Genomic DNA, 144,179 nt, shown 5'->3' with positions numbered 1-144,179 from the left:
CCCATGGGATTACACATATTATTTTGAAGCAGGAAGCATACACAGTTCTCTGGGGATGGGTCCCAACTTCCACCAAGGGCAGCACAACTTTCTTCCTTTGTCCAGCTATTACAGGTGTTAAGGGAGCCTAGAAATTGATGGGAAGAGTTGTAAGTTACTTCTGAGCATATCTAATTACCAGGTAAATTACAGAGTCACTTTCTCACTTTAGACTGAGGCTCCTTAGCGCTATTTGAATGTTGTTTAGGGACTGCAGTTCTGAAAGCAATCAATGCTTTTGAACTCTACCTCCTTCGCTCTCACTAACCAGGAGTACCTATGTCCTTAGGGCTAGTGTGGTGGCCTGCGAATTTGAAACAGAAATCTTAGAGGGATTCTGCATACATAGCTAAGCATGATTTGAAAACAGGTGTTGTCCTCCATGTTCACGGGATGCTTGTGTCTCCTGTGCAGGGGCTCCTGGTCTTGAGATGATCCCCTGTAACTCCAAAGGCAAACTCCTTGACCTTACTCATCAAACAGAGATTTGACCATTTTCTGGACCACTGCTGAAACTGCTAGCAATTTGGATGACATATTAGTGAGAAGAGGGTCTGATATCTGCTCCATCTGAGAACACACAGGTATCCATCTACTAGAAACCAGCACAATTACTCCCATGCAGCTCCTTAACTAGGAGAGAAGAAGACAAGGAATCCAACAAGAGAAACGCACACATTCCTGCTGCCTCTGCCTTAACATTCTTTTTTCTTTTGAGACAGAGTCTCACTCTATTGCCTAGGCTGGAGTGCAGTGGCGTGTCTCAGCTTACTTAAACTTCTGTCCCTGGGGCTCAAGCGATTCTCCTGCCTCAGCCTCCCAAGTAGCTGGGATTACAGGTACCTGCTACCATGCCTGGCTAATTTTTGTATTTTTAGTAGAGACAGAGTTTTACCATGTTGGCCAGGTTGGTCTCGAACTCCTGACCTCAAGTGATTACCTGCCTCATCCTCCCAAAGTGCTGAGATTACATGTGTGAGCCACTGTGCCCAGATAGCCTTAAGTCTTCTGTCCCCTGCTCAAGGGCCATGCTTCGTATCGTGTCTACAGGGCCATTAAACTCTCTATATGGAGATAACAAACCTCCACCATCACCAGTGGATTCAACGGATATGACTTGGTCCTGGTGCTAAACATCATGGTGAGAAGAAAATCTGAGAAATCCTGATTGGCATCATAGGCAGAGATCATATACCTGACTAAAACAATTTAAATCATTGAGGCTATGCTACCTCACCCTCTCCCCTACAGACACATCACTAAAGTAGTCACTCTTCAGAGAAAATGTCCAGTGCAGCTCTATGCACTACTGGTTAATAATCATGTTGTATGAAAAGCCTCAGCATTGCTCTGCTGTGCCACACCAGTGGGTCAGCACTCCCCCACCTCCAGTGAACATAAAGCAGGCTCGCAGTCCAGTTGTCCCAATTCCATTCAGCCCTAATCATACCCCAGTCAGGATGTGGCTCCAGGGAGCTATACATCAAACCAGTAACAGTTAGGATGTCTACTTAAGCCACAGGATCCACAGGTTTGAAAGAAGACGTTATGCAGATGCATACAACCATGTATATTTTCGTTTTTTAAAATAGCAGGTTTAGGCCAGGCGCCGTGGCTCATGCCTGTAATCCCAGGACTGTAGGAGGCTGAGGCAGGCAGATCACCTGAGGTCAGGAGTTCGAGACCAGCCTGGCCAACATGGTGAAACCCTGTCTCTACTAAAAATACAAAAATTAGCTGGGCATGGTGGCTGGCACCTGTATCCCAGCTACTCAGGAGTCTAAGGCAGGAGAATCACATAAACCCAGGAGGCAGAGGTTGCAGTGAGCTGAGATCGTACCATTGCACTCCAGCCTGGGGGACCCCAAGAGCGAAAGTCCGTCTCAAAAAAAAAAAAAAAAAAAGTAGGTTTACAGGTAGCATTATTACAATATCCAGTTATATACAGGCATTACATGATAGAAGGACCATCTCTTTAAAGACGTGGTTCTGTATGTTTTTGAAAAGTATCTGATATATATATTATATATATATAATTTTTTTTTTTAGAGTGTCACTCTCTCACCCGGGTTGAAGTGCAGTGGTACGATCTCAGCTCGTTGCAACCCCTGCCTCCCAGGCTCAAGCAATCTTCCTGCCTCACCTGCAGGAGGTGGAGGTGTGAGGATCACTTGAGCCCAGGAGTTTGTGACCAGCCTGACCAATATAGGGAAACTCCGTCTCTACAAAAAAAAAATTTTTAATTAGCCAGATGTGGTAGCACACATCTGTGGTACCAGCTACTTGAGCGGCTAAGGTGGAGGATTGCTTGCGCCCAGGAGGTCAAGCCTGCAGTGAGCCGTGATCGCACTACTGCACTCCAACCTGGGTGATAGAGTGAGAGAACCCTGTCTCAAAAAAAAAAAAAAAAAAATTCTAATTCATTAGATCTTAACATCTGGAATATCTTGAAAATGAAATTTTCTCTTGTGAAATGCAAAAATCTAAAAAAAAGAAACAGGCTTTTTGTATATAAATGTTTTTATAAAAAACTTCAGAGGTTTTATTAAACTAAAAACACCACTAATTGAAAATCAAAGGCAATCTATAAAACCTATTATTTTGTTGTGTTCTTCTCATATTATAGACATATTCAAGTCTGTTAGCCTTTAATTACATACAGGTCAGAAATGCTCACTTGAGCCTGATCTTGATTAAGGATACCATATGAATGCGGAAGCCTTTAATATTTGATCCATAGCTTTAAAATATGTATTATTACACAGGGTATGTTTATTGCCTATCTTTTTTTTGAGACAGTCTTGTTCTGTCACCCAGCTGGAGCGCAGTGGTGCAATCTCGGCTCACTGCAGACTCTGCCTCCTGGTTCAAGAGATTCTCCTGCCTCAGCCTCCTGAGTAGCTGGGATTACAGGCATGTGCCACCACCACTAATTTTTGTATTTTTAGTAGAGATGGGGTTTCGCTGTTTGGCCAGGCTGGTCTCGAACTCCTAATCTTAGGTGATCCATCCACCTCGGCCTCCCAAAGTGCTGGGATTACAGGCATGAGTCACCGTGCTCTGCCCTATTTATTACCTATCTATATATTTACTTATTTATTTTTGATTCTTAAAGTATGACAACTGAAGGTCAGGGCCAGCTTGCTTTCTTTGTCCAAGACAAAAGGCATAAACCTGGCCTCCTGCATCAGTGCTCCATATGATATTTCAGCAGTGAGTACCACCACCAGGTCCTGGAGAGCAGCTGCTCTTGGCTTCTAGGTCCACAGCTGACAGAGGAAAGCAGCTGAAAGAAGTATTACATCGGTTTTCAGAATCAGTCCTCAGGAAGGTTTGATGCCTGGGCCAACAAACATGAAAATGCATGCATGTAGGGTAAGGAGAAAACACTCTTCTCATCTAGTTCAATGATGGTCACTAGAATGATGTCACACTGTGTGTAGCCACAATTTAAATACTCTAGGCTGTGTTCAAAGCTGCCCAGGACTTTATCAGTGAATGCCGCCTCATCTGAAATTATGCTCTGCCTGAGACATACAGCCCAAGGACACACACTTTCACATAGGAGTGAACAGAAAAAGTTCTGAAGCACCTAATTAAACTTACAACAGCAGCCTGGATAATAATTGTGGGCAAGTTACCTCTAGCATCTCCATTTTATTCTATGTATAATGGGATTAAGATCATCTCACTTGTCAAGTTCTTAAAAGAGCTGAATTAAATGACAACACATATATTAGAATATAAAATGTCAATAGCAGGCCGGGCGTGGTGGCTCACACCTGTAATCCCAGCACTTTGGGAGGCCTAGGTGGACAGATCGCTTGAAGTCAGGAGTTCGAGACCAGCCTGGCCAACGTGGTGAAAACCTATCTCTACTAAAAATACAAAGATTAGCCAGGTGTGGTGGCACACACATGTAGTCCCAGCTACTCAGGAGGCTGAGGCAGGAGAATCGTCTGAACCTGGGAGGTGGAGGCTGTAGTGATCCGAGATCATGCCATTGCAGTCCAGCCTGGGCAACAGAGTAAGACTCTTGTCACAAAATAGTAATAAAATGTCAATACTACATAAACGAACGCTGCTCCTAAACAGCAACCGAAGAACGCCGTGAAGTTGCTTCTAAGCTTCACAGTCATCATGCAGCTGGAACACAGTGTAAGCAGCCTGTACTGCAAGGGAATTCGGAGAGAAAAGGCAAGAAACAACCACATCACAAAACAAGTAAACAAAAGCCTTCTACCTATAAAAACTGATCAACTTTTCAGATAATCACTTCCCACTCCCCTTGAGATGCTAATGTCTGGGGTAGAAAAATATGTCTTTAGGATATTGCTGCTAGTAGTGGAGATTTGGTCAACTCTCTGTTGCTTGCATTCTAGCATTATGGGTTTTTTGCCCATTTTTATTATATCATTACACATGCTTTTTCAAACCACACTGTTATCTGCTATGCTCCCCCCAGAGAGTACTGCTCTCTTTTCCCATCTTCTACTACCCTCCAAATGAGAGTTGCTGACACCAGCTACCTTGCAGGAATGATTAAAGCAGATTACAAACGTAAAGTAGCCAGCACAGTGCCTGATCAATAAACATTATTATGAGAGGAAGCAAGGGAAAAGTTGGAAAAAATAATAAAGTGAATAAAATTGCTGCCATAAAACATGTGTTTTTCAAGCTTGAAATCCTCAAGGTACCCCTAATGCTACCCAAGGAAAACAGCTGCAGCAAATTCTCTGACAACTTTGATGAGTGAATAATGCCTTTTATTTGTTGTAGTAAATATTTCTTACTGAGATCTCGAAGTAAGGGGCAACTTCTCTGTGGACGTGATACACACTGACTTTTTTTTTTTTTTTTTTTTTTTTTTGAGACAGAGTCTCTCTCTGTCACCCAGGCTGGAGTGCAGTGGGACAATCTGGGCTCACAGCAACCTCCGCCTGAGTAGCTGGGATTACAGGTGTGCACTACCACACCCGGCTAATTTTTGTAGTTTTAGGAGAGATGGGGTTTCACCATGTTGGCCAGGCTGGTCTTGAACTCTTGACCTCATGATCCACCTTCCTCAGTCTCCCAAGTGCTGGGATTACAGGCATGAGCCACCACACTCGGCCTGATGTTTTTCTAAAAGTAGGTATATCTATTACGTATCAATTAAAAAATTAGAGGCCGGGCGCGGTGGCTCAAGCCTGTAATCCCAGCACTTTGGGAGGCCGAGACGGGCGGATCACGAGGTCAGGAGATCGAGACCATCCTGGCGAACACGGTGAAACCCCGTCTCTACTAAAAAAATACAAAAAAAAACTAGCCGGGCGAGGTGGCGGGCGCCTGTAGTCCCAGCTACTCCAGAGGCTGAGGCAGGAGAATGGCGGGAACCCGGGAGGCGGAGCTTGCAGTGAGCTGAGATCCGGCCACAGCACTCCAGCCTGGGTGACAGAGCAAGACTCCGTCTCAAAAAAAAAAAAAAAAAAAAAAAAAAATTAGGTTTCATTTAAAAAAGCTAAAAAACTTTAAAAAACCATGATTTTTTACTTTATATTAAAGAAAAATTTAAATATACACAAAAACAAAGATATGTATAATCAAATACCATGTGCCCACTTCCCAGTTTTAATAAAAGTTGATAAAAATCAACTTTTTTTGACTTAAAGCTAATAAAATTATAAGTAAGACTTATTCATCTATACATGTGTATTTTGTCCTCCTCCCCCACACTGGAATATCTTAAACACATGAATGATTATTTCTTAAAACGAATTTTACCTTGATAAAAGTCACAGAAAAATTTTCTCATTAGTATCAGAGATAACTGGAGGAAGTCAAAGTTGAAATAAAGCTCTTTAATGAATGGACTCCGGAAGGTGGGCATGGGCAGACATCAGAAGGAAAAATGTTGCTATCTTACAGTTATAATGTTTTCAGGGATGTGTGTAATTGTTTACTTGTGAAATCACATACATATAGACTTTCTATTATGCCGTGTAGCATCCTCTATTTATATCATTCTGTTTTGTTCAGGTACAAAGAGTAAAAGTATATATTTCTAGAACGAATATGTATTATGTAAAGATGAATTTTAACTTTTAAAAAGAAGACAACATAGCTCTGTAAAAATGGAACCACAAAACAATAATGCTGACTCGCATGGCATAAAATTCTGTGTGTGTGTGTGTGTGTGTGTGTGTTTAAAATACAAGACAGTAACATACAAAGTGGGAGGGAATAAATGAATTAAAAGTAGCGATTTTTTCAGGAAGTTTTAAACTTTTAGGTTCCGGGGGATATGTGCAGGTTTGTTATATAAGTAAACTCATGTCACACGGGTTTGGGGTACAGATTATTTCATCACCCAGGTAATAAGCATAGTACCCTATAGACATTTTCCCTGATCCTTTTTTTTTCTCCCACCCTCGGCCCTCAAGTAGGCCCCAGTGTGTGTTGTTCCCTTCTTTGCATCCATGTGTTCTCATCATTTAGCTCCCACTTATAAGTGAGAACATGCGGTATTTGGTTTTCTGTTCCTGTGTTAGTTTGCTAAGAATAATGGTCTCCATGTCCATCCATGTTGCTGCAGAAGACATGATCTCATTCTTGTTTCTGGTTGCATAGTATTCCAGGGTGTATATGTACCACATATACGTTTTTAAAAGCCAGTCTACCATTGATGAGCATTTAGGCTAATTCCATGTCTTTGCTATTGTGAACAGTGCTACAATGAACATACGCATGCAAGTGTCTTTATGGTAGAATGATGTGTATTCCTTTGGGTATATACCCAGTAGTGGGATTGCCGGGTGAATGGAAATGCTGTTTTTAGGTCTTTGGGGAAGCATCACACTGTTTTCCACACTGGCTGAACTAATTTACGCTCCTACCAGCAGTGTATAAGTGTTTCATTTTCTCCACAGCCTCGCCAGCGTCTGTTATTTTTGAATTTTTTGATCATAACCATTCTGACTGGTGTCAGATTGTATATCACTGTGGGCTTTTTTGTTTTGGTTTTTTGTGTGTGTGTTTTTTTTTTTAAATAAAAGTTTATGCTTAAATGTACAACAGTTCCAAGACAACACTTCATTTCAGCTATAGGTGGCAAAAGACGTTATGGCAGGGAATAGATATGTTTAAATACAAATGAAATCAAGGGTCACCGTCTCCTCAGGCACAAGGAACAGTTTACTTTTTGCCAGATTTCGTAATTCCACATCTGGCCAAGAGCCCCTTCCCTGCAGCCTGCACTTTTAGCTCCTTGAGTTTCTTCTACTCCTCTTTTGGTTTCTGCTTGAAAGCCTTATCTTCCTCGTCCATCTCCTTGGCCTGCTTCTTGGACTTTTCAAAGGCTTCTTCTTGCCATCTTTGTGGCCAGACATGGCACCTGCTGCCCCTTACCCCCTCTCGCTGTGGTTTTGATTTATAGTTCTCTAATGATCAGTGATGTTGAGCTTTTTTTAATATGCTTGTTGGCCTCATGTGTTTTTTCTTTTGAAAAGTGTCTGTTCATGTCCTTTGCCCACTTTGTAATGGGGTTTTTTGGTTTTTGCTTGTAAATTTCAGTTCTTTATAGATTCTGGATATTGGACGATTGTCAGAAGCATAGTTTGAAAATATTGACTCTTATTCTGTAGGTTGTCTGTTTATTGATAGCTTCTTTTGCTGTGCAGAAGCTCTTTAGTTTAATTAGTTCCCATTTGTCAATTTTTAGCAATTATTACTGAGCTTTGTTAAGGCAAGGGGCATGTTGCAATCTCTAAAGCAGACACTGAAAGGAGACAAAATAGGAAAAACTCCCAAACAATTGAGAAAATAAAAGGAATAATATAAAATATCCAACTGTTCTAAAAAAAAAAAGCAAAAATGAATCAAGTATATATGGGAAAATAAAAATATAATAAGACAATAGATATAAACCTAAAATATCAGCAATTATGTTAAAGCATTTACAAAATTTATATTGTCACATTGGATATTTCAAAAACAACTATCTGCTATTTACATATGTGTAGCAATATTAAACATAAGAAAACAGGAGGCTTGAAAGGAGAAGAGTGAAAACACTAACAATGATAAGAAAAAAGAAAAATGGCGTAGCTACACCAGTATCATACAAGCTAGTCATTAAGATAAAAGCTTTATGAGAATTAAGAGGAGCACTTCATAATGACATTAATTCATTTGTAATTATAAAATTCGAAATGTATAGTCATATAAGAAAGGATTGATTCATCTGGAATTATAAAATTCTCAATTTACAAACATCAATATAAATAAAGAAGAACTATAAAAAGAAATAGACAAACCTATAATCATAATGGAAAATTTCAGTGCCTATCTTCTACTAGCTAATAAAACCAATGCATGAAAAATCAGTATGAATAGATTTTTTTAAAACATGGCTAACAAACTTGACTCTTATGAACATATGTAGAAAATTTCACCCAAAAGAATTAAAATACGTAATGTTCCCAAACATGTAATGCAAGTGTTAACCAATTCCAAAGGGTTGAAATCAGACCTACCGTGTGCTTTGACTACAGTGCAATTAAACTAGAAACCAATAGCAAAAAGAGGACTAAAGCTTTCTCAATATTTGTAAATTTAGAAAGACACTGATAACTAAGCCAAGGATCAAAGAAGAAACCATGATAAAAATAGAAAATATTTTGAAAGCATAACAAAATGTAACATATCAGATTTTTGGGAGATAGCCCAAGCAATACTTACAGGAATAATTTATATGCATTTATATGAATTTTAAGCATATATAAGAAAAGTAGAAAGGGTGAAAAATAGCGATCTCAAAATATCTAGCTCGAGAAATTAATTAAAAATTTGTGAATTAAACCCAAGGAATTTTAAAAGAAGAATGAATGAAAAGAATAAAGCTAGTGGAAATTATGAAAAAGAAAACAACAACATTAAAATTTGTTTTTTTAAAGACTAGTAAAATGGATAAACCCTGGCGAGACTGACCAAAAGACAGATACAGAGAGCAAGCACACAAAGACCAACAATATAGGATTGAAAAGAGGAATATTGTCATAGACTCAGAAGCAGTAAAAAAGACAATTACACCATATTATGACCAGTATTATGGCAATAAATTTGAAAATTTTGGCAAACTTAACACATTTCTGAAAAAAATACAATGCATAAAATTGTCAGAAGAAAAATAGAAATTTAAAATAATCCTGAAACTATTAAAGGAATTGAATCTATAATTTTAAAATTCCATACAAAGAGAACATCTGGCTTAGATGGTGAATTCTGGTGAATGCTGGTGAATTCTACTAAATATTTTTTTAAACTTTTATAAACTTTTCAAGAGAGTAGAAAAAGTAAGAACTCTTCTCCTAACTTCTTTCATGAAGTTAATCTAATGTTGGTATACAAACTTGATAAGGACATTCTAGAAAGAAAAATTACAGAACAATCACTCCTGAAAACTGAAACAAGCACTCCTGAAACCTGAAAAAAATAACACTTAAACATTTATTTAACCAGTCTTTAGATTTGCCAGCAACTTCTAAAAAAGATAGTAGCCCACAACCAAGATGAATTTGTTCTAGGAATTTGAGGTAAACTTACTATTCAAATATCACTGGACGTTTGATAAAATGTCATAGAATTTTGCACAAGCGTGTGTTTAAAAAAATGAGTGCATGTAAAAACTGGTGAAATGTTCTAGAGGGAAGTAGAATGCAGGATTCACATATGGCAGAAAGTGGAAAGGCCGAGAAAGAAAGCTCGCTCTTGAAAGCTCTATGTGCAACAGCATTAATCCTTTCATAGAGAGCCTTCATGACCTAAACACGTCTTATTAGGCCCTACCTCCCATTACTGTTGCATGGGAGATTGTTTCAACGTGAATTTGGGAAGGGGCATTCAAATAATAGCATTATTTAAAATACTGTTAAGATATAAAACTATTCTTGTTTATTATGTATTGACCTCACATTCAACAACCTTGCTAATTACACTGATTAATTCCAATAATTTGTAGATTAAATGGATAAAAGAAAGCCAAATGTTATTCATCAAGAAAATGGGAGAATGACCCCCAAAGGTATTTGGAGATCTTCAAGGCTGCCCCTCTAATCACAGGCCCAGAGCTTTAGGGCCTTGTGGACAGAATGGTTTTGGATGATGGGCCCAGGGTACCCTCCACGGGCTGCTCTTTATCAGGGTTGTCTCTGGACTCTGACCCATCCATTCTAATGCAACTCTCCTTGGCCACACCTAGTCTTCCAGAAGGCAGATTGTAAACCTTCGAGGCATCTCTGTGGTTCTAATTCTGCAGGCTCACATAGTGTCAGAGCTGAGGAGGCATGACTTTCTTCAACTAGACTTCAAAGGATGTTATGGCAAGTCATGGGGCCCAGGCAGAGACTTGTCACAGGGGTGGAGACACCACAGAGACTTCACTAAGGTAATGCCTAGTGAAGCAATGGAAATAGGGACCCTCCACCCCGCCCAGGGACCCTGAAAGTATAGAGCCACCTGTATACATTGCCAGCCTGGGAGAGCACAGGCATGAGACTCCAACTCATGAGAGATGCTGTGTGGGCTGAGCCCAGCAAAGTCATAGGGGCAGGGTTGTCTGAGACCTTGGGATCCCAACCCAAGTGTGTCTGAAAGGCAGGCCATAGAGTCAAGATTTTTTTCCAAGCCTTAAGATGTAAGGCCCTGTTGGCTTTGGGACTTGAAACCTGTCACCCCTTTCTTCTTGCCTATTCCTCCCTTTTAGAATGGGAATGTCTATCCTGTGCCTGTCCCACCACTGTATTCTGGAAACATATAAATAGTTTAATTTCACAGGTTTATTGTGGGAAGGGATTTGTCTCAGGATGAATCATGCGTCAGTCTCACCCGTATCTTCCATTCTGTAAGGGAACACAGAAAATGATGAACCATTAATCTAGGATGTTTCTTCTGACTCCTCAGGCTGTTTATCTCTAATGGCCTTTAAGACACTACGTGGGTCAGGAACTTCTTCTGCCATCTTCTTCTGAATGTCTGCCTACAAACTCCTAATTCTGCAAATTTTCTTCCATTTAGATGGGACTCTGGACTTTGGACTTACTGGAGCTATTGAGAAAAAATTAATGTATTTTATATGTGAGAAGGACATGAGTTTTGGGGACCAAAGGCAGAATGCTGTGGTTTAAAATGGTTTGAATGTTTGTCCCCTCCCCCAACTGATGTTGAAACTTACAATGCAAACAGTATTGAGAGGTGGAGCTTGATGGGAGGTGTTTACATCATGATGGCAGAGCCCTCATGAATGGATTAATGCAATTGTAAAAAGGGCTTTCAAGAGTGGGCTCTCTCTTGGTCCTTTTCACCTTCACCACATGAGGATTCAGTGTTCTTCTCCCCTCTGGGGGACACAGCATGCAAGGTGCATGTCGGAAGAAGAGAATGACCTCACCAGGTATCATACCTGCTGGTGCACTGGCCTTAGACTTCCCAGTCCTCAGGACTATGAGCCAATACATTTCTGTTTATGAATTACTCCATCTGTGTTATTCTGTTATAGCAGCACAAAATAGACTAAGACAAAAATTAATTTAAAACAGACTACTTATAATAGTCTGTTATTATACATGAGATGTTTATGCAGAAAATGAGTAGACATTATTTAGACACATTTTAAAAGTCCTAAATAAATGAAGATTAGATAGAAATTAATGAAAACATGTCATTTATTCCTAAATTCATCAATATGTTCAATGAAATCCCCATCTAAATCCCAACACTTTTTGAGTCAAAATTGATGAGTTAATTTTAACATGCATATTAAAATGCAAATAGTAAAAAATATTAAGAGTCTTAGAGAAGAACAATGGGGAGAATTGCTCTGCTAGATAACATGATTTATTTAGCTCTAGAAATCAAGATTGAAAAATAGGCTAAGGAAATAATAGCTCAGAAATGACCCATTCATGTGGACACCAAATTCATGACAAATATGACACTGCAAAGCAGTGAAAAGAGTTTCTTTTTAAAAATGAAGCAATCTATAGCTCCAACCATAAGCAAAAATGAATCCTGGGTGAATTGTAGACCTAAAAGTAAAAGGTAAAACAATAAAGCTTCCAATAAACAGCAATACAGAAAATCTTCATGACATTGGGCTATAAGAAAATTTGTACACAAAATGTACTAATAGTATGTATAAGACACAAAAGGCAGTAATTATTTTAAAAAGACTGATACATTGGAATACTAAAGAAATGCTGAGTTTCAAATATAGGGAGCAAAATAGCTGAACAGGCCCTCTGTCAATCATCCCCCCGACAGGAACATCAAATGGAACAACTATCCTTGCAAGAAGGCACCTTCAAAAGAGCTAAAGAAATCAGGTGAGGTATCACAGATAAAAAATATGGTTTTATCATAATAACAAGAAAAGATGCACAGTGAAGAAGGTAAGAAGGATAATCACTCATTGCCTAAAGCATCTCTCCTCAATCCCAGGCACCATAGAGAGGAGAGAGACAGTTCCTGCTTGGGGAAGGGAATGGGAAGTGAGTATGGGAATTTGTATTGGAAGTTAGAGTCAGGCCTGCCACAGCACAACACAGCACAGGCAGAGCCCCCACAGTGCCTGATTCCAAACCCAGGGAGGGAGAATGTAGGCCTTCTCTGGGACAGAGGAGAATCCACTGCCCCAACTGGAGGAAATCAAGTCCTGGTGAACACTGGCTGACTGAAGCAGAGACATTTAATAAAATACAACATCCCTTCATGGCAAAATCTCTCAACAAACTGGATGTGGAAGGAAAATATCTCACAACGATGAAGGCTATTTATGACAACCCGCAGCTAACATCAAAACCAAATGGAGAAAAATTAAAGCCTATCCCCTAAGATCTGGAACGAGACAAGTATACCCACTTTCACCACTTTTACACATATTAATAGTACTAGAAGTTGTAGCCAGTGTAATCAGACAAGAGAAAGAAAGAAAGGGCATCTCAGTTGGAAAGAAAGAAGTCAGACTATCCTTGTTTGCAGATCAGATGGTGTTATATTTAGAAAAACATAAGGACTCCACAAAAAGATGTTCAAATTGATAAAGTCACTCAAGTTGCAAGATGCAAAATCAACATTTAAAAATCCATAGAATCTCTATTTTTTTTCTATTTCTGTGAAGAATGTCATTGTTATTTTGATAGGGATTGCACTGAATCTGTACTTAGCCAATAGCCAATTGCAAAGAATCTTAAAAAGAAATTTAAAAAGCAATTCCATTGAATCCTACTGAATAGCTACTTTCTAAATTTTTAGGTACAAATTTAACCAAAGAAATGAAAAATCTCCACAAGGAAAATATAAAACATTGATGAAGGAAACTGAAGAGGACACAAAAAATGGAAAGATATCCCATGCTCATGGATTTGAAAAATTAATATTCTTAAAATGGCCATACTACTCAAAGTAAGTACAGATTCAATGCAATTCCTATCAAAATACCAATGACATTCTTCACAGAAATAGAAAAAAATTCTAAAATTTGTATGGAACTACAAAAAACCCTGAATAGCTAAAGCAATCTAGAACAGAAAGAATAAAACTAGAAGTATATTATCTGTCTCAAATTATACTATAAAACTATAGCAACCAAATCAGCATGGTATTGGCATAAGAACAGACACATAGACTAATGGAGCAGAACATAGAACCCGGAAATAAATCCACTACTCCCAGCCACCTCATTTTTAAAAACTGATACATTATGATAACATATATTTGTGAGGTATAATTTGATGTTTCAATATATATGTGTTGTATAATGATCAAATAAGGATATTTAGTCTTACCATTTCCTCATGCATTTATTATTTCTTTAAAGTAAGAACATTCAATAAGCCTCTCTTCTAGCTGTTTTATACTATAATATATCTTAATGTAAGTTGTCACCATATTCTGCAGTGGAACTCAAACTTATTTTATGAGGCCAGCATTATTCTAATATCAAAGTCAAATAAGGGCACTGCAAGAAAATAAAATTATAGGCAAGCATTCCTAATGAACATAGATTCAAATATCCTCAAAAAAATACTGGAGCAGAGCAGGTGCTCAATAGATCTTTGTTTCTCCTTCCCAAATCCAGGCTTCATGCCTGCTTGCCTTTGCTCAGTCTGTACTTTCGGACTGCAAAAAATATTTCTCAACCCCTCAGACCCTAGTCAAATAGCATCCCCCTTGCCAAAATTCATTTTCCCTTCATCTAAGTGTGAAATCCAACTCTAGCACTAATTTTCCTAACTCAACACTACCCTAATGTCAGAATCAAGTCCACTCATGAAGCCCACCCAGGCTTGGTCCAGAGCCTTGCAACTGGCGGTCCTCAATGACTTTTGGGGCTTCAGTGAGTTCCCTTTGGCTCCCCCAATTCTCCTTCTTCCTTGCTTATCTACATACCATGTCTTTCATGCCTCAGTACTTTTCTTTAAATCTTACCTGACCCCTATTGCATAGAACACTCCCTCCTCTGACTTCTTACTATGCCCACCCTCGGCCTCGTCTGTAATTTGGGCCATTAGTTATTGTTGCCTTGTGACATCTCCTCTATTATTCTTTGTATATCTTGTAAAGTTGCTTAAGATGTAATCTTCCCAGACTGCAAAATATTGGAAGCAGGCAGAAACAGTGCCTTCCTTGTATTTCTGTGTGTCCTTCATGAGGCTAAACACAATGCCGTGCATATCAGTGCAAAATAAATATTTGCTTTGATTGGGTTTGTGATAGCACATGTGTAGATCTATCCCTAGGGCCCTGGCACTCTGATTGACTGAAGAAGTATGCTTCATGCTCTGATTCTCTCTCCCACGCCTCTGAAACTTGAGCCCTTACAGACATTTCAGAATGCATGTACGATTTTTCTGGGGTCTGCAGACTCCAGCAGGGACCGCTAGTCATGCACCAAAATCATTTCTGCCCTTATTTCTGTGCACATTTCAATATGCCCATGTCTTAGCCTTCTGCTGTAGCGCGTCACTGACACTGAGACAACTGCAAAAAGGTGAAAGTGATGCCTGCCACTTCCAGGCTGGTGCTTCAAAACCCAGGTTCTCAAGAGGATGTTTGAGTCGCCATAGAAAATGCTCCAAAATTTCAATTCTACCTCAGACCAGTTCCCTACAATTAGGTATTTCATTCTTTGTCTCTCTTCCCTATCTACGTTTTCACCTTATCTGCTGCTACTATCAAACGCATGATTATGTAGTATTACCACATTGAGGATTTAAAGAGTGTCCTGGGACTAGGTGTGCCAAACAACTAAGGCTCAGTCCCCGCCATGGAGATTTTCCCAGTGTTTTTGGCAAGGAACACACAGCAAATATCAGGCAAATACTGTGCAATAGATGGAGAGACGTAAGAGCAAATTGACCAAGAGAGAGTGAGGAAGAGGACGAGAGAAGGCTGGGCACACAGTGGAATACAGAGGGATAGATTTTGACTAATTAAAGGCCCCCAGGAACAAGAAGGAAACGTTGAAAATGTTGAGGAAAGGTGTTCTATAAAGAAGGATTTGTAGTGTTTGGAGGATAACATTGAGATGTTTAGTGAGGTGGAAGTGTAAGGTGAAAAGAGAAGTCTAGAGTCGTAAGTGGTGATAGATTTGAAAAGCTTGTAAGCTAAACTCTAGAATTTGAACAAAGAGGAAACTCTGAATGGAGCCCGTAGAAGTGTCTATTCAAAACTCGGCATTCCTTCTCCTAACACCCAGCTGTTAGGGAAACTGGTCACAGTCCTGATATTTTATTTACTCCTTCCTCTCTCAAAGGAATATGACTCAATTGTCCACATTGTGGATTTACTGAAAGCCTTACAATTCTATTCATCTGTCACTTAAATAGAAAGAACAGTGATAATTTTTACCAGGAAAACTTGATTCATTAGCTTTTCAGTTACAGCTGACATCTCACTGAGCACTGCAATTCTCTGCTGTCTACAAATCCTAGTCAAAGTAGCAAAACTTCCAGCGAAGACCCAGAAATAGAACCTCAGTCCAGGTTCTGTGAGTGAAGAGATATCGTCTCTTTCGTTACCAAGTTGATACTAACTCAGCCCAGAAATAAAATAGTATATATCAAAGCCACACATTTTAATATACAGGAAAATCCACACTAAACTTTTATTCTCTTTTGACTTATGTTCAGTAGCTTAATATTCTGAAGACCAGCTTGACCAGAAGGAATGCTGTCCCAGAAGTCACCACTGATTATTTTCTATCAAGTAGCTACAAATCCAGGCAAATATGCAAAACAGGTGTTAAGCAGAGGTTCCTAAAAACATACAGTGTGAGTTCTTGCATCTCCTGTTCTTAAGTTTGCCTCTGGTGGTTTTATTTCTTCCCTGCAGTATCAACTAGTACTTGCCATTTCCCATCTCCCTCCCCCTGTCCCATGACTCCACTCGTGTGACCTAATAATGCCTTTTAGTTGCATTAGATTAATTGCACCATTTGTTAGAAAATCCAGGGAGGATGTAAGAAGAGAGAAAGTTAATAGCTGACTCACGTGTTTCTCACTGAATCTTAATCCCATGTGTTCAATACTGCGAAAATCAAAGGCTAAGATAACCTCAAAACTGGAAGGGTCCTTAAGGTGATATTAAATAAAAGGTGCTCAAAGTCACTCAGCTAATTAGAAACATCCATCTTCTAAGCTGCCTTTTGGATTCTCCTGGACAACGATACACATGTTGATAAAGTTGCAACCTCAGTAATCTAAAACTTAAAACTAAGACTTCTATTCATCTGATTCCAGCTAAGGAAAATGATGACCAAATCTGAAAGGTCGATATAAACATTATTGTTTGGCTTTAGGACAGTGGAATACAAATGTCTTTCCTCCCACTGCATTTATTATTAACACATATATCCTCATTTCTAAAATGAGGTAAAAACACTAACCCATTATTATATACAATGGAATTTCTTGTAATACCTAATAGTATTCATGGGTAATGACAATGACACCAAATAAATATAAGCTGGGAATTCAGGACTTAAAAAATAAAGCAATTTTCTCATTATTCTTATGTCAGAAGCAACTGTGTATAAATTGTACAATTTTTAAACACAAAATTTTAGGATTTAGAAGATAAGTCTGACTAATGCTCCTATAACAATATAAATAAAGCTTCGTGTTAATATCAAAGATCAAATCTGAGTTAATTCATTATGTATTCCAAAACCTATTCAACATCTTTTAATATTTACTATTCTTGGAATATGGTGAGATAGGTAAAAGAGGGAACAAGAAAAGATACTGTAATTCTGAGTGTTAATTCTTATTCATTGGGAAGAGACAGATGAGGAAGGAATAAATGAAACTGTCTGTTGATATAATCTTACATATAGAAAACCCTAAAGATTTCACCAAAAAAAAAACTGTTAAAAGTGATCAATTCAATAAGGTGTAAGTTATAAAATCAACATGCAAAAGTCAGTAATGTTTCTATACACTAACAACAAATTATCTGGAAAGGAAATTTTAAAAATAATCTCATTTACAATAGCATCAGAAAAAAATACTTAAGAATAAATTTAACCAAGGAGGTGAATGATCTCTGCACTAAAAGCTATAAAACATTGATTAAAGAAATTGAAGATGACACAATAAATGGAAGGATATTCTGTGTTTATGGATTGAAAAAATTAGAATTGTTAAAATGTCCATAATACCCAAAGCAATGATTTACAGACTCAGTACAACCCCTTTTAAAATTCCAATGTTACTTTTTATAAAAATAGAAAAAAAATCCTAACATTCATATGGAACCACAAAGACCCTGAATAGCCAAAACAATCTTGAGCAAAAAGAACAAAGTAGAAGGCATCACACTTCCTGATTTCAAAAATATTATGAATCTGTTGTTCAAAAAAAAAAAAAAAAACCAGCATGGCGCTGGCATAAAAACAGACACCTCAACCAATGAAACACAATAGAATGCCCAGAAATAACCCCAAGTATTTATGGTCAATTGATATTTGACACATGTACCAAGAACACAAAATTGGGAAAAAAGTCATTTTAATAAATGGCATTCTTCTGCATGTGGATATACTTATCTCACACTCACATGCAAAAGTCAACTCAAAATGAATAAAATGCTTAAAAATAAGACCTGAAACTGTGACACTACTGGAAGAAAATTGGGGATACTCTCCATGACATTGGTGTAGGCAAGATTTCTTGGATAGGACTCCAAAAGCACAGGCCACAAGAGCAAAAGTGGGCAAATTGGGATCACTTTCAACTCAAAAGCTTCTGCACAGCAAAAGAAACAATTAACAGAAGTAACAGACAACACACGGATGGGGAGAAAATATTCACAAACCATACATATATAAGGAACTCAAACAACTCAATAGCAAGAAAACAAAAAACATGATTAAAAATGCATAAAGGATCTGAACAAGAATTTCCCAAAAGAACAGAAAGGAATGGCTAACAGATACATGAAAAAAATTCTCAGCATCTTTAATCATCAAGGAAATGTAAATTTAAACCACAATGAGATATTGTCTCACACCTGTTAAAATGGCTATTATCCAAAAGAGGAATGATAAGTGTTGGCAAGGATCTGGAGAATAGGAAACCCTTGTAAGCTGTTGGGAACATAAATTAGTACAATCATTTTGGAAAAACGTATGAAGTTTCCTCAAAAAAACTAAAAATAGAATTACCATATGACCCAGCAATTCTACCCTGGATATATATTTAAAGGAATTGAAGTTGGTATGTTGAAGAGATGTCTGTGCTCTCATGTTCATTTCAGCATTATTCAGAATAGCTAAGATGTGGAAGCAACTTAAGTGTCCATCAATGGTAGTATGAATAAAGAAAACATACTATATTACACAATGGAATACTATATAGCCCTGAAAAAGAAGGAAATTTTGTGATTTGTGACAACATAGATGGAGCTGGAGGACATTGTGCTAAGTGAAATAAGCCAGGCATGGAAACCCAAATACTGTATCATCTTACTTGTTTATGGAATCAAAAGAAAATCTTGCTCTCATAGAAACAAAAAGTATAGAGGTGATTACCAGCAGCTAGGGGAGAGGAGGGATGGGGAAAGGAAAGATGTTGTTCAAAGGGTACAAAGTCTCTGTTAGACTGGAGGAATAAGATTTAGGGATTGATTGCACTGCATTTTGGCCATAATTAATAATAATGTATATTTCATAATTTCTAAAAAGAATAGATTTTTAACATTCTCATCACACCAAAAAAATTAGTAAGGTGATGGATATGTTAATTACCTTGATTGACTCTTTCTACGATGTATATGTAGATCAAAACATCACACTGTATCCCATAAATGTGAACTATTGTCAATTATAAATAAATATTTAAGAAAACTAAAACTTACTCTGTACAGAAAAATGAATCATAAATATAATGCAGAAATATTGAACTTAATAAAAGCAGGCAGCAGGAATATAAGAAGGTCAGTGTAGCTCTGCACATACTTGTTCTGAGATTCTGTTGCCCAAAGGTGTGAGGAGACCATAAACCCCTTGAGGACTGTGTATGTTTTTCCCCATTCTTCTTAGTGCTATATAAGCATGAGAGTTAGCATTTGGGAGGTAGAAGGGTTGTAGAGATAACCCTTTTTGTAAAAGATGGGGCTTAGGCATGTGTGCTGAGGTTTACCCAGAGTTACAGAGCTAAGAAAAACCCTGGGTTTCCCAACTCCTTATCTGATGCTTGCTATTCTCTTGCTTGCTACCTCTGCTTCACAAATAAATAAATATTATTATTACAGGAAAAAACTGTAATAACCGCCCTCCAAAGCTGGGTTCTCCAGGGCATAAGGACTCCTCTGGATTTGCAATTATTTGTTAAGTTGAAGGTCCATTATGATGGAGAAAATGTAATACTTTTCTGTATGTGTTTTTAATGGGATTTGACCTGTGGTGCCTTCCTCTGAGAACTTAAGAATTTTCCAGCCATCCTTGAATATCTTTATGAAGGTAGCTAGAAAACAGTAGGAACTTTACAGAGGAGGAAACCAAGGGGTAAGGTGACTTCTGGAAGGGATATCAGTGAATGAGTGGAAAGCTAAAATAATGATGCGTTTAATCTTCATCAGCAAGGGCAGGGACTGAATGTGTCCAGAGGAAATACGGCTTGCTGAGAATGTTCTAATCAATCATGGTGGATGTAGGTCCAGTCACTGAACAGCCTTACCTCACAGCTTTTCCCTCACCCTGGGAAACAGACATTCCTGTGGCTTATCTAGTCATACACTTGCTCAGATATTGACAGCAATTTATTTTATTGCAAAATGTTCAGTTTCTTCTAATCATCTTTTTCTCTCTTCTTAGTGACCCCAGGGCACTAGTGAGCCATTCATCACACACAGAACCACACAAGGATGACTCACACATATATCAACAAGCTCTGTCTCTGTTTCTTACTTTATCCATCTCAATAGAGTGTCTTGAGATACTCTTAGTTAGATTAAAAGTGGATGTGAAAGGCGAGTCTGTCTATTCACTCCTTTACGTAACTGCAATGAAACTATAACTGTAATATGGGGTGCATATTGTTTGATTTTTTTAAATGGCAATAACATTGTTTCAAGGCTATCCTCTGATGTTATGGGGTAGTTGAGAATATTTGCTTGTTACAAGGAACCACCGATTAGGGAACAGGCATTGGATTAGGATGAGAGATATATATATATATAAAATATATTTTTAATATATAAATATATATTTTATTTATATATAAAAATACATATTTTATATATATTTGTATATATAGATTTTATATGTATATATTATATATAATATATACATTTTATATGTATATAATATATACATATATAAATATATAAATATACATTATACATATAAATATATATATACATATTTTATATATATATATTTTTGAGACAAAGTCTCGCTCTGTTGCCCAGGCTGGAGTGCAGTGGCACGATCTTGGCTCACTGCAAGTTCCGTTTCCTGGGTTCACACCATTCTCCTGCCTCAGCCTCCCGAGTAGCTGGGACTACAGGTGCCCGCCACCACACCCAGCTAACTTTTTGTTTTGTGTTTTTAGTAGAGACGGGGTTTCATTGTGTTAGCCAGGATGGTCTCGATCTCTTGACCTCATGATCCGCCTGCCTAGGCCTCCCAGAGTGCTGGGATTACAGGCGTGAGCCACTGTGCCCAGCCAGATGCTATATTTTTTAATAATCACAACAAATCCATGAGGTACATAATCTTACACCCATTCTATTGGTGAAAAAACAAGACTGTACAACAAGAAAGTGTCAGAACTGAGATGTGGAACGTGCACTCTCCACTACCCACACTGGGCTCCCCAGCATTGGTAAGAGATGAGACTATTTTCTGTGCCTCAGTGTTATAATGTTGGCCATCTGCAATTGTCATCCCAGTTATTAGAAAGCCCTTTATGTGTCTCTGGGGCTGAATGTAGGTGCACAGCACAAGCACATGAGTATCCACAACAGCCTTGCTTTTCCTCTGTGCAGTGATATGTTGGAGGTTTTTAATAAACAGGATGATAAGAGAACATTCATTTCATGAGGTGGAAAACAAGAGGGACCTATTATAGAAGACAGATGGCAAGAATGAAAATGCCAGATAGTATGATCTCGTTTGAGGAACCAGACCCCCTGATTCTAAAGTTCAAGTTGCAGCTGCACCCACGTGCCTTGACTGCAATAAGGATCGAAGAAATGTGATGTATTTCTTCCTCATATACTGTGCTGTGCACATGAGTGTGTGTGTGTGCGCATCTCTGTGTGCACGTGTGCTCTAACAGGGCACAGCCAGGAGAGCCCAGTCAGAGAAATCTACAGCAGCAGTAGTACTGTTCTCTGCCTGACAATAAAACGCCATGGAAGACTCGCCCCTGAAGACAGGTCCCGGGCTCCCCGTGAGAACGGACTGAGGATGATAAAATGTGTGCATCTAGCCTCACATGCTTTTGTTCTTCCACAGGGGCACTGCTCAGAGGTACTTTTCAGATACAACAGCTCATTTTGGAACGTCTCCCTGGCAGGTGACCTTGAAGCTTCTACTCAGGTTCTTTGGGGGTATAATTTGCTCCATCTAGAAATACAATTAAATTGAAGTCAACTTCTCAAATATTTATTAAACAGTAATTATGTGCACAGCAGTGTATTAAATACAAACCGTGAAAGACGTAGAGGTTAATAAGCTATACTCTTTCAAGGAGGTAATTTTATAAGATATAAGAATTAAGATATTTATCTGAATAATGATAATAAAAGGCTGAGTGTTAAGAGTCCTATTTTACCACTGAGATGAGTCAAGGTATTGATAGAATTTTAACCACCAGAGTAAAGCGTGTTCTGCACAGAGAAACAGCATGGGCACAGGCTAGGGGAAATAGCGTGTAGTCGTTTTGAGTGGTACATGGATTGCATGAGGGAGAATAAATGACAAGCCTGGCTGCAGGGACAAATTGGGATATATGGTGGACAGGGATGGAGAGAGAATCATCCCAGCTGGTGATCAGAAGGTCGCTGGTGACTTTCCCAGCAGGTGTTTTGAAGAAGCGGCGTGATCAGAAGTCAGTTTGAAAAGCTGTAGTTGAGGAAAGTGTCATGTCCGGAGGTAGAAGCAGTTAAATGTCAACCAGTCTTACAAAGCATGTGGAGCTTGAAAGTTTCTATTGTAACAGCATATACTGCCTGCTGTTTTCTTTTTCTAGTGTTTGGCAGAAGACCCATTAACATAAAGCATTAACTCTTGATTAGCTAATGGAGAATCTTATACATCGACACAAGGTTGATAATTCTGACACTACACTTACGCAATTACAGTTTTCACTGTTGTGCTTAGAGGTAGTAGAGCAGCAGAATTAAGTAAATTTCAGTGTTTTAAATGACAATTAGAAGACAAAAGAAGAATTTCGTAAGGTGTTAGTCTGTTTACTGAAAGAGAGTGAGTTAGACTGGAATTCAATAGGCTTTCCATAGCATGTGGAACATGCAAGAAAAGTTCTTTTCCCAAAACTACCTCAGAGAAGATCACCACCAATTTGGCAGCCTCTGCTACCACTTCTAAATAATTAGGGTATGGCTTAGCTACTGGGTCTAATCGCAGGCTATAAGTTAATGCTGTTTCAGTCCCTAAAGGAAATACTTCTTGTTGCATTTATAGCTCAGAATGTTCCACAATGTTTCTAAATAAACTCTGCAATCTGGAACTGGTTTGTCCTTTTGTCTGCAGAATTGGGTAATAGACCAATCAAGTGTTTTTGTTTGTTTTTTGTTTTTTTTTTTTCTGGGTGGTTTTTTTGTTTGGTTTGTGCAGAAATACCTTAGCTATTAGGAATTAAATGTAAGAGGTTTTCAACAATTCCTCCTAGCTCTTTCTGGCAAAAAGGTAATTGAGCAAAAAGGTTAACAGATTCAGAAACTTGAGGTTAAAAACATGTAGGAAGAAAATCGCGTTAATTCAAACTCCACCCCTCTTTCTTCATGTCCTTAGTCTGTTGCTTAAGCTTTTTGCAAATAATCTTTTAAGGAGGCAATTTGGATTAATTTAGTCTTTTGTGTGACTCCAGGTACCAATTACAAAATACATCCCAGTATTTTGGAGGGGAGGTTCTGATCTCTGTTTTTTCTAGGCATGCCTCGCAAGTAAACAATTCCGTCCAAATTAAATGTCAGCGTTGTGGCCACGTTAATTCTAGGTTACCTGTAGAAAGGCTAACTCTACCTATGTACAGGGCCCAGTTCAGTTCTGTCTGACCCAGGCAGACCAAGGCCTCCCTGTAGGACTGGGTCCTGTTTCTGTCATGATTCTCAAATGCTCTCTCAAGCACAAAACCGTGGATTCAAAAGCCAAAAAGATCAAAATTACCTACCCTAAGGCCCTTAACTGGATCCAGTCTAGTTAACTGTTGAATCCAATTTGATTTTGAACCCTGTTCAGACTCTAACTTAATCAGATACCTGGCCTCTTAACGGAATCCAATTCAGTAGGACAGGAGGAAAAAAAAAAAAGGAGAGAGAGAAAAAGGAAGAAAGGTTGTTCAGATAAACTTGGAGAGCTCAGAACACAAAATAAGTGGAACTCAGAATCCCAGAGAGAGGCTCACCCAGCAGTTCAGGCCCAGAAAAGAGATCCCTGGGTTCAATGGGCCCTGGAGGGCACTTGCATGATTGCTTTCTGTTCCTGGGGTGGTCACTGGAAGGGTCAGATCCTGTCAACTGGATCAATCTGTTAAAGAAAAACCCAAGTTAAATTAACAAACTTTATTTGAGCAAGAAAAGGATTCTAGAACCAAGCACCCTCTACACTGAAGATGGTTCAGAATGTCCCCACCTCCGATGAGGTGAGCTACATTTATAACCAGAAAACAAGAAATGACATACAGAGACTACCTGATTCGTGCAGTTTGGCCTAGGCTTTATTTGAGCAGAATTTGTTAGTTTTCAGCCTGGGATCACTTGGTTACAAGGGTAAACTTCTAGTTTAGGTTACAACTTGTTCCTACATCAACTAAGGTACAGTTCACAAAGTAAGGCGACCAACTGGGGACAAACCTTATTACCCAAATACAAAAGACACTCTGAACCAAACTTAATCTAACGCTGTATTTAACACACTGAAGACATCAGCAAGGAAAAAGAAAAAACCAATACTTTAACTGATGTGGTAGTGTACACCCATAGTCCCAGCTGCTCCAGAGGCTGAGGCAGGAGGATCGCTTGAGCCCAGGAGTTCAAGGCTGCAGTCAGTTAGCTATGTATGCAACACTGTACTCCAGCCTGGGCCACAGAGCAAGACACTGTCTCTAAAAACTGAAAAAATTTAAAAATGTATTCCTCCTGTCTAATTGAGGCTTTGTACCCTTTGACCACCATCTTCCCATTCCCCCCACATCCGCTGCTAGCCTCTTTTGATCACCATTCTATTCTGTTTCTTTGGTGTTGTTTTAAATTCTACAGATAAGTGAGAATTTGCTATTTGTCTTTCTGTTTCTGGCTTATTTCACCTAGTGTTCTCCAGTTCCATCTATGTCATCACGGCCTTTCTTTTTTAAGGCTCAATAATATTCCATTCTATCTATATACCACATTTTCTTTAACTATTTTTATCTGCTGATGGACATTTAGGTTGATGACATAACTTGGTGAATGTGAACAGTGCTCCAATGAACTTGGCAGTGGTAGACATCTCTTTGATAAACTGATTTTAATCTTTTGGGTAAATACCCAGTAGCAAGATTAGTGGATCAAATACTAGTTCAATTTTTAGTTGTGTATGTTTTTTTAGGAAACTCCATATAATTTTCCATAATGCCTGTATTAATTTCCATTTCCCCCAACAGTATGCAAAGGTTCCCTCTTCTCCACTTCTTCATCAACACTTATCTTTCATCTTTTTTATAATAGTGATTCTGACAAGTATGAGGTGCTTTCTTCTTGTGGTTTTAATTTGCATCTTAATAATTAGTGATGTTGAGCATTATTTTGTATATCTTTTGGCCATTTTGTGTCTTCTTTTGAGAAATGTATATTCAGGTTCCTTGCTCATTTTTAAATTGGATTTTTTGTTTTCTTTCTATAGAGTTGCTTTACTTCCTTATATAATTTGGATATTAACTTCTATCAGATTTTTGGCTTACAAATATTTTCTGCCAGTTCATAGCTTGTTGCTTCACCCTGTTGTTTCCTTTGTTGTGCAAAAGATTTTTAGTTTGATGTAATCTTATTTGTCTACATTTGCTTTTGTTGCCTGTGCTTTTGAGGTCAAAACTAAAAAATCATTGCCTGGACCAATGTCATGTAATTTCCCCCCTATGTTTTCTTCTGGAGGTTTTATAGTTTTAGTCTTATGTTTCAGTGTTGAATCTATTTTGAGTTTATTTTTATATACAGCATGAGATAAGGGTCCAGTTTCATTCCTCTCCATATGCATATCCAGTTTTCCTAACACTACTGATTGAAGAGATTGTCCTTTACCCACTGTGTGTGTGTGTTTGTATGTGTTTGTGTGTGTATATATATGTGTGTGTGTATATATATATAAAAAATATATATATACGTGTGTGTGTTTTTGTGTGTGTGTGTGTGTATATATATATATTTGAGATAGGATCTCACTCTGTTGCCCAGACTGGAGTGCAGTGGTGCAATCTTGGCTCACTGCAGCCTCTGCCTCCCAGATTCAAGTGATTCTCCTGCCTCAGCCACCCAAGTAGATGGTATTACAGGCATGCACCACCATGCCCGGATAATTTTTGTATTTTTAGTAGAGACAGGGTTTTGCCATGTTGCCTAGGCTGGTCTTGAACTCCTGAGCTCAAGCAATCTGCCCACCTTAGCCTCCCAAAGTACTGGGATTAAAGGCATGAGCCATCATGCCCAGCCAACATGTTGTATATTCTTGGCACATTTGTTGAAAATCAATTAACAGTACATGTGAGAGTTCATTTCTGGGCTTTTCCTTCTATTCCATTGGTCAATGAGTCTATTTTTATGACAGTGCAATGCTGTTTTAATTACCACTGCTTTGTAGTAGGATTTTAACTCAGGTAGTGTCATACCTCCAGCTTTGTTTCTTTTGTTCATGACTACCCTGGCTATTGATGGTTTTTTGTGGTTCCATATAAATTTGAGGATGGTTAAGCATAGCATGTTGACTCACATCTGTAATCCCAGCATTTTGGGGGGCCAAGACAGGAGAATTGCTTTACCCCTGAAGTTCAAGACCAGCCCAGCAACAAAATAAAACCCTATCACTACAAACAACAACAAAAAATTAGCCAGGCATGGTGGTCCATGCCTGTAGTCTCAGCTACTCAGGAGTCTGAGGCAGGAGGATCACTCAAGCCCAGAAGCTCAAGGTTATGATGAACTGTGATCATGCCACTGCGCTCCAGCCTGGGCAATAGAGCAAGACCCTATCAATTAAAAAAAAAATTAGGATTTTTGACCAGGCGCTGTGGCTCACGCCTGTAATCCCAGCACTTTGGGAGGCTGAGGCAGGCAGATCACAAGGTCAGGAGATCGAGACCATCCTGGCTAACATGGTGAAATCCCGTCTCTACTAAAAATACAAAAAATTAGCCAGGCGTGGTGGCAGGCGACTGTAGTCCCAGCTACTCGGAAGGCTGAGGCAGGAGAATGGCGTGAACCTGGGAAGTGGAGCTTGAAGTGAGCAGAGGTCGCACCACTGCACTCCAGCCCGGGTGACAAAGCGAGATTCCTTCTCAAAAAGATAAAAAAAGAAAAAGGATTTTTAAAAATTCATTTGAAAAATGACATTGGACTGTTGTTAGTGATTGAATTGAATCCATAGATTACTTTGGGTAGTATGAACATTTGAACAATATTTTTTCATGGACTGGCTTGTCTTCTAATCCATGAAGACAAAATATCTTTTCATTTATTTATGCCTTCTTGAATTTCTTTCACTAAAATTTTATAGTTCTCAGTGTACATGTTTTTATCTCCTTTGTTAAATTTATTCCTAAGCAGTTTTTATAGCTATCATAAATATGATTGTTCTTTTGATTTCTTTTTCGGAAAATTCATTGTTACTGTATAAGAACGCTAGTGATTTGTTGTGTTGATTTTGTGTCCTGCCACTTTACTGGATTTGTTTATTAGATCTAATATTTTTTGTGACATCTTTAGGGTTTTGTATGTATAAGAGAATGTAGCTTCAAACAGAAATGACTTCACTCCTTCCCTTCTGCTTTGAATGCCTTTTATTTCGTTTTCTATTCTAATTACTCTGGCTAGGACTTCCATTACTATGTTGAATACAAGTGATGAGAGTGGACATTATTCTCTTGTTCCAGATCTTAAAGGAGTTTCAATGTTTTGCCATTGAGTTTAATGTTAGCTGCGAGTCTATAATATATTGCCTTTATTGTGTTGAGGCACATACCTTCTACTCCTAATTTGTTGAGAGTTTTTATTATAAAAGGATATTGAATTTTTTAAAGCTTCTGTGTCTAATGAGATGATCTGTGGTTTTTGTGCTTGACTCTGTTAATGTGGTATATTAAATTTTTGATTTGCATATGCTGAACTATCCTTGCGTCACTTCATCATGGTGAATGATCATTTTAATGTTCCGTGGAATTTAGTTTACTAGTATTTTGTTCAGGATTTTTGCATCCATGTTTATCCATGTTAATCCATGAGAATTAGTCTGTAATTTTGGGTTTTTTTTTCCTTTGGATGTCCTTATTTGCATTTGGTATTCAGTGTAACTCTTGCCTTGTAAAAAGAATTTAGAAGTATTTTCTCCTTTTTGTCTTTTTGAAGAGTTTGTGAAGGATTCGTATTAATTCTTTTTTAAAATGTCTGGTTAATTTAAATTCTGCAATTCAACAGTGAAGCCATCAGGTCCTGGATTTTCTTTGATGGGAGACTTTGTATTACTATTTTGATTTCATTGCTCATTGTTCATGTTTTATATTGTTTCATGGTTCAATAGGGGTAGGTTGTATGTACCCAGGAATTTATCCATTTCTCCTAGGCTTTTCAATGTGTTGTCATACAGTTGTTCATAATATTCTCTAATTATCCTTTGTATTTCTGTGGTGTCAATTGTGATGTCTCCTCTTTTGTCTCTGACCTTATTTATTTAGATCTTTTAAAAAATTTAGTCTAGCTGAAAATTTGTTGACTTTTTCAAAAAGCTGAACTTCCGTTGATCTGTATATTGTTTCCCTACTCTCAGTTTTATTTATTTCTGCTCTGATCTTTATCATTTCATTTCCTTCTGCTAATCTTGGGTTTGGTTTGTTCTTGCTTTCCTAATTTCTTTGAGGTACATTGTTAGGTTATTTATTTGAAGTCTTACTGTTTTTTTAATGTAGGTACTTATTGCTATGAACATCCGTTGTAGTACTTGTTTTGCTGCATCCAGTAGATTTGGTTTATTGTATTTCCATTTTAACTTGCTTTAAGACAGTTTTAATTTTCTTCTTAATTCTTCATTGACCCCTTGATTTTCAGGAGCATGGTTTTTAAATTTCTCCATATTTGTACGGTTTCCAAAGTTCCTCTTGTTACTGATTTTTACTTCTATTCCATTGTGATCTGAGAAGATGCTTCATTAGAGTTTGACTTTGTTGAGGCTTGTTTTGTGGCCTAAAATATGATCTATCCTGAAGTATGTTTCATGTGCTGGTGAGAAGGATGTATGTTTGGCATCAGTTGGATGAAATGTTCTGTAAATGTCAGTTAGGTTCACATAGGAAGGAATGCAGTTTAACTCTAATGATTCTTTGTTAATTTTCTGTCTGGACAATCTGTTCATTGCCCAGGGTGGGGTGTTGAAGTCCCTTACTATTATTGTATTGCAGTCTATCTCCACCTTTCTATCTGTAATATTTGCTTTATATATTTGGGTGCTCCAATGTTGAGTGCATATACATTTACAATTGTTATATCCTCTTGCTGAATTGATCTTTTTATCATTGTATAATGGCCTTCTTTGCCTCTTTTCACAGTTTTTGATTTGAAGTCTATTACATATGATATAAGGATAGCTACTACTGCTCTTTTATGGTTTTCGTTTTTCATTTTTTCACTCTCTCTGTGTTTCTATAGATAAAGTTAGTTTCTTATAGGCAGCATATAGTTGGATCTTTTAAAAAATCTATTCAGTTACTATATTTCTTTTAACTGGAGAATTCCATTTTTATTCAATGACATTATTGATAGGTAAGGATTTACTACTGCAATCACATTATTTTCTTTCTGGTTGCTTTGGAAGTCCTCTTTTCTTGTCTTAATTTCTTACTGTTCTCCTTTGTGGATATGTGATTTTCTCTCATAGTACGTCTTAATTCCCTACTTTTTATTAACCGTGTATCTATTTTAGGTTTTTGCTTTGTAGTTACCATGAGGCTTCAAACAGACATCTTATAGTTATAACAAGTTGTTTTAAATTTATGACAACTTATCCTTGATCACAAAGTAAAGAAATAGGCAAAGAAAAAAACAAAAGTTCACACTTTGACTTCATTCCTTCATCCCACATTTTGACTTTTTGTTATCTCAATGTATGTATTTTTACATTTTTTAATCTTTTTTAATCTCTTAAAAATTGTTGTAGTTTTTATTTTGTTAGATTTGTCTTTTATTCCTCACGCTAAAGATATAAGGGCTTTACATACTACTAGTATACTATTACAGTATTCTGAATTTATCTGTGTATTTACTTTACTGGTGAGTTTTATTCCTCCAGATGTTTTCTTGTTGCATGTTAGTATTCTCTCCTCGTATTGAAGAGGTAGCATTTTTGTAAAACAGTTGGTGGTAATGAATTTTCCCAGTTTTTGCTTGTCTGGGAAATTCTGTGTGTCTCTTTCATGTAAACAGGATGGCTTCGCTTGGTACACTATTTCTGGTTAGTAGTTTTTGTCCTTTAGCATTTTGAATATGTCATCCTACTCCCTCCTAACCCATAAGGTTTCCACTGAGAAGTCTACTGTCAGATGTATTAAAGACCTTTTTTATGTTATGTTTTTCTTTCCTCTTACTTATTTTAGGGTCCTTTCTTTGTCCTTGATCATTGAGACTTTGAAAATTATATGACTTGGGGTAGTTTTCCTTGGGTTGAATCTGCTTGGTGGCTTTGACTATCTTATACCTGGTTGTTTATATCTTTCTCTAGGTTTGGAAAGTTTTCTATTATTACTTTTTTGAATAAACTTTCTATTCCTATCTTTTTCTGTACTCTGTTTTTAAAACTAATGCCTTAACATCACCCTTTTGAGGCTATTTTCTCTATCTCGTAAATGTTCCTCATTTTTTTTGTTCTTTTTTGCTTTTTTCTCCTCTATGTATTTTCACATACCCTGTCTTTGAGCTCATAAATTCTTTCTTCTGCTTGATTAATTCTACTGTTCAGACCTCCCATGCATTTTTCACTATGTTACTTGTATTTTCAGCTCTAGGATTTCTATTTGATTTTTGAAAATTACTTCAATCTCTGTTAAATTTCTCTGATGTTTCTGAGTTGCTTCCCTGTGTCTTATTGAAGTTTATTAAGCTTCCTCAAAACAGCTATTTTGAATTCTCTGTCTGAAAGGTCACACATCTGTATCTCTCCATGGTTGATCACTGGTACCTCATGGTACCACTGATACCTTTTGGGTGAGGTCACAGTTCCCTGAACATCCTTGATGCTTGTGGACATACATTGATGTCTGAGCATTACAGATTTAGGTGTTTGTTTTAGTCTTCATAGTCCGGTCTTGTGTATACCCATCTGTCTTCTGAGTGCTGTCCAGAAATTCAAAGTAAACTGACTGATAAGTTCTCTAAACCTGTAGTCACTGCAGTCATTACAGCACTGAGGAGTGCCCTAAGATCATATATGCCATGATTCTAGTGCAGACTCCTAGATACTCAGCTCTGATAGACTTGGAGAACAGGAAGAATTCCCTGAGTTCCTAGGCAAAGTCTCTTGCTCACTTTCCTTTCTTTCCCCCAAGCAGAAGGAGTCTCTCTGTGCTGTGCTGCCTGGAGTTGGGGAAGGGCAACGAAGGCACTTCTGTAGCCACTAGAGCTGGCCCAAAGCTAGTTTGCACCTGAATACCATGGCCTTCCAGACCAGTACTGCAGTCACCCAAGGCCTGCAGTCACTTCTGCCTGACTGCCACTGATGTTTATTCAAGGCCCAAGGCCACTTTAGTCAGCTGATGGTGACATCTGCCAAGACTTGGATCTGTCCTGCCTGAGTGGCAGATTCCCTTCAGGCCAAGGGTGGATCTACAAGCACCGTATTGGAGCAATGGCATGAATTCAGGATTTTGAGGTTCTCCCTAGTGCTGCATTGTTCTGTGGTGGGCAGGGCTGGTCCCTTCTACTTTTTCCTCTCCTTATTCAGAGCAGAAGGATTCTCTGTCCACGCTGCACTGCCTGGTGTTGGGAAGAGGTGACAAGAGCACTCCCAGGACCACCACAGCTCGTATCACTCTGGGTCATACCACAAGCCCACAGCCTCCCAGAACAGTGCATCACTGGGGTTTACCCAAGGACTATGATTGCTATAGCTTGGCTACCACTGAAATTTATTCAGGGAGGGGCCCAAGGCTACTTCAGTCAGCTGTCGTTAAAGGGGACTTGCACTCAGGCTTCTCCGATAGGGTAGAACATTTCCGTCTGGCCTGGGGCAGGTCCGAATTCTTCCTCCATGGGCACTGGCCTGGAACAAGGAGCAGTGGAATTCCTTTTTTTTTTTTTTGTTAGACAGAAGCTTGCTCTGTCACCCAGGCTAGAGTGCAGTGGTGCGTTCTCGGCTCACTGCAACCTCCACCTCCTAGGTTCAAGCAATTCTCCTGCCTCAGCCTCCTGAGTAGCTGGGATTACAGGCACCTACCACCATGCCCAGCTAATTTTTGTATTCTTGGTAGAGATGGGGTTTTGCCATGTTGGCTAGGCTGGTCTCGAACTCCTGACCTCAGGTGATCCACCTGCCTCGGCCTCCCAAAGTGCTGGGATTACGTGCATGAGCCACTGTGCCTGGCCAGTAGCAGTGGAATTCTGCTGTGCACTGTGTACCACTGTGGTGAGATTGACACAGAGTTCCAATGCAGTCTCCCACCCACTTCCTTCTCTCTGTCTTAAGCACATAGATTCTGACACACAATGCACTGCCTGGGTGTGGGGTAGAGTGGTATAGGTAATGTAAGACTATCCTTCATGTCTTCTTCAATATATATTTTCTTGTTATTATGCAAAAATCAAGTACTACAATCTCCCACCTGATTGTTTAGTTTTTGTGAAGGTACTTTCTTGTTTAGATACTTCCTCATTTTGATCTTCCTTCGCAGGGCTGATGGGTGGACTCACTGGAGGATTCTATTCATCCATCTTCCATTTTCTTCATAACGCTGAATAATATTCTTTTATCTGTGTGTACCACAGTTTATCCATTCACCTACCTAAAGGCATCTCAGTTGCTTAATGTTTTAGTAATGAATAAAGTTGCTATAAATATTTGTGTGCATGTTTCAGCTTCTTTGGTTAAATACCAGTGAGCACAGTTGCTAGTTCATAAGGTAAGAATATGTTTAATTTTGTAAGAAACCACCAAACTGTCTTCAAAAGTGGATGTGGCGTTTTGCATTCCTGTCTGCACTGAGTAAGAGTTTCTTTTGCTCCACATTTCTGCCAACATATGTTGTCAGTGTTCTGGATTTTGGCCATTCCAGTGAGTGTGCTGTGGTATCACCCTGTGGCTTTCATTCACACTTTCGTGATTATTATTCATATACTTGTTTGTCATCGTGTATCTTTTTGGTGAGATGTATATTAAAGTCTTTGGCATATTTTAAAAATCAGATTGTTTGTGTTCTTATTTTTGAGTTTATGAATTCTTTGTATATTTTGAACAACAATTTTTTATCTGATAGATCTTTTGCAGATATTTTCTCCCAATCTGTAGCTTGTCTTTTTGTTCTCTTGACAATGTCTTCTGCAGAGCAGAAGTTTTTTATTTTAATGAAGTTCAGTTTATCACTTCTCGCCTCCGTGGATCATGCCTCTGGTGTTGCATTTAAGAAGTCGTCACCAAACCCAACGCCATCTAGATTTTCTTCAGTGTTACCTTCTAGGAGTTTTATAGATTTTTATGTTACATTTATATCTGTGATCCATGTTGAGTCAATTTTTGCAAAGAGTGTAAGTTCTGTGTCTAGATTCATATTTTTTTTCATGTGGATGCCCGGTTGAGCACCATTTGATGAAAGGTTATCATTTCTTAATTGATTGCCTTTACTCGTTTGTCAAAGATCAGTTTGCTCTTATTAATGTGGATCTATTTCTGGACACTCTATTCTCTTCCACTGATCTATTTGCCAATTCCTTTGCCAATACCACATTTTCTTGAATACTGTAGCTTTCTGGTGTCTTAAAGTAGCACAGCATCAGTTTTTACTTTCTTCATATAAATTTTAAAATGAGTTTGTTGATATCTATGACATAACTACCTGATATTTTGGTGGAGAATGTAATATATTTATAGATCAAATTGGGAAGAACTGAAATCATTACTGAGTCTTACTCTCCAGGAACATGAAATATCTATTTATGTAGTTCTTCCTTGGTATTGTTTATCTGATATTGTTATCTGATATTGTTTATCAGAGTTCTATAGTTTTCTTCATATAGATCTTGTACATATTTTGTTAGATTTGTGCCCAAGTATTTTATTTTTGTATGCTAATATAAGTAATATGATATTTTAAATTATAGATTCAGTTGTTCATTGCTGGTATGTAAAAAGGTGATAGCCTTTCTGTATCAACCTTGAACCCTGCATCCTGCTATAATTGCTTATTAGTTCCAGGAGGTTTTTTGATCAGTTATTTTGGACTTTCTACATAAACATGTCATCTGCAAAGGAAGATAGTTTTATTTTTTTTCTTAATCTGTATACCTTTTCTTTTCAGGACTTTCTACATAAACATGTCATCTGCAAAGGAAGATAGTTTTATTTTTTTTCTTAATCTGTATACCTTTTCTTTTCATTCATTTTCTCATTGCATCAGCTAGGACTTCCAGTATGATAAACGCTGAAAGGGAGTATTCATGCCTTGTTCTTGATCTTAGTGGGAAAGTTTTTAGTTTCTCACCATTAAATATGATGTAAACTGTAGCACTTTAGTAGATATTCTTTACCAAGTTGAGGATGTTCTCTACTATTCCTAGTTTACTGAGAGTTTTTATTATGCTTTAGTGTTGGATTTTGACAAGTACGTTTTCTGCATCTATTGATAAACTCATGATTTTTCTTTTCTATCCTATTGATGTGATGGATTACATTATTGATTTTCTAATATTAAACCAGTCTTGCATAACAGGGATAAATCCTTCTTGGTCATGATGTATAATTCTTTTTACATTGTTGGAATCTATTTGCTGAAGTTTTGTTGAGGATGTCTGCATCTATATTCATAGAAAATGTTGGTTTGTAATTTTCTTTGCCTTTAATATCTTTGTTTGATTTTGGTATTAGATTAATAATGGGCACATAGAATGAGTTAGGAAATATTACCTCTGCTTCTATCTTCTGAGAGAGACTGTAGAGAACTGGCATCTTTCTTTCTCTCTTTCAAATGTTTGATAGAATTTAATAGTGAATGTATGCCTGCTGCCTTCAGCTTTGGAAAGTTATTACTGATTCAATTCTTTTAAAATATATATATTTAGGTTTATTCAGAATATTTATTTCTTTTTGTGTGAGTTTTGGCAGATTGCACCTTTCAAGGAATTGGTACATTTCATCTAGGTTATCAAATTAGTAAGCATATAATTATTCATGGTATTCCTTTATTATTATTTTCCTGTCTGTGAGATTTGTAGTGCTGTCTCCTGCTTCATTGCTGATATTACTCATTTGTATCTTTCTTCTTTTTTCTCACTTACCTTAGCTAGAGCCTTATCAATTTTATTTTTCTTTGCAAAGAACCAGCTTTTGGTTTCATTGATTTTCTTTACTGATTTCCTGTTTTCAGTCTCATGTATTTCTGCTCATGTTGTTATTTATTTTCTTCTGCTTCCTTTGGATTAATTTGCTCTTCTAATTTCCTAAGGTAGAAACAGGAGATTGATTTTATATCTCTCTTCTTTTTTAATATAGGAATTTGATGCTATGAATTTCCCTCTAAGCACTGGTTTTACTGTATCCTACAAATTTTGATGACAAATTGGGCTTTCATTTTCATTAAGTCAAAGTTATACATGCAAATCGTTGTCCAGATAAACACCATGGAGCATTTCCTCTCTGTTTTCATCTAGAAGTTGTACAGTTTTAGGTCTTATATTTAAGGCTCTGATTCATTTTGAGTTGATTTTGGTATGTGGTGTGAGATAAAGGTCTAATTCACTCTTTGACATGTGGATATCCACTTTTCTCCATACCATTTTTTAAAGAGGTAGTTCTTTCCCTCATTGTATTCTTGGCATCTTTGTCAAAAGTCAGTTTGGCTGTAAATATGTGCATTTGTTTCTGGTCTCCTTCCTATGTCCCATGGCCTTCTGTGTCCATTTTTATCCCCTTTTGATGTTTTGTTTTTGAGATGGAGTATTGCTCTGTTGCCCAAGCTGGGGTGCAGTGGTGCAATCTCAGCACATTGCAGCCTCCATCTCCTGGGTCCCAGTGATCCTCCTGCCTTAGCCTCCCAAGTAGCTGGGACTACAGGCGCAAGCCACCATGCTCGGCTAGTTTTTGTATTTTTAGTAGAGATGGGGTTTCACCATGTTAGTCAGGCTGGTCTCAAACTGCTGACCTCAGGTAATCTACCTGCCTTGGCCCCCCAAAGTGCTGGGATTACAGGCATGAGCCACTGCACCCAACCTGATATTGTTTTGATTACTAAAGCTTTGTAGTAGACTTTGAAATCACGTAGAGTGATGCCTCTAGCTTTGTTCTTTCTGTTCAACACTGCTTTGTCAATCCAGAAATTTTTGTGGTTTTACACAAATTTTAGAGTTATCTTTTCTATGTTTGTGAAAAATTTCACTGGAATTTTGGCAGTGATTGCATTGAATTTGTAGATTGCTTTGAATAGTATAGAATATTTTATGATATCCTTTCTTCCAATCATGAGAATTCTTTCCATTTATTTGTCTTCATATTTGTCAATGTTTTATAGATTTCAATGTACAAATCTTTCACCTACTTGGTTAAATTTATTTCTAAGTATTTTATTTTTGTGGTAATTATAAATAAGATTTAAAATTTTTTGTTGTTAGTGTAGAAACACTACTGATTTTTGTATGTTTGTTTATTTTTCTAAAACTTTACTGAATTTATTTTTTAGTTTTAACAGTTTTATGGTGAAGTCTAAAGTGTTTTGCCCATATAAGACATTGTCATCTGCAAACAGAGACAATTTAACATCTTCCTTCCTGATTTAGATGTCTTTTATGTTGGTTTGTGTCATAATCCCAGTAGACCCAATCCAAACATTATAATCCCTAATGTTGAAATCCTTAAAGATCAACATCTCTAAAGTCAAAAATTCTTAACGTCTAAAGTCCTGAAAATCACAACCACAGGATTGTTAGGCAGAAATATTACTTTGCCTTTGTCCTTTTGAAGAAAAAACAGGTCTCAGTTAAATTCCCAAACCATAATGACAGATTTGAAATTAGGTGCAACCAAAACTTCTAAAAGTGAATTTCAATGTGTTATCAATAAAGTTGGTTTTTTCAAGTCGGCACAGTACACTTGGTGAAAAGTGAATTGGCCATGTAATATGGCAACAATGTGAACTTCGGTTTAAAAATGCATCATTTGCCTGAGTTGGCATTCCTTTCAGCTGATGACATCCCAAAAGCTTTTAATAAATTAGCCTCATTTGCCTGAAGAAGCCAGTGAAGTTACTGACTGGTTTGAAAATAATTACGTGCAGGGCAGGTAAAAAGACACTTACACAATGGTGTTGTATTTGATACCAATATTATTTCTACCAAATCTGTGGTCTGTATACAAGGGCATGCAGGATGGTTTCTGTGTGCCCAAAACAGCATAGATGCATGGCATAGAAGATGGGAAAATCTAATAGGGAATGCCGATGTCAGCATATATTAAGCAAAAGAATTTCAGAAGAGCGTAGAAAACGAATGTGAATGTATTTCCTGAGGAAAAGCATGTCCGAAAAGGAAAAAAAAAAGTAGTCATTTATTGTGTTGCAAGACTTCAAAATATAGTTAAGGATTATGAAAGCTGACCAATTCTTATGGACGGTCTTCATGCAATTGCCCATAATCTTTTTTCTTTCTTTCTTTCTTTTTGGTGTTGGGGGGTATAAGGTCTCACTCTGTCACCCAGACTGGAGTGCAGTGGCACAATCTCAGCTCACCACAACCTCCACCTCCCAGCAATTGCTCATGATCTATGCCTTTAACATGCTTTTTCTTTTTAGTTTTTTGTTTTGTTTTGTTTTTTTGCTTTTGGCTTTTCTTTTCCTTTTTAAAGTTTTTTTCCATTATATTAAATTATCATTATTTTACCATTCACTATGCTTTGTATTTCACCATCACATCACTTCCAATATGGGAAGTATAAATTGTGTAAAGATTTTCAGAAAGTTAATTTATTTTATGCATTTCTTGCAAATATGACTTCATGAGGGTGCACTTATACAACACTGACTGTGTGCAAGCATTGTGCATGTAGACAAAAATGTTGAAATCATCAATAAATGAAGAGATGTCCTTTTGTACAATTGTATTTGTGAAAGATAAAATTTTTTGAAATCTTGGCTCTTTGGGCAGCTGGTGCAGTGGTGATGTATGGTAACCCACTGTGGGTTTTTTTTTTTTTTACGAATTTCATCAAAAGACTTAGGTTGTTTGTCACATTATTTCAGATGACTGTGGTTATAAAGCTAGGTGCACCAACCTACTATTACCAATCCTAGTGATATGCATTTATACATATCACCTTTGACTTATTTCTTTATGACTGTGATTGATCTGCTCATAATCATTTTATCCATGTAATGTCATTAGTATATCTGAGTCTTTATGCTTGCAAAAACATATATGTTATTATTGCCTATTTTATTGTACAAAGTAGCCTAGAAAATGTTGTGTCTTGTTATATATATTTCTTAAAACCCCTATTAAAAATTAAATAAGTACCTCTTAAATAATGTGTTATTTTTTCCAGAATTTTTGGGATTTTGATCTTTCAGGATTGTGATTTATGGGATTTTAGGCTTTAGAAATTTTGATCTTTCACAATTTCAAATTTGGGGTGTTGGTGTTCCGAATTGTGTCTTCCAGGATTATAATTGGCTCCCATTTTGTTTCTTTCTCTTGCCCAATGTCTCTGACTAGAACTTCTAGTACTGTGTTGGATAGAAGTGGCAGGAGTTGATACCCTTGCCTTATTCTTCATCTTAAAAGAAATGTTTTCACTTTTTCATTGCTGAGTATGATGTTAACTGTGAGCTTGTCATATGTGACCTTTATTGTGTTGAGGTACTGTTCTTCTATACCTAATTTGAGAGTGTTTAACATGAAGGGATGTTGATTTTTGTCAAATGCTATTTTTGCATCAATTTAGATGATGATATGTTTTTCCTCTGTTATGTTAATGTGGTATATCACATTTATTGATTTGCCTACATTGAACCATCCTGTATCCCAGAAACAAATCACATTTGATGGTAGCAAATGATCCTTTTAATGTGCTATTGATTTGAGGTTCCTACTATTTCGTTGTGGAATTTTGCATGTGTGTTCATCAGAGTCATATGCCTGTAATTTTATTTCCTTGTCTGACTTTTATATCAAGGTAATGCAGACCTCATAAAATGAGTGTGAAAGTATTTCCTTGTATTCAATATTTGGAAGAACTTGAGAAGGACTGGTATTAGTTCTTCTTTACATATTTAGTAGAATTCATTAGTGCCACCATCAGAGCCTGAGATTTTTATCCTTTTATTTTTAGTTGGCGTGTAATAATGTACATATTTATGAGGTACAGAGTGTTATTTGGATATGCGTATGCAATGTGTAATGATCATATCAGGAAAATTAGCATATCCATCACCTCAAACATGTATCATCTCTTTGTGTTTTGAATATTCAGAATCCTCTCTTCTAGCTTTTCTATAATGTATAATTAATTATAGTTAACCATATTTACCCTGTAATACTACATAGCAACATGACTCCTTCCTCCTATCTAGATATAATTTTGTATCTCTTAACACACCTCTCCCCATCCTTCCCTCCCCCCAACACTTCCTGGTCTCTAATAACCACAGTTTTACTCTGTACTTTCATGACTTTAAATTTTTAGCTCTCACATGTGAGATAATGTGGTATTTATTTTTCTGTGCCTGACTTACTTCACTTAGCATCCTCCAGGCTCATCCATGTTGCTGTGAATGACAGGATTTCATTCCTTTTATAGTTGAATAGTATTTCATTAGGTATAGAGTATATACCATATTTTTTAATCCATCTGTTGTGGATATTTAAGTTGATTCCTTATCTTAGCTATTGTGAATAGTGCTTCAGTAAACATGGAGCTGGGGTGGGGGCAGGGTGAAGATAGTCCTCTGCTATTCTGATTTTCTTTCCTTTGAATAAATTTCCAGTGGTGGGATTGCTGGATCATATGGTTGTTCTACTTTTAGATTTTTGAGACACCTCCTGTCTGTATTGCATAAGTCTGTGCTACTTTACATTCCCATTAAGTGTACAAGTGTTCTACCTTATCTACATCCACACCAGCATCTATTGTTTTTTGTCTTTCTTAGAATAGACATTTTAACTGGGGTGAGATGATATCTCGTGGTTTTGATTTGCATTTCCCTGATGACTTGTAATGCTGAACATTTTTTTTTCATATATTTTTGGCTGTTTGTGTGTCTTTTATTTGTATTTGTATTTTCTGAGAAATGTCTATTCAGATCTTTTGCCTGCTTTTTAAGCAAATTATTTGGGTGTTGCTATCAAGTTGTTTGAGTTCCTCGTATATTTTGCATATTTGCCCCTGGTTACATGAATAGTTTGCAAATATTTTCTCCCATTCTACAGACAGTCTCTTCACTCTGCTGATTGTTTCCTTTGCTGTGGAGAAGCTTTTTAGTTGGATATTGTGCTTTTTTATTTTATTGACTGTGCTTTTGAAGTCTTAGTTATAAAATCTTTAGCTAGATCAATGTCTTGATGCTTTTTCCTGTGTTTTTGCCTTGTAGTTTTACAGCTTGAGGAGTTACATTTAAGTCTTTACTCAATTTTGAGTTAATTTTTATATATGGTGAGAGATGTAGGTCTAGTTTTATTCTTCTGTGTGTAGATATCTAGTTGTCCTGGTACAATTTATTTTCTGCTTCTGTAAGTTTGATTATTCCAGATACCTCATATAAGTAAAACTGTACTCACATAAGTACAATGTTGTCCTTCTGTAACTGACTTATTTCACTTACGTCTATCCATGTTTTTGCAAATAATGGACTATCCTTATTTCAGGCTAAATACGACTCCATTGTATGTATATACTACAGTCTCTTATCCTTTCATCTGTTGATGGACCTTTAGGTTGCTTCCATATTATGGCTGTATTAAGGTTCTCTAGAGGGACCGAAGTAATAGGATATATATATGTGTATATATGTATATATGTAAATATATAAATATTTTATATAAATGTATAAATTATATATTATATAAATAAAGAGGGGTTTATTAAGTACTGTGAACTCACAGGGTCACAAGGTCCCACAATAGACTGTCTGCAGGCTAAGGAGCAAGGAAGCCAGTCCAGGTCCCAAAGCTAATGAATTTGGAGTTCAATGTTTGAGGGCAGGAAGCATCCAGCACAGGAGAAAGATGTAGGCTGGGAGGCTAAGCCAGTCTAGCCTTCTCATGTTTTTCTGCCTGCTTTATGTGCTGGCAGCTGATTAGATGGTACCCACGCAGATTAAGGTGGGTCTGCCTTTCCCAGGCCACTGACTCAAATGTTAATCTCCTCTGGCAACGCTCTCACAGACACACCCAGGATTAATACTTTGCATCCTTCAATCTGATGAAGTTGACACTCAGTATCAACTATCACAATGGCTATTGTGTATAATGCTGCAATAAACATAGGAGTGCATTCATCTGTTTGAGATCCTGATTTCATTTTTGGGGGATATATACCCTGGAGTAGGACTGCTGGGTCATATAGTAATGGTATATATTTTTTAGGAAGCTTCATACTATTTTCCATAGTTCACACTGAAATTAAGAATGATTTTGGCCAGGTGCTATGGCTCACATCTGTAATCCCAGCACTTGGGGAGGCTGAGACCAGTGGGTCACTTGAGCTCAGGAGTTTGAGACCAGCCTGGACAACATGGCAAAATTTTGTCTCTACAAAAAATACAAAAATTATCTAGGCACAGTGGTACACACCTGTAGTCTCAGCTACTTGGGAGGCTGAAGTTGGAGGATCACCGAAGCCCAGGAGGTCAAGGTGGCAAGGAACTGTGGTCACACCACTGCACTGCAGCCTGGGTGATGGAGTGAGACCCTGTCTCAAAAAAAGAATAATTTTAATAGTACAGTAATACAGTGTCAGATATTTGTCTTTACATTTACGTTTATCAAGTGAGTTTATACTTTCATATACTTTTTTGATATCATTTAGCATCCTTTTGTTTCAACTGTTACACACCTTTATGTTGTCATTTAGCATTCTTTTATTTCAACATGAGAATCTATCCTTAGCATTTCTTTTGAGGCAGATGTGATGGTGATGAATTCCCTCAGGTTTTATTTATCTGCGAACATCTTATTTTATTTAATTTTAATTTTATTTTGAGACAAGGTTTCCTCTGTCACCCAGGTCAGAGTGCAGTGACATGATCTCGGCTCACTGCAGCCTCAACCTACTTGGCTCAAGCTGTCCACTTTAGCCTCCTGAGTAGCTGAGACTACAGGTGTACACCACAATGCCTGGTTTATTTTTGTATTTTTTGAAGGGATGAGTTTGCACCATGTTGCTGAGGCTGGACTCGAACTCTTGAGCTCAAGTGATCCACCAGCCTCAGCCTCCCAAAGCGCTGGGATTACAAGCGTGAGCCACCATGCCCAGCATTATCTAGGAACATCTTTATTTTCTCCTTCATTTTGAAAAGACAGTTTGCTGGGTATAGAATTCTCGGTTGCCATTTTTTCCCCCTTTTAGCCCTCTGAATATATCATCTTTCTCACTTCTGGCCTGCAAAGTTTCTGCTGAGATATCCACTGATAGTCTTATTAAAGAACCCTTTTTAAAATTTTTTTTTTTTGAGATGGAGTCTTGCTCTGTTGCTCAGGCTGGAGTGCAGTGGCGTGATCTCAGCTCATTGCAACTAGAGGTCTTTTTTATGTGATGGGTCATTTCATATAAAGTGTGCTTTCTCTTACTGCTTTCAAAATTTTCTCTCTGTCTTTGACTTTTAAATATTAATTAATATTATTGATGCCTAATAATTACATTTATAGGTTGCATCTGATATTCTGATACATGTATACAATGTTTAATGATCACATAAGGGTAATCAGGACATCCATCACTTCAAATATTTATCATTTCTTTTTGTTTGAAACATTCCAAATCTTCTCTCCTAGCTGTTTTGAAATATACAATAAATTCTTAACTATAGTCACCCTACTGTGCTATTAAACTCCAAAACATATTTCTTCTATCTAACTGTATTTTTGTGATAATTCAATTATAACATGCCTTGAGGCAGGCTTCTTTGGGTTCTATTTGGTGTCTGTTTGGGTTCTATTTGGTGTCTTTTGAGTTTCATGAGTTTGGATATCTATTTCCATCCCAAAGTTTGGGATTTTCTTGTTATTATTTTCTAAAAAAAGCTTTGTGCCTCTCTCTCTCTCTCCTTTTTTTTGGGGGGGGCGGGGGGGGGATGGAGTCTCAGTCGCCAGGCTGGAGTACAGTGGCGCAATCTTGGTTCACTGCAACCTCTGCCTCCTGGGTTCAAGTGATTCTCCTGCCTCAGCCTCCCAAGTAGCTGGGACTACAGGCACATGCCACTACACACAGCTGATTTTAGTATTTTTAGTAGAGATGGGGTTTCACCATGTTGGCCAGGATGGTCTCAATCTCTTGACCTCATGATCCACCCACCTCAGTCTCCCAAAGTGCTGGGATTGCAGGTGTGAGCCACCGCACCTGGCTGCCTGTCTCTCTTTTTTTCTCCTTCTTAGGCTCCCATAGTATGTATACTGGTTTGCTTGACAGTGTTTCATAAGTCTCTTAGTCTTTCATCACTGTTTTTTTATTTTTTTTCTTCTGATTAGATCATTTCAAATGACCCATCTTCAAGTTCATTGATTTTTTTCTTAGGCTTGATGGTGCTGTTGAAGCTCTTTATTGAATTTTCAGTTTAGTTATTATATTATTCAACTCCAGAGTTTCTGTTTGGTTATTATTTACACTTTTTATCTCTTTGTTCATTTTCTCATATTGTTCATGTATCATTTTTCTCTGATTTTGTTTAGTTGTTTATCTTGTCCTTTTGTAACTCGTCAAACTTCTTAAGATGATTATTTTAAATTGTTTGTCATGCTATTTATAGATCTTTATGTCTTTAAGATTGGTTACAGACGATTGATTTTGTTCCTTTGCTTGTGTCATATTTTTCTGAATCTTCATGTTCTTTGTAGCTTTGCAATGGTGTCTGTGCATGTAAATAAGCAGCCACTTTTTCTAGTCTTTACAGATTGGATTTAGCAGCTGAAAACCTTTAACAATCAGCCTGGCTAGAGATTTTGTGAATCTCTCGAAACTATTTTATAAATGTGCACATCCTCCTACTATCTCTTTTGCCTTGGGGAGATGTCTCAGGATTGTGATTCTTCTTCCATTCCTGCAGAGTTGTGCTAGATGCTAAATGCTGCCTTATCCTTTTCTCTAGTACAGTGCATCGATATGCTAGAGCATAAGGTACAAGCTCAACTTCCCTTCCTCTCTCCTGAAAAGAAAATTCAGGATTGTGTGCATTTCCCCAATTGCACTAAGCCATGCCAAGCACTGAAAGTCATCCTCTCCTTTTTCCTAGGGCAGTGCATTGAGATGCCAGGATGTTGGGTGCAAGCTCCACTTCTCTCTATCACTCCTGCAGAAGTAGTCTCAGGATTGTGTGACTTCTTCCAGTCCTGCAGAAATAAGCTAGTTGCTGAGATACGTGTTGTCTGTGGATCTGTGCCATCTACAGAAATGAATACCCTCTGCTAAGAACTGTGACATCCACTGACATCCTTGCCACTGCTAAGGGCCATGCTTGGTGCTGGGGGTTGTGCCAGCCACTAGGGACTGCACTGGCAGCTGCAATCTGCCCTGGTAGCTGTGATCAGCACCAACAACTGCATTAGTGCAATAAGTGCTGGCAATTGCAACCCATGCTGGATATCAAATGCTATATGAATGTCTGGACTTGCAGGCTTCTGAAAGTCTCATCAGTTGCAGGGAGACCCACCAAGGACTGGGAGTTGTGTGCTGGAGCCATGAAGGCTGCTCTTAGGTGTATGGGGGCTGCTGGAGGCCATGTGGCAGCTGGAGCCCTCACTGGCTGTTGGAGGCCATGCCAAATGCTGAGAGCTACCTATCCCAAATCTGTTATTAGATATGCATAGGTATTCCAACTATGCTGGATCCTTCAGTCCTCTGAATAAGTCAAGACAGGAGCAGTTGTCTTGGGCCAGTGCCCTACAAGGTGGGGATGTTGGATGCACTCCTTGCTCTCCTTTCTTCTTGGAAGAAATTGTGGGCCAAGTGGATCTATCTCAGTGGTGAGTTGTGCCAACTTGAAGGAGGGAGAAATGTGGGCAAAGTGAAATGCTCTTCCTACCTATTTCAATGTGGCCATTCTTGGTTCTGTGGCTCTTTTAGGATGCTGCAACTTCTACACTGGATCTGGTATTCTCACAAAGCTGAAATGTGTGCTACAAGAAGGGATACAGATATCCCTATTCACAGACAGCCTGAGTAGATGAGAACCCAGTCTGGAAACATGTACATTGGACAAGGGACATAAGAGATCCATGTTCCTGGACAGTATAGGAAGAAATAAAGGTCTATGGAAGAGCCTGGAATGGAGAAGGAAACATGAGATTAGCTGTCATTAGATACCTTTCCTACCTCAAATTCTCTCACTCCTCATACGTCCATATGTCATGCTCATATGTCCATCACACACCTTTGTGCATCTTTCTTCTGCTAAAATTACCTTTTCTCCATTTCCTCTTTTACAAGTCTTGTAAGTCTTCTCACTTAAGATCCAGTTTGTATGTTGTTTCTATGACTCTTATAACAAAGTCGGTTTCTTTTCTTACTCCCAGAGTCTTTGTATACATTTTTACTGTAGAAGCAACCACACTTTGGTACAACCATTTACAAGTTTTTCCGCTATTAGAGATGGTGAGTTTTATGTCAAGTTTTGTCAATATCTATCTGTGGGATCTGGGCCAAGTGGTGTTGCCTCTTTGAGTCTCAGCCTCCTGTGTAGGATGGCAAAGATAAACTCATTGATCCCTCAGGGGACTTGGAGCCTTATAGTTCTAGTTTTTAATTCCACGGCCCCTTGATCTATAGCAAAACAAGTTGTGCACTTTAAGTGGCTAGTTTTATGTGTAAGGTCTCTATGGGAGAAAGGCCCAAAGCGAAGACCAGAGGCCAGAATTCTGAGGGATTCAGATGGGGAAGGAGAAATTGTTCTTGGTGCCTCCAAGTGGTACTAACAGAAAGCCATATAAATTACAGAAAATCATATATGTTTTCTGGTTGCCAACTATTCCAAAATGTGCTTCCTCTGTAGTCGGTAAAACGTATACACTTCAACTGAGACACAGAGAAATACCTTTCTAAAAAGTTGCCTAGTTCTGAACTCAGTTTTTTCCTGCAACTATTATTTCCAGTGGCACTGATTTTTCTCCTTCAAGTTATTGTATTCATCCTTGCCTTAAAGTTTGTATCATTTGTGTCAATATTAGGCAGCTTCACCACAGATTGACTCAAGCTATCCATTTGAAGTATTAACTCCTTATTTGGGCTATTCTTCTCTTTCCCTTTTCTTCTTTCTCCATAAGATGGCATTTGGAAGCAGTGGGAAACTTACATTTAACATCATAGGTGATCAGGGAGGCTGTTTGGTCTGTATATATACTGCTGTTGACCTCTGTTCTAATGTCTAACGTCATGTGATCTTTGAGCATGGCCTCTTTATTTCAGCATCCACTGGTCTTTGGAATCCTGTGCTATAATCTCTTAAAATAGGGGTGGTACTTCCTGGTGTTTTAGGCATAATGCTGGCATCTGCTGATGATGATCATGTACTTTGCTGTTACCTTCGGTTCTGAGGTTCCTGCACCTTGCAGCCTTGACATTTTACCCCAGATATATCTCCCACTTGACTACATTTTTCAGCACTTCTAGTTCCATCTCACAGTTAGTTTAACTCTCAAGTGTTTGACTCCACTTGAGCCTTAAGATGCCACCTTAATGTCCACACAAATGGGGGCCTCCATCAGCCACCTCTGGCTCATCTAATACCATGTTGGGTCATAATGACACACTCTGGAGAAATGGAGCACCAATTTTGTTGTTATAAAACCTCCTCTCAGCCAAATATATTTAGGTGATTCTATTTTATCATTACATTTTCCCCCTTCTTAGAAAAAATTATTTTGCAATTTTCCAGGGGTAAAAGCCTCAATCTCCTACTCTAGTTTCAATGGTTTAAGGATTGCTGGGAATTGAGGGGGTGGAGAATCTCTAAGGGACTCGAAAGGGGAAAAAAATGGGCTATATTTCAAAATGTATTACTCTGCCATAGGTAGAGAACATGTCTGTTAAGGTGAAATCGTTTTTTTTCTTTTTATTTCCTTAATTCTCACATCACCCTTGGCTCTCTTCAAGCTGTACAGGGTTGCAAACTCAAGCATATTTGAGTTTGCCCCCTCCAAAAGGTCACCGAAATACAGAGAGACAGGGATTAGGGCTGTCACTCACTCCTGTCAGAATTCCCTGTATGCATATATGAAGGCAAAATTCCAGGTTAGATAGTGGGAGTATTCAGCTTTGAGTTTCAATCAACCCAGAAAATTAGTCAGTTTGTTCATCATTCAGATTCAAGGTGACTGGGTTCAAGTTTCTTCCTTATTTAAGCCCAGAATGACAAGCTGCCTCTGGCTTCTCACCTTTCCTCTTCACAGTCTGTGGGCTTAGTTAAAATTGGTTTCTTCAAAGTGAAAAGAATAAAGAAACCTTGGATGAGGCTCTTAGAATATTGATCCTAAACTTTAGGAGACAAGGATAAAGGTAAAATCCTATTAAATTCCAACAACTCTTCCCCAGTAATTCAAGGTCTTTGTTTTTAGAGAAATTTTTTTAAATTCATGCTCTTCATTTATAGTGGATAGAGATCATGCAGAACTGTGTTTAGTGTCTGGTGTCATGAAATAAGACAGAACCAAAGAAAGATCTATTTTATGCGTATTTTCATCTCCAGTCTTTTGGTTCCGTTGTAGCGAAAACATTGGACAGTTGCTATGGACTCCTCAGCATCCAGCCATTCCTATCTGGAATCAATTTCAAGATACAGAAGCAGGTCCAACATTCTACACTGGAAGCTGAAGCCTGGGCAGCTGTTCTGTCTTGACGATCATGTGGCAGCTGGGAAGGTGGACATGAGACCTAGACTCAGCCAATCTGATGGTACATTATGGACTTTGAATCCTGAAGAGTAACACAAATAATAGGGGTGTCTTCTTGTGGTGAGTGTGATGGATCTAGGGTCCTACAATGTGGCAGCGAGTGTGGGGAGGGGCACAGCCCAGCAGCAGTGGTTGAGTGTCCAGTGACCCAAACAAGCTCTTTCTGTGGTATGATTTTTAGTAAGTCTTGTCTCTGTATAGTTGCCTTGTTGCCAAACCTCCCTATCAATTATAAAATTTTTGGATCTCCTTATAAGAAATTGCTTCTCTGTTTAAATAAGCAGAGTTAATATAGGTGGTTGCAACTAAGAACCCTGGCAGGTGCAGAGAAAATAAGCCCAGGGTAAAATCCACCTCTCCGCTCATCTTCCTCTTTCAGGGACCTGATGTCTGCACACAGCAGCCTGGCATCCTAGCCATTCAGACCGGTAATTGATTCACGCTTACTTCTTTGAAACATGTCTTAAGAGGTACACGGGCAACCTTGATCACTATGTAAAGTTGTTGGGGATTTTGGAGGGTCTGCAAACCAGAGAGTCTGAAATAACTAGGAATATTGCAGAAGAGATTTCTGTCTGTGAGGCTACAGCCCACAAGTTCTCCCGTACAGTCCTTTGTCTCTCAGTTTCCATTTCTCAAGGTTGTCAGTCTGCTAGATGCTACAGAGAAAATGACACCCCAGGCCAGGCACGGTGGCTCACGCCAGTAATCCCAGCACTTTGGGAGGCCAAGGCGGGCGGATCACCTGAGGTACGGAGTTCGAGACCAGCCTGATCAACATGGAGAAATCCCGTCTCTACTAAAAATTCAAAAAGTTAGCCAGGTGTGGTGGTATGCGCCTGTAGTGCCGGCTACTCGGGAGGCAGAGGCAAGAGAATCGCTTGAACCCAGGAGGCGGAGGTTGCAGTGAGCCAAAATCACACCATTGCACTCCAGCCTGGGCAACAAGAGCAAAACCCCGTCAAAGGAAGGAAGGGAAGGAAGGAAGGAAGGAAGGAAGGGAGATGTCGCAAAAAAATGCACCCTAAGAGACCAATAGATATCAGCTTCCCTGTGACCCATCTAGGGTGGTATATTTACATTTTGAATAAGAGAGCAATCTGATGATGATAGAATGATGTCAGTCCAAGGCTGGAAATTCTGTCCATGCGGCGAGTGAGCATGGAGGCTTTCTTTATGTCTTTTGGACCTATCCATCCATATCCGTTTCTAGGATCTAGGTTCCCCTTGAGTCTGTTTCTGTGGATAGTTTAAACATTATGATAAATTTTTCTAGCAGGTATCTGGAAAACTGAAAGGTAATTACTTCCTGATGGCTAAACAAAAGAATTCAAGTGCTGTTTATCTCAGTGCTCTTCTCTTTTTTCTTGCCAAAAATTCAAACAACCCACCGTTAGGTACTGTTACCAGAAAAAGCATTTGTTACTCTCAAGAGTTTTGTTTGTCCCCTGATGAGAAAAAGGACTATATTGCTTTAAACTGTTGCTCTTTTTTTGTGGAGGTTGTATTGTAACTGGCAAAAAGGTCCAGCTGCCCACTGCTTGCAGAGAGAAATCAAATATAGTAATGAGTTGTAATAACAGGGAGAAAGATTTTATTATTCATGCTAGCAGGGGAAGAGCAGAAAAAAGTTCCACTCTCCAATTCTTGGAGGGAATATGAGTTTTTAAAGAAAGGGTTTGGAACATAGACGAAGAAAGGGGGGCAGGAGGTGCCAGGTGGCGTGACTTGCTCTGCTGTCCTCTTATTGTCCCAATTGGTGAAGGTACTGGCACCATCGTGGGGATCCTGCCAGGTTATAAATTAGTCACTCTTCAGTCAGGTGTGGGTTCCATCCTCAAAGTGATCTTTGTTGAAGAAAGAATTCCAGAGGTGTCTAATCCCTATCAGAATCTGACTGCTGAGCTTGTAAGGAAACATATGACCAGATAAGAGAGCGCGGGTGGGCGAAGTGGCTCACGCCTGGAATCCCAGCACTTTTGGAGGCCAAGGCAGGTGGATCACTTAAGGTCAGGAGTTCGAGACCAGCATGGTTAACGTGGTGAAACCACGTCTCTACTAAAAATATAAAATATGATCCGGGTGTGGTGTTGCGCGCCTGTAGTCCCGGCTACTCAGGAGACTGAGGCAGAAGAATCGCTTGAACCCAGGTGGTGGAGGTTGCAGTGAGCTGAGATCATGACACTGCACTCCAGCCTGGGCGACAGAGCGAGACTCCATCTCAAAAAAAAAAAAGAGACAGAGAGGACATGGTATGTGCTTAACAAGCACATAGGTGAATAAATGTGCGTAAGGCACAGGAGTATAGCATGGGAAAGGAAAGGGAGTGGAAGTTCACAGCCCATTCTGAGGCTGTACTTTAAGATGAGCGGTAACATACACGCAGATTTCCTCAAAGTTTTATCTTGAGACCGAGAGGAGGAGGAGGAAGAGGAAAAAGCAAAGAAGAAAAAATAGTTTAAAATGCAGTTTGAGGCTTAGCTGTTAAGCTGCTGGTTACAGTATTGAAGAACCTTTACATGTGGTCTCTCATCGTTATCTGGTTCTCCAAACGACTCCTGGGTAAATGGCACTTACAGAGTGGCCAGAGACACCACATAAGCATATTCCCCCTAGTGTTACATGAGAGTATTTTGTCTAATTGTTGAGTTTAGTTCTGGTAACAACTAAGCAAGGGTCATAGTCAGAAAATTGTCAGAGGCGTTTGAACCAGAGCAACTCCATCTTGAATAGGATCTGCATAAAATAAGGCTGAGACCTGCTGGGCTGCATTCCCAGATGGTTAAGGCATTCTAAGTCACAGGATGAGATAGGAGGTCGGTACAAGATACAGGCCATAAAGACCTTGCTGATAAAACAGGCTGTGGTAAAGAAGCTGGCCAAAACCCACCAAAACCAAGATGGCAAAGAAAGTGACCTCTGGTGGTCCTCACTGCTCATCTTACACTAATTATAATGCATTAGCATGCTAGAAGATGCTCCCATCAGCATGAGGACAGTTTACAGATGCCATGGCAAAGCCAGGAAGTTATCCTATATGGTCTAAAAAGGGGAGGAACCAGCCAGCAGGGTGGCTCACGCCTGTAATCCCAGCATTTTGGGAGGCCGAGGCGGGCGGATCTCGAGGTCAGGAGATTGAGACCATCTTGGCTAACACGGTGAAACCCCGTTTCTACTAAAAGTACAACAAATTAGCCAGGCATGGTGGCGGGCACCTGTAGTCCCAGCTACTTGGGAGGCTGAGGCAGGAGAATGGCATGCCAAGAGGCGGAAGTTGCAGTGAGCCAAGATCACTCCAGCCTCAGCAACAGAGCGAGTCTCCACCTCAAAAAAAAAAAAAAAAGGAGGAACCCTCAGTTCTGGGAATTGCCCATCCCTTTCCCAGAAAACTCATGAATAATCCACCCCCTGTTTAGCATATAATCAATAAGTAACTATAAGTGTCCTTAGTCCAGCAGCCTAAGCTGCTGCCCTGCCTATGGAGTAGCCGTTCTTCTATTCCCTTGACTTTCTTAATAAACTTGCTTTCAGTTTACTCTGTGGACTCGCCCGAATTCTTTCTTGCACAAGATCTAAGAACCCTCTTTGGGGGTCTGGATTGGGACCCCTTTCTGATACCTTTCTGATAACGAAATTAGAACTGCTAATAAGGATCTGATCCTCTCGCCTGGCAATTTAGTTTTAACTTCTCTCCCTCTCCAAGAGGTTATCAGAAGAAAAGATAATTAGATAACTAAGATGAAATATTTCTGATGTCTGTAGCACTGGAGTATTGTCTGCTTTGTCTAAGATGGTTTAAAATTGTTCTTAGAAGAAATACAAAATTAGGAAATTAGAGTTAAAAGAGACTTTAGTTAAGGGTCCGATAATCTCACTCCCTAATTTAACGTTTCTAAAAACCAAGAACCCAAATGAAGGAGTAACATGATGTGAATAACGTTGAATACTCTTAGTCCAGTGCTCTCCCCACTGTATCAAGCAGCCGGAACCGTTGCGTTGTTTACATATGTTTACTTAGATGTTTACACAAATACCTATGTATGTGTAAACGGATAAATACAAATATTCAAAGGGGAAACATAAGCAAGACAACTTTCACAAGAAAATGTGGCATCTTCAGGACCCATCAACCCAGCACTAAAATACTTTGTAAACGTATTATCATCTGGAAACCATCAAGATGACTTCATAAGGCATAATTCAAACATCTGTAAAAACCATGATTTCCAAGGTCATATAACACTTGGGTTAAAAAAGATGGATGGTTGCTGGGAAACAGAATAACTGGTCCAACAAGTTTGTTGGAATAAGCTGTTCTGTAAATGGAAATTATTTCCTCTGATTTTCAAGCTGCTGGATGAGGCTTCGTTTTTTTCAACTATATCTACTGACATCTAGTGTTATGCTTAGTTGGTTGCAGGTATATATCTAGGAAATCTGCACTGGAGAGCTGGGTATCAAACAGTTATCTGTGAAATGACATGGGAAGTATCAGCTTTTCATTACCCAGATGTCTCTACACTTGTTCACACTGGGTGAAAGTTATCATTGTTCTATTTGCCTTTCTCTCTTTTGTAAGTAACGCCTGACAAAAGGATTTAGAGAAAGGGGTGATATTGTGCCTGGATTCGTTTTGCCGATGAAGAATTCCCTTCTGAATACACTGCATGCTTAGTTTTCCAGTGTTGATGTTCTCAGGTAGCACATGTTATCCTTCTTTTTCCCACAGCCTCCTTCTGCTTTTTGTGGACTTGTTCATTCAAATACGAATCCTTTTCGTTCTATTATCTCCGTAGTGAAGGGACAAGAAATCACTGAAATCTAGAACTAGAAAGAATTTAGAATCATGATGTCCAGTTCCCCTCGTTAATGGGAAAATCAAACTCTATAAAAATATTTTAAAGAGGTTTATTCTAAATGCATGACTGCAGTCCAGGGAAAACGCAAACCCAAGAATTCTCGAGTAAGTGGTCTCGAAGTGGTGGGGTTACAGTTTGGTTCTATACATTTTGGGAGACAGGAGTTGCAGGCAATGACATAAACCAGTACATAGAAGGGATACATTGGTTCAGCCTGAAATGGCAGGACATCTCAAACTGGGGGGCTTAAAAGGCATAGGTATGTTAGATATGAAAATGTTCTAGGGGTAAATGCTTGGTGCCGCAAAGTGAAACCAGCACTCAGGCAAACGTTTTCTCAGCAAGGTAGTTTACTTCTGCAGAAGGGTGCCGCTCATGTCAATCAAGATCACAAGAGCACACTGAACAAAGGAGAGCAGGGGATTTTTATCTCTGATGTATAGTCCTTACCTCTGTGTCATTCCCCCATGGACTGGGGACAGACCACACAATTTGAGCTGACCCGACTGACTACTTGCAAATATTTTTCTAAATATGGAAGGGAAGGGGGATGTGAGGTATAGTGGTGAAGTGTGTGAAATGTGAAGTTTCGGGGGAACAGTGGGTGCAGGTAATCAAGGGAACACATGTGAGTTATTGATTAATGCTGATGGGAAGCAGGTAGGCTGTTTCCAGTAACTAGGGGCAAGGAAGCATGTAGAATAAGAAAGTTGAGTTGGAGAACAAAGGACTAGGAAGTTAACAGGCTAAACCTTTGAAGAGAAACTGATTCATTGTATCTTAAAGGTGGGTTTTAGGGATTCTTGAGTTGACCACCTGTTGGGAAAGTTAGGCTATTGTCTAAAGACTTGAAGTTAGTAGAAAGGAATAATTGGGTTAAGATAAGGTGGTTGTTGGGGGCAAGGCCCTTGTTATGTAGAGGAAGCCTCTTAGGTGGTAGTCGTCAGAGAGAATAGACTGTAAATGTCTCTTTTCAAGGCTTTAAATGTGTCAGGTTCTAAGCTAATCTCTCCTAGATCCTAGATCATGGAAAGACCTAGAAAGGGAAGGCCTGGCTGCATTAATGGCAGTTCTCTATAGATGCAAATTTCCCCCGTAAAAGACAACTTTGCAGGGTCATTTCAAAATATGTCAAAGAAATACATTTTGGGGTGAAATATTTTGATTTCCTTCAGAGTTTGCTATCTGTCATGTGATGTTATATCAGAGTCAGGTTGGCAAGTAAGCCATATTATATCAGGATAATAACAAGCCATTTAACAAGATTTTATGGTTAGTAGGGTGTGAGTTGACTTTGGCTTTGCATGGCCTTGGGCCTTGTTTTTGATTTGGTATCTAATTGCCACACAGATTCTGTTTTGTGAGTGTTATTGTCAGAGGTGTTTAAACCAGAGCAACTCCATCTTGAATAGGAGCTGGGTAAAATGAGGCTGAGACCTACTGAGCTACATTCCCAGATGGTTAAGGCATTCTAAGTCACAGGATGAGACAGGAGGTCAGCACAAGATACAGGTCATAAAGACCCTGCTAATAAAACAGGTTGCAGGAAAGAAGCTAGCCAAAACCCACCAAAACCAAGACAGTGATGAGAGTGACCTCTAGTCGTCCCTACTGCTACACTCCCATCAGCGCCGTCACAGTTTACAAATGCCATGGCCACATCAGGAAATTACCCTATATGGTCTAAAAGGGGAGGCATGAATAATCCACCCCTTGTTTAACATATAATCAAGAAATAACCACAAAAATGGGCAACCAGCAGCCCTCAGGGCTGCTCTATGTAGTAGCCATTCTTTTATTCCTTTACTTTCCTAATAAACTTGCTTTCACTTTACTGTATGAATTCACCTTAAATTCTTTTTTGTGCGAGATGCAAGAACCATCTGTTGGGGACAGGATTGGGAGCCTTTCCGGTGACATTAGGATCTTTATTTTAACTTTAATGGTGGTCAGTCATGCCTAAATTTCAAAAAGGAGGGGGTATGACAAGGTATATCTGCCCTCCCTTCCCATCATGGCTAGGAATTCCATTTTTCAGGTTTCTGTGGGGTTCCCTTGGCCAGGAAGGGGTCTGTTCAGGCAGCTGGGGGACACAGGATTTTATTTTTGGTTTATACCCTCATCTTTTTTGCACTGGTGGAGGCAGAGGATAAGAAAGGTTGTGGCTTTCTCAGAATTCATAGCTGCTAAGACCAACCACAGAATAAGAAATTTAAACCAAAAGAAAAAAATTTTTTTTTTTTTTTGAGATGAGTCTCACTCTGTCGCCCAGGCTAGAGTGCAGTGGTGCCATCTCGGCTCACTACAAGCTCCACCTCCCGGGTTCACGCCATTCTCCCGCCTCAACCTGCTGAGTAGCTGGGACTACAGGCGCCAGCCACCATGCCTGCCTTTTTTTTTTTTCTTTTTTTTTTTGCATTTTTAGTAGAGACGGGATTTCACCGTGTTAGCCAGGATGGTCTCGATCTCCTGACCTCGTGATCCTCCCGTCTTGGCCTCCCAAAGTGCTGGGATTACAGGCGTGAGCCACTGCGCCTGGCCGAAAATTTTTTTGATCAATTAGTCTGACTGATGAGAAAACCTGGAGCTAGAAAATATAAGTGTCTTATCCCAGCTCATTCAGCAGACTGGAGGCAAGACCCTGCCTCACATCCCTCTCCGTTGCACCACACTGCCACCTTCACCACCCAAGAATACAAGAGTGGAAAAAATCGCCTTTCTTCTGAATATTAGACAAAGGAGGACATTGGAATGGGCAAGTTGTGACACGCTAAAACCTGTGCGGTATTTTATGCTCCGGGGTTTTCATATCCTCATGCTGGCTTGCACTTAATTAGAATATTCTTCTCTGTGAGTACAGGCATACCTTGTTTTACTGCACTTTATTGCACTTCGCAGATACTGCATTTTTTACAAATTGAGGGTTTGTGGCAACCCCTCTGATGAGCAAGTCTATCGGCACCATTTTTCCAATCGCATGTGCTCACTTCGTGTCTCTGTTTTGGCATTTTTTAGCAATAAGGTATTTTTACATCAAGGTATGTATGTTTTTAGATATAGTGCTATTGCATACTTCATAGGCTACCATACACTGTAAACATAAATTTATAGGCACTGGGAAAACAAAAAAATAATTGTCTGATTTGCTTTATTGCAATATTCACTTTATTGCAGAGTTCTAGAACCAAACCTGCAATATCACCGAGGTATTCCTGCACGGAGTCATTGATTTCCCGTCACCTGTTGAGTGTTTCTACAGTCACACAATGGATGTATTTAGCTTGTTCCTGGCTTTCGTTAGAAAGCCTTTAGTACTACCGATTTGTAAGCTTTTAAGGTTATCAAGAAAGAACTTTGGTCAATTATCCCTCACAGGATTTTCCCCTAACTTTTAGCATTTATGTGTAGTAATTTTTTTTTTTTTTTTTTTTTTGAGACAGAGTCTTGCGCTGTCGCCCAGGCTGGAGTGCAGTGGTGCAATCTCGGCTCACTGCAAGCTCCGCCTCCCGGGTTCACGCCATTCTCCTGCCTCCGCCTCCTGAGTAGCTGGGATTACAGGCGCCCGCCACCGCGCCCGGCTAGTTTTTTGTATTTTTAATAGAGACGGGGTTTCACCGTGGTCTTGATCTCCTGACCTTGTGATCTGCCCGCCTCAGCCTCCCAAAGTGCTGGGATTACAGGCATGAGCCACCGCGCCCGGCCATGTGTAGTAATTTTACTTCAACTAAAAAGAAAAGAAAGAAAGAACTTAAAACGAAACAAAAAAAAGGCTGATACTACCCTATTGTCTTCCTGAATATTTTTGGTTGGTTTTTATTCTCTTTTGTACCAGATCTTGAAGGCTTCCAGGAGTCACTGCTTGCTTTGAAAAAAAAAAAAGGTTCTTTCACCTCATCTGTGCCACCGGGTGGTTTCTTGTTTATACACGGAAGCCTCTGTGTATCTCTGAGCTCTCACTTTGCCCTTTCATTGGCCTGGGCTTGAAGACTCAGAATTCAGTAATCACTCCCCTTAATCTGGTAACAGCATTTAAAAACAGAAGGCTAGAGAAATGGTTTTCCAGAAAAATGAAAAGGTTTCAATTCCAGTAGAGAATGGGAAGGGTTCCCTGGCTCAGAGAGGAGAGAAGGTATACAGCAGTATTACTAAGCAACAAGTCACTAGATGGCAGCTACTCTTTACTATTTAAAGAACCAGAGTGAATATTTTCTATTTTAGAAAGTGGATTTTTTGCCTATCTGAGGAAGGCATTATAGCACCAACACTTGATGGGCAAGATCAAAAATGAAGCTACTTGTCAGTGTGATTATAATGTATCTTCTATTTCCTTTCACCCATGGCTTGGAACAGCTTTATTTTCAGATGCTCTGGTTAATTTAACATTTTTATTGACTGGTTATTTGCTTTTTTAACTCCATAGAGGTTACTGGTTATCAAAGGATTAGGAGATACATTAAACAATACAGCTGTTGGATATGTTTTCTCTTTTAGGAGGTTCCTGAGGATCTTGCCATATGTTTTTGAGTGATGACTCTAAACTTTCACATGAGAGAAAGATACTGTGCTCTACTTTAAGAATCGGGTGAGTCTCTGTTGATACACTTGCTAGTTTGTGGCTCATTTATGTAAGCTGTGAGTATGTATTTATATGTTAAACATGAGGGGCACATAGAAATGAATCAAATCTTGTTATTTATTTATTTATAAACTATTTGGGCAGTCTCACCTTTTAACTAATTCACTTTTCCGTCAGTTATAGTGAGTCAAACATAAAGGAACAAGACATGTAGACTACAGAGGGAAAAATAATTATTGGGAACTGGAGGACATCTTGGAGGATGGCATGTAAGATCATGTCTGTTTAAGAATGATATAAGGGTGGCTCACGCCTATAATCCTAGCATTGGGAGGCCAAGGTGGGCAGATCACCTGAGGTCAAGAGTTCAAGACCAGCCTGGCCAACATGGAAAGACCCCCATCTCTGCTAAAAATACAAAAATTAGCTGGGCATGGTGGCACACACCTGTAATGCCAGTTACTCAGGAGGCTGAGGCAGGAGAATCACTTGAACCCAGGAAGGAGAGTTTGCAGTGAGCCAAGATCGCACCACTGCATTCCAACCTGGGCAACAAGAGTGAAACGCAATCTCAAAAAAAAAAAAAAAAAAAAAAAAGAATGATATAAATGGCAGTGGTATCCTAAGATGTGACTGGACAGTAGAGCACATAGGGACATATAGATAAGGGAAATTATAAATAAATCTCTAAAAAGATAAGATAGAAAGTTGAAAATAGTCTTCGTTCTCACTGAATCATAGACCTTAAGGAAGGAAACAGATATGTAATTTTTAAGGAGTTCAAACCTTATGTTTTATCAGTCATTTTTATAAAGTTAAATAAAAAATGTTTTTGAAAAATGGAAAATCATAAAGGTGCTTTGGCCGTTTGCATGTGGGCTTATGTGAATTATAATTAAATGAAATATGGTGCAGTGGATGGCATCTGACTTTGCTGCCCCATTCTTTTTATTTTTGGGTTTTGGGGGGTTTTCTTTGAGACGGAGTTTTGCTCTTGTTAACCAGGCTGGAGTGTAGTGGTGCAATCTCAGCTCACTTTAACCTCCGCCTCCTAGGTTCAAGCAGAGCGATTCTCCTGCCTTAGCCTCTGGAGTAGCCAGGATTACTGGGGCCCACTGCCACACCTGGCTAATTTTTGTATTTTTAGTAGAGATGGGGTTTCACCATGTTGGCCAGGCTGGTCTTGAACTCCTGACCTCAGGTGGTCCACCTGTCTCGGCCTCCCAAAGTGCTGGGATTACAGGCATGAGCCACCACACCCGGCCCTCACTGCTCCATTCTTATCTTGAAACAATGTTTTCCTACCTACAGTCACCCCAAAACTCCCTCCCCCTATAAAAGACACATATTTATATTGTTTTTATTGCCATGAATTTTCTCTTATGCATATCTACCTAAATTCCCTCTTTTTAAGTATTTACTCCTGTCTCTCAGGCTAGGTAAAGTCTGCCATTTTGGCCAAGCCTGGATAATTTATAAAGGAAAGAGGTTTAATGGACTCACAGTTCAGCATGACTAGAGTGGCCTCAGGAAACTTACAATCATGGCAGAAGGGGAAGCAAACATGTCCTCCTCCTGTTGGGCCTGTTAGCATTTGTAAATAGAAATATCTCACAGTACGGTGGGAGACCTTGACCAGGGACAACTCGGCTGGAAGTTCCTGGTCCTGTCTCTGGGGACTAAGGGAAAGACTAGGCTTCCAATTTATGCTGAGCAACTCTTCATAACTCTGAATTATTCGAGTGACCTTTCAAGAACTGAAATTAAACCCCAGTTACAAAAATTAAACACTCCCTTTTCCATCTAAAAAAAGTAATGTGCATTCTGGAGATACTTGTTGCCTGGCAACAAAATGCATACTTCCTTCTCCTTCAGGGAACTGCCAAAAAAGATATAAATGCTAGGAAGAAAACTGGCCATAAAAGAGAGTCAATAAAATAAATCTGGTGATTCTTAGAGTAGGAGGAAAGCAGATTTACAAAATTTGCATGTTTGTGTGTATGTGTGTGTGTGTGTTTCTGTGTGTCTATGTACTCATGGACTGGGTAGATGGAGAGCAAGAGATAGAAACAAAACAGTCTACAGGATGAATTTATTTATTCATTCTATTGTGGAATGAATGGAAACAGGTAGGTGTAACAGGAGGGTTCCTGCTTTAGAGAAGTGTAGTGTTAACCATCTGTATTAGTCTGTTCTCATGCTGCTAATAAAGACACGCCCACGCCTGGGTAATTTATAAAGGAAAGAGGTTTAATGGACTCACATTTCAGCATGACTAGAGTGGCCTCAGGAAACTTACAATCATGGCAGAAGGGGAAGTAAAGATGTCCTTCTTCACATGGTGGTAGCAAAGGAAAGTGTCGAGCAAAAGGGGGAAAAGCCCCTTACAAAGTCATCAGATCTCATGAGAACTCACTCACTATCACGAGAACAGCATTAGGGTAACCCACCCATGATTAAATTACATCCCACTGGGTCTCCTCCCACAACATGTGGGGATTATGCAAACTAAAGTTTAAGATGAGATTTGGGTGGGGACACAGCCAAACCATATCACCATTCCCCCAAACCACTAACTATGCAATCATTTGAGGGAATAACGAAAAAAAAAAAAAAAGAGTAACAATGATGGAAAAATGTAACCCTTTTTATTTGTATTGTTTAAGAAACTAAAGCATGGAGAGGTTTACCTACTTGCAAAAAGTCAGACAACTGGTAAGTGGCATAGCTGGTTACTCTCTCTCTTACTTAAAGAATACTTTTAATGTTTCAACAGTCACATGCACACCCTCCAGGCTTCTACACCTCCTTTTTCCCCTGGAGAAAACTAGGTTCCCTTAATTATATATCATATACACTTTTTTATTGTGGTAAATTATACATAACATACAATTTACCATTTTAACCATTTTTAGTCTATGGTTCAGTGGCACTAAGAACATTCACATTGTTAAGGAACCATCATCGATTTCCATCTCCAGAACTTTTTCATCTTTCCAAAATGAAACTCGTACCCATTGAAAAACAATTCCTCCCATTCTTCCCAGCCCCCATCCCCTGGCAAATAGTATTCTATTGTCTGCCTGTATAAACTTGACTACTCTAGGAACCTTATAGAAGTGGAATCGTACAATATTTGTCCCTTTGTGCCTGGTATATTTCACTTAGCATAATGTCTTCATTATGCACCAGATCTTGAAGGCTGCCAGGAGTCACTGCTTGCTTTATCTATGTCAGAGTTTCAAAGTTTATCCATGTCACAATTTCCTTTCATTTTATCTATGTACCGCGTTTTGTTTATCCATTCGCTCGTCTATAGACACTTTGGTTGTTTTCACCTCTTGGTTATCGTGAATAGTTCTGTTATAAACATAGGTGTAGTAGTATCACTTCAAAAATCCTGCTTTCAAGTCTTTTTTATTTATACACAGAAGTGGAATTGCTGAATCCTATGGTAATTATATAAAAATATGTTTTAGGAACTGCAATACTATTTTCCACAGTGATTTCACCATTCTCTCTCCCCACCAACACTGCACAGGGTTCTACTTTCTCTGTGTCTTTATCAATATTTGTTATTTTCTGTTTTTGATAGTAGCCATCCTAATGGGGGTGAGGTTTTGAGGTTTTATCTTTTTGTGGTTTTGATTTGCATTTCCCTGATGATTAGTGATGCTTGTTGACAATTTGTATATCATCTGCAGAAATAACTGTTCAGATCCATTGCTCATTTTTGAATCAGATTGTTTTATATTGCTGTTGTTTTTAGGAGTTCTCTAAATGATAGGGACAGGAGGGAGAGAAATTCTGGGAGGGCTGGTCCCTGGTGAGGGCCCCACCCTCGAATCTGAAGCTGCAGCACAAAGCGAGAACTTACCTCCCTGGTTTCCTGCTCGAATGTTACCTTTTCTGAAACCCCCCATGTCCTACCCTGCCCCCCCATCCTGGGCCCATAAAAACCTCAGGCTCAGCCAGCAGAGAGGAAAGAAGCATAATAGTCTCTAATGAGTCTTTGTATTTCTGTGGTCTCAGTTGTTACATCTCCTTATTTGTTTCTGATTTTACTTATCTGAGTCCTATCTTTTTTTTCTTAGTCTAGCTCAAGGTTTGTCCATTTTGTTTATTTTTTTTTTTAAAGCCAACTTTTCAGTTTTCTTGATTTTTAAATTTTGTTGTCTCAATTTCAGTTATTTCTTCTCTGATCTTTATTATTTCTTTCTTTCTACTAATTTTGGGTTTGGTTTCAGCTTGCATTTCTAGCTACTTTGGGTGCATTGTTAAGTTGTTTATTTGAAGTCTTTCTACTTTTCAATGTAGGAGTTTATTCGTATAAACTCCTCTCTTAGCACTGTTTTTGCTATAGCCCATAGATTTTGGTATGTAGTGTTCCCACTTTTATTTGTATAAAGAAATTTTCAATCTTCTTCCTAATTTCTTCATTGATTTATTCATCATTCAGGAGATGTTTAATTTCCATGTGTTTGTGTAGTTTCCAAGATTCTTCTTTTTATTGATTTCTAATTGTATTCGACTTTCAAAAATTTGTTGAGACTTGTTTTGTGTCCCAAAATGTGGTCTATTCTGAAGAATGTTCCATGTGCTGATGAGAGTGTGTATTCTGCAGCAGTCAGGTAAAATGATCTGCAAATTTCAATTAGGCCCATTTGGTCTAATTTTGGTTTCACTTTGATATTTCTTTGTTATTTTTCTGTCTGGGTGAACTCTTCATTATTGAGTCGGAGGTGTTGAAGTCCCCTACTATTATTGCATTACAGTCCATCTCTCCCTTTAGAGCTATTAATGCTTGCTTTATGTGCTTTGGTATTCCAGCACTGAGTGCACAGGTATTTAGAATAGTTATATCCTCTTGCTTCACGGACCTCTTTAACATTATATAGTGACCTTCCTCGTGGTTTTATGTTTTTTTCACAGTCTCTGACTTGTAGTCTATTTTATCTGGTATAACTTTAGCTACTCCTGCTTTTTTTTTTTTTTCTTGGTTTCTGTTTGCATGGAATATGTTTTTCCTTTCAGTCTGGTATAGATGTATTTATAGGTAAAGTGGTTTTCCATTAGGCAGCATATAGTTGGGTCATGTTTCTTCATCCATTCAGCCACTCTATGTTTTTTTTTTTAATTTCAGTTGGTTTTGGGGGAACAGGTGGTGTTTGATTACATGAATATGTTCTTCAGTGGTGACTTCTGAGATTTTGGTGCACCCATCACCTTAGCAATGTACACTGTACCCAATGTGTAGTCTTTTATCCCTTGCTACCCCACACCCTTTCCCCTCAAGTCACCAAAGTCCAATATGTCATTCTTATGCCTTTGTGTCCTCATAGCTTAGCTCCCACATATGAGTGAGAACATATGATGTTTGGTTTTCCATTCCTGAGTTATTTCACTTAGAATAATAGTCTCCAATTCCATCCAGGTTGCTGCGAATGCCATTATTTTGTTCCTTTTTATGTCAGAGTAGTATTCCATGGTATATGTAAACCATATTTTTTATTCCACTTGTTCAGTGGTGGGCATTTGGGCTGTTTCCATATGTTTGCAGTTGCAAATTGTGCTGCTATAAACATATGTGTGCAAATACCTTTTTTGTATAATGACTTATTTTCCTATGGGTAGATACCTAGCAGTGGGATTGCTGGATCAAATGGTAGATCTACTTTTAGTTCTTCAAGGAATCTCCACACTGTTTTCCATAGTGGTTGTACTACTTTACATTCCTACCAACAGTGTAAAAGTGTCCCCATTTCACCACATCCATGCCAACATCTACTATTTTTTGATTTTCTGATTATGGCCATTCTTGCAAGAGTGAGGTAGTATCTCATTGTGGTTTTGATTTGCATTTTCCTGATAATTAGTGATGTTGAACATTTTTTCGTATGCTTGTTGGCCATTTGTACATCTTCTTGTGAGAGTTGTCTATTCATTTCCTTAGCCCACTTTTTGTTTTGTTCTTGCTGATTTGAGTTCTTTGTTGATTCTAGATATTAGTCCTTTGTCAGAGGTATTGATTTTGAAGATTTTTCTCCCACTCTGTTGGTTGTTTATTAACTCTGATAATTATTTCTTTGGCTGTATAGAAGCTTTTTAGTTTTTATTATATGAAAATTATATACTATACAAAAATTATATATTTTTAATGACTTTTATTATTATTGATGGGTAAGAACTTACTACTGACATTTTGTTATTTGTTTTCTGGTTGTTTTATAATTCCTGTCTTCGGCTGACTCTCTTTTCAGACTCAGCCTTCCTGCACCCAGGTGATTAAAAAGCTTTATTGCTCACACAAAGCCTGTTTGGTGGTCTCTTCACAAGGACGTGCATGAGATTTTGGTGCCATGACTCGCATCGGGGGAACTCCCTTGGGAGGTCAGTCCCCTGTCCTCCTGCTCTTTGCTCTGTGAGAAAGATCCACCTACGACCTCTGGTCCTCAGACCAACCAGCCCAAAGAACATCTCACCAATTTTAAATCGGGAAAGCGGCCCCTTTTTACACTCTTCTCCAACCTCTCTCACTATCCCTCAACGTCTTTCTCCTTCCAATCTTGGTGCCATCCTTCAATCTCTCCCTTCTCGTAATTTTAATTTCTTTCATTTTCTGGTAGAGACAAAGGAGACACGTTTTATCCATGGACCCAAAACTCCGGTGCTGGTCATGGACTCGGGGAAGGCAGCCTTCCCTTGGTGTTTAATCATTGCAGAGATGCCTCTCTGATTACTCACCCACGTTTCAGAGGTGTCTGACCACGCTGCAGGGACGCCTACCTTGGTCCTTCACCTTTAGCGGCAAGTCCCACTTTTCTGGGGGAGGGGCAAGAACCCCTACCCCTTCTCTCCCTGTCTCTACCCCTTCTCTGCTTTTCTGGGGGAGGGGCAAGAGCCCCAACCCCTTCTCTGCTTTTCTGGGGGGCAAGAACCCCTGAACTCCTTCTCTCCATGTCTCTACTCTCTCTTTTCTCTGGGCTTGCCTCCTTCACTATAGGTAGCCTTCCACCGTCCATTCCTCCTTCTTCTCCCTTAGCCTGTGTTCTCAAGAACTTAAAACCTCTTCAACTTACACCTGACCTAAAACCTAAACGTCTTATTTTCTTCTACAATGCCGCTTGACCCCAATACAAACTCGACAGTGGTTCCAAATAGCCAGAAAACGGCACTTTCGATTTTTCCATCCTACAAGATCTAAATAATTCTTGTCGTAAAATAGGCAAACGGTCTGAGGTGCCTGACGTCCAGACATTCTTTTACACATCAGTCCCTCTCTAGTCTCTGTTCCCAATGCAACTCGTCCCAAATCTTCCTTCTTTCCCTCCTGCCTGTCCCCTCAGTCCCAACCCCAAGCATCGCTGAATCTTTCCAGTCTTCCTTTTCTACAGACCCATCTGACCTCTCCCCTCCTCGCCAGGCTGAGCTAGGTCCCAGTTTTCCTCAGCCTCCACTCCTCCACCCTGTAATCCTTTTATCATCTCCCCTCCTCATACCCGGGCTGGCTTACAGTTTCGTTCCTTGACTAGCCCTCCCCCGCCTGCCCAGCAATTTCCTTTTAAAAAAGTGGCTAGAGCTAAAGGCATAGTCAAGTTTAATGCTCCTTGTTCTTTATCCGACCTCTCCCAAATCAGTTAGTGTTTAGGCTCTTTTTCATCAAATATAAAAAACTTAGCCCAGTTCATGGCCCGTTTAGGCAGCAACCTTGAGACACTTTTCAGCCTTAGACCCTGAAAGGTCAGAAGGCCGTCTTATTCTCAATATGCATTTTATTTTATTACCCGATGTGCTCCCAACATTAAATAAAACCCCCAAAATTAAATTCCGGCCCTCAAACCCCACAACAGGACTTAATGAACGTCGCCTTCAAGGTGTACAATAATAGAGTAGAGGCAGCCAAGTAGCAACTTATTTCTAAGTTGCAATTCCTTGCCTCCACTGTGGGACAAACCCCAGGCACATCTCCAGCACACAACTCCAAATGCCTGAACCGCAGCTGCCAGGGGTTCCTCCAGAACCTCCTCCCCCAGGAGCTTGCTACAAGTGCCGGAAATCTAGCCACTGGGATTCCTCCTAAGCCGTGTCCCATCTGTGCGGGACCCCACTGGAAATTGGACTGTCCAACTTGCCCGGCAGCCACTCCCAGAGCCCCTGGAGCTCTGACCCAGGGCTCTCTGACTGACGCTTTCCCAGATCTTCTTGGCTTAGTGGCTGAAGACTGACGCTGCCCCATCGCCTCGGAAGCTTCCTGGACCATCACAGATGCTTTAGGTAACTCTTACAGTGGAAGGTAAGTCCGTCCCCTTCTTAATCAATACGAGCCTACCCACTCCACATTACCTTCTTTTCAAGGGCCTATTTCCCTGCCTCCATAGCTGTTGTGGGTATTGACAGCCCGGCTTCTAAACCTGTTAAAACTCCCCAACTCTGGTGCCAATTTAGACAACATTCTTTTATACACTCCTTTTTAGTTATGCCCACCTGCCCAGTTCCCTTACTAGGCCAAGAGATTTTAACCAAATTATCTGCTTCCCTGACTATTCCTGGACTACAGCCACATCTCATTGCCGCCCTTCTCCCCAACCCAAAGCCTCCTTTACGTCTTCCTCTCCTATCGCCTGACCTTAACTCACAAGGATGGGACATCTCTACTTCTTCCCTGGCAACCAGTCACATGCCCATTACTATCCCATTAAAACCCAATCACCCTTACCCCACTCAACGCCAATATCCCATCCCACAGCATGCTTTAAAAGGATTAAAGCCTGTTATCACTCGCTTGCTACAGCATGGCCTTTTAAAACCTATTAACTCTTCTTACAATTCCCTTGCTGGTCGGTTTAGGACTTTCTGCCTCCACTATTGCTCTGGGTACTGGAATAGCAGGCATTTCAACCTCTGTCACGACCTTCCATAGCCTGTCTAATGACTTCTCTGCTAGCATCACAGACATACCACAAAATTTATCAGTGCTCCAGGCCCAAGTTGACTCTTTAGCTGCAGTTGTCCTCCAAAACCGCCGAGGCCTCGACTTACTCACTGATGAAAAAGCAGGACTCTGTATATTCTTAAATGAAGAGTGCTGTTTTTACCTAAATCAATCTGGCCTGGTATGACAACAGAAAAAAACTCAAGGATAGAGCCAAAAAACTTGCCAACCAAGCAAGTAATTAGGCTGAACCCCCTTGGGCACTCTCTAATTGGATGTCCTGGGTCCTCCCAATTCTTAGTCCTTTAATACCCTTTTTTCTCCTTGTTTTATTCGGACCTTGTATCTTCCGTTTAGTTTCTCAATTCATCCAAAACCGTATCCAGGCCATCACCAATCATTCTATATGACAAATGTTTCTTCTAACAACCCTACAATATCACCCCTTACCACAAGATCTCCCTTCAGCTTAATCTTTCCCACTCTAGGTTCCCATGCCACCCCTAATCCCGCTTGAAGCAGCCCTGAGAAACATCGCCCATTCTCTCTCTGTACCACCTGCAAAAATTTTCCCCACCCCAACACTTCAACACTATTTTGTTTTATTTTTCTTATTAATATAAGAAGGCAGGAATGTCAGGCCTCTGAGCCCAAGCCAAGCCATCACATCCCCTGTGACTTGCACATATATGCCCAGATGGCCTGAAGTAACTGAAGAATCACAAAAGAAGTGAAAATGCCCTGCCCCGCCTTAACTGATGACATTGCACCACAAAAGAAGTGAAAACGGACAGTCCTTGCCTTAAGCGATGACATTACCTTGTGAAATTCCTTTTTCTGGCTCATCCTGGCTCAAAAAGCTCCCCCACTGAGCACCTTGTGACCCCCACTTCTGCCCGCCAGAGAACAACCCCCCTTTGACTATAATTTTCCTTTACCTACCCAAATCCTATAAAACGGCCCCACCCTTATCTCCCTTCGCTGACTCTCTTTTCGGACTCAGCCCACCTGCACCCAGGTGATTAAAAAGCTTTATTGCTAAGATAATAATAATAATAATAATAGTAATTATTCCCATCTTCTATTCTTTCTTTCTTCCTTGTGGTTAAGTGATTTTCTATGGTCATGTTTCAATTCTTTGCTTTTTATTTTTAGTGTATCTATTATATGATCTTGCTTTGTGGTTACCATGAGATATAACAGGTTTTTTGGTTTTTGTAGTTTTTTGAGATGGAGTTTTACTCTGTCACTGAGGCTGGAATGCAATGGCACAATATCAGGTCACTGCAACCTCTGCTGCCCAGGGTTCAGGTGATTCTCCTGCCTCAGCCTACCAAGTAGCTGTGATTACAGGCACCCATCACCTCGCCTGGCTAATTTTTGTATTTTTAGTAGAGATGGGGTTTCACCATGTTGGCCAGTCTGGTCTCAAACTCCTGACCTCAGGTGATTCACCTGCCTCTGTTATGCCCAGACCGTTTGTTCCCCAAAGAAGACCACCAGAGTCCAGAGTCAAAGCCAAGCGGCAAGGATCTTTTACTGCAAGTTCGAACTTGGTCCCTCCATTCCACAGCATACAAGAGGGCCTCGAACAATGCGAGTGCTTGCTTTTTATAGCTCGATGTAAACAGGATATGTAAAGTTACAGGGGAACAAGGGAATTCTTTTGGTTACAACATTACAATTGGTTAACATTATACATTTAGCATATTGTATTGGTTCCCGCTGTGCCCTTATCGGAGATTTCCCAGGTGGTGTTTTTCTAAAGTTGAGAGAGATATGGAGGAATGTGTTTGTGCTGGGCTCAGGATGTTGGGAGATACATGGAGGAATGTGCCTGGTTTCTTTTCACCTCAGCCTCCCAAAGTGCTGGGATTACAGGCATGAGCCACCATGCCCAGCCAATAAGTTATTTTAAACAGATAACAATTTATCATCTATCATAAAGAAAAGAATAGAAACAAAGGAAAAACTGAAAAAAAAATTCTACACTACCTTAACCCCCCCACACACATTTTGCTTTTTTTTTTTTTGTCTCAATATATATATTTTTATATTGCCTGTCTCATAATAGGTCACTGTAGCTATTATATTTTTGATAGATTTGTCTTTTAGTCATCATAATACAGTAAATCTTGAATTATACACTACAGTTACAGTATTAGAGTATTCTGACCGTCTATGTACTTACTTTTACCAATGAGTTTTATACCTTCAAATGTTTTTTTGTTGCACATTAGTGATACTTTTTTTCTTTCAGATTGACAAACTCCCTTTAGTATTTCTTGTAAAACATGTCTGGTGGTGATGAATTCCTTAGCTTTTGTTTATCTGTGCAAGACATCTCTCCTTGATATTTAAAGGATATCTCAGTTGACAGGGTTCCCCCACTCCCTTCATCATTTTGAATATGTCATCTTACTCCCTTTTGACCTCTGTGAGAAGGCTGTTGCCGGATGAATTGGAGCACTGTTATTTGTTATTTGCCTCATTTCTCTTGCTACTTTTAAAGTCTTCTCTTTGTCCTTGACTTTTGAAAGTTTGATTATTATTTGCCTTGAGACAGTGTTATTTGGGTTACATTTGTTTGGTTATCTTTGACCTTTTTACATCTGGATATTTCATATTTCTTTCTCAAGCTTTGGAAAATTTTTTAAAATTATTTATTTAAATAAGATTTCTAAACCTGCCTCTCTTCCTGCTTCCTCTTTAAGGCCAATAAATCTTAGAGTTACCCTTTTAAGTCTATCTTTTAAATCTTGTAAGTATTCATTATTCTTTTCTATTATTTCTTTTGTCCTTACTGTGCATTTTCAAATAGCCTGTCTTCTGCTCCATAATTCTTTCTTTTGTTTGATCAGTTCTACTGTTGAGACACCCTGAAGCATTTTTCAGTTTGTTAATTGTATTTTCCCCCTCCAGGATTTCTGTTTGATTCTTTTTTGTTTTTTCAATTTCTTTGTTAAGTTTCTCTGATAAATTTTTTAAATTCCTTCTCTGTGTTTTCTTGAAGTTCATTGAGCTTCCTCAAAATAGCTATTTTGAATTCTCTGTCTGAGGGGTAACATAACTCTGTCACTTGAGGGTTGGTCACTGGCATCTTATTTAGTCCGTTTGTTGAGGTCATGTTTTCCTGGATGTTCTCGATGCTTGTGGACATTCACTGATGTCTGGGCATTGAAAAGTTAGGTATGTATTCCAGTAATTGGTGTCTGGCTTTATTTTTACTCATCCTTCCTCAGAGGGCCTTCCAAGCATTCAAAGGGGACAGGGAGTTGAGTTCCTGAAACCTACATGGTCACTGCAGCCATTCCAGCACTACAGAACACCTTAAGCTCAGGTATGCTGCAACTCTTGCAGACTCCTATGTACCTAGCCCTGATGGACTTGAAGAAAATAAAAAAGAATTCCCTGTGTTCCCAAGTAAAGTTTTTCACTTTCTTCCCTCTTATTTTCCACATGGAATGGTGCCGGACTATTTGGAGCTGGGGAAGGGGTGATGCAAACACTCTCGTGGCTACCATAGCTGGCACTGTGCTGGGTCACACTTGAAGTGCACAGTGTCCCAGACTGGTACAGTACCTGAGCATACCCAAGGCCCACATCTGCTACTGCCTAACTCCCACTGATGTTTATTCAATGCCCAAGGTCACTTTATTCAGCAGGTGGTGAAGCTTTCTAGGACGTGGGTTTGACCCACTAAGACAGCAGATTCCCTTCTGGGTCTGGAAGCACCATCCAGGAGCAATGGCCTGGAATCAGGAGCTATGGGACTCTGCCCAGAGCTTTGTTTTACTGTGGCTGAGCTGGTACCCAATTGCAAGACAATATTCCCTGTACTCTTTTCTCTCGTTTTCCAAGTAGAAGGAGTCTCTCTCCACACTGCTCTGCCTAGAGTCAGGAGAAGGGTGACATAGGCAATCCCATGGCTGCCGTATGTGGTGTGATGCAGGATCACACCCCAAGCCTACAGCGTTTGAGACCAGTACCAGAGTTTGCCCAAGGTCCACAGTGCTATGGCCTTGCTGCCACTGATATTTATTCAGGCCTTTAGGCCACTTCAGCTAGCTGGTGGTAGAGCAAGTTGGAACTTGGGTACCTTCTGTTGGGGCAATGGGTTACTCTTTGGCACGGGACTGATCTAATTTCTTGCTTTGTGGGCACTGGTAAAATTCTACCAAATGCTGTCTTCCACTGTAATGGGGTGGCAGTCTGTGGCACTTCTCTGTCTCTCTCTGTCTCCGTGCTGTACTGCCTGGGTCTGGAGGAGGGTAGTGTAGGTAATATGAAACTCTCCTTCCTACACCCTTCAATGTTTCTTGTCTTGCTGTTACACAAAAATCAGGTACTATGTGACCTCTCACCCAGTTTTTTAGTTCTTATGAAGGTGTATTATTGTAAGGGTAGTTGTTTAACTTGATGTTCCTGTGGGAGTGGGGGTAAGGAGGACAATTGCTCAAGGGTTCCGTTTGACCATTTTGCTCTACCTGTCTCCAAAGAGCATTATTTGTGACTGTTAACTCATTGACTGAAAGAAAAACAATGGTATATTCCATTATGTCAGTGGCTCTGAACATTTTCTGGATTACAAATATCTTTGAAAAATAATTAGACATGCACACATGCTCTTGAAAGTGCCTGCTTATACACGCATGCATAAACACCTCCCCACACAGGGAAACACACATAATTTTAGAACTTTTTTTTTTTAACCCAGCCAGTGTCTGTTAGCAGGCCTCTGTCCTGATGTGCAACATCAAATGCCTTGTGAATGCCATGAGTTGCTTTCTGGTCTCATCTCTTCCTTATTCCTCACAGAGAAACCCCCTTCTAACAGCCATAATTTTTTCTGTAGTCAAATATGAGCTGGGCTCTAAGCAAAAGGTAAATAAAAGCATAAACTGACTACTGGACCAATGTATAGACCACATTCATTCAGTGGTGACTGATTAACTTGTAACCTAAGCAGTTGCTATAAATACAGAGATAGAGGCTGTAGTTTCCAGAACAGAAATAAAACCTACATACTGATGTAGCTTATGCATAATGAGCTGGAGAAAGTTGGCACTGAAAGGCACGACAGTGCTCTATTGCCTAACACTCCCCACTTTATAAACTAAGATCCAAACAAGCAGAGTGACTTACTCATGGTGAAATAGCTAGTTAGTGGCAGAGCGAGGACTCGATCCTGTTCTGCTGGTTACTGATTAAGAGATTTAATACATAAGCCATCAAGTATGTGACTAACCTTCTGATATACTTAATGGTTTATGAAAAACACAAGCTGTCATGAGCATGTTTAAAGATTTAATTTTCTTTAAAGATACAGGTCACCATTTTAATTTGCACGTATTGGGGATTCACTATACTTAGAATTATACAGAGAGTTATCCTACAGTTATAAGGGAGATTTAAAAAAATAGCAAGTCACAGTAACAGCATAGGGTGCTGACACGTGTCTAACAGAAATAACGCTGTGGTTGTCTCTTGAACAATGCAGAGATTGGGGGCACCAAACCCCCAAACAATCGAGACTCTGTATATGACTTTTGACTGCACCACAATGTAGCTATTAATAGCCTACTGTTAGCCATAAGCCTTACCAATGACATAAACAGTTGGTTAACACATATTTTGTATATGTATTGCATATTGTATTCTTACAATGAAATAAGCTAGAGAAAAGAAAATAGTATTTCAAACATCATGAGGAAGAGAAAATTTACTATTTACTATTCATTAAGTGAAGTGGACCATTGTGAAGGTCTTCATCCTTGTCATTTTCATGTTGAGTAGGCTGAGGAGGAAGAGAAAGAAGAGAGATGGGTCTTGCTGTCTAGGTGGGGGGGTCTTGCTGTCTAGGGGTGGCAGAGGCAGAAGAAAATCTACATGTAAGTGTGCTCATGCAGTTTAAGCCCACATTAAGTATCTTTTATACAGTTGTATTTAGAGTGTACAATAAACAATAAAGTACTGAACAATGTTTCACTGAAATAACACTATCCTTATTCATTCACCCAACCAGTGCTATTACAAGCATATTTACATACAATGTAGTCCATAGAAATTACACTATACTATTTATTGAGCCACATAAGAATGTTACAAATGTCATTTATGTATTTGTATTTCCAGTGTATAACATGGCACACAGAGAGCAGTACATATGGTTTCACGAATATAACATTGGTTCATTACACAATTATCTCTTAACAAAACACAGTTTACATGTGTCTCTTTACCGAGATTTTACAGTCCAGTCCAGAATGCGGCAAATAATGTTTCATAGATGTGACAGTATATTGATTCATTCACACAACTGGCACTCTTAGAAACATCTTTTACCCATAAAATTTTATGAAGTGTATAATGTACAGCAATAATCCTGAACAATGAGGTTTACAGAAATGACATTATGCTGGTTTATGCACACAAATAGCAGTCTTAGCAACATCTTTTACACGTGTGTCATAAAGAATGCATACCATGCATCATCGCGTGCTGAACTCTGTGCTTCATAGAAATAAAACTGATTCGTCCACACAAGTTGACCTGTTAGAAATTCCTTTACACGGCCGGGTGTGGTGGCTCACACCTGTAATTCCAGCACTTTGGGAGGCCGAGGCGGGCGGATCACCTAAGGTCGAGAGTTCGAGACTAGCCTGACCAACATGGTGAAACCCCTTCTCTACTAAAAATACAAAAATTAGCTGGTCGTGGTGGTGGGTGCCTGTAATCCCAGCTACTAGGGAGGCTGAGGCAGGAGAATCGCTAGAACCCAGGAAGCGGAGGTTGCAGTGAGCCGAGATGGTGCCATTGCACTCCATCCTGGGCAAGAAGAGCAAAACTCCGTTTCCAAAAAAAAAAAGAAATTCCTTTACACATGTGTCTTTGGAGAGTGTAAAACATGTGGCATAGGGAACAGGATAAAATGCTTCATTAAATAGCATGGGACTGATTTATATTTATTCAGTTGGCACTCTTAGAAACATATTTATGCATCTCCTTAAAAAGTGTATAATGGGCTTGGCGTGGTGACTCACACCTGTAATCCCAGCACTTTGAGAGGCCAAGGTGGGCGGAACACCTGAGATAAGGAGTTTGAGAGCAGCCTGGCCAACATGGTGAAACCCTGTCTCTACTAAAACTAAAAAAATTAAAAATAGCTAGGCGTGGCATGGGGGCGGTTGCCTATAGTCCCAGCTACTCAGGAGAAAGAGGCAGGAGAATAGCCTGAACCTAGGAGGCAGAGGTTGCAGTGAGCCAAGATCTCACCACTGCACTCCAGCCTGGGCAACAGAGCTGGAGTCCATCTCAAAAAAAGCAAATGAATAAATAAAAGTGTGTAATGGGCAGAAGAGTGTTGAATGCATGATTCAATGAAATAAAATTCTTCTGATTCAGTCACATAACCATACTTCATATGGTTTGGATGTTTGTCCCCTCCAAATCTCATGTTGAAATGTGATCCCCAATGTTGGAGATAGGGCCTAATGGGGAGTATCTAGGTCATGAGGGCAGATCCCTCATGAATGGCTTGGTGCTATCCTTGTGATAAATGAGGGAGTTCTTGTGCTGCGTTCACATGAGATCTGGTTGTTTAAAAGAGCTTGGCCCCTTCTCTCTCTCTCTCCTGCTCCCACCCTCACCCTGGGATGTGCTATTCCCCCTTCACCTCTGGCTGTGACTGTAAGCTTCCTGAGGCCCCTCACCAGAAACTGAATAGATGTTAGCTCCATGCTTGTACAGCCTGCAGAACCGTGAGCCTGCTAAACCTCTTTGCCCGGACAACACGGTGAAACCCCATCTCTACTAAAAATACAAAAATTATCTGAGCATGGTGGCGCACACCTGTAATCCTAACTACTTGGGAGGCTGAGGCAGAAGAATCACTGGAACTTAGGAGGCAGAGTTTGCAGTGAGCAGAGATTGAGCCACTGAACTCCAGCTTGGGCGACAGAACAAGACTCCGTCAAAAAAAAAAAAAAAAGAAAAGAAAAAAACTCCTCTTTGCTTTATAAATTATCCAGCCTCAGGTATTTCTTTATAGTAGTGCCAAAATGGCCTAGCACAGTACTCTTCAAAATATTTTTACGCATGTATCTGTTGTGAATGTATAGCCTGCAGCATGGAGAACTAAATGCTATGCTTCACAGTAATACCACTATACTAAATCATTCCTACCACCGGCACTCTAAGTGTCTTTCATACATGTGCCCTAGCATATATAACATAAAGCACAGATTATCAAATACAGTATTTTAGATCTAAAATGGTCCTGATTCACTTAAAACGAGTACTTTAGACAATACTGAACACATGGCTCTTTAAAGAATGTATAGCAGGCAGCACAGAGTGGTGAGCACAGTGGTTCAAACAAATTATAGTATCTGATTCAATCAGGTAAGTAGAAATCTTAGAAACATCTTTTAAACATGTTTGGAGAATGCGTAACATGTAACAAAGAGTTTCCCAGACATTTCACAGTACTGATTCATTCACACAACTAGCGCTCTTAGAAATATCATCATACGGCCGGGCGCGGTGGCTCATGCCTGTAATCCCAGCGCTCTGGGTGGTTGAGGTGGGCAGATCACAAGGTCAAGAGATCGAGACCATCCTGGTTAATACAGTGAAACCCTATCTCTACTAAAAATACAAAAAAAAAAAAAAAAAAAAAATTAGCTGGACATGGTGGTGTGTGCCGGTAGTCCCAGCTACTCGGGAGGCTGAGGCAGGAGAACTGCTTGAACCTGGGAGGTGGAGGTTGCGGTAAGCCGAGATAGTGCCACTGCACTCCAGTCTGGCAACAGCAAGACTCTGTCTCAAAAAAAAAAAAAAAAATTACCATCATACACGTGTATTTTGTTTTTTAAAACAGGTCTCGCTCTGTCACCCAAGCTGGAGTGCAGTGGTATGAACTCAGCTCACTACAGCCTCCACCTCCCAGGCTCACATGATCCTTTCACACCTTAGCCTCCTGAGTCGCTGGGACTATAGGTGTGCACCACCACACCTGGCTAAATTTTGTGTTTTTTGTAGAGATGGGGTTTCACCATGTTGCCCAGGCTGGTCTCAAACTCCTGGACTCAGGCAATCCACCCACCTCAGCCTCCCAAAGTGCTGGGATTACAGGTGCAAGCATGTGTCTTTACACTGTATTCAGCCCACACTGCTGAACAGAGTGTGTCACATCAAAACACTTGATTCATGTTTTGTCCACACAGCAAGCATTCTCATAAACATGATTTACGCATGTCTCTTTAGAGGACATAACAGGCACAACAGATGGAAATACAGTGTGTTATGGGCTCAATTGTGCACCCCCACAAAATTCAAAGGAAGTCTCAAGCCCCAAAAGGTCAGGATGTAACCATACTTAGATATAACCATACTGGCGGGGTATGGTGGCTCATGCCTGTAATCCTAGCACTTTGAGAGGCTGACGCAGGCAGATCACCTGAGGTCGGGAATTCGGGAACAGCCTGGCCAACATGGTGAAATCCCGTCTCTACTAAAATGCAAAAATTAGCTGGGCGTGGTGGCGGGTGCCTGTAATCCCAGCTACTCGAGAGACTGAGGTAGAAGAATTGCTTGAACCTGGGAGGCGGAAGTTGCAGTGAGCTGAGATGGTGCCATTGTACTCCAGCCTGGGGCTACAGAGTAAGACTATCTGAAGAAAAAAAAAAAAAAATCAAACAACAAAGAAAACACTGTAACCATATTTAGAAATAAGTTTGTAAAGAGATGATTAAGTTAAAACAATGTAGCCAGGCCTGGTGGCACATGCTTATGGTCCCAGCTACTTTGGCCATTGAGGTAGGAAGATTGCTGGAGCCCATGAGGTCGAGATTGCTGTGAGCCATGATCTCACCACTGCACTCTATCCTGGGCGACCGAGCAGGACCTTGTCTCAAAAAATAAAAAAGCAATTAGTGTGAAGCCCTAATCCAATAGGACGGATGTCCTTATAAGAACAGAAAGAGATACCAGAAGTGAACATGTACAAAAAAGGAGCCATGTGGGGACAGAATGATAAAGCGGCCATCTGCAAGCAAGGAAAAGAGGACTCAGGAGAAACTAAATATGTCAGCACCTTGATCTTAGACTTCCAGGCTCCAGAACTGTGAGCAATGAACTTCTGCTTTTTAAGTCTCCCGGGGTGTGGTGTTTGAGTTACCCTGAAGAGATTGTTGATAGAAATGTGGGTGGTAAAAACCATTCTGATGAGAACTCAAGTGGAAAAGATGAGTATGTTGCTGGAGAATAAAGGTCATCTTTGTTACACAAAGCGGTGAAGGGGTTGAATTGTGCCCTAGTATTTTGGGGAAAGCAGAATTTGTGACAAACCTGGATATTTAGCTGACTAAAGAGATTTCTGAGCAAAGTATTAAAAGTGTGGCTTGATTTCTCCTTACTGCTTATAATAAAATGTGGGAGAAAATAGATAAATTGAAAGTATTAGTAAGCAAAAAGGAACTAGAACTTGAAGACTTGGAATATTATGAGACTACTCATATTTCCAAAAAAAAAATAGTGATTTCTGGAAAGAACACCAAGAATGTGGCTGGAAAATCACCCAATAACAAGATTATGGGTGTGACTCATAGATCTACTTAGCTATCTCAGCAGAAGCCAAGAAAAGGCATGGGGCTGTACCAGCAGATACACTGACAGCTTGGAGCAAAGAGGACAGAGATGGCACACGATGAAAGAAGAGTGTCAGATTTCTGGGATTGTACAGGAGGAAACAATAGATCTGTGAACATGTGTTATCCTTCAAGTAAAGAAAGGAATGACTCTGAAGTGATTCTGAGATTGGCAGGGCTTCAAATACCACCACAAGCAAAGAAAGCACAGAACCAGGGGTTGAGCTTGTCACCTCCTTGGGTACGGCAGCCCAGGTCACCACCATCTAGGTCCCCAGAGCAGGGCTGTCATTCAGGCTTTGGGGTTGGGGGCGTTGCCCTCGGCTCTCCTGGGAGGGTTGCCAACCAGGGCGATCGGAGCAGGGTTGCTGCCCATTGTCACAGGAAAAGCTTCCTCCCCACTGGGCCAGAAAGGTGGGGCTGCAACCACAGCGTGCTCAGAAGACACAAGATCAAACCAAAGATACTTCTTCTTGAGTCTTAAAAGCTAATGACATTTTTCTGATAGGTTTTGGAGTTGATTGAGACTCATGGCCTCTCTCTTCCTTCCAATTTCTGTCTTTTGGAAAGGGAATGTCTATCTTTTGCCTGTCCCAGCACTGTAGTTTGAAAGCAGATGACTTGCCTGATTTCACAGGTTTATACCTGAAAGGGAATTTTCTCCTCAGGAGACATCATCCACACTAAATTTAGATGTTCTGAGTGAGTCTCACCCAGGCTAGATGTAGATATGCTGACAAGATTTTGGGCATAGAGTTGATGCTGAAATGGGCTGATATGTTGGGGTTTTGAAATGAGGTAGATTTATTTTGCACATGATAAGGCCATAAATTTGGGTGCCCAGTAGGTGGAATGTTATGGAATGAATTGTGTCCCCATACAGTGTCTATGTTGAGATCCCAAACCCCAGTATCTCAGGGTGTAACTGAATTTGAAGATAAGGTCTTTAAAGGGGTGAATACGTTAAAACGATGCCATAGAGTGGAAGCCTAATCTAATTGGTGTCCTTATAGAAGAAGAGATACCACGGGTGCACCTGCACAGAGGAAAGGCCACGTGAGGACACAGTGATAACACAGCCATCTGCAAGCCTCTAAGAGAAGACTCAGGAGAAATCAGACCTGCCAACACTTGAGCCTCCACCCTCCTGAACTGTGAGAATATTAATTTCTTTTTTGTAAGTCTCCCAGTAAATTATATTTTGTTATGTCAGCCCTAGAATACTAATACACAGTGTTTTGCAGAAATGATATTATCCTCGTTAATTTAAGCAAATAGCATTGTTAGAAACACGCTTATATATGTGCCTTTAAAGCATGTGTGACACGTGGCAGGTGCTGAACACGGTGTTCTTTCATGCAATCAGCACCTTTAGAAACTTTTTCTTTAACAAGAAGGTATAAATGCAGCACAGACTAGGAAACCCAGTGTTAGGTAGACAAAACAGTATTCTGACTCACTCAGGAAAGAAGAGCTCTTAGAATCATCATTCACACTTATGTCTATGGAGAGAATATAATGTGCAGAACAGCGTGCTGAACGAAGTGCTTCACCGATTATCCTGATTCATGAATGCAGATAGAACACTTTGAAAAAATTGTTTAAATGTCTCGATAGATATTGGATAACCTATGGCACAGACTGTTGAACAAAGCATTTCACTAAAAACACGATTGTGATTCATTCACACAAGTATTCTTTTATTTTGTATGTACATGTCTCTTTGGAGAGCATGTAACATGCTGCATAGACTGGTGAACCCAAGGATAGACAGAAAAAAACGTTATCCTAATTTATTCAGGTAAGAAGAGCTTTTAAAATCATATTCATGCTGTGTATATACAGAGACTATAACATGTAGGGCAGAGTGTGAACAGTGTGCTTCACAGAAATACTGCAGTAACACTGTCTTGATTCATTCATGCCACTAGCACTCTTAGAAATAGCTTTTATACATGACTTTTAGAGCACATATAGCACAGAGTTCTTGATATGCTTTGGATCTATGTCTGTATTAGTCCATTCTCACACTGCTATAAAGATAGTACCTGAGACTGAGTAATTTATAAAGAAAGGAGGTTCACACCATGGCCTCTGTATACCTGTGTTACAAACCTGCATGTTCTGAACATGTATCCCAGAACTTAAAGTATAATTTTAAAAAAAAAGAAAGAAAGAAGCAAGGAACAAAGACTGAAGAAACAACACTTGATTTTTGGGACTTTGAGATCTCACACTGAGAGACGGTATCTGAAAGCAAAGCAATTAATACTGCCTATAGAGTCCATTCACAGTAACACACTTATCCATTCTTAGACTCTTGGTGAAAATTCTGCAACTGTCTGGATTTGCATATTCAGTTTCCTGTATTCAAAGAATAGATATGTGTGTAGCCTTGGAAAAAATTTACTTTCCCCAGACTTCAACATCATTTAAATGATACTGATAATGGAAAGATTTCCTCAACATACTAATTTCAGGAATACCAGAAACATTCTCTCTTTTGAAAAATAATAATGAAAAAAAGAGAGAATAGTCTCCCTAAGGTGTTAGTAGTCTAAACTCTAGTAAAAGTGATTTCTAAGTAACTGATTAACAGTAATAAAATGGTTTCATTGGTTTAAAGAAAGAAAAGAAAGGAGGTTTAATGGACACACAGTTCTGTATGGCTCGAGAGGTCTCGGGAAACTTACAATCGTGGCGGAAGGTGAAGGGGAAGCAAGGCACGTCTTACATGGTGGCAGGAGAGAGAGTCAGAAGGGAGAGGTGCTGCTTATCAAACAACCCAATCTCGTGAGAACTCTGTCACAAGAACAGCATGGCAGAAACAACCCCCATGATCGAATCACCTCCCACCAGGATCCTCCTTTGACATATGGGGATTACAATTAGAGATGAGATTTGGGTGGGGATACAGAGCCAAACCGTATCAGTGTCTCCACCAAATCTCATGTCGAATTATAATCCCCAGTGTTGGAGGCGGCGTCTGCAGCACTCATTTGTTGAACACAGTGTTTCACAGAAATAACCCTGTCCTCATTCATCCACAGAGCAAGCATTCTTATAAACATCTTTTATCATCTCTTTTTAGAGAATGAATAACATACAACTCAGGGTGCTGGACATAGCAATTCTAGGAAATGAGACTAATCTGATTCATTCAGGCCAGTAGCCTTCTTACAATCATCTTTTACATGTGAAGTACAAATTGGTGAATGTAGGGTTTCACAAAAATACCATTATCCTGATTTGTTCACATAACTAGCAATCTTAGAAATAACTTTTATATATATATATCTCTAAGCACAGAATGTTTTCAGTTTTATACAGAACAGTATCCTGATTCATTAAGGAAAAAGAATTCTTAGCAACATATGTTATACATGTTTCTTTACAGAAAAACATGTATTTTTAATATGTGCATGTATAACATGCATCACAGGTGGTAAACATTGTATTTCACACAAATAACACCATCTTGATTTATCTGATTCATTTACACAAGTAACAAATAAAACCATCCTGATTTGTAGAGTAGTGTTACTAAACGCTGTTGGAAAAAAAAAAAAGAAAAGAAAAGAAAGAAAGAAAGAAAAAAACACTGTTGGAAACATCTTTTAAATATGTCTGTTTACAGAATATATAACATGCACCTCAGAGTGTTAAAGAGAGTGATTCACACCAGTGACACTATCTTGACTCATTCTGGAGCGAACATTCTTATAAACATCTTTGCTCATGTCTCTTTAGGGAGTGTATATCATACAGCAGAGTGGTGAACCCAGTGTTATACAGAAAGAATGGTGTCTTGATTTGTTCGTGTAAAAGGAAACCTTATGGCTGGGCACAGTGGCTCACACCTGTAATCCCAGCACTTTGGGAGGCCGAGGCAGATCAATCTCCTGAGGTCAGGAGTTCGAGACAAGTCTGGCCAGCATGGCGAAACCCTGTGTCTACTAAAAATACAAAAAATTAGCTGGGTGTGGTGGTGGAGATTTTGGTGGGTGCCTGTAATACCAGCTTCTCGGGAGGCTGAGGCAGGGAGAATTGCTTGAACCTGGGAGGCAGAGGTTGCAGTGAGCCGAGATTGCGCCACTGCACTCCAGCCTGGGTGACAGAGCGAGACTCCATCTCAAAAAAGAAAACCTTAGAATCGTCTCTCACACATCTATGGGGAGTGTATACATGCAATAGAGATTGGTGAGTACATATCTTTCAGACAAAAAATAATATGCTGATTAATTCGCATATTAGACACATCTTTATATTGGTGAATGTAAGTTTCACAAAAATAGGTGTGTCTAATATGCTACACACAGTAGCATATTAGACACATCCTTAACAGATGTCTCTTTTAGAAAACATATAACATGCAGCACAGTGTGATAAACATAGTATTTCACAAAATAATGCTAATGGGCCAGGCGTGGTGGTTCACGCCTATAATCCCTGCATTTTGGGAGGCCGAGATGGGCGGATCACTTGAGGTCAGGAGTTCAAAACCAGCCTGGCCAATATAGTGAAACCCTGTCTCTACTAAAAATACAAAAAAATTAGCCAGGCATGGTGGTGCACGCCTGTAATCCCAGTTACTCAGGAGGCTGAGGCAGGAGAATCTCTTGAACCTGGGAGGCGGAGGTTGCCATGAGCCAAGATCATGCCACTGCACTCCAGCTTGGGGGACAGAGTAAGACTCCATCTCAAAAAAAAAAAAGAAACAAAACAAAACAAAAACACTGTCTTCATTCAGTCACATAATTACATTTAGAAACCTCACTGAGAGCATGTGTTTATACATGTCATTATGTCATTAGAGTGCCTGTAACCTGAGGCGCAGTGTTTCAGAGCAACTGCATATCCCGATTTATATTCACATCAAGTATTAGTGTTAACAACTTTCACACATAGCTTATTAGCAGGTAGAGCATGCAGCACAGGGAGCCCAATACAGTTTTCCCAGAAATAAGCTGATCTTGATTCATTCTTGCAAATCACATTCTAAGACTCTTCTTTTATACATCTATATTGACAGAGCAGATACCATGAAGCATAGATCCATGAAAACAATGTTACAAAGCAACAACCAAAACCTGATCTTTTCACACAAGTGCACTTTTAGAAATATCCTGATAGAAGTATCTTTAGGGAAGGGGTGGATAGTTTGATGAGCTGGGGATCTGGGGATCTGGCTATGCTGACTCAGCACTTTAGTTGCAGGTGCAGATGAGTCTGGCAGAAGTGAGCTGCACATGCATGAGTCTCCTGAAGACTGGCAGTGATGCTCTGAAAACCTAGGGCCTAGGATCCAGGTCCATGGCCAGCATTGGTCCTGGTGATCAGTGCAGGCCTTTGAATTGCCAGACTCAGGTGAAGATCTACAGTGCCTGCAGAAAGTACAGTTTCACCATTTACAAAGAAGATAAACAAAAATGCAGGCTGAGTGCAGTGGCTCATGCGTGTAATCTCAGCACTTTGGGAGGCAGAGGCGGGCGGATCACATGAGGTCAGGAGTTCAAGACCAGCCTGGTCAACATGGCGAAACCCCATCTCTACTAAAAACTACAAACATTAGTTGGGCGTAGTGGCATGCACCTGTAATCCCAGCTACTTGGGAGACTGAGGAAGGAGAATCGCTTGAACCTGGGAGATCGAGGCTGCAGTGAGCCGAGATGGCACCACTGCACTCCAGCCTGGGCAACAGAGTGAGACTTCATCTCAAAAAAATAAAAATGCATATGCACATAACACACACATGCCAGGAGCCAATGGGTCCTCCTGATGGGCCAGCAGGGATAGGGGCAGATAATGCCTCAAGAAGATACTTTTGCAGTTCTTAGGACCCCTTCTTCAGGTGACTGTCAAACCATGGCAGTGCCTTCCTCTCCTGCCAAACCTACCATGAGCACCCTTTGGTAGAGTAGATGTCCTGTCTAGCAAAGCCCCCCATCAGCAAAGCCCCCCATCAACAAAGCCCCCCATCAACAAAGCCCCCCATCAACAAACCCCCCATCAACAAATCCCCCATCAACAAACCCCCCATCAACAAAGCCCCCATCAACAAACCCCCCATCAACAAACCCCCCATCAACAAAGCCCCCCATCAACAAAGCCCCCCCATCAGATGCTGTCTTCTTTTGCAACTGTCAGGGGCAATGTTCTAGTTGGAATGGATGGCTTGGGGGGGTGCAAAAATCAATGGGAAGGGCTGTATAAATATTAATAATATTAATAAAATATTAATGTCTAAAAATGTATTCCTCCAATTAGCATTCTTAGAAATATCTTTTATACATGAGTATTTTGACAGTGTATAACAGGCAGCAGAGTGAAGACAGTATTTTATTGGAAAAACGCTATCTTGATTCATACCTACAAGTAACATGCTTAGAAACATATTGTATACATTTGTCTTTGGAGAGTTTTAACCTTCCTAACAGAAAGGTGAACATAGCATTCCACTGAAGTAACACAACCATGATTACTATTTGCAACGGCCGCTCTAAGAAATATCTTTTACATGTCTGTCTTTGTTGAGTGGATAATATACAGCACAGAGTTTTGAGCATGTGTTTCAATGAAACAACATGAACTAGATTCATGTGTGTTGTACAATTTGGGGGACCAAGTGTCATCTGAACCATTAGGCATCTATATTCAAGGGGAAACAAGGAAGAAAGAAAACAAAATAAACACTGTAACTCTTCTAATGCATCAGCTGTCAAGAGACCATTTTCGGGAGTTGGGGGTATAGGGGTTACGTAAGAACTTTGACATTCAACTTAGGAACTCGTTCCTCCCACATAACACTGTAACTCTTCTAATGCATCAGCTGTCAAGAGACCATTTTTGGGAGTTGGGGGTATAGGGGTTACGTAAGAACTTTGACATTCAATTTAGGAACTCATTCCTCCCACATTTCTCTGTTAGAGGCCAAAAAAACAATTACTAATGAAGAATATGACTGAGACATTCTCATGGGCGACCCAGTCCAATCTTTGGGCAACTCAGTGTGCCTATAGGGGTAATCATCAAATAAATATTTGATCTGCGAGGCCAGGCGCGGTGGCTCAAGCCTGTAATCCCAGCACTTTGGGAGGCTGAGACGGGCAGATCACGAGGTCAGGAGATCGAGACCATCCTGGCTAACACGGTGAAACCCCGTCTCTACTAAAAAATACAAAAAACTAGCTAGGCGTGGTGGCAGGCGCCTGTAGTCCCAGCTAGTCAGGAGGCTGAGGCAGGAGAATGGCGTGAACCCGGGAGGCGGAGCTTGCAGTGAGCTGAGATCCAGCCACTGCACTCCAGCCTGAGTGACAGAGCGAGACTCCATCTCACAAAAAAAAAAAAAAAAAAAAATTGATTTTCTTTTAAAACAACAAAAGCCTCACAAGTTAAAGATGAAATATCCAGCCTGGGCAACATAGCAAAACCTCATCTCTACAAAAATTAGCCAGGTGTAGTGGCACACTCCTATAGTCTCAGCCACGTGGGAGGCTGAGGTGGGAGGATTGCTTGAGCCCAGGAAGTGGAGGCTGCAGTGGGCTATAATTATGTCATTGCACTCCAGCCTGGGCAACAGAGCAAGACTGACCTGTCTCAAGAAACAAAAGATGAAATATGATTTGTATAGGTTTTTAAAATTATGTTAAACAGAAAGACAAACATTTCATGTTCTCACCAATTTGTAGAACCTAAAAACCAAAATAATTTAACTTATAGACATAGAGAATAGAAGGATGGTTACCAGAGGCTGGGAAAGGTAGTGAGGGGCAGGAAAGGGGTAGGGATGGGTAACGGGTAAACCCTAAAGACTCATCCAGAAAGCTCCTAGAAATGGTAAATGAATTCAGTGAAATTTCAGGATATGAAATTAGTGTACACAAATCAGTAGCTCTGCTATACCCTAGCAGCGACCAAGCTGAGAATCAAATCAAGAACTCAGCTGCTTTTACAATAGCTGCAAAACAAAACAAAACAAAACAAAAAAACAACTTAGGAATATACTTAACCAAGAAGGTGAAAGACCTCTACAAGGAAAACTACAAAACACTGCTGCAGGAAATCAGATGACACAAACAAATGGAAATACATCTGATGCTCATGGATGGGTAGAATCAATATTGTGAAAATGACCATACTGCCAAAAGCAATCTACAAATTCAATGCAATTCCACCAAAATACCACCATCATTCTTCTGCCTGACTTCAGAATAATATGCTACGAAGCCATAGTAACCAAAAATCATGGTCCCGGCTTAAAAACAGACACATACACCAATGCAACAGATTAGAGAGCTCAGAAATATACCCATGCATTTACAGCCAAGTGATTTTCAACAAAGGAGCCAAGAAGACATAATAATATTCTATTGTGTGTGTGTGTGTATATATATATATATATATATATATGGTTTTCTAGATATACAGTCATGCCACAGCAAACAGCGACAGTTTGACTTCCTCTTTACCGATTTGCATGCCCTTTATTTCTTTCTGTTGTCTGATTGATGTATATACATACCTATGTACAAATGTAATACTCAAAATGATAAAACTATCAGAAGAAAACACAGGAGAGATGCTTTAGGACATTGGTCTGGAAAAAAGATTTTATAAGACCTCAAAAGCACACTCAAGGCCGGGTGTGGTGGCTCATGCCTGTAATCCCAGCACTTTGGGAGGCTGAAGTGGGCGGATCACCAAAGGTTGGGAGTTCGAGACCAGCCTGACCAACATGGAGAAACCCCGTCTCTTACTAAAAATACAAAATTAGCCAGGCTAATTTTGGTGCATGCCTGTAGTCCCAGCTACTCGGGAGGTTGAGGTAGGCGAACCCAGGAGACAGAGGTTGCAGTGAGCCAATATCATGCCATTGCACTCTGGCCTGGGCAACAAGAGCGAAACTCCATCTCAAAAAAAAAAAAAAAAAAAGCACAGGCAAAAAAGCAAAAATAAACAAATGGATTATAGCAAACTAAAAAGCTTCTCTGCACAGCAAAGGAAATAGTCAACAAAGTGAAAAGACAATATACAGGATGGGAGAAAATATTTGCAAACTACTCATCTGACAGGAGATTAATATCCAGAATATACAAGGAACTCAAGCATTTCAACAGCAAATAAATAATCGGTTTAAAAAACAGCAAATGATATAAGCAGACATTTCTCAAAATAAAACCTATATATGGCCAAGAAATATATTTTTAAAATGCTCAGCAACATCACTAATCATCAGGGAAATGCAAATCAAAACCACAATCAGATATAATCTTGCCCTGGTTAAGATGGCTATTACCAAAAATGCAAAAAAAATAAATGCTCGCAAGAGTGTAGAGAAAAGCGAATTCTTATACACTGTTGGTAGGAATGTGAATTAATACAGCCACTATGGAAAACAGTATAGAGATTCCTTTCAAAGCTACAAATAGGGGCCAGGTGTGGTGGCTCACTCCTGTAATCCTAGCACTTTGGGAGGCTGAGGCGGGTTATCACTTGAGGTCAAGAGTTCGAGACCAGCCTGGCCAACATGGAGAAACTCCATCTCTATTAAAAATACAAAAAATTAGCCAGGTGTGGTGGTGAGCACTTGTAATCCCATCTACTCAGGAGGCTGAGGCAGGAGAATCACTTGAACCTGGGAGGCAGAAGTTGCAGTGAGCCAAGATCGTGCCACTGCACTCCAGCCTGGGCGACAGAGCGAGATATCTTCTCAAAAAAAAAAAAAAAAAAAAAAAAAAAAAGCCATATGATCCAGATCTCTACTGGGCATTCCAAGAAGAAGGAAATCGGTATATGAAAAACATATCTGCACCCCCATGTTTTTCACAACACTAAATTCACAATAGCCAAGATATGGAATCAACCTAGGTGTCCAGTGGATGAATGGATAAAGAAAATGTGTCATATATACATAATGGAATACCATTCAGCCATAAAAAAGAATAAAATTCTGACCTTCATGGCAACATGGATGAAACTGGAGGATATTATGTGAAGTGAGATAAACTAGGGACAGAAAGTGAGATAAACTAAGGACACCACATGTTCTTACTCATCTGTAGAAACTGAAAAAAAAGATGATCTCATAGATGTAAAAACTGGAACAGAGGATATTAGAGGCAGAAAAGGGTAGATGGAAGAGGGTGACATGGAGAGATTTATTAAAGGACACAAATTACAACTAGATAGGAGGAATAGTTCTTATGTTCTATGGCAGTGTAGGGTGACTACAGTTAGTTAACAATAATATACAGTTTCAAATAGCTAGAAAGAGGATATTGAATTTCCAAACACAAAGAAGTGATAAATATATGAGATGATGAATATGCTAATTACCTTAATATGATCATTATACATTACATGTATTACAACATTACTTTGTACCACATAATGAACAATTATGTGTCAATATTTTAAAACTTTAAAAATTTTTAAATATTTTAAAAAGAAAGAAAAATGGTAAGTACACAGACAACTCAGAATACTATAACACTGTACTTGTGGTATGCAATCCACTTATAACTCCAGAATGAAGACAAAAAGACAAGTCTATCAAAAATTACAATAGCTACAGCATCCTGTTAAGAGACAGGCAATATAAACACATGTAAATTGAGATGCCAGAAAGTGAAAATGTTGGAGGATGGAGTTAAAGCCTAGAATTTTGAAGTTTTTTCTCTGTTTGATTGTTTTTATTCTTTTCTCTGTGATCAACAATCAGCTGTTCAAAATAGTTTGTTATATCTTAGATGTTTTTGTAAGCCTCATGGTAACCACAAATCAAAAGCCTTCAAGAAATACACTAAAAATAAAAAATGACAAATTAAACCATACTACTAGAGAAAATCACTTAATTAACCACAAAGGAATATGGTGACAAAGGAAGAGAAGAGTTACAAAACAACGAGAAAAGAGGTAACAAAATGGCAGTAATGAGTTCTTACCTGTCAGTAATAACACTAAATGTAAATAGACTAAATTCTCCAATTAAAAGGTATAGAGTTACTGAATGGATACAGAAACAAATCCAACTATATGCTGTCCTAAAAAAAAAAAAAATCCCTCTTCACCCATAAAGACACACATAGACTGGAAGGGAGAGAATAGGAAAAGATATTCTATGTAAATCCAAACCAAGAAAGAGTAGGAGTAGCTATCCTTTCATCAGATAAGATAGACTACAAGTCCAAGACTATAAGAACAGGCAAAGAAGTGTTACTATGTAATAATAAAGGAGCTGATTCATCAAGAGGTTAGAACAATTATAAATATGTACCCAACACAGGTGCACCCCGGTATATAAAGCAAACATTAATAGATCTAAAAGAAGAGGGAGAGTGTAAAACTCTATTAATAGTAGAGAATTTCAATACCATACTCTCAGTAATGGACAGATCTTCCAGATAGAAAATTAACAAATAATCAGCATTAAATTCCACATGAGACCAAATAGGCCTAACTGACATTTACAGAACATTTCAGGCAAACACTTCAGAATACACATTCTTCTCATCAGCACATGAAACATTTTCTAGAATAGATCATTGTGAGGCCACAAAACAAGTCTCAGCAGATTCAGAAGTCAAAATCATATAAATTATCTTTTCTGACCACAATGGAATAAAACTAGAGATCAATAACAGGAGGAACCTTGGAAACTACACAAGCACATGGAAATTAAACAACATGCTCCTAAATAATCAATGGGTCAATGAAAAAATTAAAAGAAAAATTATTACAAATGAGTATAAGAATGCAAAATACCATAATCTGTGGAATACAGCAAAAGTAGTGCCAAGAGAGAAGTTTATAACAATAAATACCCACATCAAAAAAGAAGAAAGGTCGAGTGTGGTGGCTCATGCCTGTAATCCCAGCACTTTGGGAGGCCAAGGTGGGTGGATCATTTGAGGTCAAGAATTCAACACCAGCCTGGCCAACATGGAGAAACTCTGTCTCTAGTAAAAATTAAAAAATTAACTGGATGTGGTGGTAGATGCCTGTAATCCCAGCTACTGGGGAGGGCGAGGCAGGAGAATCGCTTGAACCCTGGAGGCAGAGATTGCAGTGAGCCACCATCGTGCCACTGAACTCCAGCCTGGATGACAGAGCAAGACTCCGTCTCAAAAAAAAAAAAAAAAAAAAAACTTCAATAAACAACCAAATTATGCACTTCCAGGAACTAGAAATTCAAGAACAAACCCGACCCAAATTTATCAGAAGAAAAGATTTAATAAAAATTAGAGCAGAAATAAATGAAAATGAGGCTGCAAAAATACCAAAGATCAATGAAACATAAAGTCGGTTTTTTGAAATGACAAAGAAAATTGACAAACCTTTAGCTAGACCAACAGAAAGAAGAAAGAAAAGAGACAAAGTCAGAAACAGAAAAGGAGACTTAACAACTAATACCTATGAATACAAAGAAGCATTAGAGAATATTATGAACTATACACCAATAAATTGGGAAACCTACAAAAAAATGGAAAAATTCCTGGACACATTCAACCAACATATGACAATATTGAACCATAAGAAGTAGAAAATCTGGGGATTCCAATAATGAGTAACAAGATTAAAGCCATAATAGAAAATCTCTTATCCAATGAAATCCCAGGACCTGATGGCTACACTGCTGAATTCTACCAAGCAGTTAAAGAATAACTAATATCAATGGGATTTTCTTCTCCATTACATTGTCCGGCTGCAAATTTTCCAAACTTTTATGCTCTATTTCCCTTTTGAAACTGAATGCCTTTAACAGCACCCAAGTCACCTCTTGTATGCTTTGCTGCTTGGAAGTTTCTTTGGCCAGATACCCTAAATCATCTCTCTCAAGTTCGAAGTTTCACGTATCTCTAGGGCAGGGAAAAAATGCCACCAGTCTCTTTGCTAAAACATAACAAGAGTCACCTTTGCTCCAGTTCCCTTTGAATTCAAAGGAATTGAAATCAAAATCTCAAAGAGATATCTTCACGCCCATGTTCATTGCAGGATTTTTCACAATAGCCAAGAGATGACAATGGCTTAAATGTTCAAATGAATGACAAATGAATGAATTTGACACAATGGAATATTATTCGGCCTTAAAAAATGATGAAATCCTGTATATTTTCTACACTGTGGATGAACCTGGAAGACATGCTAAGTGAAATAAACCAGATGCAGGGGGACAAATGCTACATAATGCCATTTGTATTAGGCTGTTTTTGCATGGCTATAAAGAAATACCCAAGACTGGGTAGTTCATAAGAAAAGAAGTTTAATTGACTCACAGTTCTGCGGGATATACAGGAAGCATGGTGCTGGCATCTGCTTGGCTTAGGGAGGCCTCAGGAAGCTTACAGTCATGGCAGAAGCAAAGGGAGAGCAGGAGCAAAAAGGAGAGAAAGAAGTTGGGGGAAGTACCACACACTGTTAAATGACCATATCTCACAAGAACACACTGTCATGAAGACAGCACCAAGCCATGAAGGGTCCAACCCTGTGATCTAAGCACCTCCCACCAGGTCCCACCTCCAGCACTGGAGATTACGTTTCAACATGAGATGTGGGCAGGACATCTAAACTGTATTATTTCTTACCTGGCCCCTCCCAAATGTCCTTCTCACATTCATTGCAAAATAGAATCATGCCGTCCCAATTGTCTCCCAAAGTCTTAACTCATTTCAGCATTAACCCAAAAGTCCAAAGTCTCATCTGTGACAAAGCAAGTCCATTTCACCTATGAGTCTATAAAATCAAAGACAAGTTATTTATTTCCAAGGTACAATGGGAATATCAACACTGGGTCAGCATTCCCATACCAAAAAGGAGAAACTAGTCAAAAGAAAGTGAGTATAGGCCCCATGCAAGTTCTAAACCCAGCAGGACAGTCATTAAATCTTAAAGCTCCACAATAATCTATTTTGACTCCATATCCCACATCCAGGGCACACTGATGAAAGGGGTGGGCTCCTAAGGCCCTGGGAAGCTCTGCCTCTGTGGTTTGCAGGGTTCAGCCTCCACTGCTGCTCTCATGGTTTGTTGAATATCTGCAGCTTTTCCAGGTGCAGGGCACAAGCTTCCAGTGGCTCTACCGCTCTGGGGTCTGGAGGACAGTAACCCCTTTCTAACAGCTCCACTAGGTAGTGCCCCACTGGGGACTCTGTGGAGGCTTCAGCCTCATGTTTCCCCTTGGCACTGCCCTAGTAGAAAACTCTCTGTGACAGCTCTGCCCTGCAGCAGACTTCTGCCTGGGCACCCAGGCTTTTCCATGCATCCTCTGAAATCAAGGCAGAGGCTGCCATATCTCTTTTACTGTTGCATTCTGTGCACCTACAAGCTTAACACAGCGTGGAAGCTGCCAAGGCTTAGAGCTTGCCCCCATGGAGCTATGGCCTGAGCTGTATTTGGGCTCCTTTGAACAAGGGCTAGAGCCAGAACAGTGGGAATGTGGGGAACAGTGTCTTGAGACTGAGCAGGGAAGTGGGGCCTTGGGCCTGGCCTGTGAAACCATTCTTCGCTCCTTGGCTTCTAGGTCTGTGAAGGGAGGGACTGCCGTGAAACTTTCTGAAATGCCTTCAAGGCCTTTTCTCCGTTATCTTGGCTATTAGCACTTGCCTCCCTTTCTCTTGGCAAATTTTTCTAGCAAGTGGTTACTCCACAGCCTCCTCGAATTTCTCTCCTGAGAAAAAGCTTTTTCTGTCTTCCAACCTCTGCTTGTTGCCACATGTCCAGGCTGCCAATTTTCCAAACTTTTACACTGTGCTTCCCTTTTAAAATTTAAATTCCAACTTTAAATCAATTTCTATGCTCCCACATCTGAACATAGGTTGTAAGAAGCAGCCAGACCACATTTTGAATACTTTGTGGCTTAGAAGTTTCTTCCTCCAGATACCCTAAATCATCAGGCTTTAGTTCAAACTTCCACAGATCCCTACGGCATGAACAGAATACAGCCAAGTTCTTTGCTAAGGCACAACATACATGACCTTTGCTCCAGTTCCCAATAAATTCTTTATTTCCACCTGAGACCTCATCAGCATGGACTTCACTGTCCTTATCACTATCCAGCATTTTGGTCACAACCATTTAACCAGTCTATAAGAAGTTCTAAATTTTCCCTCATCTTCCTGTCTTTTTCTGAATCCTCCAAACTCTTCCAACCTCTGCTTGTTACCCAATTCTAAAGTCACTTCCATAATTTCAGGTATCTTTATATCAATGCCTCACTCCTTGATACCAATTTTATGCATTAGGCCATTTTTGCATCACTATAAGGAAATGCTTGAGACTAGGTAATTTATAAGAAAAGAGGTTTAGTTGGCTCATGGTTCTGCAGGCTGTAGAGGAAGTATAGCACCTTCAGCAGCTTCTGGGGAGGCCTTAGGAGGCTCACAATCATGGCAGAAGGCAAAGGGGGAGTAGGGATCTCATATAGCAAAAGCAATAGCAAGAGGGAAAGAAAGGGGGGAGGGTGTGCAACACAGTTTTACATGACCGGATATCATGAGAACTCACTATCACAAAAAGCACCATGCATGAGGGGTCTACCCCCATGATCTAAACATTTCCCACAGGTCCCACCTCCAGCACTGGGGATTACAATTCAGCATGAGATTTGGGCAGCACATCCAAACCATATCACATTTCTATGATGAATCTAAAACAATCAAATTTATAGAAGGTGAGTAGAATGGTGGTTGCCAAAGGCTGAGAGAAGGGGAAATGGAAAGGTGTTAGTCAAAGGGTACTGATATGGTTTGGCTGTGTCCCCACACCAATCTCATCTTGAATGGTAGCTCCCATAATACCCACATGTCACAGGAGGGCCCTAGTGGGAGGTAACTGAATCATGGGGACAGGTCTTTTCTGTGCTATTCTCATGATAGTGAATAAGTCTCATGAGATATGATGGTTTTATAAAGAGGAGTTCCCCTGCACATACTCTCTTGCTTGCCACCATGTAGGATGTGACTTGCTCCTCTTTGCCTTCCGCCATTATTGTGAGACCTCCCCAGCCATGTGGAACTGTGAGTCAAATAAACCTGTTTCCTTTATTTGGAAATAATAAAGGTATTTCTTTATTAGCAGCATGAAAATGGACTAATACAGGTACAAAGTGTTGTCCATACAAGATAAATAAGTCCTAGAGATCTACTGTACAGCATAGTGTGTATAGAAACAATACTATATTGTATGCTTAAAATTTTGCTAAAATGGTAGATCTTATATGAAGTCTTATCACAAAAATAATAATACTAATTAAGAGGTCAGAAGGAAACTTTTTGAGGTGACAGGCTTATGGCATAGATTATAGTGATTGTGCCATGGATATATGTTAATCTCTGAACTCACCAAGTTGTATACATTAATAATGTAAAGATTTTCACATGTCCAAAATAATTTTTTAATGATTATTTTTTAAATGACATGAGGAAGCAATGAAAATACAAGCTGCATTCTGGGAGAAGATATTGGCAATACATTTAACTGATAAAGGATTAGTGTTTACGATACATAAAGAGCAACTGTGCATGAGTTACAAAGAAAAAATTAGCTTAATTTTAAAAACTAGGCCAAAACCAACAGGTATTTTAACAAGAGAAAACATGAAAGCCCATAAAGGTATGAGTAAATATTCAGCCTTATCAACAGCTGTGGACTGGTAATATTTAACAACTGGTCCTCCTGTGTGAGGAAGTCCTGACTTGTAGTATTTGCTTATTTCTGTGTGGTAAATATCATAGACTATTCAAGTTACCACTGTTAAGAGCCAACTTCAACACCCAATGCTTTAATAACTAGGGAACTGCAAAATAAAGCTTCAATGAGATAGCATTTGCAGTCACCAAACTGGTAAAAATTTAAAAGTCAGTTAAAACCAGAGTTGGCAAGAATAGGAAACAATGGGAACTTTCATCCATTGTTTGTCGTAGTAAGTGGGATTCATCACTTTGGTTGATTATCTGCATATTCCACAACTCATAGATTCCACTTTTTTGGACCTTTGCATTTAAGTTATGGACTCAATGTTGGTATCCAAGAATAGATTTTTATCTTTCCTACACAATTCTGATAAAAGAAAATAAAGGGTTGTGGTTGGCTTAGCTGTGCTTCTGATTCTTTACTAGAGAAAAAACAAAAATCCAGAAACGTTAGAGCCTGGAGAATAGAGAAAAAACCTATCTCAGACATAGTCTGAGATAAAAACCTAATCCCCAGGGTATTTCACCCTTAGGTCTTTGACCTAACCCTTCTTCCAGAACCCACGCTTTTTCCAATGCCCATCACATTAGAGACTTTTTACATATAGGTCGGAGAATGAGAGCACCATTTCTATGTATATAAAGAGAGCAAGAGAGAGAAAGAAAGAAATTAAAGAAGTGTGGTTGAGGAAAGAAAAGTCATGTTAGAATGTGAATGCATTTTTCCACAAAGTACTGTTATTTAGAGAGGCTAGTTCCTCAGCTCTAAAAAGAGTCAATAAATCAATCATCAACATATTTATTATGCACCTAAGCTATGTCAGGCATTGTGCTAGATATTGCAAATATGGTGATAAATGACATAGACATGATTTCTGTCTTGATAGAGTTTACAGATTCTTAAGGAAGTCAGACATTAAACAATTCATAAATGACCAATCAAACAATTGTAAGTGTACAAAGTACTGACAAGGAAAATTACAGGATATTTGAGAATTGATTGATAGGGTGAACAAACAGTTTGGAGAAATGTAGGTCAGGGAAGGCTTCACTAAGGAGGGCAGGAATTAAGCTCAACTCTGAAGGATGAGTAGGAGTTATAAGTACGAAGACTCACATAGGAGAAAATATTCTGTGCATTGGAATCCCGTGAGCAGGAACACTGAGATAGGAGACAGCAGGGTGTCTTGGAGGAACTGCTTTTTGGCTGGAAGGGAATGAATGAAGAAGAGTGATAAAAAAGCCAGAGAGGAAGTCGGACCCAATCTGGCTTCTGAGCAGAGCCTTTGGAGCCGTGTTGAGAATTCTGACTGTGGTCATCAGAGTAACGGGATATCACTAAAAGGCATTAAGCAGGGAAGTGATATTGTCAGATTTGCATTTCTAGAAGATCATTCTGGTTGCAGTTTAGAGGATGTTTTGAAGAGTGAGAGAGTCCATGTAGGAATTCACTGCAGTGGTAGGGAAAGAAACGATGGTAGCCTAGACCAGGATGTCGGCAGGGAGGGTGGAAAGAAGATGACAGATTTGAGAATTGTTTAAAACAATTAACTGTCTTACTGATTAGAATTAAATGTAGGTGATAAAGGAAAGATGGAAGTCAAGGCAACTTCTAAATTTCAGGCTTGAGCATGAAAGTAGATGATAATGCTATCTACTGATATGGAGGATGAACAGATTTGAAAGGAGGGAAAACTGATGAACTCAGTTTCTGACTCATCTCAGGTCACTTATCAAATGTCACATAAAGAAATCAGACACAGATTCTAGACACAGAAGCTCTGGGAGGGAATGAAATCACCCTGGGAGACAATGTAGACTAATACAAGTTAGATAGGACAGAGACCAAGGATTTCCAGCACTAGTGTGATTTAGTAGAGGAGGAGGCGGTGAAAGACTATGGAAATGAAGTCAAGGAAAGGTGCAGAAAACCAGTAGATGGAGTATAATGGAAGCCATAAAAGGTAAACTTTTTATGGAAGAGGAAGTGGTCGATTTTTCCAATGTACCGAAGGATCTAATAAAATGAAAATTATCTTTTGCTTTACAGAGCTCACCAGGTACCTCAGTAACAGCATTTTTGGCAGAGTTGTTGGCGCAGTATCCCGATGGAGAAGTATTGGTTGGTGAGTTAGAGGTGAGGAAATAAATATAATAAAGTCAGTTCAACACTTTTAAACTTAAAGCAACAGTAAATAAATGCAAAATATTTTTGTATTATGTAGACAGGGTAAGTTTTTATTTTGCCAAGCAGAAATGTTTTTAGTTCTACCTACTACTGTCATTATTTTATTAAAAAGCATTGAATTTCAGAAAACTGGGAAGGATATAAAAGAACAATGAACAGTCTTCAGGAGAAAATAGTAACCTTAATCTGACTCATATCTATAACTTGCTATATGAGTAAATATGGACAACATTAGCTCATTTCCTTTTTATTTTGCTACGGACACCTAAAAATATCTCCTGATGGTCTTATAGTCCATGAATCAGTATTTGGGAATTTCCAGTGTAGTTTTCTTTTGAGGACTTTGGCTACGAGTGAGGGAGAGTGAGGTTAGTAACAGATCCAGAGAAGACTTTTTCTTAACATAGAAGAGACTTGAGTATGCGTAAATGTTAATATCAAGAAGCCAGTAGAAAGGAAGAGGCTGAAGATGCAAGAAAGATAAGTCATAATTTATGGCATGGTATTCCATAAAAGGAAGAAGAGATTGACCTTAAACAGAAGGGGCAACCTCTACATTGTAGCAGGAGAGAAGTAGAAAAGGATAGAGACAGATGTAGACCGTATGTAGACTTGATGGCAGAAAATTGAGGCAATTCCATTCTGAAATTTATATTTTCTCCATGAAGAAGAAGACATTGTAATCTAAGAGCAATAGAAGAAATAATAGACAAAGTTTTGAGAAGGTTTCAAAGAGTTAAGAGAGATAACATGCGTGAGAATCACAGATTTGCTGCATAGTATTGAGGGCTCGGTAGATTGTCTGCCATAAATTTATAATGACACCTAATCTGCTGAATAGAAGTCAATAGTCCAGGTGTAGGTATATAGAAGATATAGATAGTTGTATTCATCCAGGGTTGGGGTTTTACAGAATAGGCAATGAAAGGACAAAAAGGGAGAAAGTTTAATATACTGGCAAGTAAGTGGTTAAAATGGTGGCCCATGGAACCTAAGCTGCAGAGGAGAGGAAGAAAGCAGATAGGTTGATGAAAACAGAAAAACCTATTGGAGGAGAATATTTCACTGACCCCTTTGCAGGACTGGCTACAGGGGTACCTCATTTACTCTGCCTGCCATTCTCAAGTTCTCACGGGAGGGAGCGCACAAGCAAACAAGGCAGGAACTGGGGTGCACAAGCACTGGAACCGACCAGCCACTTTGGCACCAGCGAGATCAAACTCCACTCACTCAGACCACTGTGTTCCACCCGACAGGAGCGAACACACAGGTGAGTAGGTACAGGAGCTACAGTGAACGCTTTTGGGCACCCCAGGAGCAAACTCCATGCAGACCCCAGGCGGCAATGAACCGGCAGGGGTGCCTGCAACTCCCAAAGCCCCAGAGGGTGTGTTACGGTGCTCTTTCAGCTCTGCCACCTGTGGACAGCTTGAGTGTTAAAAGCTCAGTGGGCCCTCTGCCCTTTTGCATGAGGTGGCTGCCCTCCTCTGGTGAGGGCAAAGGGCCAGTGTAACAGCCTTTTATATCAGCGCTGATGGTTCCTGAGCTCTTGTCTGGCATCCAGGAGAAATGAGGTCATACAAACAAATAGAAGGACGGTAAATGCAGTGAATTTGATTGCCGATGAAAGTGGCTCTCAGCAGGAAGGGGAGCTGAAAAGAGGATGGTACTCTTTCCCCGGAGTCCACCCATCTCTGGCTGGATTCTTCTCCAAAGTTATGTCATCAAGCTGTCCCTCTGAAGTCCAGCTGCTTCTCTCTGACGTCCAGCTGTTTCTCCTCCCTGCTGGCTGAGTCTGGGGTCTTTATAGACATAGGATGGGGTGGGGCAGGCCATCGTAGTTTAGGAAAAGACAACATTCAAGCAGAAAAACAGGGATATAAGTTCTCACTTTAGGCAGTGGTTTCAAGTTTTTCAGCTTGAGGGTGATGCTTCACCAGGGATCTGCCTGTCTGCCTAGAATTTCTCTGCCTCCTGCCTCTATCATTGTATCACTATCAAAGAACAGATATAATTGGGTGAAACATCTAGAAAGCTAAGAAGCCTATACTCTAGATATAGCTGTTTGTGTGTAAGATAGGTATCTTCCATTCTAGTCCTTCCTTTTTATAGACTACTTTATATCTGAATTTTATGGCTTACGTAAAGTTTTATGATCTGACCTGGAAATTTAGTAGAAGTGGTGAGGTACACACCTCAAAATCAGAAAAGAGGCACAGTAGCATAAGCTGAGTCTCAGATTTCTCATCCATAAGATGGGGATAATAACAGAACTTACTTTATATTTGTATGAAAAATGCATATTGACTTTCCAACACCCAACTTAAAGACATCTGGAAATTCATTTGCAGTCTAGTCATTTATTACATTATTTTAGACACTAGTTGGGTTAGGATGTCAATGCAGTTATTTTAGGTAGCTCATTTATTCAGTGAATATTCACTGAGTGCTACTACATGCCAAACATTGCTCTAGCTGCTGACAATATGGCAGTAAACAAAACAAAAATCTCTGTCCTCATGGAGCTTGCATTCTAGTCAGAGAGAGACAGATGCTAAACAAATAAAAAATATGTACTACATCAGGGGGTGATAGTGTTTGGAGTCAGGTAAAGTAGAGTAAGGAGGATAGGGAGTATGTTCTGAGTCCCACCTTATACCCGTCATCTACAATGCTATAGGAAGGCCTCACTAATAAGGGGCCACTCGAGCATTTGGGTGTGCCACATGGGCATCTGGGAAAGTACATTCCAAACAAAGGCAGCAGTAGGTGCGTCAAGGAGAGTATATTTGGCACATTTGAAGTCCAGAAAGAAGGCCAACGTGATTGGAGTACTGTGAGAAAACGGGAAAGTGGTAGAATATAAGATAGGCTGGTTGGATCAAAGCAGCCTTGTGGGCCATGGTAAGATAATTGACTTTAGGCTGGGCATGATGGCTCACACCTGTAATCCCAGTACTTTGTGAGGCCAAGGTGGGTGGATCACCTGAGGTTAGGAGTTCGAGACCAGCCTGGCCAACGTGGTAAAACCCTATTCTCAACTAAAAACATAAAAATTAACCAGGCGTGATGTGCACCTGTAGTCCCAGCTACTCAGGAGGCTGAGGCAGGAGAATCGCTTGAATCCAGGAGGTGGAGGTTGCAGTGAGCTGAGATAGCACCACTGCACTCCAGCCTAGGAGACAGAGCACGACTCTATCTCGGAAAAAAAAAAAAAAAAGATCTGAGTGGGGTGGGGTGGAGTCGTTGAGGGGACCTTGGGGCCAGGAGTGACATGCTCTGATTTTTGTGGAGATTAGATGGGGGATGGGAGAAAGCGGGGATACCGGTTACAAGGTGGCTACAATAATCCAGATAAGAGTAACCTGGAAGAAAAGCAGAAGTAGAAAGTGGTGAGAAGTGGTCGGATTCTGGGTATCATATATTTTGAAGGTAAAGCTAATAGGATTTGCTGGTGCATTGAGTATGTGGTAAGAAAGGGAAAAATGAAAGTAACTGTAAGATTTTTTGGCCTAAACAAACTAGAAAGATGAACGTGCCATTTACTGAGATAGGGAAGATTTGGGAAAGAGACAGTGTATAAGAAAATAGGTTCTTTTTTATTTTTATTTATTTATTTATTTAGAGACCGAGTTTCATTCTTGTTGCCTTAGCTGGAGTGCAATGGCGCAGTCTCGGCTCACTGCAGCCTCCACGTACCAGGTTCAAGCGATTCTCTTCCCTCAACCTCCCGAGTAGCTGGGATTACAGGCACATGCCAATCTTCCAGCTAATTTTTGTATTTTTAGTAGAGACAGGGTTTTGCCACATTGGCCAGGCTGGTCTCGAACTCCTAACCTGAGGTGATCCACCTGCCTCAGCCTCCCAACATGGTAGGATTACAGGCATGAGTCACTGTGCCTGGCCCATAAGTTCTTTTTTAGACAGGGCACATTCAAGATACCTATTAGATATCCAAAGTAGATGAGGCTGAGAAGCAGCTACATATAAGAATCTGAATTCAGAGGACAGGTCTGAGCTAGTGATATAAATTTGGAAATCACTGTCTTCATCCATTTGTGCTGCTGTAACAGAGTACCTGACATAAGGCAATTTATAAAGAACAGATAATTATTTTCTCAGTTTTGGAGGTTGAGTCCAAGATCAAGAGCACAGCCTCTGGTGCAGCCTTCTTACTGTGTTCTCATCTGGTAGAAGGAAGAAGAGCAAAAGATGCCAAATGCTTGGTGAAGCCTTTTTATTTTTTATTTTTATTTTTGAGGTGAAATACATTTTTATTTGTTAATTAACCATTTATATTTTCTTTTGTGTAAATTTTACTTTAAGTTCCAGGATACACATGCAGAATGAGCAGGTTTGTTACATAGGTAAACATATGCCACAGTGGGTTGCTGCACCTGTCAGCCCATCACCTAGGTATTAAGCCCCACATGCATTATCTATTTTTCCTGATGCTCTCCGTCCCCTCACCCTACCCTGACAGGCCCCAGTGTGTGATGTTCCCCTCCCTATGTCCATGTGTTCTCATTGTTCAGCTCCCATTTATGAGTAAGAACATGCAGTGTTTGGTTTTCTTTTCCTGTGTTAGTTTGCTGAGGATGATGGCTGAGAAGCCTTTTTAATAAAGGCCTTAATTCCATTCATAAGGGAGAAACCTTCATGACTTAATCACCTCTTCAAGAAGCCACCTCTTATTATCAGCACACTGGCAACACCTGAATTTTGGAGGGGACGTATTTAAACCATAGTTGTCATCAGTATTCAGATGGGACTAAAGTCATGAGAGTGAATGAGGTCACATTAAGTGGTGAGCACAGACAAAGAAAAAACGATGTCTGATGACCAGGCCCTAGGGTATTCCTGCATATAGAGGTCAGTTGATGAGGAGAAACCAACAGACTATTCAAAATGTGGCCAATGAGTAAGGGAAGAATCAAAAGAGTGGTACCCCAGAAGCAAAATGATGTAAATATTCCAGTGTCTAAGATACAACCATGGAACTGGGTATTTGAGGTAAAATGGCATCCAAGAACATTTTCAGAAGTCAAGAAACGAGAATACTGGAAAGGTTGTCTTTGTGGATGTTGAAATCACCAAGAATGTTGCCAAGAGTCACATTTAAAAGAGCGACAGTGAGTCAGGAGTCAAAACCTTCAAGGAGTGAGGAGAAGCAGGGGACCCCAGAGGTCTACAGGTAATTACAGCGTGATGGCAAGTCAAGTAATTGTGAATGTTCTGGAATGTTGAAGTTTCCAAGTCAAGTAATTGTTAATGTTCTGGAATGTTGAAGTTTCCAAGTCGAGTAATTGTGAATGCTCTACAATGTTGAAGTTTCCAAGTCAAGTAACTGTGAATGTTCTGGAATGTTGAAGTTTCCAAGTCAAGTAACTGTGAATATTTTGGGTGATGGTAACAATTAGGTTGGCAATATGAAAGTGTTAATATTCAAATACATTTTACCTACAAAAATGGTAATTTTATATCTTCAACCACATATAACAGAACATGTGTAAAGTATGTTTCAGTTGAAGCTGCCTTTATAAGTCTATATATATAAGGGGACTTCAAAAAGTCCATGGAAAATGCATGCTACAAAAAAAAAACTATGCATGATTTCAAAATTTGTTTGCACCAAAATAAACTCATACTATCTTGCTGTAATATGTCTCAAAGGATCTAGCTGGAGGTACTAAGAAGAAGAAGTCGTCAGTTAGAAAACAGTCTCTATCTGAGCAACACAAATTCTGTAAAATTGAAGCAAGAATATCAAATTTACAGTAAAGCTTTGGTGGAAGAACAGTGAAATCACAAATGCTTTACAAAAAGTTTATGGTGACAATGCCCCCAAAGAAAGCAGCAGTTTACAAACAAATAACTCAATTTAAAAACGGATGAGACAGTGTTGAAGAGGAAACCCCCAGTGCCGGATCATTACATCCATTTGTGAGACAAAAATTCATCACCTTCATGCCCTAATTGAAGAGGACTAACAATTAACAGCACAAACAACAGCCAACAGCATAGACATCTCACTGGTTCGGCTTACACAATTACAAATGAAAAATTAAAGTTGAGCAAACCTTCCACTCAGTGGATGCCAAAACCATTACACCCAGATCAGCTGCAGTCAACAGCAGACCTTTTAAATGAACTTATTTTTTAGGAGTTTCACTCTTGTTGTCCTGGCTGGAGTGCAATGGCACGATCTTGGCTCACCGCAACCTCCGCCTCCCAGGTTCAAGCAATCCCCCCTAGTAGCTGGGATTATAGGCATGTGCCACCACACCTGGCTAATTTTATATTTTTAGTAGAGACGGGGTTTCTCCATGTTGGTCAGGCTGGTCTCGAACTCCCGACCTCAGGTGATTCGCCTGCCTTGGCCTCCCAAAGTGCTGGGATTACAGGCGTGAGCCACTGCGCCTGGCCTTAAATGAACATTTTAAACAAGTGAGATCAAGATGCTGAAGCATTTATTTGAAGAACTATAACAGGATGGCTTTACCAGAAGGATCCTGAATACAAGGCACGATCAAAGCAGTGGCTTCCAAGAATCGCAAATGGTGCAGTCAAAGCAAAAGCAGACCAGGCCAGGCGCGGTGGCTTACACCTGTAATCCCAGCACTTTGGGAGGCCGAGACAGGTGGATCACTTCAGGCCAGGAGTTTGAGACCAGCCTGGCCAACATGGTGAAGCCTCGTCTCTCCTAAAAATACAAAAATTAAGCCAGGTGCAGTGACTCACACCTGTAATCTCAGCACTTTGGGAGGCCGAGGCAGGTGGATCATTTGACGTCAGGAGTTTGAGACCCTGCTCGTCAACACGGTGAGAGCCTGTCTCTACTAAAAATACAAAAATTAGCCAGGTGTGGCGGCACGCACCTGTAATCCCAGCTGCTCCGCAGGCTGAGGCATGAGAATTGCTTGAGCGTGGGAGGCAGAGGTTGCGGTGAGCCGAGATGGCGCCACTGCACTCCCGCCTGGGTGACAGAGCGATACTCCATCTCCAAAAAATAACAGTAAAATAAAAATATAAATATAAAAATACAAAATTAGGAGTGCTGGTGCATGTCTGTAATCCCAGCTACTTGGGAGGCTGAGGCAGGTGAATGGTGTGAACCTGGGAGGTGCAGAGTGCAGGTGCAGTGAGCCAAGATTGCGCCACTGCACTCCAGCCTGGGTGACAGAACAAGACTCTCTCTCCAAAAACAAACAAAGCAGCCAAGAGCAAAGATCATGGCAACAGTTCTTTGTGATGCTCAAGGCATTTCGCTTGTTGATTTTCTAAAGGGCCAAAAAATGACAACATCTCCTTATTATTAGAGTATTTTGAGAAAGCAAAGCTTTAGCAGAAAAATGCCCAGGAGATTCACCAGAGAGTCCTTCTTCACCATGACAATGCTCCTGCCCATTCCTCTCATCAAACGAGGGCAATTTTGCAAGAGCTTCCACGGGAAATCATTCTGACTTCTTTTTGTTTCCTAATCTTAAAAAATCTGTAAAGGGCACCCATTTTTCTTCAGTTAATAAAGACTGTATTGACATGGTTAAATTCCCGGGACCCTCATTTTTTTAAGGATGGACTAAATGGCTGGTATCGATGACAATAGTGTCTTGACCTTGATGGTGCTTATGTTAAGAAATAAAGTTTATACTTTTTATCCTTTAATTTCATTTTCCATGAACTTTTTGAAGTCCCCTTGTATATATATATTAGTGTGATATTCTTTTTCACTTGCAAACTCCCTGAGATCTGGAACTTGTATTTCCCTGCATATGTATCTTCCATAACACCTAGTAATCTGCTCTTCATTTAATGGTCGTTTAGTACTTTCTGTACACACGTTATTACTATAATTGTTATTGTTGGCTTCTCTTGTCATTTCAGGGTGACTGTCATACTCCTCACCTTTCTGAGCCAGGAAACAGTTGAGAAATATACGCAGGCATTAGAAATATACACAGATTAGATTCTGCTTTCTTGTTCATTAAGCTGAAACAGAGAAAACAATTTTGACCTCAGGCCAAAATGGAATTCCAACACCTTCTACTTTGGAATGAACTTGTGTACTCAGTCATTAGACAAATGCAAATGACTTTTCAGGGGCACAGTCAATTTCTAACAGGAGGAGAGTGAGCTGAGGGCAGGGTGAGGATGGAGGCGTAGGGACCGGATGTGCACCCTGCTGGCAGGAAGTGCTTATAGGCACCATTCCTTGACTGCCTTCTCTCTAGGTCTCCCAGAGCTCTCATTTTAGAGTGCTTTCTTCCAAATCTTCACAGCCATTATGTTATAACGTCATGATTTTAAAGTGTGTTGGTGATGTGTCACTTTGGGAAGACGTGGTCAAAGGCAGCAACTACTTTCACGTCCACTCTTGTCATCCAAGGCTTCACTCATTGGATGACGTTCACTCTTGTCATCCAAGGCTTGCTGCAGTGGGATTACCACTGTGGGCAGGCAGATCTACTACTGTGGGTAGGCAGATCTGAATGAGAGCGCCAGAAGAGAGGCCAGGCCATGCATGTTCGGTGATCTTTTCAACTAATTACCAATTAGATACATCTCTCCTTCCCTAGGGAGACATGAATGGAGGAGATTGCAGAGAAAGGTGGACGTTTTTTTCCGAAAACATCTGATGCTAGATCCAGGTTTTGTGACACCTGAATCTTATGCAATTTGAGTGGTCCTCCTTAAGGAAAAGAATACAAAATTACAAGTATAAAATTTGGTAAAAGGCTGGGAAGGGGCATGAGCCAGTGAAGGTACTAAAACTTAAGCTTCATAGATTTACTGTATATCCGCTTCTCAACAAGGGAGAAATGTCTATTTTTATGTATCAGTTAGGATGCTCTCAGATACAGTAATTTAACTTGCAAGCAAACCAACTTGTCCAAGCTTCAATAACAGAGTAGTGGCTGATGTAAATGAAGAGTCCAGTTGCTGGACAGGATCTGGGGTTGGTTGATCTAGCATCTTGACAATGTCATCAATGACCCAGTTTCTTTGCATCTTTCCACTGTGCACTCCACAGTATCAATTTCATCTTAGGCGGCTCCCTTCAGGTTTATAGCATGCATGCCAGCAGCAATGGGGATTCCTAGCTTCCTCTTTCATATTAGAAGAGAGAAGGCAAGGCCGAGCATGGTGGCTCACACCTGTAACCCCAGTACTTTGGGAGGCCTAGGCAAGTGGATCACCTGAGGTCAGGAATTTGAGACCAGCCTGGCCAACATGGTGAAGCCCCATCTCTACTAAAAATACAAAAAATTAGCCAGGCGGGGTGGTGGGTGCCTGTAATCCCAGCTACTCAGGAGGCTGAGGCGGGAGAATTGCTTGAACCTGGGAGGCAGAGTTTGCAGTGAGCCAAGACTGTGCCACTGCACTCCAGCCTGGGCAACAAGAACAAAACTCCATCTCAAAAAAAAAAAAAAAAAAAAAAAAAAAAAAAAAAGAGAGAGAGAGATGACAATTGCCTCAATTATAGAGCAAACGTCCTGAGCTTCAAACCATGGCCTGTTTGGTTTAAGTGCCTGAGTGACTAAGGCCTAAGCCAAGCACTGTGGCAAGAGGTATAAGGAGACTTTAAATGTCGTAAGCCAATTGAGGCTCGCCCCGAGAGATAAGGGTAAGAATGTGTCTCATCTAAGTCACATACGGGCCACATAATGAACAGTGGAATTGAGGCTGGTGAAACATTCCCAATGTACAATATGCAACCAGATGGTAGAGCCTGGAAGAATGAGTGAAATGTATTGAAGTTTCAAGCTACTTGTTGGATTTACACGTTCTCCTCCATCTTTATTTTTCTCTACCACTAGACTGAAAGTCCAGGAGGGCAGGAATCATTTGATCACTGTTACCCAGCACCTACATTAAGAGATCAATATGTGTGACAGACTAAATGAATTTAGCATGAACTTATTACTATAATTATTTTTGTAAAATGGAACTATGAAAAATGAAACTATGTGGAAATATGAAGTCCAAATGGCAAAAACATTGAGAGATGATCACATTTGAGTTAAACTGAAAATAATTTTGGGGTCAGAACCCTAGGTCTCATCAAGAAAAGTGGAAATAGAACAAAGTGTTTTTTTAAGTGGCTCTTCAAATTCCAACATGTTTCGGGTGTCAGGTTCGATGAGACATGAAAAATGTTTCAATAGAAACAGAAAGGTAAGTGCAAAGAAAAGAATAATGAATATGGGGGGGAAGGGAGGGAGAGCATTAGGACAAATGCCTAATGTATGTAGGGCTTAAAACCTAGATGATAAGTTGATAGGTGCGGCAGACCACATGGCACATGTATACCTGTGTAACAAACATGCATGTTCTGCACATGTATTGCAGTATTTAAAGTAAATTTTTTTAAAAAAGAATAATATAACTATTTTATTTTGATATCATATGGAGGAACAATTACATTAAATGTGAGCACTAAATTTATAGTTTTGTAGAGGAATAAAATACAGTATCAATATACCTCAAGCTGAAGGTGATGATTTAACATTTTTTATCATCTAAAAATAAAACAAGCTGGGCACAGTGGCTCACGCCTGTAATCCCAGCACTTTGGGAGGCCAAGGTGGGAGGATCACTTGAGCCCAGGAGTTCGAGACCAGCCTGGGCACCACAGGGAGACCCTGTCTGCAAATGAAAAAAATCAGCTGGGCATGGTGGCTTGTGCCTGTAGTCTCAACTACTCAGGAGGCTAAGGCGGGAGGATAGCTTGAGCCCAGGAGGTTGAAGCTCAAGCTATTCTCCTGTACCACTGTACTCCAGCCCGGGTGACAAAGTGAGAGAGACCCTGTCTCAAGAAAATAAAAGAGAACTAAAAATAAAACATCTTTTTTGGTGTGATAAAGCTGCTACAGAAAAAGAAACAATAATTTTGTATGGTTTCTGATTTTCCATTTTTAAACATCTTTTATTATCTAGATCCCTTCCTGAAGAGTTGAACAAAAACCTGTTTGAAACTCAGAATACATTTTAAATATATTAAGCCTTGAAAAAAATTAAGTAACCCATTGTTGGTGTGGGGAAAAGAAAGAGAGATCAGACTGTTACTGTGTCTATATAGAAAGAAGTAGACATAAGAGACTCCATTTTGTTCTGTATTTGAGATGCTGTTAATCTGTGAGCCTACCCCCAACCCTGTCCTTGCAAGAGACACCTGTTGTGGTGACTCAAGGTTTAATGGATTTGGGCTGTGCAGGGTGTGCTTTGTTAAACAAGTGACTGAAGGCAGCTTGCTGGTTAAAAGTCATCACCATTCTCTTAATCTCAAGTACCCAGGGACACATACACTGCAGAAGGTCACAGGGACCTCTGCCTAGGAAAGCTAGGTATTGTCCAAGGTTTCTCCCCATGTGATAGTCTGAAATATGGCCTCGTGGGAAGGGAAAGACCTGATTGTCCCCCAGCCTGACACCTGTGAAGGGTCTGTGCTGAGGACGACTAGTGTAAGAGGAAAGAAGGCCTCTTGGCAGTTGAGATAGAGAAAAGCATCTGTCTCCTGCCCGTCCCTGGGCAATGGAACATCTCAGTGTAAAACTCAATTGTGTGTTCTGTTTACTGAGATGGGAGAAAACCGCCTTAGGGCTGAAGGTGGGACGTGCTGGCGGCAATGCTGCTCTTTATGCACTAAAAAGGTTTATGGAGATGTTTGCATATGCGTATCAAGGCACGGCACTTTTCCTTAAACTTATTCATGTCACAGAGAACTTTATTCATATGTCTTACTGCTGACTTTCTCCCTATAATGATCCTATTATCCTGCCACTTCCTTTTCTTTAAGATGGTAAAGATAATGATCAATACATACTGAGGGAACTCAGAGACCGGTGCTGGCGCGGGTCCTCTGTATGCTGAGCGCCGGTCCCCTGGGCCCATTTTTTCTTTCTCCATACTTTGTCTCTGTGTCTCATTTCTTTTCTCAAGACTCTCATTCCACCTAATGAGGAACGCCCACAGGTGTGGGGGGGCAGGCCACGCCTTCGTATTGGTGAATGCTTCTGTTAAAATGTTTATTTCTTGGCCCTCTCGTGCAGCCTAAGGCAGCGGCAGCATGGAGGGCCAGAGCACGTCGGTGGCGCTCTCGGGCTTTGTGCTCAGCGCACTCCCCTTCCAGCACCTCAGTATGGACTCAGAGACGGTATTCTTGGGGAAGTAAAAGTTGAAGCCAAAAATAGCATTACTGGGGCCGGGCACGGTGGCTCACTCTTGTAATCCCAGCACTTTGGGAGGCCGAGGTGGGCGTATCACAAGGTCAGGAGTGCGAGACCAGCCTGGCCAACACAGTGAAACCTCGTCTCTACTAAGAATACAAAAATTAGCTGGGCGTGGTGGCAGGCACCTGTAATCTCTACTAAGAATACAAAAATTAGCCGGGCGTGGTGGCGGGCACCTGTAATCCCAGCTACTCAGGAGGCTGAGGCAGGAAAATTGCTTGAATCCGGAAAAAAAAAAAAAAATAGCATTACTGATTCCCAAATGGATGATGTTGAAGTTGTTTATGCAATTGACATTGAGAAATATATTCCATGCTATCAGCTTTTCAGCTTTGATAATTCTTCAGGTGAAGTAAATGAGCAAGCACTGAAGAAAATATTATCAAATGTCACAAAGAATGTGGTGGGTTGGTACAAATTCCATCGTCATTCAGATCAGATCATGACATTTAGAGAGAGACTGCTTCACAAAAACTTGCAGGAGCATTTTTCAAACCAAGACCTTGTTTTTCTGCTATGAACACCAAGTATCATAACAGAAAGCTGCTCTACTCATCGACTGGAACATGCCTTATATAAACCTCAAAAAGGACTTTTTCACAGGGTACCTTCAGTGGTTGCCAATCTGGGCATGTCTGAACAACTAGGTTATAAAACTGTATCAGGTTCCTGTATGTCCGCTGGTTTTAGCCAAGCAGTACAAACACACAGCTCTAAATTTTTTGAAGATGGATCCTTACGGGAGGTACATAAGATAAATGAAATGTATGCTTCATTACAAGAGGAATTAAGAGTATATGCAAAAAAGTGGAAGACAGTGAACAAGCAGTAGATAAACTAGTAAAGGATGTAAACAGATTAAAAAGAGAAATTGAAAAAAGGAGATGAGCCCAGAGTCAGGCAGCATGAGAGAAGAGAATCCAAAAACACTCAGGAGAACATTTTTCTTTGTCAAGCATTACGGACCTTTTTACCAGAATCTAAATTTCTTCATTCATGTGTTATGTCTTTAAAAAATAGATATGTTTCTAAAGGTAGCTGTAACAACAACCACTATCTCGATGTAGTAGACAATCTGAACTTAATGGTAGAACACACTGACATTCCTGAAGCTAGTCTAGCTAGTACACCACAAATGATTAAGTATAAAGCCTTAGACTTAGCTGGCAATTCAAGAGATCATGGCGGGCGGATCACGAGGTCAGGAGATCAAGACCATCCTGGCTAACACGGTGAAACCCCGTCTTGACTAAAAATAAAAAAATTAGCTGGGCGTGATGGCATGCGCCTGTACTCCCAGCTACTCAGGAGGCTGAGGCAGGAGAATGGTGTGAACCCAGAAGGCGGAGCTGGCAGTGAGCCGAGATCGCGCCACTGCACTCCAGCCTGGACGACACAGCAAGACTCCGTCTCAAAAAAAAGAGATCATGGCTGTTAGACACACAAGACAAACCATCTAAAACAGAAACTGATAGTAGTAACCAAAAAAAAAAAAAAAAAAGCATCCAAAATGAGCAGCCCAGAAACAGCTGAAGAGACTGAAAAAGATGAAGGTTTTGGTGAACATTCACCGTCTCCCACGTTTTGATCCTTTTAACCTTAAAAGGAGATTTTTTAATTTGGCTGATGGGTAAAGCCAAACATTTTTATTGTTTTTACTAGGTTGAGCTACTTGCTTACCTAGTAAAGGTAAGTTCATTTGTTTTTACTATGTTCACCTGTTTGCAGTAATCCACAGATAAGTCTTAGTGCATTTATTTTACAAAGTACTTTTTCGAACATCAGATGCTTTTATTTCCAAACCTTTTTTCACCTTTCAATAAGTTGTTGAGGGAAAGGCTTACACAGACACATTCTTTAGAATTGGAAAAGTGAGGCCAGGCACAGTGGCTCACAGCTATACTCCCAGCACTTTGGGAAGACAAGGCAGGAGGACTGATTGAGTTCAGGATTTAGAGACCAGCCTGGGCAACACAGTGAGAACCATCTCTATTAAAAAAGAAAAGTATCAGAAAAGCAAGAATAGCCTCATTTTCACAATGTGGGAAGAAATTTGTATGAAAATTTATCTGAGTCATTAAAATTCTCCTTAAGTGATAATTTTTTAGAAGTACACTATGGCTAGAGTTGCCAGATATAATGCTGTATATCACGCAATAAATTTGCAAAACATGATCTAAAATTTAAATTTGTACTTGCTAAATCTGGCAGCCTTAATTATTATGCAACTATAACCCAACACAAACAGTAATGTCTCCTCTACTTTAGAGTCCTTTGCCCGAAATTTAGCAAATCCATAATTTTGAGTACAGTACAAGCCTGGTAATCCAGTGTGTTTGGGACAGGTCAGTGGAACTCAGAACTGATACATATATACATACATGTTTATCACCTTCAGTGTCTATTAGATATAAATCATCTTTTTATGTAAAAGACACTACTGGTTTGAGGATAGACTTGTCTAGGAATATTTTGTCCTCCTGTTGACAGCACCACTGTACATCCCAATGTAACATTTCTACAAAGGGAAGATCTCTTAACCAGGCATACTTACATTTGCTAGTTAGAAAATCATTCTGAGCAGTTTTAACTCCATTCAGTTGAATGGTGTATTACATTGTATGAGCTATCTGGGGACCAGATATAATGACAGTCATACAGAACCACTTTTATTCAACATATGTAAAATGTGATAACATTTTAAATAAGCGATTTGCTTAATGAACCTTGATTGATATGAAGGGGAAGTGTCATTCTTTACGTCACTCCTGAAACACTTTTCTATCCAAAGGTTGGTTTGAGTCAGTATTGGCATCATACAAGCACTTACTATAAAAAAAGTTTATTAGTGGCAATGTGATAGAATTTATTCCTGATATCTGATGTTATAAACTTTAGGGTCCCTAAAATATGCAGGATCCTTGTATGTAACTGGCATAAACCCCGTGAAGAGATAATTAAAGTTCTTGACAAAGCATAATAAGCACAATTTCAGCTAGCTCAATTCAGTTGTTGAGGTACTCTTACCCATTATTTGAGCTCTCTTAATTACTTTTGTGATTTCTTTGTTTCTTCCCACAAAGACCTGTAAAATAAAAAGCTTCCTTATTCATAAAAAATGTCAATAAAGTTAAAAAAATTTCTCTAACTGAAACATTATTTCCGTATCTCTTGACCTTTTAGTACACATTTTTGTATATTCAGTTTTACTAAACCAAGTCAAACCTGTTCCAAGTAATGTGGTGTTATATGCGATAGGCTTCATTTAGGGTGGGGTGGCTAGGTTGCAATGCTTTTAAATCAAGGCTCCACCTCAGGAACCTAGGAATGTTAGGTGGGAGATTAGGAAGTCCACGGCTTGCCAAGAACTTCAGCTATTCCATAAACAATCTGATTACATATCCTGACTCTTGCACGCTAAACAGGTTTTCCAAGTCTTAAACTTGATGCTTCTTTGCAGTATTGAGCCACCCTTTCCATGGACACGATCATGCATTTGTACATTTAAATACCATTTTCTATGAACAGATCAGTATGCCAAAAACCACTGCAAAGTCTCCTACACACACCTTGCCTTGACTTTCTGTACATTTCTAGTATTAAAGAATGGTGTAGGCAAAAAAAACACATACACGTGTAAGAAAAAAAAGACATGCCGGGCACGGTGGCTCACGCCTGTAATCCCCACATTTTGGGAGGCCGAGGCGGGCGTATCACGAGGTCAGAGGATTGGGACCGTCCTGGCTAACACAGTGAAACCCATCTCTACTAAAAATACAAAAAAATTAGCCAGGCATGGTGGTGGGCGCCTGTAGTCCCAGCTACTCGGGAGGCAGGAGAATGGCGTGAACCTGGGGGGCAGAGCTTGCAGTAAGCCGAGATCACGCCACTGCACTCCAGCCTGGGCGACAAAGTGAGATTCCGTCTCAAAAAAAAAAGACATGCATAAAATGGTTTAATTTTAGGGAAGTAGATTTACATTTTATCTGAAAAGAATATCAGTATATAATAGGCCTTTGAAAGTTAGATGCATAGTTCTACGAAAGTGGTGCCTAAGAATACTATGTCAATCGACACATTTTTTCCATAAAGTAACTGATTTTGCTAGACTACCTAATCACCAATTAACATCCTCTTGTAGGGAAAAAAATATGCTCGGTGACATGTTTAAATCGCGCTCAAGAGTACTGAAGAGGAATGATCTTCAAATCAAATAGCTATTTGATTTAGTAATAACAACTAAAAGATGGGAATCCTCTTCTTCTTGGCACACTTATTTTTAAGCTCCAAGGTAATTCAATAGATTCAACATTTAACACGTGTATTCAACATTACACTTTTTTTTCTGGAGTGAAATGGCTCTGAATGCCTTACAGAATTTGCCCTGCTCTCCTTAACTCCCTTACTTTATCTATTAATACTTCTTTCTTCTTTTCCCCTTGTTCCTTCTGTGCCAGACCCACACACGTCTGCTGTAACTGAACATGCCAGGCACATTCTCCCTTTTAAGCCTTTTAACAGCTGCTGTCTCTGCCTAGAATACTCTTTCTTGGGCACACACAAAACTAGCTTCCTGGCCTCCCTCAAACTTCTGCTCAAACTTCACCTCCTTAATCATGTCTATCTGTCCCTCTTATTTAAAACTGTGACTCTACCACTTCTGATCTCCACATTTGATGCTCCTGGCCCCCCCTTTTTCTCCACAGCATTTATCACTAACATCCCAAGTAATTTTCTTACCTATTATGTTTATTGCCCATTTCTCACCTAGAATATAAGCCTCAGGGTGGAAGAACTTGGTCTTTTTGTTGTTCACTGCTTATCCCCAGAGTCAGGAGACATGGTTGGCACATTGTAAGTCCGCAGTAAATATTTTTGAATTAATAACGAATATTTCTACCATCTGCTAGCTTACTGTTCATGCAGGAACTCAAGTGTGTTTTAAGCATGTGGTATACTTCAAAAGTTAAACTTCCTCCTTAAGGAGAACACTGTCATCTACTCCCCCTTTAAAAAAATAGGAAAAAAAGTAAAACAAAACATCACCTTCTCATTTCCCCACCTCCAACAAAAAGATTGTTGAGTTTTCTAAAGAAATAATACAAATGGATAATGGAGATTTCGGTAGCGTGCTGAGCTTCATCAAAGCACTAAAACAATGCTGCTTGAGACTTCAGAGGCTCAACCAGGAAGTGCAACCCAGAGGGCAGGATTTCCTGCAGGACTTTGAAATCCAACCCGGTCACCTACTCGCGCGACTGCGTCCACGGACGGCACGAAAGCCAAGCGAGTCTCCCTGCCGAGCTACTCGCTTCGGCCTCCTCCCAGACTGAGCTTTGCCCCGCCCACCTGAGTCCTTCGCCAGTTAGGAGGAAACGCAGCCGCTTAATGAACGGCAGAGTTTGGCTGGGAGATAAGGCTCGCGGGTCCCACCTGGCCTCCTCCCCAAGTCTAAGCGCGCTTTTCACCGAGGCCTCAATTCTGGGATTTGGCAGCTCTGCTGTGAAAGCCCAAGTGGGTAACCAACAGCCTGGAGGACCCGAGTGGATTCGTTTCTCTCTTCCTCCTCGGCCACTCAACTGCTTCTTGTCCCTGACCCCGCGGTGGGGATGAATAACTCATTTCGGGCCCGCTTTCCTCAGAGGGCAAAGATGGGTCAGGGTGGGATGTTATATTGGTGTTGAGACTCTTTGGATCCGTTTGGTGGGTATCGAGGACACTTGAATACCCGAGACAGGTTGCACCCGCCTGCCGCAGGCGTCCCGGCGAAGCTGCGCGGGTGATGCTCCCGGCCCCACCCACGGGGCGGGGCTCCGGCTCGGTCCGACCAGTGCCCGCGGTGGGGGAGGGCGATGGATCAGGCCACGCGCCAGGGGCGAGCGCGACTCTTCTTCTGCTGCTCCCTTCCCAGCCTGGAAGGCGCCCTCTCTCTCTATGCCACCCTTTTCACGGCACTGAAAAGCCCCGTCCTCTCCGTCCAGTCCCGCCTCCTCCGAGTGCTCCCCCACTGCCTGGGATGGTGCGGTCCCAGGTCGCGGGTCACGCGGCGGAGGGGGGCGTGGCCTACCCCCGGCCCAGGCGGCTCTTCTCTTTGCCTCTGCTGGCGTCCGAGGAGTGGCGTTGGTCCCCGGAGCGATGCTGGGCCGGAGTCGCCTCGCCTTAGTGCTCCTGGCTGCCGCCGTCAGCTGTGCTGTCGCGCAACACGCGCCGCCGGTGAGTGAGCTTGAGACGAGGCGCGGAGAGGGGCGTGCAGGTGCGGGCGCGGATGGAGGCGCAGGTGTGGCGGGGCGGGCGGGGACGACGAACACCTGGTGCTGGGCAGCGTCTTTTCGGGGGTCTGTGGTTTCGTGTACAGGGATATTGGTGCAAAGCGGGCTGGTGAACCCCGTCCTCGGTTGATTCGGTGCTACCTGGATGGAACTAGAACACCTTTAAAGGAAATCCTGATCTCTGCAGGATACCTGGAAGTGATTCGCATATTCGCAAATTTGAGTGAGTGTACTTGAATAACCAGTTCCAGGCCCTTGCATTTTGAACTGTTTAAATAAAATGTTCTGGTAGACCTGTGTGGGTTAATCAAGGACAGACTGCCTGATGGCCAGGTGCTTTCTTCCGAAGAAGTTCAGGAGCTCAGCTCAGGATACTGCAGGGCCCTGGGAAACGCTGAGTGGTCCCTAGCCTAGGCGGTGCTAGCAGCCCAGGGCATGCCCCAGAGGGCCCCCTGTGGCCTTTTGCACCCAAGTCATGGGATCGCCTGTCCCGTGGCTCTTTCCCAAGAGCAAGTCACAGGGCCACGGATTTCCTAACTGCAAGAGACAGTGAGAGACTAGCGTGACCCTTTTATTTTACAGAAGAGGAAGTAGACCTAGAGTGAGAAAATCTTTAGCCAGAGGTTACACTGTTGTTTACTGAACATGCCTAACGCCCGAGTACTCTTGACGCTAGTACTCTTTCATAATTCATTTCTTTATAAAGCAGTCAGACTGCGTTTGTCTTTGCCAACAGACCGGATAAGTAGGAACCTGGCGCATCTGGCCTGAGGCTGAATATGAGATGGTCTTGAATAGCTTAGGTCGGTTATTGAAAGTGGAGGCAAGATGTACTTTCTTTTATACCTGTAAGGAGAAATTCTTTAAAATCATGTTGGGATATGACTTAGCCATTAAAACTGATATAATGTTTAGCAGATAAAAGTAGAATCCAGAATAGTATATACAGTTTTTCTTGTAATAGAAAAATGCACAGAACATATATGCGGACTCGATTGAAAGGCCGTAAAATAAAATTGCTCTACCGTGGGTAGGGAATTAATTTGCTTGAGGGTAGTTGGTATTACCGGAATTTTGAAAGGGTTTGATACTTTGCTACTGTCAGGGCCCTTCATTCAAAGTCCACCAGGAACACACTATGAGTTGAACAAATTGGGTTTAGTGTTCTTTGAGGCAAATAAGAACACACACCATGAGCGACGGTGGGTTATAGAAAAAAACCCATTACAGAATTTGAACTTTGGTTGCATGATTTCGGGTAAGACTAAGGAACCGGGCTTTGCTGTAGATAGAATGCTCTTAAACGAGTTGATGGGTGCAGCACACCAACATGGCACATGTATACATATGTAACAAACCTGCACGTTGTGCACATGTACCCTAGAACTTAAAGTATAATTTAAAAAAAAAAAAAGAAAGGGGCAATTCTATGACTAAGGAAGCAACAGCCATTCTACTTAGCAAGAGAAGGGGATGCTTGGTGTTTTGCGTTGCAGGTGACCTTGTTTTTGTCTGTGCTTGGACAAAATCCTCAAGTGGCATTGCTTTGTCTTTCTTTGTCACGTCTCCAAATAATCTTATCCGAGGTAGCTATCTGTGAGATTGTTTATGTCCAGGAGGAAAACAGAGCTTACCGGGCTGTGAGTGTCAGATGGGCTTGTAATAATATTGAGATATAGCTGTGGGACTCAGAGCAGTTTCAGGTGTTGGAGGCTGTTTTTTCTTCTTTCTCAATAGCTTTATTTATTCTAGCAAAAGTATTTTGATAGCTATTTTCAGAAGAAGAATCAACAACCTCTCAATGGATGTAATAGTTCTTACCTAGAACAGCGATTAGCAAAGTCTAGTCTGGCCACTGGTGTCAGTTTGGGAAGCTGTTTTCAATGAAATCAGAAAAGTAAGAATGCAAAACTAAAATTATTAATTTAGAATGTTAATCTTTATTCTGATTGTATGGACTTCCAGTTTTCATTGTTACTAACACGTTCTTAAAAATCAGCTAACGGCAGAGGTAGATGTTGTGGGCATGGAATTTGTTTTGTTTTAACATCTCCATTTGAGAGAATAAAAATTTGGACCCTCCTGTGCCAAGGCCTCATTAATTTTTTTTACTGGCCTGGAAAATCCTGGAATCCATGGGCCAAAGGACCTTTAGAACCTTAGAGAAGTTCCGTGACTTCATTCTCTGAGAAGAAGAAGCAGTTTTTTGGTTGGAGTCGTTATATGATAAACTATCGCCTCGTGGTAGCAAAAGATATTTCAAAACTACTTTTGATAAATGTGAATAATGAGAACTGGCTTTAAATTGGAAACAAGTCATTTGATTTGGAACATCTGTAGGGATTTTTTGTTTGTTTTTGAGACTTTTCACAATATTCATATGTTAAGGTCCTCCTGAGTTTTTCTTCATTATTGAATTTTTTAGGAGCCTATTAAGAGATGATGGTGAAGACAGTGGCACAAGAACTGTCTGGAGAGACAGCACCAGATGACATCATCCAGGGTTCTGTAGACTCTTACTAAGGATTCAGAAATTTATCCTAAAAAATGGGAGAATCTGGAACCAGCCAATGGGAGGCCATTAAATGGTTTTAGCCAAGATAACATTTTCACTTTAAAAAGATGAGTCTGGATTGGAGGGCAGCAAGGGTAGATGTGAGGAGACTGGTCCAGAAAAGAAACAGGGTGCATTGAGGGATGGTGGCACCAGGGGTGAGGGAGAGAAGTAGATGTTCTAGAAAAAAATCAGGAGGGCAAATGAGCAGAAGGAAGGATTGGGTGAGGATGAGGGAGTGAGGTGTCAGCGTGACCTGCACGTTACCGAAGTGCTTCACTGGGCGAATGGTGGCATCAGTGCCAGGGAACATGGGGAGGGGAAAGCTTGGGGGCTAAAGAATGGGGATTGTTTTCATTTGGGGTATGTGTTAAATCTCAGGTGGCAGAGAAACATTCAGCAGGCCACTCGTACTAGCCCTCAGAAGAGAGACACTGAGAGTCATTGGCATAATGATATTATTTGAAGCTCTTGGAGCAGATGAACTCACCTAGAAAGAGGACTAGAGAAAGAGAAGAAAAGAGAACTAGGCAAAGGCTAAGTAACTTGCACATGTATGTGTCAGGAAGAGGAGAAATTGCCAAAGTTAAAACAGGGCAGGCTGGGCACGGTGGCTCACGCCTGTAATCCCAGCACTTTGGGAGGCCAAGGCGGGTGGATCACCTGAGGTCAGGAGTTTGAGACTAGCCTGCCCAACATGGGGAAACCCCATCTCTACTAAAAATACAAAAATTAGCTGGGCATAGTGGCTCAGGCCTGTAGTCCCGGCTACTCAGGAGGCTGAGGCGGGAGAAGTGCTTGAACCTGGAAGGCAGAGGTTGCAGTGAGCCAAGCCTGGGCAATGAGGGAAACTTCCTCACCCGCGTGCACACACACACACACACACACACACAGCAAAACAAAACAGAAGAGTAAGTGGGACAGGAAGTTCAGGGAAGAGACTAGGATGGGTTAACTATGTTGAATATTATTGAGATGTCAACAGTATTATGATACTAGGCAACTGGAGGTCATTGGTCACCTCGGCCAGAGCAGTGTTGGGGGCAGAAAATAGCTTGCAGTAGGCTGAGGGTGATCGGCAGGAAAGGAACTAGAGGGGAGAGATGGCTATTCTCAGTAATAAGTCTGACCCACTTCTTTTATTTTTATTTTTATTTTTTATTATTTATTTATTTATTTTATTTTATTTTTTTTTTTGAGACGGAGTCTTGCTCTGTCACCCAGGCTGGAGTGCAGTGGCCGGATCTCAGCTCAATGCAAGCTCCGCCTCCCGGGTTCACGCCATTCTCCTGCCTCAGCCTCTGGAGTAGCTAGGACTACAGGCGTCCGCCACCACGCCCGGCTAGTTTTTTGTATTTTTTTTAGTAGAGACGGGGTTTCACCGTGTTAGCCAGGATGGTCTCGATCTCCTGACCTCGTGATCCGCCCGTCTCGGCCTCCCAAAGTGCTGGGATTACAGGCTTGAGCCACCGCGCCCGGCCCTGACCCACTTCTTAAGATGTGTGAAGATGAAACATAATGGCTTAGTAATGAATTGCCAAAGTAAACTTATTTTTATGCATCAACTTCTCATATGAGTTAACAGCATATGTCAACATTGTTGACATTGGCTATTGAATCAGCTTTAGCAATGATTTTCACACAGTTGCCAGAAATCTCATAGACCGCATCTGGCCGAGGAATTTATTGTGCTTCATCTGCTTTTCCCTACTTCTCCCAAAGAAGGAACACACAGGTGTAATCCATTCACTTTATTCAACAAATACTGCTTGCCTACTATGTGTGCCTGACTCCTACATGCTGGGAATGCGTCCGCCAATGAGGTAGATGAGGTCCTTCCTCTCATGGAGGGTTTATTCACATTCCTTTGGCTTAAATATCAGTAGCATAATAGGATGCCATTGCATCAAAGCCCAGAAGACAAGTGAAAACATTGACAAGCTCATGTGACTTGTTATACACATAAGAAACCTGCCTCTTCGCATTCAGTGTTTCTGCTGAGTTGTACATAAGAGGACATTATAGGAAAAACTTATCTGGAAAATAGTTGTTGATGAATTCAAGAATTGAATGAAAAATTGTCTTGCGAGAGTCGTTTGGCTTCTGATGGGTATGAAAACTGACAAAGTATATAATTTTAGATTATCTTTCATTGTCTCTTTCTGAGTATTTGAATAAGACAAGCACACAAGGGCTTTCTGGACTTTTAAAGTTCATTGTTAGACGCATACATTTCATTGAGGGTCTCCTAATTCTGTAGGGCTCAAATATTTTAAGGAGCTGTACAAGTTATGTCATTTTTTAAGGGTCTGGAGCATTCATTGAGACCTTAATGAAATACTATTGTCTTTATATTTTTGTGTTTTTTAGAACATTACGTTCAGTAGCTCTGTAATTAGTTTCTCTTAATGAATGGGGAGGACAAAGAGGCTTAAGTTTCTATCAAATAACCAGAAAAATTAGAGAATTTGCTGACCCAAGCAGTCTTTTAAAAACACTTTCCAGAGGGTTTCTTTTTTTTTTTTTTGAGACAGAGTCTCGCTGTGTCACCCAGGCTGGAGTGTGGTGGTGCTATCTTGTCTCACTGCAACCTCCACCTTCTGGGTTCAAGGGATTCTCCTACCTCAGCCTCCCGAGTACCTAGGATTACAGGCACATGCCACCACACCCCGCTAATTTTTCCATTTTTAGTAGTGACAAGGTTTCGCCATGTTGGCCAGGCTGGCCTTGAACTCCTGACCTCAGGTGATCCACCCACCTCAGCCTCCCAAAGTGCTGGAATTACAGGCATGAGCCACCGCGCCTGGCCCAGAGAGCTTCACATGCATGGAAACATTAGATTTTTACCACTTCTCTCCACTCTGAGGAGACAACTAGGGGGCAGGGAGAAAGGTAGGGAAGGGGAGGGAGAGAGAGGGAAAGAGAAAGAGAGGGACTGGGGGGAGAGGGTTAGAGAGAATTAATTCTAAGTTGGATTTTGTTTCCTGTGATAGGGTGTAACATAGTATACCATCCCGACCACATAATCTCTGTTCATGTCATCTGTTTCTAATATTTATGTATCATCTATTTAAATTTCTACTTACCTTAATAGCGTTGTCTGTTATCAAAAGTGTGTATAAAGTTGGGGATAGTAAGAAACTTTAAATAACATTAAATAAGTTCATTATAATTCTGTTTTAGGGCTACTCATGGGTTTTGAAGCTGTGTCTCCCTATAGAATTCTTTTTTGAGGGTGAAGAAGTAGCTCTTTTTTCTACCCTACCCCTAAAACTAACGTTTTTGCATAAATGACTTAGGCGTTCATGCTGTGTGAGTCCCTGAAATACTGTAGTCTCATAGCTGTTGATGTTCTTATTTTCTCTCACATTTATCCCGTTTTCTTGCCATCAGATTCTATGCCGATTTCATGTTTGTTTATTGCAACCAAGAGTCGTTATCAACCTCAGACTCCCACATATATTGTTGCTAGCTTGCCCTTTAGCTGTTACTTCTGGGGCAGGTCACATTCTCTTCTAATCCTTGACAGAGCATTTTCAACTTCGCTCACAGTTGTCTAGTAAGGAATGTGCCTGTAATTTGATGTTTATTTTGGCTTTGGAACCCAGGGTGTGCAAAATTTAATTATTAGGGTGGGATAGGAGTCATTACGTTTCACTTAATTTGCCGAGTTGATTCTAGTGGTCATCAGAAGCCCTGAACTAAGTGCAGATTATTCTGTTAGGAATTAAATTGAGGCATTGGTTTTATTATCTCTGTGGGAAGCTGTTCGATAGAGCAAGGGAAGCCATTGACTCTGATTCTGTCACCAGCTGTGTAACTTTCTGCATGTCACTAATGGAGCAGGGTCTTATGTCCACATGTGATCATAAAATTAAGCACTTGGGTTAAGTACGCATCACAGTATTCCCAACTCATAGGAAAACAATGGTCAGATAAACAAGAAAATATAGAGCAGAGTATCTCATCACAGCAGAATTTATTTACAAATTTTACAAAGTAAAATTAAGCTGCAACCCAACTAAGTCTCAAAGTAGCTCATTTATTAGCAAAATAAGGAAAGCCATTTACCAATGGTGGGTTAAGTAAATTGTATTCGATTGTAGCAGCAGAAGTATTGTGTCCAGGGAAAGTGAAATTATTTTACGTGTCATTAAATGAGAACCCTTGTCCTGGACTTCGGGAGCAACATCAATATCAATTAAAGAACAAAGCATGTGATTTTGAATGATTTTTCTTGACTCTCAACGTACCGATAACTGATCAGTTGTTGATATTTATTAGATAATCAGTGCCAAGTTTGAAGTGACTGAAGAGTTAGCCTCTGAATCATCTGTGTAAAACAACTATAGGCGAGGATGTTTTCAAAGAAGTTGAGAAAATAGCGATTCAGTATAACCTGAAATGGAATCTGCCAAGATATATACAAATTGACAGTGGTAATGTTTGTGAGTAGAAAATGCTGAGTTGAGCAAATTCACAAAACTTGTGAACATGCAAGGTGTTTAAAGCTTATGGTTATTTATTACAGGATTCCTTTTCAGGTACTTTATGGAAAGTATTGGAATCTCACATGTGTTATTGAACCAGCAGTGTAAACCATGAGCTTCATTTGCTCTTGTGGATCTAACCATCATCATTTCTGTGAATTTTTGTCAGAAATAGAGGCTGGATATCCTGATGTCTCTAGTGACAGAGTCATTAGATGGCTTGGTAGCTATGAAGTTTTGCAGTCTTCGAGTTCACAGTTGAGACTGAAGTTTTTCTAAACAAGAACTGCCCCCAGCCACTATTATTGAACATGAACGGCTTTGGAAATTAGCTTTTGCTACAGACTTGATATTGTTTCTTAATGAATTCAACCCAAAATTATAAGACAAAGCCACACATATATGAGAAACTTATACTGTGGGAAGGCAAATTTGACAGCTAATGTTTGAATCACAGGTAATGTCAACCTACTGTATATATTCCCTTTGTTACCAAAGTTAAAACAAGATGCTAGACCCCCATTCTTACACGGCTTTGCAGCAGATACATTTTCTGAGCTCAAGCTACAGTTCCAAGAGTTTTCTTACCTACTCTATTTTATCTTATTTTGGGTTTGTACTTTTTTAAAACAATTATTTTACTTTCACAGTACTAGTTCTCCGGAGGAAAGGAGATAAATACACTTGATACGTTGAATGAGTAACAAAAGAACCATAAAACTGTGTGGACTTTTTTGGATAAGTTTAGGAGAAGATTCTATTTTGCCACGAAGCTTGGACAACTCTCCCTAAAACAGTCTCGTTGATTCATTGTCTCAGGCAGTGATCTCAGTGTTGGGGGCTGTCCTCACCTCAAGGAGCACAGAGTCTGGTATTGATGAGGAACACGAACAAATGATTATAATGCAGTGTCATAAATGTGGTGATGTGCATGTGTACAAATGCTGTGAGAGTATAAATGAGGGTATGACTATTTTTATATGGAAGATAGATGAAGTTTTCACAAGAAAGAAAATACTTGAACTGAATCTTGGAAGTTAGAACCAGCAGTAAGGAAAAGGCATTCTAGCAAGAGGGAATAGCACAGGCACAGGCTTGGAAGGGTAAGAGATCATAGGAAGTGCTTGCATAAATACTAAGGGGAGTGTCAGGAGATGAGGCTGGGATGGTAAGTTATGGAAAGATGATGAAGGGCCCTGTGCTGTGTGCCCTGAAAATCTGGTTTGGGAGGCAAATCCCAGGACAGATTGCAATACACATGGCTGGTAAGTTCAGATAACACATCCTATCAGGTCATTTACTTTTAGTGCTAAGTCAGCCTCTCTAACATAAACATTTTCCATCTGCTTTGTTACATTTGTTTGTTACTCAATATATTTGCAATATTAGAGCCAAATTATAACACTAGCACTTTCACAAATTGAATTGAAACTGAAAATCCACTTAATGGTGTAGGATTTTACAAGTTTTCTTGGAAGGAAAAGACTTCTTTTAAGAGGCATTGAAGCCGGGTGCAGTGGCTCACGCCTGTAATCCCAGCACTTTGGGAGGCTGAGGTGGGCGGATCACGAGGTCAGGAGATCGAGACCATCCTGGCGAACACGGTGAAACCCCATCTCTACTGAAAATACAAAAAAATTAGCTGGGCGTGGTGGCGGGCGCCTGTAGTCCCAGTTTCTAGAGAGGCTGAGGCAGGAGAATGGTGTGAACCCGGGAGGTGACGGAGCTTGCAGTGAGCGGAGATCACGCCACTGCACTCCAGCCTGGGCAACAGAGCGATCCTCCGTCTCAAAAAAAAAAAAAAAAAAAAAAGACGCATTGAAATGGTGTAAAAGAGTAAAATCAGACTTGATTTTGTCTTCACAGATTAACTACTTTTGAAATTGCTTATTCCATTAGCAAGCATTTGTTATTTTCTGAAACTTAATTTTCTTTGCTTTTTAGTGGACAGAAGACTGCAGAAAATCAACCTATCCTCCTTCAGGACCAACGTGAGTAAACATCAGATGATGAAAACTCCCTTTGACCTTTGTGAAGTTTTTCTTCTATGTAATAATTGCTCATAAACTAATGGTAGTGAATAAAATCTTAAGTCATGTTTTCCATTCGGAGACAGAGGTTTGTTTCTCAGGTTTGTGTATTATGCATTTGGCTGAGATCTTGGACAAATATGAAAATATCTTCCGATTCAAATGCCCATTGCTAGCCTATCACAATCAGCGGAAAGAAAAACATTTTCAGCCAGGCGTGGTGGCTCAGGCCTGTAATCATAGCACTTTGGGAGGCTGAGGCGGGTGGATCACGAGGTCAGGAGATCGAGACCATCCTGGCTAATGGTGAAACCCCTTGTCTACTAAAAATAAAAAAATTATCCGGGCGTGGTGACGGGTGCCTGTAGTCCCAGCTACTCGGGAGGCTGAGGCAGGAGAATGGCGTGAACCCGAGAGGTGGAGCTTGCAGTGAGCGGAGATCACACCACTGCACTCCTGCCTGGGTGACAGAGCGAGACTCCATCTCCAAAAAAAGAAAAAAAGGATTTTCATTCTCCACTAAATTCTTCTGTCTACCACGAAGTGTTTTTCTCATCTTTGACAAATATAAGGGCTGTATTTGAAATAACCTGTGATCCTCTGTGGTGCCTGGATTATAAACCACCAAATTATTTTGGAACAAAAAAGCGTAGGATCCCATATGTGATACGTTCTCAAAATAAAGCTTGGCATAACAGAGCTATTGAGGACAGAACAGGATTGGAACACCTAAGAGGAGGACCAGTGTCCTGATTCACTGTGTTTAACATTAATATTTTTACTCTAGGTTTTGGTCTTTCCAAATCCTCAGTGTTTAAATGGGCCTGTGAGAAAGCCATAATAACAGCTTGCAGACCCAGAGGGTACAGAACAGAGAAAAGAAGGAACAAGTATAGAGGATGGTGATCTTACTCTCCTACACTGCCCTCTCGCTGAAAGTAGCCTGCTGGTTGTAGGGGAAAACAGTTACAACTCTGTCAGGTGATATCAAGATGATGTTCTCAGTTTCTGCAACATTCCAAATTACATATGTTGTACTGCTGTTGTCTAAAGGATGTATTCTAAATAGCCTCTGTCCCGGATAGCGTGAAACTATAATAAACTAAATTATTTTGACTTACTCGCCTTTATGTAGAAAGAGGCCAGTATTTGGCAGGAAGTAATTTAGAGGTAACCCGTTTGGATGGTGTTCGGGGCCCGTGTTCATTCCAGCTTTTTCTTCAATGGCCTGCTCTCTGAAAGTCTTCCTTTCTGTCATCACTGGCATCCTTCTGGCCTTCAGTGACATGTTTGCCTTACCAATTGATTGTGTGTCTCAGCTGGTCTCACTGGCCCGATTCATTGAACATTTAATGAGGTGCCTTCCATGTTTAAGGCCGTTTCTACTCTCTTTTAGGTGCACTTTACATGTGTCTGTAAATTGAATGCCCTGTAATTGGAAACCATCAACCTTTGTTGATTGGACATTTTACTGATTCCTTATTGCCATGTGCGTGTGAGTGTGTGTCTACATAATGCACATACGTACCTAAACATATACATACATATATACCCCTGAACACATACACATGTATACGTAGACATAATGTGTGTTTCTTTCCTTGCCTTCATTTTTCTGCTAAGTTACTTTTTACCACACCAGCCGTCTTTCCTACACAAAAAGCCTCAGCTTTGCTCTCATCCTTCTCCTCTCTGAACTCTTATCAATGGATCTTGAGATCTAGGAGATAAGTGTGGTATTTATATACCTCTGAATGACAAACAGTCGTCCTGTCCTGTGAGATCATCCTTTTCAATTAAGCACATAGATTTGAGCAGCATCCATGGGCAAATATGAGGAAAGAAAAAGATAACCTGTTTGGCCAGCATGGCTAGTCAAACCAATGCTGGAGATAAAGGAACTGATAGCTAGATCACCCCTGAATCCATCTGAGTCGCATTCAGCATTTCTTTCCCACTGCTCACCGGGTGGCTAGCACCTGCTTTCTTATTTGTAAATGTGTGTGTTGTGTCACTTGGACTAGTTTCATGCGACCCGGGTAGCCATGTGGGTTCAGGCGATGTTACTGATGTTATGAATCGCATGGACATTGCAAACACTAAGTCTCGAAAATGATGAAATTATATTTCTTGTTTGCAGTGAAGTAGGAAAATACACTGTGATAACTACCGTTGATTGAATACCAGTGCTGCTAAGTGTTTTTTGTTTTGTTTTGGGTCTTTTTTGCATTTTTCATGTAGTGTCTTCGCTGCTATTATAAGGTGGATGCTCTTTTATTCTTATGGGGAAATTGAGGCGCACAAGTTAAATACTGAAATGTTTTAGAAAACTGTTTAACTAGAGGTAAAATGTGCGATTGTGACTAAGCTTTAGCTATTAAAATAATTTTGTTTATTAGATTAACCAGTTCTCTCAAATTCTAATTAGCGCAGGTTTGATGGTAGAGAGGTCTGTGTAGTCTTATCCCCACTTCATTGTAATCCCTTCATTGTCTGTCCGTTGTGTTGCGTTCATCCCTCTTCATCGCCTCTGGGAGATCCATGAGCCTACCCGACTCGGCTGAAAAAGGATCAGGATTTTATGGCAGATACAGAGGCATGATTTGGGATTGGTTGTGTGTTATGAGGTGAGGAGCAGCTGATTGGAGTTCATAGGGACGACGTGCATTGCTCCAACAGGCCGCTGAGTTATCTGTGCTACTAAACATAGAAATCGAAGTGCACACTTGAAGGGAGAGGGAAGGCTAGTAATACCTGCCTGTAATATGGATGGGGAACAATAATTACTTACTGAATTGTGGGACAAAATTTTACATGCAAAATTATGGTCCATCAGAAATGGAATTAATTTGTCGTGATGAAAAGCTTTTTTTCTGGAATATAAGTATTGTAGTATTTCATGTAGATATCAGCTCCTAGACAATGGGGAACTTGAAAATGCTTTGAGAAGAAGAAAATTCATTCACTGTGATTTTGTTTAAATGTACATTTCCAAAATTGAGTATGCTTTTCTTTTGTCTAAATCACAACCTGGGTGTCTGCTAGTTAACAGTTTCGTAAAACCTCATACATGTACCAGGGCCCCCAGTTACACAGCATTATTTAGAGAACGAAGTAATTATTTATGACAGTGGAAATATAAATAGAACCACAGTTCATGACTTAGGTAATAGCCCATCTCCAGCTATGGACATAAATCTAGATAACATTTCTATTTAGGTGACTGGTGTCATTGTGGCACATACCAGAGTCACCCTACCCGTCTCAGGAGCAGATCAGTGGAACAGATGATGGTTATTTTTAGGCATAGGTTTATACTGATAAACCACGAAATGGCACACCCTTAAAAGCTATTTCAGTTTAGTAACAAGGGCCGGAAAATAATATTCCTATAGCAACAAAAATAGTTAGAGAATTCATCCACCAGAGATACGGCCCAGCTCCCTTGATAAGTGAGTGGATGTTGCTATATCCTCAGAAATTGCTACTCGTAAATTAAAGAGTAGGAAGCTGGAGAAAGAATATGACAGAATACGGCGCGGGCTTGGACTTTGTACAGAAAAATGAGAAGAGAAGAGGTATATAATAGGGAAGATGAGGATGGCTGACAGAATCATGAAGGTTCTTGAAGCTGGTCATGGGAAGATAATACATGTTGCTACTCTGGGGCTTAGAAGGTGATGATCTTCCTGAAGCCAACACTGGAGACAATGGTTTGGCAATGGTGTTACACTCACTGAGAGAATTCTGAAACTGGAAATCAATTGGAGAATTGTCCAGAGCCTAGACTAAATCTTTGCAGATATTTAGGAGAAAAAAAATGGGAGGTATTTCCCATCAGTGATAATTAGGTTAGAGCTCTTAAGCCATAGTTGATTTTTTCATAGAAAACCAATTCACATGAACCTTCCCTACTAGATCATTCTATTCCAAGATTTCTGTGACCACTTATGATTGTGTGCTCAATGTAGAAGCACTAGGTAGAGAATGAACTGTCTTTCCAAATTTTGGTTTGGGTAACCATATTGGACACTGTCGTTAAGACTATGCCTCTCATATATCCTTATAGATGTTATCTAACCCTCTCAAAAAACCCTTTCATCATTTCAAGATGATATACCTCTCATTACAGGTACAGAGGTCCAGCTCCATGGTACACCATAAATCTTGATTTACCACCCTACAAAAGATGGCATGAATTGATGGTTGACAAGGCACCAATGGTATGCTATGATGCTTAAATCGTTTATTTATTTTTTATTTTACTTATTTATGTATTTATTTATTTATTTATTTATTTATTTGAGACAGAGTCTCACTCTGTCACCCAGGCTGGAGTGCAGTGGCACGATCTCAGCTCACCGCAACCTCCGCCTCTTGGGTTCAAGGAAGTCCCCCACCTCAGCTTCCCGAATAGCTGGAATTTACAGGCACCTGCCACCATGCCGGCTAATTTTTGTATTTTTAGTAGAGACAAGATTTTGCCATGTTGCCCAAGCTGATCTCCAACTCCTGACCTCAAGTGATCCTCCCGCCTTGGCCTGCCAAAGTGCTGGGATTATAGGCATGAGCCACCATGCCTGGCCATATTTTTTATTTTATTTATTTATTTTCCCCCCAAGGACTGTGAAGATTGAGTGTTAAATCTTTTATTTCTAACTTTATTAAATATTATTGTATTTTTAAAAGAACACTTCATGAAATTACCCACAGAATATGCTTTTGATACCTTTCTGCTATATACAATAAATGACAGTAGAGGAAAAGAAGTCATTCCTCTGTAGCCTTTGTTCTGTTTTGTAAACTTTATCTTGGTTTCTTTCCCTTTATGTCATCTCCCTTCATGTAAATCATTAAGAATTAAATTCACTTTAAAGATAAAATTAGACTTACTGTATTAATATATTAATTGAGGCCAGGCATGGTGGCTCATGCCTGTAATCAATCCCAGTACTTTGGGAGGCTGAGGAAGGTGGATCACCTGAGGTCAGAAGTTCAAGACCAGCCTGGCCAACATGGTGAAACCCCATCTCTATTAAAAATACAAAAATTAGGCTGGGCGTGGTGGCTCCCGCCTATAATCCCTGCACTTTGGGAGGCTGAGGTGGGTGGATCACAGGGTCAGGAGTTTGAGACCAGCCTAGCCAAGATGGTGAAACCCTGTCTCTACTAAAAATACAAAAATTAGCCAGGTATGGTGGTGTATGCCTGTAGTCCCAGCTACTTGGGAGGCTGAGGCAAGAGAATCGCTTGAACCCGGGAGGCGGAGGTTGCGGTGAGCCAAGATCGTGCCATTGCACTCCAGCCTGGGCGGCAACAGTGAAACTCCATCTTAAAAAAAAAAAAAAAAAAAAAAATTAGCTGGGCATGGTGATGCACGCTTGTAATCCCAGCTACTTGGGAGGGTGAGGCAGGAGAATCCCTTGAACCCGGGAGGCAGAGATTGCAGTGAGCCGAGATGGTGCTACTGCACTCCAGCCTGGGTGACAGAGCGAGACCCTGTTTTAAAAATACATATATTTATATATTTTTATATATATATATATGTATATTTAATTATATTTTTATATATTTAATTATATTTGTATATTTAATTATGTTTATATATATTTAATTATTTATATATATTTATAAATATATATTTTATATTTATATTTTATATATATATAAAAATTGTCAAATAGCACTCTCTTTTAGATACATATGGGTAAGCCAAAAGGTAATCTTGACAGCATTTCATTATATCTTTTAGTAAGCATTTTATTTATTTTTCAGCTAAAAGTTATAGTGAATTCTCTGAAGAATATGGTAAATACATTCGTCCCAAGTGGAAAAGTTATGCAGATAGTGGATGAAAAATTGGTAAGAAATATTATTTCTCACAATAAATGTTAAGCACATACACATTACACACAAAAACCAGAAAATGCTCTGGCATTTATTTAAGGGCATAATTCAACAGCCTCTTCGCAGGAACTGGGACAGATGTGCGTGATCAGAGGGACTTAAATTTGGGGGATTGGTCATATTAGGGTAACAGCATAGCAAAGTATGGTTTCATAAAAGGATGGGACTACATTACGATACTGGGCAGATAAACATCCTTCATCTGGGAATATGGTGTTTCCTTCCCTTTATGAGTGAGTTCACTATTGAAGACTTGGTTTTTTTTCTTAGGTATCTCAGGGACATTCAGAGATTTTTTTTCCTAGATATGACCAAATTATGACCAAATGATGTACTCAGCCTGGCCCCCTATTCTGTAGAGTTCCTCAGTAGCTCTGACCCCAAAACTCATTTGGGTTGAGCGTTTCTGCGCAATCACCAAACCATTTCATTTTCATCCTGGTCATGCAGGAAGACTCCCATTTCTCACTCCATTTCTCAGCCCCAGTTTTGTTTACGCAGAACCGATGAAACACCTAGGGCCTGGCCCCTAGAACTGTTAAAGGGATCCTCATTGCACTTGATGGCAGATTTTGGGCACTAATGACATTTGGGGTTGGGCAGCTTTTTTTTTTTTTTTTTTTTTTTTTTTGAGACCTCACTTATCTCTAGCCCAAGCTGGAGTGCAGTGGAGTGATCATAGCTCATAGCTGCCTTGATCTCCCAGACTCAAGGGATACTCCTGCCTCAACCTCCTGAGTAGCTGGGACCACAGTCACGTGCCACAACACCCAGCTAATTTTCTGAATTTTTAGTAGAGACGGAGGCTTGCTATGTCACCCAGGCTGGTCTCCCAATTCCTGGGCTCAAGCGATCCTCCCGCCTCAACCTCCCAAAGTGTTCTCCCAAAGTGTTGGGATCATAAGTGTGAACTGCCATGCCCGGCCTGGGTTGGATATTTCTTTGTCATGGGGCTGTCCTACACATTTCAGGATGCCCGGCCTGAAGTGGATATCTCTTTGTGGCAGGGCTGTGCTCTACATTTCAGGATGCCCAGTCTGGAGTGGGTATCTCTTTGTCATGGGGCTGTCCTGTGCATTGCAGGATGGCCCTTACCCAGGGATGCTGGTAACACCCCCTCAGTTGTGACAACCAAAAATGTCCTTAGATATTTCCGAATCTCCCATGGTTGAGAATCATTGCCCTAGTGGCTGAGTGCTCTGGGCACATCCTCCCTATGACACTAGTACCTGCCAAGCACCAAACCCATTATCCCTCATGTTCATGCTCTCAGAGCTTTTGTTTCAGGCTATCCTTTATGTTCATACTTACCAGACTTCCTCAAAACAAAAAACGCTGGCAGGAGCAAAAGAGGATGAGGTCCCCACGTACCCCACATGCCTTAATCTCCCCTCTACTCTGAATGTTATCAGGGAGGGCAGCATTGCAGAGTGTTTTTGTGCCACGCCTTGGAATCGGACAATACTGGGTTTTAAGGATGGATCAGTCACATTGTAGCTGTGTGTCCTAGGGAAAGTTCCTTAACCTATGAAACCTCAGTTTTCTCATCAGGGAGAATAATACTTACTAATATGTATTTCATATGGTGGTTGTAAGGATTAAATGACATACTGTGTATAAAGCATAGTGCTTGGATGTAATAAGTGTTTAATAAATACACATTGTCACATTTGTTTGTTAAATGGCTGGAACATTCCACTTGGGCAATGCTTTGAGTTCCTAGGGGAAAAAAAAATAATATGCTTAGGTGACATTGCATATAATTACCAAGTTGGTTTAAAAAATGAGATTTGTGAATTTTAAACACATTATCTCAGCAAAAGGCTGTGACCTTAAGTTGTGATCTAGATGTTAGTAGTTGCCATTGAGAATAAATATATGGTGTCCACCACTGAATTTGCTTAAAGTCTATGGTTTGCTAAGAGAATGCGGTTACTTCATGTTAGCCAAAGATCAGCCATTAACCATGACACAAGGCTGTGGATAGACTAGTTCAGGTTTATCTCCGTGCATGTGGGAAGGAAATGGTAAGAAGGGTATGTGCCAATGGCTACAGGGTGAATTCATGCAGAGACACAAGGAGTGCTTGTTTTGATGTTTTTGTGGTGTGGGTCAGGTTAGGTCATCCAGGTGATCCAGGTGGAATTACTTTCGTTCCTGCCTTCGCTGGAGAACGATGGAAAAATAAGACAGGAAAAACAATCTGAGAATCTGGTCTATAGTATATTATATAGAATCTTTTTATAACTACATGATGTAAAAATGCTTTAAAAAATAACTCCTATCACTTATTGTGATAGCAGTATCTAGAACAAATTATATGTCAAAGAACTAGATTTCAAACTATGTTTTTTAGGTTAAATGCTTTTATTAATATATTTGTTTTCCAGCCTGGCCTACTTGGCAACTTTCCTGGCCCTTTTGAAGAGGAAATGAGGGGTATCGCCGCTGTTACTGATATACCTTTAGGTAAAGTTCACTTAGAAGCTTTAAAAAAAAAAAGTAATTAAACTCTTTTACAAATTTCCATTGAAGTGTGATATACATACAGCAACGTGCACAGGTCTCACGTATACAGCTCAGTGAAGCTTCAGAAATGCATACATGCACATAGCCATGACTCAGATCAAGATACGGAAGAGCCCAGCACTCCACAGTGCTCCATCATGCCCCTTTGCAGAAAATACTGCCTCCTCCAGTAACCACTATTCTGACGCCACCGTAGATTAGTTTTGCCTCTTCGTGAACTTTATATAAGTCGAACTGAATGATATGAACTGTTGTGTGTGATTCTTGTGCGTTCGTTATGGGTAGTGTGCTACTCCATGAACAGGGTGTTTGAGTTTTCAGATTTGCAATATTAAGAATAGATGAATTATAAATATTCTAGTACATTTTTGGGGGTCTATGTGCTCATTTTTCTGGATATATACCTAGGAAGTGAACCGTTGGGTTATAGAGTAATTGTATGTTTAGCCTTGTAGATTCTGCCAAACAATTTTCCACAGTGATTCCAGCAGTTGACAATCAGCAGAGTGTGATTCAGTTTTCTCCACTTGATAATTCTCCTCTTAAGAGTGTCAGTCTTGTCTTTTTCCTTTTTTTCTTTGATAGTGTCAGTCTTTACTTGAGCCTTTTTGTTGAGTGTCACAGTATCCCATTTTAGTTTTAATTTGCATTTCCTCGATGGCTAATGAGATTGAACACTTTCTTGACTTTTTTGGGTTTTTTTTGGTTTCTTTGTTTCTTTTGGAGAAGGGCTTGTTAAGGTCTTTTGCCCTTTTAAAAATTAGATAGAAGGAATTCTTTACATACTTTGAATATAAGCCCTTTGTCAGATGTATGGATTCTGAATATCTGCTCCCAGTCTGTGACTTTCATTTTTATTCTCTTACTGGTGTCTTTTGATGAACAGACATTTTTAATTTTAGTGAAGTCTAATTACCTCAGTCTTCTCTTTTATGAGCAGTGCCTTTTGTATCCATTTAAGAAATCTTGGCCTAGGCCAAAGTCGTATATATGCTTATGTATTTTCTTCTAGATGTTTAATGTTTACTTTTGACATTTAGGCCTATGATCTATTTTGAATTATTTTTGTATATGCTATATGACTTAAGGGTCAAGGTTCAGGATTTTCTCATATGGTATATCCAGTTAGTTAAACACTATTAATTCGGAAGACTATCCTTTCCTCAGCAAATTGCAGTGGTGTCTTTGATATAAGTGTACAATACATATATATATACACACACACACACACACACGTGTATATGTATATACAAACAGGTGATTATATATATGTTGTTTTGTTTGGAGAATTACTGTTAAGTTTCATTTACCTATTCGTCTTTCCTTGTATCAATGCTATTCTACCTCAGTTACTAAAGCTTTATAGTAAGTCTTAAAATTAGGTAGTATAATTCTTCCAACTTTGTTTTTCTCAACATTTATTTAGGTTATTGATTTCTCTGAGCAGTATCTTTTGTTTTCAGGGAGAAGGCCTTGCATGTCATTCATTAAAATTATTCTTAGATATGGATGGTTTGGGAAGCTATTATTAAAATTTCAATTTAAGCTTCATGGCATGTAACGAAAAAGATTTTCCCCACGACCCCAAAAGTTTTATCTTTAAGCTACCAAAGCAGTAGTGTCGTTATTTTAAATAGCCAATAGTACCTTCATTTTATAAGAGAGATGATTGAGAATTTGTGAAAATCAGTGGCCAGTTTTGTGTGCTGCTGCTTTAAAAAAATGATTTAAAAGATAGTCAGCATACTGGAAATAGCTGCTAACTGCCTTTATGAAAAACACGTCTAATTCCTTTATTATGTAAAGAACTCTAGCAAATCAATACCAAATATAAATACCTTATGGATTAAGAAGAATAACATGATGTATAAGTGATGTAAATTTATATAATTATAAATTATTATAAATTTATAATAAAATAAGTAGAATTTCACCAAATTAGCAATTTAATGGAAATAAAATAAACATTGGATTCGGGTGAAAAAAACATGTTGAGCTTAACATGTTAATGTTAAATAGGACGGAAGTGAAATGTATTACCTATCTTTGAATTAAATGCTAAATAGCAGTATTATACATTTTGGGAAAGTATTCAAAAAATAAAATGCCCTAGAATGGAGTGTCTTGGCAGCTCTGTACTAATTTTATTAATAGTTATTGATTAATAGTTCTTGAATCTCCTTTTTCACCTTAGAAATTTTAGTCACAGTTTAAAAATCTGGACAAAATACATTTCAAGCAAACAGCCAAGAGCCAGTTGTATTAAATGATCGTATTTATGCTCCCGAAAGAAAAATCAAAATGAAGCATGTTGATAAACATTTTTGACATGATGTTGGGGAACAGGTGCAACTTGCCCAGATGTTCAGCTGGTCCAAAGGCTGCCTCCTTGGTGACTTGCTTCATCTTGAGTCTAGAGAGTCTAGGCTGGGGAAGAAAACCACCGTCCAGCCGGCCGTTCCGGCACAGACCCACTGGCCAAAACACACACTCACACAATGAAAATACTTAAACTTTTTCTTAAAACAAATTTTTCTGCCATCGTCATGGTTCTGTATATTAATACAAAATTTTTCTTTCTTTCCTCATAGGAGAGATTATTTCATACAATATTTTTTACGAATTTTTTACCCTTTGTACTTCGATAGTAGCAGAAGACAAAAAAGGTAATTGTGCACTCAGGGAGGGTGGGCAGTATGAAGCACTACATAAAGAAGAATCTTCTAAATAAATGGAATTAGAACTTCTAAACTTTGGGCTTGCTACATAAATTCTGTGTGTGTTGCATAGAGCTTTTTATTTCTTGGTAAATTTTTTTTTCTTTTTTTTTTTTTTTTTGAGATGGAGTCTCACTCTGTCGCCCAGGCGGGAGTGCAGTGGCCAGATCTCAGCTCACTGCAAGCTCCGCCTCCCGGGTTCGCGCCATTCTCCTGCCTCAGCCTCCCAAGTAGCTGAGACTACAGGCGCCCACCACCTCACCCGGCTAGTTTTTTGTATTTTTCAGTAGAGACGGGGTTTCACCATGTTAGCCAGGATGGTCTTGATCTCCTGACCTTGTGATCCGCCTGTCTCGGCCTCCCAAAGTGCTGGGATTACAAGCTTGAGCCACCACGCCTGGCCTATTTCTTGGTAAATTTTTATGAGTGTACTGAAAATTCTCCTTATTTTAAGATTACTATACTGCCTATTAAAGTTGAATTCAAACATGCCAAAAACCTGGAAGAAGTGTTTCAGGGCTAGAAACATTCTTCTTTTCCTCATAGTCTACTTATACCCGTCCACATGATTTAATAGAAGTGCTCGCAGGAGGTACTTCCTTATCTTCATGTATGTCATGACATCTGTCCTTTTCTTGAGGCCCAGAACACACATTCTCTCATCCTTTCCCAGCCAGGTGACCCAGTGTACCAGCCTCACTTTCTCGTATTTTTCCTAACTGGCCCCCAGAGTACAAAGCACAGGACAACTTTGCTAACTCACCGTGATCCTCGACCTATACTCTGGGTATAAATCTGCCTGTACCTTACCCTTGAGGTGTCCTGCTCTAGGGGATGATGCCTGAAGGGGAACATTGGATGAATCCCAGTAATTGAGGCTCAGATTTCTGTGTCCTGGTAGAACCATGTGATAGTGAAACAAAATATGACCATTGATTCCTTTTCCCATATTCTGATCTTACCTGAAACCTGTGCTCTCAGATTTTGTGGGGTTGTCTGGCAGATTGACAGTGACAACAGTCCCATCTAGTGAAGGCTTAGGATATTAGGATGTTTCTTTCTTCTTGTTTGAAGAAACAGTTGTAAATATAAATTAGTCAAAATTAGAGGCCAGACACGGTGGCTTACACCTGTGATCCTAGCACTTTGGGAGGCCAAGGCGGGTGGATTATCTGAGGTCGGGAGTTTGAGACCAGCGTGGCCAACATGGTGAAACCCCATCTCTACTAAAAAAAAAAAATACAAAAAAAAACTAGCCGGGTGTGGTGGCATGTGTCTGTAATCCCAACTACGTGGAAGGCTGAGGCACAAGAATTGCTTGAACCTGGGAGGCAAAGGTTGCAGTGAGCTGAGATCGCACCACTGGACTCCAGTCTGGGCAACAGAACGAGACTCTGTCTCAAAAATAAATTAATTAATCAAAGTTAATTGTCCAGCTTTGATTTAGAATCTTAACTGCTATTACACGTCTCTTTTGTCTACCTTTAAATAGGTCATCTAATACATGGGAGAAACATGGATTTTGGAGTATTTCTTGGGTAAGTAAAGAACACAGGGTCAGGCATGGTGGCTCACACCTGTAATCCCAGCACTTTGGGAGACTAAGGCCAGTGGATCACGAGATCAGGAGTTTAAGACCAGCCTGGCCAAGATGGTGAAATCCCATCTCTACTAAAAATACAAAAATTAGCCAGGTGTGGTGGCCGGCATCTGTAATCCCAGCTACTTGGGAGGCTGAGGCAGAGAATTGCTTGAACCTGCGAGGCAGAGGTTGCAGTGAGCCAAGATCCTGCCACTGAGCTCCAGCTTGGGTTATAGAGCCAGACTCCATCTAAAAAAAAAAAAAAAAAAAAAAAAAAGACCACAGGAACTGTTTAATTCTATAAGAAGAGTAGGTTGTATTACATTGACGAAAAATAAGTCTCAAGTTACACCCAAAATGTGATCATAAGTGAAGATAAATGGATTACTGAGTGTTGAGACAAGAGGGGCACACTCTTCTATTGTATGTGTCCATCTTGACCTTTCTGAAAAAATAAGAGTGTTGTAATTAGCATTCTGTGTTTGAATCTGAGGCTCACTATTTATAAGCTGTGTGATATTGGGAGAGTTACCTGACTTCTCTGAACCTCAGTTTTATCGTTTGGAAAACAGTAAAGGTACCATATTGTAAAGGTCTTGTTAGGATTGATCATGGTGACTCAGTAGATAAAGCTCCCAGTGTAATGCCTGGCCCTCATCATCATGTTCGTCATTATTATCACTGTGTTTCTTAAATGCCACTGAAACTTGTCTTTTGTAGGTGGAACATAAATAATGATACCTGGGTCATAACTGAGGAACTAAAACCTTTAACGGTGAATTTGGACTTCCAAAGAAACAACAAAACTGTCTTCAAGGCTTCAAGCTTTGCTGGCTATGTGGGCATGTTAACAGGATTCAAACCAGTAAGGACTCTGTTGTTAAATAATTACACAGGTAGCTTTTTGTCCTATTACTGTTATGTAAAAGGTGAAATCTAAGAATATGAGGACCTAAAGGGAATATGAAGCCCCATTTCACCCCCTTGTACTTCTTGTCACTTCATAGGTATGAGATCCCGTGGTAGAGACGAGTAGAAAGGAAAAGGAGGTTTCTGAGCCTGTTCTAGGATAGAGCATGTGGCCGGGTGTCAAGGGCTGGGAATCACAATCTGGGATCTGGTCCTGGGTCTGCCACTGACTTAGGCAAGTCAGGCGTTCATTCTCTGCCCTTCAGTTTCCTGTCCAAAAAACGTAGCCAGTGATACCCCACCTACTTATGTCACATACTAGAATCAGAAATGCTTTGAACTTTTTAAAAAGCCTTGCATGGTTTTGATTTATTTTTGCCTTCCCCATTACCCAAGCTAGGCCTTTATATCCCACTCTGAAGTACAGTGGCGACAGGGCCTTAAAGCGCATGGTTGATGTTTCTGACTTCATTGCTTTGTCTTTTTCTCAGGGACTGTTCAGTCTTACACTGAATGAACGTTTCAGTGTAAATGGTGGTTATCTGGGTAAGTAGAGCATTCTCAAGTGAAATGGGAATCTCAGAGCTTTTTTTTATGAAGATGACTGGACTGTGCCTTCTGGTTACATAGTCCAACTTCTTCCGGTTCCTAACTGGTTACCAAGTCTAACCTCTTCTGGTTCCCGACTGGTTACATTGTCCACCCTCTTCCGGTTCTTGACTGGTTACAAAGTCCAGCCACTTCCGGTTCCTGACTGGTTACATAGTCCAGCCTCTTCCGGTTCCAGACTGGTTACATAGTCCATCCTCTTCCGGTTCCTGATAGTTACATAGTCCAGCCTCTTCCGTTTCCTGACGGTTACATAGTCCAGCCTCTTCTGGTTCCTGACTGGTTACATAGTACAGCTTCTTTCGGTTGCTGACTGGTTATACTGTCCAGCCTCTTCCGGTTCCTGACTGGTTATGTAGTCTAACCTCTTTGAGTTCCTGACAGTGTGTTCGATCTCTTCCAGGTATTCTAGAATGGATTTTGGGAAAGAAAGATGCCATGTGGATAGGGTTTCTCACTAGAACAGTTCTGGAAAATAGCACAAGGTAAAGTGTTTCGTTGCTTTACTATCAAATAGTGATTTTAAATTACTCATATTTAAAAATAAAAATATTTGTTAAGCTCCAGCTTAACAATTCTTTGAGGAGCTATTGCAGAATTTCTTAGGTGAACCTCTGAGACTCGTGGAATTGTTCGTGTTTTCTTTGTGCATATTGTGTGTTTTGTAGCGAAGAAATGAATTACTTAAAATTAGCACTAGGGATACTGACATTCTGAAAGGCACCTATGAATATTTTTGGTGTACAGAAAAAAAAATCACCCACACACGAAAGAACAATCGTACAGTAAAGTCTTCATTTAAATGGTAGTACAGACCAGGCACAGTGGCTTATGCCTGTAATCCTAACACTTTGGGAGGCTGAGACTGGCAGATCACTTGACCCCAGGGGTTTGAGACCAGTCTGAGCAACATGGCGAAATCCTGTCTCTACAAAAAATACAGAAATTAGCCAGGCATGGTGGCACATGCCTGTAGTCCCAGCTACTCAGGAGGCTGAGGTGGGAGGATCACCTGAGCCCAAGGAGGTCAAGACTGCAGTGAACTGGCATCAGTCCACTGCACTTCACCCTGGGTGACAGAGTAAGACTGTATCTCAAAAAAACAAAATAAATAAATACAAAATGTAGTACATATTAGCCTGTAAGTTATATCCTGCTTTGGTATAGAAATCTTACAATAGCAAAACTACCTTTCCTTCATTCAGCCTGCACTGCGTCCAGATAAATGGGCATCAATCCTACTTTTAATACTTCCCAGGGAATAAGATTTAATGTTAGTAGTGTTCTTTGATAACCCACTTCAATTTTCCATAGTCCTAATTTTCAAGAAGGTTTACTTTCTATTCTCTAAGTCCTATATATTGTAATATTATTTCCCTTTGTTCTATTGTTCAGTGAAAGGCATGGACAGTAAGGATGGAAGATGATCTCTCGAGGCCACTTTGTTTCTCCTTCAGATTAGAGGGACTTCCTAAGATTCCCACTTCCCATCTCAGTGTTCACCATACAGGGTCAGGGATTGCTTTTCCCAGAGTCATTGCTCACCATCCTATTTTACAGATCACTTTGTGGCTGGGTGTGGTGGCTCATGCCTGTAATCCCAGCACTTTGGGAGGCAAAGGCAAGAGTATCGCTTGCACCCAGGAGTTCGAGACTAGCCTTGGCAACATAGTGAGACCCCATCTCTAAAAATAAAAATAAATAAAGAATACGTTCCTTAGATACTTGTTTTCCTTTAGTTTCTACAGAGCTAAACATTTCCATTCTAAGTCATCTAAAAATGTTTCCCACCATCATCCTCAGCAAACTAACACAGGAACTGAAAACCAAACACCGCATGTTCTCATAAGTGGCAGCTGAACAAAGAGAACATGTGAACACAGGGAGGGGAACATCATACACAGGGCCTTTCGGGGGGTGGGGTAAAAGGGGAAGGAGAGCGTTAGGACAAACACCTAATGCCTGTAGGGCTTGAAACCTAGATGATGGGTTGATGGGTGCAGCAAACCACCATGGCACATGTATACCTATGTAACAAGCCTGCACATTCTGCACATGTATCCCAGAACTTAAAATTTAAAAAATAAATGAAGTTATTTACTGAAATAAAAAAAAGTTTCATTTTTCTTTTTAAATGTTTCTATATAGTTATGAGGAAGCCAAGAATATATTGACCAAGACCAAGATACTGGCCCCAGCCTACTTTATCCTGGGAGGCAACCAGTCTGGGGAGGGTTGTGTGATTACACGAGACAGAAAGGAATCATTGGATGTATATGAGTAAGTAGATGTGTTAAAGCAAAAGAAGTAGAAACAAAAGCATACACTGACATACTTTGAGTTTTAAGGCTGTAGCCTAAGAGGGAATCTCTCTTTTTGTATCTAGACTCGATGCTAAGCAGGGTAGATGGTATGTGGTACAAACAAATTATGACCGTTGGAAAAATCCCTTCTTCCTTGATGATCGCAGAACGCCTGCAAAGATGTGTCTGAACCGCACCACCCAAGAGGTACCTTTGCAGGGTCATCTTTAGAAAGAAACTGTTGCCACGAAACGTTCTCTTGGTTCTCCATTTTTCTTTGGCCTTCAAGTAATTTATAAACCTCCTGTTATTCATAGTATCGCTGGTCACTCTCCACTGATTTTTTGTTTTGTTTTTTTAACTTAAAGAGCAAAATTGTGCTGTAGTTGCCCTTTCTGGTTCTAATGCGGGATACCACTCTGAAGTTGAATAACGAACAGGCATTTTTTTTATTTTAAATTTAAGAATTTAAAAAGGGGAATGAGAGAGAGGAAAGTAATCCATTAAAACTGTTACCTGTGTTTCTAACAGTGACTCCCACGGAAAGTCTACTGCAGGGATGGAGGGGAGGTTGATTAAAGAATGTCTGGACTGGGTGCGGTGGCTCATGCCTGTAATCCCATCACTTTGGGAGGCCGAGGCGGGTGGATCATGAGATCAGGAGATTAAGACCATCCTGGCTCACACAGTGATACCCCGTGTCTACTAAATATACAAAAAAAGGTAGCCGGGCGTGGCGGCGGGCACCTGTAGTCCCAGCTACTTGGGAGGCTGAGGCAGGAGAATGGCATGAACCCGGGAGGCAGAGCTTGCAGTGAGCCGAGATCGCACCACTGCATTCCAGCCTGGGCGACAGAGTGAAACTCCGTCTCAAAAAAAAAAAAAAAAAGAAAGTCTTGGTTTCTAGTGACCCATGTGTGTAGATAAGGCTGTTGACTTCGTATTTAAATTACTGAACAAAACCTTTTGTGTGTGTTTTAGAATATCTCATTTGAAAACATGTATGATGTCCTGTCAACAAAACCTGTCCTCAACAAGGTATTTTAAATATTATATGTTATTTGCCTTAAGGGAAAGAATTTGGCCCCGTGTTTTATCTTTCTCTGTTATCTTTGATCAGTTTGAACGCAGAAATTATGTTCACCTTAGGGCTGATTTTTTACAAAATGTTTTTGTGTGGCTAAAACTCAAACTTTGTGTTGGAATACAACAAAGAAAACTTTGTGTTGGAATACAACAAAGAAAATGATCACTGAGGCTAGATAGGTCAGAGTATTGTTTATAGCTTTATTTACATGGCAACTGAATTAAATCTAGCATTTTACTCTTATCGGTATCTATTAAAAATCTCACACTATGTAACTAACACCTAAACGTCGACAAAGCAAAGTCTGAAGTCCATTTTCAGACGGAGCTCTGTGTCTTGGTGCGTTAGGGTTTCCCTTAAACTTTACTACATCTGTTTATCTTTTCCCTACACTATAGATTTTAAAAAATGCAAAAAGTTTCCTAATCATCTCACCACTTGCTAACAGTCATTCCCTGAAGGTTCTGAATATGACCCGTTAATTATGCCATGTGTTCCTTCTTTTTTTGGCCGTTTTCCACTGCTCTCCCTAACATAAACATGCCACCTTGCCAGGACAAATCCCTCCTGGCCTTTAGCATCCAGGTCATCCTGGCTCTCGCAAGAAGCCTGCCTTCAGTTCGTGGGTCCTGCCATACTTGGCGTTTTGCCTACACCATCTTTGAGCAAGTCACCATCTCGTGACCGTAGTTTGTGTGAACCATGAGTTTAGGTGTGTGCCTTGTGATCTGGGTGCCTGCAGTTTCCCCCACTGTATTGGAAATGCTTTAAGGATAGAGATAGCCAAAGCTCCACGGTTTATACTCCATAGAACACCCGGAGGCCTCCCAGGACTGCCAGCTGTGCGTTGAGGAGGGTTAAGGCAGTCTTCAAGCACTGGGGGTGAAGCAATGTGCTGTCAGGAATAAGCTCCTGTAAGGAGCTGGAGATCATTTCCTGAGCCGTTTTATATTCATTACGTGAAACAGTGATCCTGTTGAAGTTGGTTGCTTTAATTATTTGATGAGACTGTATAATGATTAGCTAATTTTACATTATACTATATTAATATAAATATATACATTATATAACATGCTTTGCATATATTAACGTTATATTATTTAATATTAAATAACTTCCTAAAGCAAATTCTGCAAGTATAGAAATGCTAATATATATCAGAACATCTCTGAATTGAAAACGTCCTTAAAGTAAAAATAACTTTTCTTTCAGCTGACCGTGTTCACAACCTTGATAGATGTTACCAAAGATCAGTTTGAAACTTACATCCGGGACTGCCCTGACCCTTGTATAGGTTGGTGAGCACACGTCTGGTCTACAGAACGCGGCCTCTGAAACATGAAGACACCACCTCCATGTGACTAAATACTGCAGCTCTCTGGTCCTCCAAAGACTAAGACTCGGGGCAGGTTCTCTTTGAGTCACAAGCTTGTCTTCCTGCAGCTGTTGACAATTGACAGACTTTTTTTTTTTTTTTTGCCCTATCAGTTGATTTTTTTATCTTATTTACAGTAAGATTTTTATCTTATTTACAGATAACTTCTTTAGGAGAAGTAAAACAATCATCTAGACTTCATTGAGTTGTGTTTCACTTTGACATTTGGGGATCTGGTGGGCATTCGAACCACGGCGAGCTCCACCTCCGTGGAATAAATGGAGATTCAGCGTGGGTATTGAATCCAGCACATCTGTGTGAGTAATGGAACAGTAAACACTCCACATTCTTCAGTTTTTCACTTTCACCTACATATTTGTATGTTTTTCTGTATAACAGCCTTTTCCTTCCAGTTCTAACTACTGTTAAAATTAATATACATTACCTTTGCTGTTAGTGACAGCAGTATCATTTTATTACATATGGTTAGAGGGATGAGACAGACATTCACCTGTATGTTACTTTTAATGGGCAAAAAATGCGCCTTTGACTCTAAATAGCACTTTCAGGAGTTCAAGAAGTAATCAGTATGCAAGGCAGTCTTTTATACAATAATTGAAGTGTTCCCTTTTTCATAATTCCTCTACCTCCCAGTAACCCTAAGGAAGTTGCTAACTTAAAAAACCGCATCCCAGTTTCTGTGAATTTAGTAAATAAACAAAGACATGTGGAAAATAGGAAGTGAACCCATTATTTTAAATTCTCGTAAGTAGCATTCATGTAATAAACAGGTTTTTAGTTTGTTCTTCATATTGACATGTCATTTGAAAGAAATGTTAGTAGTTACTAAAATGATGTTACTCTGTTTTTCAGAAATCAAACTACTTATGAAAAGTACTAACAGAACTTGTTAACCTTTCTAATCTTCACAATTAACTGTGAAATATATGCCGTTTGTGCAAGACCATGTGTCCACTTCATTTTGTATGATCACAGTTGTGTTCCCGACACTCAATAAACAGTCATTGGAAAGAGTGCCAGTCAGCAGTCATGCACGCTGATTGGGTGTGTACATCTGTGTTGGTTTGAAGGTGGGGGGTTATTATCGAGAAATACAAGCTGAACATCGTATCTGAATTAAATAACAAGGGTTATGTAAGTGGGTTATTAAATATGACTAAACGGTCACAATCTTACTCTTACATGACTAATACCACCTCTTAACCAGATACTATCAACCCAATTTGCAGGCCTTTAAAGGCAGTTTTTCCCCCAGATAGGAGGTGCTTCCACAAAACTTTAGTGATTCCAAGATTACTTTAGTGAAGCGAGAGGAATTATAAGAGGATTTACATTAAAATAGGATTCGATTAATGAAAAAAAAAGTTTACTCAGATTTTCTACCTCTTATAAAAAT

At 40.1% G+C, this 144,179-nt stretch overlaps 1 protein-coding gene, 2 long non-coding RNA genes and 1 pseudogene across 6 annotated transcripts; 3 read left to right on the top strand and 1 right to left on the bottom strand.

Annotated features, from left to right (window-relative positions):
* The first annotated feature begins 57,235 nt into the window (after positions 1-57,235).
* LOC116276332 lies at positions 57,236-96,070 on the top strand. The gene is made up of 3 exons (XR_004185749.1): positions 57,236-57,720; positions 78,309-78,472; positions 96,034-96,070. It is a non-coding gene; the product is annotated as an uncharacterized LOC116276332 (long non-coding RNA).
* Positions 96,071-97,259: 1,189 nt separating this feature from the next.
* LOC110743914 lies at positions 97,260-113,629 on the bottom strand. 2 transcript variants are annotated; one of them, XR_002523720.2, is made up of 3 exons: positions 113,169-113,629; positions 111,429-111,486; positions 97,260-97,973 (listed from the first exon to the last, which is right to left on the bottom strand). It is a non-coding gene; the product is annotated as an uncharacterized LOC110743914 (long non-coding RNA). The 2 variants fall into 2 exon arrangements; XR_002523719.2 differs by lacking the exon at positions 97,260-97,973 and having other exon boundaries at positions 111,228-111,486.
* On the top strand, positions 108,221-109,989 carry LOC101009213 (annotated as a pseudogene).
* ASAH1 (N-acylsphingosine amidohydrolase 1) lies at positions 113,629-143,817 on the top strand. 3 transcript variants are annotated; one of them, XM_017961816.3, is made up of 14 exons: positions 113,629-114,614; positions 123,659-123,705; positions 127,877-127,967; positions 129,520-129,606; positions 132,042-132,120; positions 134,772-134,846; positions 136,390-136,435; positions 137,200-137,344; positions 137,880-137,934; positions 138,401-138,482; positions 140,146-140,277; positions 140,384-140,507; positions 141,282-141,338; positions 142,600-143,817. In XM_017961816.3, exons 1-14 carry the CDS (start codon positions 114,537-114,539, stop codon positions 142,687-142,689), a joined length of 1,188 nt encoding a protein of 395 aa, XP_017817305.1. In that variant the 5' UTR covers positions 113,629-114,536; the 3' UTR covers positions 142,690-143,817. The 3 variants fall into 3 exon arrangements, with proteins under 3 accessions (XP_017817305.1, XP_021797770.1, XP_003902522.3); XM_003902473.5 differs by lacking the exon at positions 113,629-114,614 and adding an exon at positions 114,731-114,893; XM_021942078.2 differs by lacking the exon at positions 134,772-134,846.
* The last annotated feature ends 362 nt before the right edge of the window (positions 143,818-144,179 follow it).

Source organism: Papio anubis, chromosome 8 (assembly GCF_008728515.1).
Source record: "Papio anubis isolate 15944 chromosome 8, Panubis1.0, whole genome shotgun sequence".
NCBI lineage: Eukaryota > Metazoa > Chordata > Mammalia > Primates > Cercopithecidae > Papio > Papio anubis.
Note: the sequence above shows the minus strand (reverse complement) of the source record. Positions and strands in the feature narration are given on the sequence as shown.

Coding starts and splice junctions, on each gene's coding strand:
- ASAH1 (XM_017961816.3), top strand. CDS start 114,537: ATGCTGGGCCGGAGTCGCCTCGCCTTAGTGCTCCTGGCTGCCGCCGTC. Junction 127,968..129,519: donor TGGTTGACAAGGCACCAATG/GTATGCTATGAT, acceptor TTTATTTTTCAG/CTAAAAGTTATAGTGAATTC. Junction 138,483..140,145: donor GTTCTGGAAAATAGCACAAG/GTAAAGTGTTTC, acceptor GTTTCTATATAG/TTATGAGGAAGCCAAGAATA.